Raw genomic sequence first — 144,179 nt, forward strand, 5'->3', positions numbered from 1 at the left:
AGACGACAAACAAAGAAGATAACCGCGCTCACTGCTGCAACATTGGCAGCTTTGCCTCTCCACCCTTCCTAAAATATATAGCCAGCAAAAAATGGAATGTGAATAATAAGTATTTCTGCAGCCAAGTTAAGTTGTCATTTCTTTCGCCTCCTACAGCGATTAAATGAGTCTTATTTCATAAGAGCCGTGTAGTGCAGTATGATCTAATTATCAAAGTTTATGGGTGTTAGATTTGGGGGTTTCTAGTTGGCAGAGGTATGTACATTTGACCAAATAGGGACCCTTGCGTCTAGTCACGGTAAGGGGCTACACTCCTAAAATATCCCCTGCTTAACCCCTTGGTAGCTTGGCACGAGCAGGCAGGCTTATCTCAGAGGCAGTGTGTTAAGCATTTGTGAACGCATACAGTAATACAGTGACAACACTACAGATGGACTACACACAGGTTGTATTATAAAAAAGTCTTTTTATATAGACTTAACACAAGACCAATGACAAAAATCCACAATACTGTACTCAAAAATAGACTTTGAAATGGTAGGAAATAGCTCAGTTCTCTTAGGATTGTAAATGCAACACTTTACTCTCAAAGTACCTTGCATGTAATGCAAAGCAAACAAAAGGGTTGCAGGGAAGGTGATGCGTCAGTTCCTTACACGCAAGAATGGTGATGGGTTGGTTCCTTGCTTCGGGGGAGGTAATGTGTCGATTCTTTACTGCAGCACAGGAGAGTTGATGCATCGGTTCCTTACCGGAGAGGAGGTGATGCATCAGTTCTTCACCGCGTGGGGAGGTGATGCGTCGGTTTATTACTGCGCACCGGATGCGATGCGACGATCCGGTGCAATACGACAAGACGGCGTCTTTGTTACGGTGCGACAACGTTGATGTGATGCGTACACGCCCGACTCGATGATCTTTTGAGCCACTACAGGCCCTGCGACACGCTTCTACAGTTATGCAACAGCGACCTCTGTAGTGGCGGCACGCTTCTCCAGTGATGCAATGCACTTCGGTGATGCGATGGTGACAGCGGCAGCAACGGCACGCTTCCTTGGCGATGCGACAGCAACTGCTGCGGCGGCGACACGCTTCTCATTGTTGAGTCATGCTTCCAGCTCCTAGCGACACGCAGTCTCTCAGAAGGCCCAGCACAACAGCATGCACTTCAATTCCCAGCAAGGGAATTCAAGGGGGAGCTGGTTGGTGGAGTCTTGTATCCCTGAGACTTCTGGCAGGAGGTAAGCTCAAGTTTGGAGATTCTTCTGCAAGTTGATGAAAAGCACACTCAGTCCTCTTCTACTTTCTTTAGCAATGAAGTGACCACTGCAGGCCAATCCCAAACAAACAGAACAGGGGTAGTCTCCTCCTTCAGCTTCCATGTTCTTCTCCTCAGCAAAGGTTTGTCTTGATACCCAGAAGTGATCTAAAGTTCTGGGGTCTGGGTCCCCCCTTTTATACACCAACATTCTTAGTCTCGGAAAGCAGAGAGTGTCTATACCTAGTACAATATAAACACATAAAGGGGTGGGGAGAAAGAAGCCCAACTAAAGATGAAGAAAAAGGCTATGAAAAATCTTCAACTTTTGAAAAATTGCCCTCACTCACATGCAAATGTAAGTGACATGCTTCATCATTGGGCCTGCTTACAATACGCGCCTGCGTAGCCACGCAGGGGGTGGAGCATAGGGAGGGGGTACACAGAACACAAAAAGAAAACAAGGACGAACATAAACGTGACTAACAGTGATCACAACAATAAGTGTTACCCTTAAAGACTGGGTGAGTGATAGACAAGAAGTGTAGGTAGGTAGTGCTCGTTAAAACTGGCTCGTGGATGCCTGCTAACCCTTTATTCATAGGTTCCACGGTCAGGATCAAAAAATTGTGAAGGATGAAAAGTGTTTAGGCAGGAGGTCAAGATCCTAAAACACTACTCCTTAGACTGCGTTGGTCAACATGTTTCGACCGTATTAGGGTGCCCTCTTATAAATGGGTCACGTTGGTCTTCCTCAGGACAGTCTATCTGCCCCAGTCATTAGTTACCTCTTACCTCAATTTGGCAAATTAGAGGAAACCCACGTGGAGGGAACTTCCACCCACATGGAATATCATTACTATAAAGCAAAAGAAAAGATGCATTTAAAAGCCATTCAAACAATATAGTGGGATGTCGTAAATTGTAAAAGGTATCCCACAACATGTATTCATATACATCGATGGTTCTAAAACCCGTGGCTACCATTTGTACCCAAAGGCGAACTTCGTGTTTCAGGGGCATTACCCGAAGTTGGCTATTTTGTGTATCAATGAACCCCAATCAGCATTTGGCTGCTTATGTTAAAAATAAGACACGTGTCACAAAGATACATATAAATGTGTATAAAAATATGAGGAGATATGCTAACACATCCCACATAGTCGTTCTACAACCGTTCACGCATACCACATCACTATGTACATATCACCCCCACCCAGTCCTGATAATGTACGAAAGGCTTACCGAGTCTATTATCTTATAAGGCTCATACTGGCGTCGGGCAGGGGGAGTCCCAAAGAACACAACCTGTGTTCAAAGAAAAACATACTCAATATGAAAGTAGTTTCTTGTTCCCCAGTAGTGGTGCACCAATTCTCTGAGAACTGCCCCCGTCATAAGTTGTTCATTAAGGGGACATACAAATTTCATAAGTGCCATTTAGTCATTCACTAAGCCTCCGTTGGAAAACAGCCCCGTCAATACAAAGTATATATACACCACGCAAGAACGTCTAACCAAATGAAAGCTCCATCCGGAGCCCAAAAGACCCCCCTCCTCTCTCTGTCCTCTTACTGTACCTAGTACAAGCCCGTTCTGTGCTGTCTTGGAGCACTTTGTTTACAGGACTCCTACTTTCCTTTGACAGTGTGGGCTAGGGTCATCAGACGCACCACAGGAGGTGGAGCCAGCATTGTGGAAGGCAGGCACAGCCCTATTCAGGCCCAGATGCTACTCCTCCCTCCACTCCTCATGCAGATAGGTCTATTCAGCCTTGTGCTGACTCACCCTGTCTCCTGGAGCCCCCCAGTCCCTGTCACTCAGAAAACCAGACATGAAATACACAAACTAGCAGAGGCAAGCTTGGAAACTTAGGCAAGAAAATACCTACTTTCTAAAAGTGGTATTTTCAAACACAGAATGGTAAAACCAACTTCACTAAAAGACTAATAACACAGTTAATATACCAGCTATTAATATAGCAATACCCACAGCCTATAATTTTATTCAACTTAATAGAAAGAAAAAAACGGGAGGGGGTATAAGCATTGCTTTTAAAAAAGGACCGTATTAGGGTGCCCTCAATGGACATCGACTGTAAATAACGACACAATGGAACTAGGTGTTTTCAGAGTACAAGTGTCTCCAACAGTCTCTTGGGATGGAGCCCTGTTATACCGGCCTCCAGGCCCTAAATCCAAATTCATTTTCACCTCGGCTATGACAGAACTCATTGCAATGCAGGCTATAACCTCCAAGAACTTCATACTTCTGGGGGATTTTAATTTTCATGGCGAAATCGAAGACAACCCAGAAGTGAAGGCGCTCCTTTCAAACTTGAGCGACATGGGACTTACCCAGAAGGTGCTAGGTCCCACACATTCTGCAGGCCACACCTTAGATCTCATATTTACGAATCTACAACATCTGGAAGTACAGCAACCGCTGCCGCTCATTTGGTAAGACCAGTATCTGGTCCAATTCTCTCACCAATTTCAAGTAGGACCAAACAATAAGGTTAATCCCCTATACCAACGAGGAAAATATAAAAGACCTTGGCACAAGCTGACGATGGATAGCTTTGCCAAACCCTTCATTGACCAATCCATAAAAATGGAACAGATGGACCAAGACCTTTCAGCCATGCTAGAGAGTTTTAATCTAGCCCTAAGAAAAACTTTGGACAAAGTGATCCCACAAAAAAAGGCGTCTTTGTCACCAAGGGGACCTTTAGCCCCATGGTACTCAGACAAGCGTAAGGTCTCTAAAAACAACATGCAGAGCACTAGAGAGTAAGTGGAGGAAGGGAAAACTATTAGGAGACAGGACAACTTACAAAGCCGCTCTAGTTCACTGTCATCAGAAATAAAAAAGGCCTGATGCTCCTATATCCAATATCAAATAGAAAAGTCAAAAAACTCAACCAAAGCTCTATTTAATATTGTCAGAGACTTCTCCTCACCTCCAGTATGTAAACAATCACCAGCAGAGTCACAGAACTTATGTGATTCCTTAGCATATTTTTTCATGAAAAAATTGAAAAATTTTACTCAAATTTTTCGGACCAGGACACCAACAAGATCCAAGCAAATGAAAAGTCGGATAATTTCCCTACACCTAACAGAGCTTCACTCAACCACTTTAATCACATTTCACTTGCGGAGACAACGAAACAGCTAGCAGCAGCTAAATCAGGCTCTCGGCAGGACATATGCCCACCTAGCACAATGGCTCTCGTGTCCTCTGTATGTGCTCCTGTTATCCAACGAATTTTCAATGCATCTATTGAAACAGGCCTCATTCCTAGGGCCTGGAAAGAGGCTTCTGTGCGGCCTATTTTGAAGAAACCTACCGCAGACCCACTGGAGCTAAGTAATTACCGACCGATATCCCTGCTCCCTTTACTGGGGAAATTGCTGGAATCGAATATAAACATCCAGATCAGTCAATATCCGGAAGCAAATGGTCTGCTGGACCCTTCCCAGTCGGGCTTCCAGCCAGGGTTCAGTACAGAAACTGCAACACTGGCGGTTACCGACTCGCTAAGACGCACCCTCGATGCCGGCGGCTCTGCAGTCCTAATCCTCTTAGGTCTCTCTGCGGCCTTTGATACGATATCCCATCAAAGGCGGGCGGAGAGACTAGGCGAGTGTGGCATCGGAGGCACCGCCCTACAGTGGCTGAAAGATTTCCTAAGGGACAGATGGCAAACCACTATGTTAGGACCATTTGTCTCAAAAAGGAAGGACAAGGGGGTGCCACAGGATCGTGTCTTAGCCCCACCTTATTTAATATTTATTTATATCCCTTGGCAAAACTCATCCAATCCTTCGGCTTTGAGATTATCTCCTATGCCGATGATATGCAGCTACTGTTTCCAATTGGTAACAACATCCTGAATGAGAAACAACGCTTCATGGACAGTATGCTGGCAATCGCAAATTGGATGAGGGAGCAGTGCCTAAAGTTAAACCCGGGAAAAACAGAGTTAATGCTCCTAGGGAAATCCGCACATCCCCGGACTGCTGATTGGTGGCCCCCCAAATTGGGTGACGCCCCAAAACCTTCCACCTCCGTAAAAAGCTTAGGAATCCAATTGGATGCCAAGCTTGATATGAAGGATAACATAAAGAACATCACAACCTCGTGCTATTACAATCTACGTCTACTATGTAGAATCATCCCCTACCTACCACTGGAACATCAGAGAACTGTAGTGCAGGCAATGATAGGAAGTAGGCTGGATTATGGCAATGCCCTACTGGCAGAGGTTGGAACCACGGCCCTATCCAAACTACAAGTAATACAGAACACGGCCGCCAGAATGGTCTTGGACTGTCCTCCGGGACTCCATCTCACCCGCTTCTAAAACAGCTACACTGGTTGCCAATTCAAAAGCGCTCTGTGTTTAAGATCTGCTGTTTGTCCTTCAAAGCTCTTAGAGGCGAGGGTCCAGTTTACCTCAGAAATAAGCTCTTTAAGCATTCGAGTGAAGGTAATCTGAGATCCAATTCCCTAGCCCTTTTGAACATTCCCCGGATTCGACTCACCCACACAGGCGGCAGAGCGTTCTCGTTTGTAGCACCGAAATATTGGAATTTGCTTCCTTTAATGCTGCGGGAATACACAAATTACTTATCCTTCAGGAAACAACTAAAAACCTGGTTGTTCTGATTCTCCTCTCCCCGCCTTTTCCCTTTGTCGGCTTACCCTTTCAGGTAAAGCGCTGAGATGCCCCTGGGTGATTCATGCGCGATACAAGAACCACTAACATAACATAACATAACATGAATTGTATCATTCTGAGTTCAGGCATACTAAATTTGTTTTTCTACCATGTTCCCTGGGTCAGATATGATTAGAAGGTGCTATAATCAAACTGACCATTCTAGCCTATGGGGACAGGTAGCCTTGCAATAGTGAAAATTGAAAATGGCTGTAATTCACTATCAGGATATTGTACCACACAACATATTTAGCATCTAGGGGAAGCTTGACTATGTGCTTTTACTAATCATAATCTGCTTGCACTAAAATGGCTGCTGCTACGCGGGATTTCTTACTGCGCATGCGTCTGTCACACTCATGTGACATGACATACTATCTGCTCTGGTGGGAAACTTTTGCTTCCTCGCACTAGTACTAAGATGGCTGCTCCATGTCATAAAGTGTAAGGAGCTTGCATCGCTGCTTTTGCTAAGTTGTTCGTTCTGCTTAACCTCTAATGCAATAGTTAAAATCAAATAATGGGAATAGAGTTGAGAGAAATGGTATACAGTGCATTCATTTATTTCTGTGTTCTAAAGCTGTTTCTCTTCTATTCTTGCGTGTAACACAATTTGGGCCTGGGATGTGCTGTGACTCCATTTTGAACCCACACTGCGCATGAGCTGAAGTCAACCGAGTCTACAAACCATGGCATTGAACTAGTGCCAACATCAGACTTGACTGTGAAAAACCTGGGAACGTGACCCTTCAACTCTGCAAGAGGAAGCTGGACTGTACAAAATAATATTACAATATTGATACATTCACTGCTGGGTGGAATAAATGTGCATGGGAAAATAAATTGATGGGAGGGAAAGTTAATATTAATATTCAAGAGAAAAGTTTCATTTGGTATTGTGTGATGACCTCTCCTCATCCTTTTGTCCAATCAAAATTGGGGATCCTTACACTTGCAACATTGGGGGGGTGGTACACTGCCTTGGAAAATAGTATAACTATAGTAGGCTTAGCTAGTTAATTTGTCCAACTTGTCCAAATAGCTGAGCTGTCACTGACCCAACGCACTCAATAGGTGATCGGGAGCAGAGGTACTGGCGGAGCCCTCTGTCAGAAGGTTCCATAACCCAATTGGAGTTTGGGAGCTGAAGTGCTGACGGAGCACTTTGTCGGGAGAGATCGATAACCCAATCTGAGTTCTGGCTGTTAGCTGCAGCGAGGGAGTAACGCAGGCGTTGCATTTTTAACTGCGGGTGCCGGTCTTAACCTTTGGTGGTCCTGTCCTGATCCAAATTGGCTTTACCTGTCCTGATTCTGATCTGCACCTGCTTGCCTTGCTGGCGCCTGCACTATTGGGGCTCTGTCTTTTACCCAGTCCGTGGCCAGGGTTGTTCTTCACACCATTCTAGGCAAATATTCTGTGTGGGTATGTCACTGTATCGTTTCCTTTTCTCTACCCTCCCTAATGTCAAATGCTTAAAGACTGCCTTATAAAATTTTGCATATTCACATTTTAATTGTTATTTTCCTAATTGAAAAGTATTTGATTTTTAATGTTTGGATTATGACATTTAAGAACTTCAATAAATAGAAGGTTCAAACTTTTCCCGAGACTGTGGTCATTTTATACAGGAAATGTTATGTGCTACCTTTTTTCTTGCTAACTCCCTTGATCCAATAGGTCTCTAGGTACTGGTGACAAGGAATTGGTAAGTCAATGGTATAGGACCAAATAGGTAAATTATATAACTTGGTAAAAGTGTGATGGTAACCTGTTCAAGGTAAATGTTTAATTGCTTATGGGCCCAGGTGTGTATGGTAAATGAGCAGGTTGACCATCGCACCCTATCACAGGTATCAATTAAACCTTTATTGTGCTGATAAATATATGGACAAGTGAAAATAAGGACTTAAATCATCTGATTCTCTCAGACTGCATTTCCCTGCAGCATGGCAATAGATTCCCCTGGCTACGTTATGGAAAGGAGTCTTATCATGCTCTAGGGAGGCCAGATATTTAATAATTTAAAAGACATATACCATAAATATTCTTCTGCTCATCGCGAAAATATTGAGATAAGAAAACCCTCAGTGAAGGCTTGTGCTATGTTAAAGTCCGTTCTAGGTATGGGACATTTTCTTTCCTCCCTTACTAGTGCTCACGATAGATTCTTAATCACTCATTTTAGATTTAATTATCTCCATTTTCTTTGAGCATTCCCTACAGGTTTTCTCCCGCCAAACCAAAGAGGACACTGTGGCTGTGATTCTCGGTCTCCACAGGACACGTTACACTTTGTATTGTGCAAATTCTTTTCTTTGCCAAGAAGGACATTTCTCTGTCCCCTTTTAAAGAGTTTGAAGTTCAGGCATGCCAGAGTGGCCCTTTCCAGCTGATGCCAAATGCTCTTACATTATGTGCAGTGCCAAGTTTTCTGCGGGCCGCTTACAGATCTAGACTTTCTAGACACGATTGAACTGTGTTCGGCCTGTGCCTATGTGGTACTTTTTAATTCTATAGTATGTACTGTTTATGAATTTGTGAGGTTTTTTGATTTACTCTTCACTTTTTTAAATCGGGATGTGCAATAGTTCTATTTATTATCTTAAATTATTATTATTTTTATTATTATTATTATTACATTTATGTGTCAGCGCAACAGCTACTCAAAAAGGGTTTCCCGGCGCCGTGACGGGTTTTTCCTTGTTTTTAATGTATGTTTGTATCTTTTATGGTTGCATTTGCTTCCGAATAAAGAAAGAATTAGTATTATTTTAATTGAGAGAGGACTGGAGGTACCACTGAAACCAAAAGTAAAATATGAGAGAGTAAAGTGATCAGTTCACCTGTGAAAACCCCAACTCCACCAGAGGTTTCGAAGCACATCCTTGCGGGCGTCTAACGAGGTAAGTAAAAATCTTAAAAGGCACACCCTATCCCCATTGGGAAGGCCAACAAAGAGGCCATGGAATTTACACACCCCTCCACAACCCTTTGTCCTTCCCTAGCCAAGCCTTTTTTAGTCCCATAAACCACTGTTTCCCATTTGCCCATACAATTTTGTTACTGGTGTCTATGGCCGAAAACCCAACTCCAAACCCATTTCCAGCACCTTTGGCCAGCGCCACAGTTGAGTTTTTTGTGTTGATGGTGTACAAGATGCCTTCATAATGAATCTTGGTCTTGGAGATCAGACTGATCTTGCTGCAAATGTAGGGCGTCCCCCTGCTCATGGGTGCTACCGGGTTGGGAACGCTCCCCCAGTCCAGATGGATGCGGATGGAAAAGAACCTCCCACTTAGAAGAGAGTATCACAGAGGAACCCCAGTTATGCCAACATAGCCGCCTTCATGCCCCTTTGAGTGAAATGGACGCTGGGTTGCAATTGGTTGTTCTTGCAAGATGGCAGAATCCACCATAAAACAACGTAGATGTTGGTCTGTGCATCAGTGGCTGCGCATTGGGCGGGCAGTGACTTGAGTGACTTCCACATTGCTTCCAGGCAAAATCTAAGTATTCTGCTGTAGGATTGAGCCTCTCCTCCATGCTATGCCCCACTTTCAATTGGTAATTCCTCGTTTTGCTAGAAATAACATGGCCGCCTTTGAGAATGGCCTGGCACAGTGACATTTTATTTATGATTCCATTAGGAGGAGCACACTGTTTTTACTACAAGTGCATCATTTACATAAACATGTTGAAATCAGCGGGGGCTTTAGAGATGTAGAAAAAAAATAATTTTATCTTCCAGGGCCACTTACTTTCACTTTAGTCTCGTAGGGCAACGAGGGCAGAAAGTGACGGGTGGGAGAGAGGCCGGGAAGAGAGTGGAGCTAATTGGGCAGGAAGTTAAAAAAAAAACACTGTTGGGGCTAAGCAGGCATCCTGCCTCACAGATGCCACCATGCGTGCAGCTGCTCACTCCCAGGGCAATACACCATGGGAGTGAACTTGTGATAAAAGGTGGGACATAAACCCACCATTAGCCAATTCCAGGCTCCAATTTCTACATAACACACACAAAAGCCAATCCAAAAGCGTGGGAAGAGTCAGACCCCAGAAGTACATACAACAGATTGGTGAAGCACAAGTGCTGTAAGCTCAACCTAACAAGGTGTTATTTCAGAGAAACAAAAAAAATCCCTACTTCTCAAGAAGTATTCCCCCTGGGTGTTAGTGACATGGTTGCCTTTTTTCTGACTGTAACCTGCATGGAGGTCCCAGTCAGGAAGAATAATAGCCAGAAAGTCCACTCTAAATCAGATAGATGCTCATATGCAGTGAACACACAGTGCCAGATGAACTGGTGGGTAAAGGTTTCTGATAGCAGACCCAGCTGAAGCTTAGGGGTCGGAAACCGGGCCACATTTATGGCATTTAGTTGTAGGACACCATGCTGCCTTGCCCTACACCAAAGTGAAAGGGCAGGAATTCACCATATTTAAGCAATACGATGCGTTCCTGACTTTTCTGTCTGCACTGGTGCCGTTTTGGCAGCCAGGAGTCAACGCAGACACTGTTGTATAGTTAACACTATACAGTAGAAACTGAGCATTTGTGGACAGCGTAAACATTGGCATGGTGCCAGACTGATTCTGAGCACCCCCTCAGGATATATTGCCCTATTGCTCAGCAAACTCACAGTGGCCGAAGAAGCACCACCAAACGTAAACAGGTAGCAAATGGTTCTGATCTCCACTGAATATGACAACCTTGATCTCTCATGAATCATGTAACAGATCTAGAACCCTTTTGCTCAGTCACTCATGCTCTCGTTCACTCTGAGAAATATATACAGAATACACTGAGGCATGTTTTCAATATTTTTTTTACCACAAGATTTTTGTATAAAATATATGTGCTGCAATGAGCAATAGACAGTAGCAAACAAAAGTTATTAGAAGTATCAGAACAGTGCACAGAATAAAAAGTTTCATCATTGTGCTGAAAAAATATATGCAAGCTTTTATAAATACAATATATAAGAATCTGCCATGCTCCTACTATGCATGTCCTAATATAAGCATCTAGGGTGTGTGTGTTGTGCCAAGAATCCTCGTAATGGATGATCCAACCCAATTAGCTGATGGGAAAGAACGTAGGAACTCTGTCTTGGTCACAAGCTGGACACCCCTCGTAGAGATATCAGCAGGCAGCTGGGGCAAAGCATCATCATATAGAGTCCTCGCAAATGAGAGAAAAGTGCTCCTCTGCCAACAGTAGGAAAATGATGTTTATGTATGATAAAAAGGCATCTTTGGGCCGTGATCTTGATCAGACTGCCATTGTTTGTGTGATATACATAGCTATGTTGTCATATGTACTAAAACTATAAGAACATTTGCACAACAGATGTATAAACCTAGGACATGGTGTCAAGGCAGCATTATTGTGTTCTTGTGAAGTTGATACTCTAAGCAAGTGTAGTTTCCAAGAAACTAATCTAGACTCTCAAGGATGCAAATGTGTGTCAGACGCCATCATGTAAAAGTAGAGGCAACTTTAGGAAAGACCAGTGTATATGTCAAATTGCAGTGTTTCATTCCAGGCCTAACTGGAACACATAACAGCACCCTGGCACTATGGTGCAAGGTGCCTCCATTGCAGGCAGGATTGTTTATGTGCAGGAAGGGGCACCTTCCAAAAAAAAACCAATCCTACAAAGTGTTTTCCTCTTTCTGCATCGCACATGGAAAGAGGGATAAATGAGGAGAAATGGACATATTTGTTCTTGTTACACCTCACCTGGGAAGGCGCATGGATTTGACACTTCCCCAGGTTTACATCACTTTGGAATTCTGGGGCAGCGTCACATTCCTTGGGTGTTGCGTGGGAAAACCCACCATAATGCCAATGGAGTGCAGAGTATGGCGATGCAGCAATTTGGAAAGGGGCGACCACTCGGTCCCCCCGAACGTATGGCGGAGTACCACGATCCCCCCGGGAAGCCATCTTGGGCGGGAAGCGAGTCTCGGCTGGTATGCCCGGAGCGGCGTAGCCGGGGCGCGCTTTTTCCCGCCCTAGAGTGGGCTGGCCTAGACACTGATGCGGCTGGCCACGCCCTTGGGGCAGGCGGGGGCGGGTTTACGCCCGCCCTGAAGACGGATAAAAGGAGACGCAAGACCAGAAGACATCCTCTTGTTCCTGTGCTCTGAAGCTGCACCTCCTCGCTGCACGTGAGCTCGAGACGGAACGAAGAGCCAATTTTGAGCGTTGTAATCGTTCTTGTTTGTTTTCCAGATACTCTGTTGGAGAATGCCGAAGAAGGCGGGAAAGCGCATGACTACTGACCAGATGCTGCGCGTTCTCATGAAGGAGATGACCGAGTTAAAGAGGCGAATGGATGAAAACGAGGAAGGGGGACCGAAACGTCCTTTGGCGGGAGCAGCCCCGGGAGGGAAAAACAAGAGGCCCAGGAGAGGAAGAGCTGGGGAAGACATCCCGGGTCCCAGTACCCCGCTAGAGGCACCCACCCCCGTGCCGGAGGAAGGGAATCCGATTCCCGTTGTGGTCACCCCCGTGTCCGGGGACGATATGCCGCCCGAGCTGGCAGCACAATTAGCAGCGTGGTTGGGTAAAGATAGTGAGGGCGCCACGGCTGTCGACGCGCAGGGGCTGATGAAGCAACTGCGTGAGTCACGGGAAGCAGCGAAGGGATCCACGCCGGCTGCGGCAGTAGAGAAGCCACAGGGGACAGGTTCAGTCGCAGAGACACCGTCCGGTTCAGGTAAGCGGCAATTGCCGATTGTGAGGGATGAGTCAGCACCTTCCCGTAGGGAAAGGGTGGGTCAGCATGTTCCTTTGGCTATTAAAGAGAAGATATGGGCGGGGGAATATGTCAACATCTTCTCGTTGCTTACTGATCACTATGAGATGGAGCATGTTAAGGGCCAGAAGGATCTCATGCATCCGAGTGTTTGGCGCGCAAAAATGGCCGCCTTTAAGGTAAATGAAAACATTGGCAATTGGGGCAAAGCGTGGGGGGTTTTTACATCGATCTTGGGGGAACGAAGGCCCGATCTGCTACACGAATTGCCGATTTATCAGTCACGAATCATGGGGTACTCGGTATCACATGAGGGTAATCATTGGTTCTGCTATGATAATTTGTTTAGAAAGGCTAAAGAACATGATAAAAACTTAACTTGGGATTGTTATGATTCTGTGTCATGGTCCAAAATGAAGGAGACTGGTATGTTAAATGTGCCATTAGTAGGGGGTAACGTTGGCGAATCCTCCCGCCAGTATGCGGGGACGCCCTTTCGATCGGGTGCGGGTACCGACAATCACTCGAGGCCTGCCGGTAGTACAGGAAAAAGGGGGGTTTGTTGGAACTTCAACAGGGGGAAATGTACTAGGCCCCAGGGATCGTGCAAATTTAGACACGAATGTAGTGGGTGTGGGCAATCATCCCATCCTGAGTCCAGGTGCAGAGCCAAAACGGGTGATGATGGGGGGAGGGGAGGCGCCAAACAGGTCTAACTTAGTCCGAGGAGCGCCTTTACCTACCCCGATTGATACCTTGGCAATGATTCCCTGGCTCAGTGAATACCCGGATCGTACTTCTGCTGGGGTGTTGCGGAGCGGGTTTTCCTATGGTTTCCGCATCCCAGTGGGGGACTTTCAAGGTGTAGAGAAATGTAAAAATCAGCTATCGGTCTTGCAGCATACGACCGTGGTACAGGATAAAATCCGGAAGGAGGTTACTCGAGGTCGAGTCGCCGGTCCGTTTAGTGTACCCCCGGTTCTTAACTTTGTTTGTTCCCCTTTAGGTGTGGTCCCAAAGAAGGACCCGGGTGAGTTTCGGCTGATACATAATTTATCAGCCCCACGTGGTCTTTCCGTGAACGAAGCGATAGACCCGGAAGTGTGTTCGGTGCGGTACGCATCCTTCGATGAGGCCGTAGCCATTTTGAATCGCCTGGGGCCCGGGGCGCTGATGGCAAAATCTGATATCGAGTCAGCGTTCCGGTTGCTCCCGGTACATCCAGCCGATCAGCGGCTCCTAGGTTTCATGTTTCAGGGTCATTATTACATGGATAGGTGTATGCCGATGGGGTGCTCTATATCTTGTGCCTATTTCGAAAAATTCAGTAGTTTTCTACAATGGGTCTTCACAAGGAAGACGGGTTTCCAACATGTGATGCATTACCTTGATGATTTTTTGTTCCTGGGGCCAGCTGGGGATCCGGAATGTGGGCAGGCTTTGGCTCAATTTTGTGTTTTAATGAATCAGTTTGGCGTGCCATTGGCACCAGGTAAGACTGTGGGGCCTTCTACTTGCCTCGAGTTTCTGGGGATCGAGTTAGACTCCGAAGAAGGTTGTTTTCGTTTACCAGCTGAAAAAGTGTCCAAGTTCAGGACATCCCTGCAAATGTGTATAAATGGATCTAAGGTCAAGCTGCATCAGTTACAGCAGCTAGTTGGCCAGTTGAATTTTGCCCTGAGGGTTATACCAATGGCCCGCCCCTTTTCTCGTTCGATTGCTCAAGCCATGGTCGGCCTGAAGGAGGGCCACCATCGCACAAGGCTCTCGGCTGAGGACCGCCAGGACATGCGCATTTGGTTGGCATTTCTGGCGGATTTCAATGGTCGAGTCGTCTGGAACAAACCAGCCGTGTCCTCTGAGGAGCTGGGGCTGTGGACGGATTCGGCAGGGAGCATAGGTTTTGGTGCCATCTTCGGCACAAGATGGTCTGCACAAAAGTGGCCGACATGGTGGCATGACAGTGGACTGACAAGTAACATTGCTTTCCTGGAACTTTTTCCCATTTTAGTGGCCCTGAGAACTTGGCCCGAAGGGTTCAAAGATCACTCTGTGGTATTCTGGTCTGACAATATGACCGTGGTCGAGTGTATCAATAGCCAGGCAGCACGATGCAAATGGATTTTGAGACTGCTCAAGGAAATTGTCTTATTGTGTATGCAATTGAATGTGTTATTCAAAGCAAGACATGTCCCAGGGGTAATGAACCAGGCAGCTGATGCACTGTCTCGTTTTCGTATGCAGGCTTTCTGGGGTTTTCTTCCCACAGCGGACCCGGAGCCGGCACCCTTTCCCGAAGCTCTCTGGTCTCTCGGTGCCCCGAACTTCGTAACCTCGTGGGAGAGAGTTTAGCACCCAGGACAAGGAAGGCATATGAAGGGGCGTTCCGATCCTATTTAGCCTTTTTGGGGACTGCTAGAGAGGAGCTTTGGGGCCAGGAGGAATGGGTAGTAAACTTTCTGATGTCTTTACATCTGGCAGGGAAATCGGTTGCCACGGCCCAGAGGCATCGGGCTGCCATTTACTTTGTCGCTAGGGCTCATGGGATCCAAGACCCGACAGCGTCTTTCGTTGTACAAAAAGCGCTAAGTGGGTGGCAACGCCTTGAGGGTCGCAGAGTAGATGAGAGGCGCCCGATAGGTTTGGATAGGTTGGCCCAGTTGTTATCCACACTCCCTGCTACATGTTCATCTCAGTTTGAGGCAGTGTTATTCCGAGCCGCTTTTACGCTGGCATTTCATGGGGCAATGCGGGTAAGCGAACTAGTGGCGAGGAACAAGCAGGATGTGACAGGAGGTTTGTGCCAAGAGCACGTTCAGATCAGAGGGGAGACAATGACTGTCTCATTTGTTAGGTCTAAGACCGATCAAAGTGGGATGGGTGACTGCATAATCATACGCAGGATTCCCGGGTCCTCCATGTGTCCGGTAAAGTGTTTAGAAGATTACCTAGCACGAAGGGTGGCATCATGGGGGGGGACCTTGTTGAGACACGCTGACGCCACCCCACTGACAAGGTTTCAGTTTCAGCGGGTGCTTGCGATGTCGATTGCCGCTGCGGGCTTGAACCCGGGCGAGTTTGGGACCCATTCCTTTCGGATAGGGGCTGCTACAGAAGCTACAGCCAGGGGTCTGAATGTGGAACAAGTTAAACGGGTGGGACGTTGGTCCTCCAATTGTTATAAAAGGTATGTGCGGTTGCACATGTTGTGAAGCCGTAACGATGTACTCACGCTTCTTGTTTTTGTTTGGTTTTTCAGTTACGCAAGCCTACGAGGCGGGGCGGACTATGCAGTCGACCCAACACCGGGCCAGCGGTCAGACATCACTGGCTGTGAAAAAGGAGGTGTGGGTCGTGGGCCACTCATACGTGAGGCGTGCCGTGGACGTATTCAAGGCAGGTGACATGATTCACGTAGCTGGGGAATACGGGTACAGGGTGTCCTTCTACGGAAGAGGCGGTCTCTGTATTGACCAGTTTCAATCATTTTTCGAGGGTTTGTTAGGGCGGACGAGGTCACCGCCGTCTGTAGTCATAGTACATCTTGGGGGCAATGATTTGGTCACCACTGGTAGACGACTTCTCCTTGAGGCGATGCTTTCCACCGTAAGTTGGTTAGCGAGGAGAGTTCCAGGGTGCACAATTGCGTGGTCACATATGATCCCACGAAAAGTGTGGCGGGGGGCTATTTCTGTTCCCACCTTGAATCATTCTGTTAGAAAACTTAATAACAAAGTGAGTAGGTTGTTCCGTTCTAAGACATTGCATTCTATTTCGCATGGGTGTATTACTGATGATAGTATGTATTTGGGGGATGGTGTGCATTTGTCTCAGGTGGGGAATGAGTTACTGATAGGAGACTTCCTAGCATGGCTAAAAACGTTATAACATGACCTTTAGGTAGGAGTTTTGTGGGGGGTCCGGATAGCCGGTCAACTATCCGGCCTGTGGCGGTAAGGTCATGATCGGTGAGCACTAATTGGAAGATCCCTATGAGTGGGCGTCACCCAACACGGATGGGAGCGCTCGGGGGAGGTGGCCATTGGCCCCTCAACGGGGAGGCGGTCCCTTCTAAGGATGGGTCGCCGAAAGAAAAGGAAAGGCGGTCAAGGCCCCTTCCTGGATAGGAGGGGTTACAGCCCCCTCCTGGGGAATTTCCCGGGGCCAGGACGTCTGCGACGGCAGATGTGGTAAGTTGTGTGGGGTTTGGGGGGGGGTCTACGCTACCTTCTAGATACCTCACACGAGTCCTCGGACGACCTTTAAGTGGCGTCGAGTTTTATTGGGGCCCCCGTCAAGTCAAGGGAAATTGGTAGTTGCACTTGAGGTACGCCTCTGTGCTGTCGCCCCTCACAAGTGGGGGGGGTATTTCTGGTTTAGGGATCTTGACACCGGTTACGACCTTGCCGTTGGCCCTTAAACGTTAGGATGTACAATTTCAAAATTTCAAGTAAATGTTTTGTAGGATGTTAGTTCGGCTAGGAGAACCTCTGTATTAGAGAATCTGTTAAGGTTAGCCAAACATCGCAATGTGGTAATGAAATTGTACATTAATATGAAACTGTTGATTTAATGTTTTAATTTTGTTTCATATTTTAATAAATACGGCCGGGAGGGTCACTCCCTCCCTCTTCCAAAGACTTCAGAACTGTTTCCGGTTTCCCTTCCTTTGGGGATTGTGTTGAGAGGGGGTGGCGGGTATCTCAGCCATATGGAAAGGGGCGACCACTCGGTCCCCCCGAACGTATGGCGGAGTACCACGATCCCCCCGGGAAGCCATCTTGGGCGGGAAGCGAGTCTCGGCTGGTATGCCCGGAGCGGCGTAGCCGGGGCGCGCTTTTTCCCGCCCTAGAGTGGGCTGGCCTAGACACTGACGCGGCTGGCCACGCCCTTGGGGCAGGCGGGGGCGGGTTTACGCCCGCCCTGAAGACGGATAAAAGGAGACGCAAGACCAGAAGACATCCTCTTGTTCCTGTGCTCTGAAGCTGCACCTCCTCGCTGCACGTGAGCTCGAGACGGAACGAAGAGCCAATTTTGACCCACCCACCAGCCCCTGAGGACAGCCAGTTGTTTTTGAATAAAAGTTGATGGATAACTCTAATTTCGTTTACAGGTTGTGGTATTACCGTGATGATTTTGAGTATGTAATAAAGAATGGTCTATTTGGGTTATGTTTCGTGAATAAAGAAATTCTGCTTTAGTGTTCATTGGTGAGCATGCTTTTAATACAGTCGTAGTAGCCAATGTCTTTGTAGTTTAGTGAGTTAGTTAGCATTGTCGTATTTATTTTGGTCGGGCGGTAAGGTCATGATCGGTGAGCACTAATTGGAAGATCCCTATGAGTGGGCGTCACCCAACACGGATGGGAGCGCTCGGGGGAGGTGGCCATTGGCCCCTCAACGGGGAGGCGGTCCCTTCTAAGGATGGGTCGCCGAAAGAAAAGGAAAGGCGGTCAAGGCCCCTTCCTGGATAGGAGGGGTTACAGCCCCCTCCTGGGGAATTTCCCGGGGCCAGGACGTCTGCGACGGCAGATGTGGTAAGTTGTGTGGGGTTTGGGGGGGGGTCTACGCTACCTTCTAGATACCTCACACGAGTCCTCGGACGACCTTTAAGTGGCGTCGAGTTTTATTGGGGCCCCCGTCAAGTCAAGGGAAATTGGTAGTTGCACTTGAGGTACGCCTCTGTGCTGTCGCCCCTCACAAGTGGGGGGGGGTATTTCTGGTTTAGGGATCTTGACACCGGTTACGACCTTGCCGTTGGCCCTTAAACGTTAGGATGTACAATTTCAAAATTTCAAGTAAATGTTTTGTAGGATGTTAGTTCGGCTAGGAGAACCTCTGTATTAGAGAATCTGTTAAGGTTAGCCAAACATCGCAATGTGGTAATGAAATTGTACATTAATATGAAACTGTTGATTTAATGTTTTAATTTTGTTTCATATTTTAATAAATACGGCCGGGAGGGTCACTCCCTCCCTCTTCCAAAGACTTCAGAACTGTTTCCGGTTTCCCTTCCTTTGGGGATTGTGTTGAGAGGGGGTGGCGGGTATCTCAGCCATATGATCTGTGTGGCCTTACTCAGCCCTGCATGCATTATGTTCCACTTTACATGGTGCAAACATGATGAAGGGCTCCCATGAATAAGCCTCTGAGTGTTCTCCCACCTTATAGTAAGGCAAGGGAGCCACAGGTTGTTGAGCTGGAGGCCCGCTGATTTATGGCGAATCTCCTACTCCGCCAAACCTTAACTAACACCCAGATCCTATCCTTGGCCATTTTTTAACTCAGGGATTAACAATGTGACCTGTGGTACCGTCCAAGATAATTACACTTCAATATCACTAATGCTGGTGTGAATCTGAACAGATGCTCTAGGTTTGCAAGCCCAAATCTCAGCATTCATTCACGGTTAATTAGTTGTGGGACAAACATCAACATGCAATAATGATTAGTGAGTAATGGGAGATCTAAGAATTCTGTTGTGAATAATGAGTGATGGAGCAGCCCTGACAATACATGAAGGATTCCTGAGTGATGGGACAAATCTGAACATGGAATGGTGATGATTCTTGGCAAACTGGGGGCATTCTTGACAGTGTTGCTCGCCTCTATTTTATGCTTGGACATGCATCATTGTAGTCCTTCTCGATTTACTGTGAGCATTCTTGGCACTTGGGTGCCCTGTTCTGCTATAATTATTGAATTAACATAATATTGGTAATTTGTAGTATTTTTATAACAGGCTGCTGTGAGAGGCTATCCATGTACTCACTGAAGCATCCTTCAATCGATAGTCACCACTTTCATCCTCCATGCATCCATGCAGTCACGTCTTCGAGAATTCATCCATGAATTCATTCATGCACTCACTCACCAGGCTCTGTTAGATACTCATCCATCCATACACTGACACATTCTTACACTCCCCACTCATCCATTCATCCAACCATGCTGCCATGCACAGAGACTCTGAATCAAGACCATGATTTTCTTTTCACGTTAACAATGAGAGTTTAATCACAAAAGCCACGTTAATGAAGAAAGTAAAAAATGTAGGTCCGTGGGGAAAAATAGAAATCCTACATTGTCTAAGCAGCTGCGCAGTCAGAAAGAAGCAAAAGTGTTACAGAAAAGAAGCAAAGAAGAATAATCGTCATTCAAAACGATAGTATTGGAACTGGATGTCGATGACAACAAAATAAACCTTTATCAGCATTATAAGGCTTTCCATCCCACTGAAAGGGAAATATAATATGAATTGCGAAAAAAACAGCGACAGAATACTCTTGTTATCACGGTACTTATTTAATAACGTAATTTCGTTGACCAAGAAAACTAGAGAATTGCATTCTTGACATGAGGGCAGAAATAAATCACACTCTTGAGTTAAACTCTGAGACCAACTTGTTTAACTGTCGTCGTCTGCTCCGAATCTGTGATGGCTGAATATACTCAGAGATGAAGGTATCTCCTACAGTTGTCACCGGTTTATTGTTGCACAAGTCAGAAGAACAGCATTCAATGAAGATGCCAGCAATCTTTTTCCTTTTGGCTTCGTATTGATACACTTTACACATTTTCATCGTTGTGCAGCCTTTGGTATAGTCTGCAAAAAACAACAACCTAATTAGCGCTTTCATTTGCTTTTACAAGAAAAGGACATGAATTAAGAATGTAATATGGTATTTCCTTCTCTTCTCCTTCCTCCTCCCATTGTGCCCATTCTCCAGAGCTGCTCACACTTCCTACAGCTGTTTTCTCTTTCTGTCTCTGGAATTGGGATTTACCCATAAATACCCCGGCTTTTCCCCTCACACCCTGTTCTTTCGTGGTGCTCGTGAAGGGGCGACTCTAGGCTCATGGTGGCCCTGTGCATGGAGCATAGGTAGGGGGCCCCGGAAGAGGGGGTCCGGGCGGCGCGGGGCGTGGAGGCCAGTGAAGAGGGGGGGTCAGGGTGTTTGGAAGTTGAACAGACCCGGAGGCCGCCAAATCCCTGCAAGGGGCCACCAAGCCAATATCTATCTATCCTCAGAAGATTATTATATTAAGAATATATATTGGCGTGGTGGCCTCTGGGGTTTGGTGGCTCTGTGCAGGTGCACAGCTTGTACATGCCTAAGGCTGCCCCTGGCTCGTGTCACTTCCTGAGGGCTGTAGGGCTTTCCAGGGGGCACTAAGGCCCCTCTATCCACGACATTGTTTAGTGGTAAGAACCTTCTATTTTACATTGGTAAACTTTGCTCCTGCGTTTGTTAAGGGCTGGTTTAAATCTCCCCCGCGGAGGCAGTGCCCCGGCTGGTTGTTCAAGTGTCCTCTTCCCCCCTGTTGTGGCTGTGAGGGGATGATGGGCTGCAAGCTGCATCCTTACTTGTGTCTCATACTGTCTTTGATCCTGTGGGAGCTGAGCGGCTTCAGTGAGCACTGGGTGGTGTCATGATGTTTAAGGGTCCACTTAGTAGAACCTACTTCTCGGCACAGTGAGCTGAGGGGTGGTTTCTAAATATCTCGTCACTATGGCTGCTGCAGCTTCCTTTCTACTCTGTTAGAGTTCTGTTATGCTCCTCTTAACAGGAAAAAAAGAAAAGAAGAAAGGAAGGAGGGGGAAATTCAAATATGCTTTATTTGGGTTACATTCGCAACCATAAAAGTACATCATAAAATCTGCAGCTAAAAAGTTAGAGAAAGAATCACATTATGAACAATTTAGCAGCTACATTGCAAGAGCAGGGGTGATATATGGCGGAAAAAAATGGCAGTGGATGAAAAAATAAAAAGAGCTAAACAGGATTGGCTTCAGGTAATCTACAAGCTCAAGTTCTAAGGTGACATCATATTACATCAATAAAGTCATGTCTTTCAACCGTTACAATACACAAAATATACCATACAAAAGTGGCATCATAGCAGCTAAAGGGGTTACCTTTGGCTTTGAGTGCTGGATGGAATATACACCCCAGAGTAAACCCTCCCCCGGGGGAACGTACAGAGGCTTATAGAGTCTCCCTTTTCAAAGAAACCTTAGGTGTCTGGATGTTTGCTTGTTTTTTAATTTTGATCAGGCACTAGGTGGGCTTTTCAGTTAAGAACCCAGGTGGGTATTTAAGTGGACCATCCCACCGGTGCCAGCTTGCGGCTATAAAGGGGAAGCATATCAAGAAGTCACACTGCTCTCCTCCTTTCACTGAGAGATACCTACATTGAGGCAAGAACTGGGAACAGGGCTCTAGGTTTTCCTCTGTTTATGATAAGGATCTGCAGAAGACTGTGAGGTGCCAGTTTGAGACACATACTCGCCACTGTAGGAAGAATTCATTGCCTCAGGTTTCTCCTGTCCTCAGGCAGATCCTGCTTCTATCTCTGTCCTCCTGTTCCTCATGGGCTTCTTCAGACTATGATGAAGAGGTAGCAGGTTTTCTGCATGATCTTTCTGCTCCTAGACAGAACTATATTTTGATAGAGAAGCTGAATTCAATAGCCTCCTACCTCTCTCACATTTTTCAGCTGCCTGTGGAGCAGGATGGTGCAGAGACAGAATATTGAGTCATGAAAATCGTGTTGCACAAATATCGAGTCATAAATATTGTGGGTCATAAATATCGACAGCAAGAATATCGTGGTCAAGAATATCGAATTAAGGTAAGTAATATCGACTTTTAAAATATCAAAGTGTTTAATATCGTTTGCAAAAATATAGTTGTTAAAAATATTGTTTTTATTAATGTTATGTTTTTATATTTATTTTATATTGTATTTGATGTATTTTTTGTATACACATTGTTTGCATTTTTAATAAATATTTTAAATGTTTAGTAGTTATTTTTATTTAATTTTTTTATTTAGCACTTTTTGTTCCGTAGCAGGTTGTGGGTTCATAGGGGAATAGGGTGGAAAGTAATCTAACTAATTAAATCTATTGAGTAATATTCCTGTATTAATATTTGTTTAATTGAGATGTTATAGTGTTAAATGTGTAATCAAAATTATTATTTACTAATTAATAATTTGTTGTTAATTAATTTAAATTAATTAATTGGTAAATTATTATGGAAATTGTGTAATTAATTTTAGGTGTGTGTTGTGGTGTTTATAGGTGTAAAGGGTGGGAAGTAATTTATTTTTAAATGATAAATGAATAATTGGTTGTTCATTAATTTGAATGAATGAATTGGTGATTAATTATTGTAATGGTGTAATTAATTTTAGGTGTGTGTTCTGGTGTTTATAGGTTTAAAGGGTGGCAAGTTATTTATTTTTAATTTATGAATTATTAATTGGTTGTTGATTAACTGTAATGAATTAATTGGTTATTAATTTTGGTAATGTTTTAAGAAATCCTAGGTGTGTGTTGTGGTGTTTACAGGTGTAAAGGGTAGGAAGTAATTAATTTCTAATTTATGAATTAATAATTGGTTGTTAATTATTTTTAGTTATTAAATGGCAATTATTTTTGGTAATTGTGTAATTAATTTTAGGTGTGTGTTGTGTTTTTGATAGGTGTGAATAAGTAATTTATTTGTATCTAATTAATTAATCATTGATTGTGAATTGATTTTAATTAATTAATTTGTAATTATTATGATAATTGTGTAATTAATTTTAGGTGTAAAGGGTGGGAAGTAATTTGTGTTTAATTAATTAGTATATAGTTGTTAATTAATGTTAGTTATTTGATATTTATTTTGGGTAACTCTTTATTCATGTGTGTTTTTTTGTTGTATATGCCTTAGAGTGCACTTGAAAACTATGGTATATAGGAAGCACTACATGTATGGCCAAGAAACGCATTTTGGAGCACAGTCGTGCTATAACTAATTATAATCACACTTTTTAGGGAAAAACATTTCTCTAGTGTCAGGGATCTCAGTTATATTGCGACAGAGAGAGTCCAAGCTGATCATTGACTTCCAAACCAAAACACCAGGAGGTCTGAATCAGGAAGAGGAACTGTTCGTACATCTTAAAGAATAACTGTATTTATTAGAACTACTGCTGCCATGTTTTATCTCATTTTCTGTAATCCATGAACTGTTTTGTGCCCAAGATGCTAGAAATGTTTTCAAATAGTTATGATACTATTGGTTCTAGTAGGGTCAGTTGATCCTGTGTTTTAATTCTTGTTTTTTCTTCTTCCTTTCATTTTACAGGATGAAAGAAAGGGGCACGAGTCACCAGCACTCACCTTACACAGGATTCCTACTGTTTTCCTCTTCTTCTTTTTCAAGAGCACTGCGACAGAAATTTAAGACATCATGGCTAGCTAGAATGTGACCTTGGTAACATCTTATGCACCAGACTTATTATCATGTCCGTTTTTATGTTGAATGAGGACACGTGTGACCACTTGGTAGCACTTTGAAGTTATTCTTGTAAACCCTCCCATGTTGGTTTGACCCCTTTTTTCTTTACAATGCACAGTGAATAGTTTAGAGGCACTTGCGAATACCGGGGTCTGTCAGTGTGACTATTGTTTGGGTACAGGCGTGTGTGACCACTTGGTAGCATTTTGCAGTCTCTCCTGTACACCACATGTTCTTTAACATTGCACGGAGAGTAAGGTGGGGCATTTGCCTACACCAGGGAAACTGTTTCGAGATACCTGTTTCGTAGTCTGTGTAGGTGTTTCCCTCGTATAAGAGATCACCTACCAGATTATGGCATGTTATTGACTGGCGAGCTGTGCAATGTCAATACAACTTTATTGTCAATTGTGGGTGCCGCGGCTTACGCATTTTGTGTGAGCATCTCGAGACTGGTGTTAGAATAGATCGCACATGCCATTCAGGCAGTACTGTAAGCTCTATCGGTTACTGAATTAGGCTCAGTTGGGTCAATTTGCATTTTACTTATGTACTGACACCTTAGTAACATACTATAAACATTTTCATGTGAAATTTGTTGTGACCGATATTCTGCATTTGTGTATTTTTAATACATTTTTTAAAATGACAAGTATATGCCAGTAAGGCAGGTACTTTTTTGTTCCTTATGTTCACAACATTGCAATGTGTTTTATTTACGGAGACAGAGCTACTATACATTGCTTTTGTGCCTGTTCAACATGTCCGCTGCATATTCAGTGGAAGTCCTATTTTGATGTTTACCTTGTATTCACTATTTATGTTCTGCCGTGATTGTTGCCCTATTCACGTGCTCAAGCCTTGAAAGAGGTGAAACGCGCTGTGAATAAACAACGGACACCCTGACAACTTCGAGTTTGCCTTTTCTAGGAGCATGCAATATGAAAGATTGTTTCTGAGAGAAAGTGACAGCCGGTTACTCCGCCGGCGTGCACGTCCACTTTCCATGGGTCCTCTGGAGTCCAGTAGGAGTCTTTGCTTATAGATATATATATATATATATAGCAAGCAAGGTAAGATTACGGCAATTTTAATTCCAGTTGAAAACAGCAACGAAATGGATGCAAATTCAAGCAGCAGCATCACAGTCCAGCCTGACGCGTTTCGTGACCGTACTTCATCAGAGGCTTGGGCTAGTACTCGAAGGCAAGCATTTTTTCAGGCAGCATTAATATCCCCGCCTCAGTGGGCGTTGCCAAACAGATGGCCTCTTGGTTTTTGTAGTCGCCTTCTTACTTCAGTGAGTAGCTCGCCTCCAAGCACCTGGATAAAATGTCAATGAAACCACAGTGGGGTGTGCCGTTTTGCATTATTTTATTTTATTTTATGTAGTTTATAGAGCGAGCAGCTACCCCCGAAGGGGTGTCCCGGCGCTAAAATCCTGAGTCACCACGGGAAAGGGGGAGTAAAGCAGAAGGAGCAGTGGAGTGACTAAAGTCCGGAGAAGAGCCAGGTTTTAAGTTTGGCTCGGAAGATGGATTCAGAGGGACAGAATCTCAGCTCAATTGGAAGGGAGTTCCACAATTTGGCAGCAATGACGCTGAACCCTCTGCCACCAGTTCTAGATAATCTAAAACGGGGCGAGATCAGGAGGCGGAGGTCATTAGATCGCAAGGATCTGGTGGAGCGGGATATCGAAACCCGTTTTTTCAGATAAGTAGATCCGCAGTCGTTGACGGCTCGATAGGTGAGGGTGAGGACCTTGAACTGAATGCGGCTAGCCACTGGAAGCCAGTGGAGTTCCCTCCGATAAGCAGAAACAGATTGACGGTACGGGATATTACCGATCAGTCTGGCTGCAGCATTCTGGACAATCTGCAGCCGGCCTATCAGGTACTGGGGGGCACCAGCATAGAGGCTATTGGCATAGTCCAAGTGGGACGTGATGAGGGCTTGGGTGACTGTGCGGCGGGAATCCAGGGGGAGATAGGGAAGGATTTTTCTGATCATGCGTAGTTTCATGAAGCAGGCGGAGGTGACTTTATTGACCTGGGTTTTGCATGACAGGGAGTCGTCAAATTGGAAACCTAGATTCCGAGCCGAGTGAACGGGGGACGGGGCGGGATCAAGCGCCGTGGGCCACCACCAAGAGGAGGGGATGGAGGTTCTCTGATTAAAAAACAGAACCTCCGTTTTGTCTGCATTCAATCTGAGGTGATTCGCGGTCATCCAGACACTGATGTTGTTAAGGCATTGGCGAAAGTTGACGAATGCGGAGTCCGAGTGGTCCCTGAAGGAGAACACCAACTGTGTGTCGTCAGCGTAAGAGACCACCCTGACTCCGTAGGACTCCACAACATCGGCCAAGGGGGCAAGATAGACGTTGAAGAACAGGGGGCTGAGGGCGGAGCCTCGGGCACCCCACATGACAGAGGTTTTTTCTCTGATTTGAAGGGACGCAACAGTACCCTTTGACTTCTAGATGAGAGGAAGGACTCGATCCAGCTGAAGGCAGTGCCACCAATGCCTATCTGCTTAAGTCGGTCAAGGAGGATGGGGTGAGAGACCGTATCGAAAGCTGCGGACAAGTCGAGGAGAACCAGCATGGCCTCCTCGCCCCTGTCCACGCATTCTCGAATTGTTTCGGATACTTCCAGCAGGGCCGTCTCAGTGCTGAATCCGGCTCTGAATCCGGATTGTGATCCATGCAGCAGAGAATGGTTTTCAAGGTATTCCGTGAGTTGCAGCTGCACGGCTTTTTCCAGGACCTTGGCGGGTTTAGGGAGAAGGGAAATGGGACGATAATTAGCAAAAACAGTGGGATCAGCGTCTGCTTTTTTTAGAATAGGGATCACCAAGGCCTCCTTCCAGGTGGTAGGGAAGAAGCCATGGTGAAGGGAAGCATTCCAGATGGAGAGGAAGGGGCAGGCGAGTGAAGGCGCCAGTTCTCCCATGATTTTTGCGGGGACAGGATCAGAGGGGGCACCGGATTTGCAGTGACTAAGTAGTCTGATAGCCTCGTCCTGGTTAAGTTTGTTAAATGAAAGAAAGGACGGTGATTCTGGGGGACTAGTGGGAGAAGGCAAGGTAACAGGCCCTGTGGGGAAGGAGACACAGAGTTTGTTAATCTTTTCGAGAAAGTAGTCTGAGAGTCCCTCACAGAGAGCCTGACTCGCGGTGTTCTGAGGAGCCCTGGCCGGAGGGTTAATAAAATCTTTAACAATGCTAAAGAGCGTTTTAGATGAGTTTTTAGCTTTATTAATTTGAGAGGCAAAGTGGTCTTTCATTGCGCTTTTTTTCTGTTTAAGGAATTTTTTTAGAGCAGTTCTATATAGAAGTTTGGCTTCGAGGTCGTAGTTTAATCTCCACTTGCGTTCGAGAGCCTTGCATCTGCTTTTCTCCTCCCGGAGGGAGGTGGAAAACCAGGGAGCAGAGGGTCGCGACCTAGTGGAGGTGATGATTTTCTGGGGGGCGATGGAATCAATCGCATCAACGAGGGTAATATTCAGCCTAGAAACGTTTTCATCAATGTCCGAGGAGAGGTACTCCGACTGAAAATGGAATATCGGGTCCAAGGTGGCACATGTAACCTTGTGCCACTTTCTTCCCAACTCCTTCCTTGGGGCCATAGGGGCAGATTTTCGTCCCAGGGTAAGAGAGAAGGGAATGAGGTAATGATCAGTCCAAGTGAGAGGGAGGGATGGGAGGACAGTGATAAGTGGGAAATTGGCGAATATGAGGTCCAGAGTGTGGCCAGCCACATGAGTGGGACCTACAACTAATTGTTTGAGATTGAGGCTATTCATAGTTTCCAACAGGTTGGTTGCCTTCACACAGAGCGGATTGTCTATGTGGAGGTTAAAATCGCCCAGGACAATGAAGTATTGGTGTTTAAGAGATAAGTCAGCCAGTTGGTGGACGAGGGCAGTGAGGGAGGGGGAGGTGGCGGGGGGGGATTATAGACTAATGTGCCAGCCAGAATAACTGCCGCAGAGTCGGAAATGGAGAAGTACATGGCTTCAATTGTACCAATGTTAGTGAGTTTGGTAAAAGTCAGCTGGAAAAGGGATTTAAAAATGACGGCTAGACCGCCTCCAGACTTACCACCAGCCCGGTTCAAGCATTTTATGTCATATCCTGGGGGAATAGCCAGATAGATATCCGGAGAGGAGGAGTCTGTGATCCAAGACTCGGTGAGAAAGAGAATATCCCATTCATCAGAAGAGATGGACATCCAGATGTCATTGGCATGCCGGGGAAGAGAACGGCATCTCAGGTCGTGGCTGTCCTTGTTCTCCCAACAGGTGCCCCTTGCTTCCATATCGGTGGCGTTATCAGCGTCTCCGTGGTGGGCTGCACGAGCCCCAGGGCTCACTTCAGCGGCTCAGGCACGCCGCTAAAATACCACACACAAGTTTGCCTGGAAACAGAAGGAGCCCACAAGCAAGGTAAGATTACGGCAATTTTAATTCCAGTTGAAAGTAGCAACGAAATGGATGCAAATTCAAGCAGCAGCATCACAGTCCAGCCTGACGCGCTTCGTGACCTTACTTCATCAGAGGCTTGGGCTAGTACTCAAAGGCAAGCATTTTTTCAGGCAGCATTAATATCCCCGCGTCAGTGATGTCATCAGTGATGTCACTGACCATGTCATGAATGATGTAATATGTGACATGATCAGCAGTGGATTGCGGGTGCGCGATATATAGTTAGTGCAAATAACTATATATGCGAATTTCAATGGTTTTGTGTGAGTAAAATAAGGTTTTGTAAATGCTAATTCCTAACTATATATGGTCTATAACCTATGGTTTTTTCAGTGAATTTTCAAGGTTTTGTAAATGCTAATTCCTAACTATATATGGTCTATAACCTATGGGTTTTTCAGTGAATTTCAATGGTTTTTTAATAGCAAATATCAAAAGCTGTAAAATGTATTCTTCTTTTAAAGGAAAAATATATTTTATATGTATTTAATATAATTTTTTTATGTATATAAATTTTTTGAGGGAACGAATTTATCAACTATCATGCTGAAGAAGAGTGTGGGGAAAAAAAACAAAGAGGAGGACTAAGAGGAAAGAACAATCAGTTCAAAAATACAATTGCTTTAAAGCATGAAGTGCTTTTCCACACATTTACATTTAAATAACCCATATTAGAACATACAAAATATCTACAGAGGAGACGGTGTACATTGAATTTTAGACTCTTCATTGGTACCTACATGTTGGTACTTACATCACCCACACAACACAACAACTCTATTCAGAGCTACCCTACCTCAAAGCACTCAAAAATATTCTTTTACTATTTCCCTTGGTTTTCCCCTTGTTACGCTTTCCGGAACGCTACCGGGTGCGCGGACCGGGCGCTAACCGTGCAAAAATTTGAAAAAAAAAGTTTTTTGTTTTTTTACATATATGGGCCTCCTCAGCCACCCTCAGAAAACCTAGGGGGTCAGGATATGTCTCCCGTGCCCATTCCCAACATTGTTTATCCTCCATCTTGTGACTAAATTCGTCCGAAACACAAGATGGCGGACTCTCGTTACGCTACCGGCGAGCTACCCGGTTCGCGTACCGGGTAGCGCTTCCATCGCGAAAAATCGAAAAAAAATGTATTTTATTTTTTTGCCCGCGGGGCCCTTTAATAGCCCCCACATCAATCCTAGGGGGTCAGGAGGGGTCTACCTTGCCCCTTTCATTCATTTCCCCCTTCGTTTATTTCCACCTCTTGTCTCTCGATCCTACCGAGAGACAAGATGGCGGCCGCTCCGGACTGTTTAGAATGTTGAGAGTCACCGAAGAGCCAATCCGCTTCTACTCGCGAAGTTCTGTTACGGGTCTGGTACGCGAACCGGGGTGCTAACCGGGACGCTGTCACAGATATATATATTTTTTTGAAAGGTAATTTCTCAAAATCCACTGGAGCACATATCTTGAGACCTAGCAAAGGCACATCGGGCTACCAGTCCCTACAATTTTGCCAAGTTTTGTGGAAATCCATTCAGCCGTTCGAGCTAAAACTGAGTCCAACCTCCCTATGGAAAACTCAATGTTCAAAACACGTTTTGGGACCCCCCTTTTTTCTCTGCCCCCGCTTGACGAAACCCCCCCACCAAACTTTCCGGGGACGCTCAGAAACAAAATGTGCCATTTTCCTGAAAATTTCAGCCAATTCCATCCATCAACGCCAAAGTTATTCAACATAGAATTTTCAGAAATCCCTATTCAAAAAAATCCTAACTATATCTACCTACTGGCGACCGCCAGTAGGTAATATATATATATATATATATATATATATATATATATATATATATATATATATATATATATATATATATATATATATATATATATATATTACCTACTGGCGGTCGCCAGTAGGTAGTTATAGTTAGGATTTTTTTCAATGCAAAATCTCAAAATTCTATTGTGAATAACTTTGGCACCGGTTGACGAATCTCCCTGAAAATGTCCTCAAATTTGCCTTGCAGAGCTCTGGTCCTTCCTTGTAAGTTTCGTCAAGCGGGGGCCGAGATTAAAGGGGGGTCCCAAAACGTGTTTTCCCCATGTTAATTTCCATAGGGCGGTCAACTTCACTTTTAGCCCGAACGGCTGAATGGATTTCCACCAAACTTGGCAAAATTCTAGGGGCTAGTAGCCCGATGTGCATTTGATATGTCTCAAGATATGTGCTCCAGTGGTTTTTGAGTAATTTAGGTTCCAAAAAATATATATATCTATGGCAGCGCCCCGGTACGTGCACGGAAAGCTGATTGGCTCTCGGGTGTCTGTAAACATTCGAAACAGTCCGGAGCGGCCGCCATCTTGTGTCTCGGTAGGATCGAGACACAAGAGGTGGGAAAAACAAAGGGGGAAATGACCATAATGGGGCAGAGTAGACCCCCCTTAACCCCCTAGGTTTGATGTGGGGGCTATAAAAGGGCCCCGCGGGTGGAAAACATTTTTTTTTTATTTGCGCGGGGGAGCGCCCGGTACGCTCACCAGGGAGCGGACCGGGGAGCGTGCCATGGGGAAAAATGAATGATAGAGTTTAAAAAAAATTTAGCCTTTTTTTAGAAATTGGAGGTAGTTCTAAAAAGAACAGTTTTTTTCTTCTTTTTGTTGTTTTATATTTTTTTTAATTTTTTTTTAACATTTTGTACTTTTTTTGGCTTTTATGAACTATTTTGTATTTCTTTCGGTTATTTTTATGGGGAGAAACAAAAAACAGGGAATTGAAAATGGCTCAACAGGAGCAAAAAAAATCAGGAAAAATTAGGGTTTTTTGGGGCAATTGTGGTTGTCACCAGCAAGGAGGATGAGCTTTAGGCTCTGCTCACCATAGGAGATGGTCTTACCACAAAAAATACAGGTGACCCTAAATTCTCCAAATCGTGGTTGAATGCAAGGGATTGTCTCCCTTGTCTCTGGTCCCGATAGAGTGGGTTGTTTTTGTTTGGAGGTGCTGGGTATAGATTGGGGAGGGTTGCTGGCCAGTTCTCTCATCTCTGCGGCAGCATAGTTGTTAGGATGCTTGCGCTGCATGTGCCTTATCATGGTATTGTTCCCAAATGAATATTTTTTATTTGGGTTACCCCTTGAGAGTTCCATGTCACAGATAAGGCAAGTCACCTTTGCCGCATTCACTTTCTTTTTTCCCTCAGGGATGGAAAAAAACTCCCATACAATGTATGGTTTGGGTTGGTATGGGGTATTGTGTACTTCCAGCCACCTCCTCCTCGTCCCCTCCTCCTCTTCCTGTTCCTCCTCTTCTTCTTGACCACCAATGTGATGTTGTGGTGGTCCTCTTGGTGGTGGTGGTGCAGATGCTCCAGCTGATGCTGCTACTGTAGCCATTTCAAAGTACAAAATATACCTAAAAGATTTCAAAACAGGTCTTCCTCAGTCAAAGGACAAAGTCAGAATAAGGAAAAAAGATGGGGTCTTTCATCATTTGGAAAAAAAAATGTCCTGAACCAATGAGCAGTGTTATTTTCAGGTCACAAGACTAGGGATTTCATCATTATGAAACCAAAACTGTTCTGCACCAATTAAAAGTGTTATTTTCAGGTCACATGACCCGACGCACTTATGCGACGCGCCCCCGGGCGCGCCCCGGGTCGCGCCGCGTAAGCGTGTCGGATGTTTACGTTGCGTGATCGTATTCGCTCAAGTGCTTCCGGGTGCGCTTACGCTGTGCGTATCACGTGGACGTGGCTACGCGATACGTCACGATGATGTTTTCGTTCGCGGCAATAGCGCTAACGTGATGCTCTCCGGAGCGTGCCCTGGGGCGCTTCAAAAGACTACGCTTTCCGGGGCGCTCACCGGGGCGCACCCCGGGAGCGCTCCAGGGCAAAAAACCCCCCCCAAAAAATATATATATACATTAAAAAAATTGTATTAAATACAAATATAATATAGGATTCATTCATTTTCAAAAATATTACATTTCATAGCTATAGACATTTGCTATTAACAAAATTTTGAAATTTACTGAAGAAAACATAGGTTTGGGGCCTTATATATAGTTAGGAATTAGCATTTAAAAAAACTATGAAATTCACTGAAAAACCATAGGTTTCACACCAGTTATAGTTAGGAATTAGCATTTAAAAAACCTATTGAATTCACTGAAAAAAACATAGGTTTCACACTAGTTATAGTTAGCTGGAAATGTTACTGACATAAAACCATTGAAATTCCCATGTTATAATTAGTTGGACTCACTATAACTTGCGCGCCTGCAATGCACTGCTGATGACGTCACATATTACATCACTCATGACATGGTCAGTAACATCACTCATGACATCACTGATGACACCATCCAGTGTATGCATGTCTTTCTGAAATATCAAGATGTTTTATATATGTATTTGTAAAGGTCGATGGACGAATAAATGTTTAAATAAGTGTGTAAATGGATGTTTATTTTTAATAAAATATTGATTGGTTAACTGGCTTATAAAGTGTATCTTAGTGAATACATATATTAGCGAGTAATTTTTAAATATTTTAAATATATGTATCAGTGTTTCACTTTGTGTATAAGTGGCTGCATGGGTTGGTGACTGACTCACTGTTTATATGTGTTTTTAAGACAGCGTATGTGCAGGACTGTATGGGTGGATGAGTGTGAATATGTGTGTGTTAGTGAGTGAATGCCTGCCTCACTAGTGTCTTTATGAGTAACGACATATGTTTTAATCTAGTATATGTGAGTATTGATGTATATAAGTGTGTATATGTGAGAGTGAGAGATTGTAAGAGTTCCTGTTTAAATAAGTATGTGTTTCTATAAGTGATTGTTTAAGAGAGTAAGTATGTGTAAGTTTCCTTAGAAATAATGTACTAGTGTGTGTATACTTGTCTATGCAAATAAATGGATATTCAATAGTTTATTTGCATGTGTGAGTATGTGTGTGAGTAACTTTTGGATGACTGTCGGTGTGTAACAGGATGTATATGTGTATCACTACATATGATGAGTGAGTATATGTTTGAGTGACTATATAGAACTGTTGCTGAATGAGAGGATGTGTATATAGATGGTGGAATTACTGAATTGGTTGTTGTAACTGGTATGGGTATCTCAATTTTTTTGAAAATGTTAGTTTCTATTTTTGAATATGAGTTTCAAGGGTTACATTACACTGAAAGGAGGTCTGTCAGTCTGTCACAAGGATGGTGTCATCAGTGATGTCATGAGTGATGTCACTGACCATGTCATGAGTGATGTAATATGTGACGTCATCAGCAGTGCATTGCAGGCGCGCAAGTTATAGTGAGTCCAACTAACTATAACGTGGGAATTTCAATGGTTTTATGTCAGTAAAATTTCCAGCTAACTATAACTGGTGTGAAACCTATGGTTTTTTTTAGTGAATTTAATAGGTTTTTTAAATGCTAATTCCTAACTATAACTGGTGTGAAACCTCCGTTTTTTTCAGTGAATTTCATAGGTTTTTTAAATGCTAATTCCTAACTATAACTGGTGTGAAACCTATGGTTTTTTAAGTGAATTTCATTGGTTTTTTAAATGCTAATTCCTAACTATATATAGGGTCTCCAACCTATGTTTTTTTCAGTGAATTTCAAAGGTTTTTTAATAGCCAATGTCTATAGCTATGAAATGTAATATTTTTTATAATGAATCCTATATTGTATATTTATGTAATACTATTTTTTTATGTATATTTTTTATGTTTTTTTTTTTTTTGACAGCGCACCGGTAAGCGCAGTCTTGCGGCGCGCCCCGGGGCGCATACCGGTGAGCGTTAGCGCTATTGCCACGAACAAAAACATCATCGTGATGTATCGCGTAGCCGCGTCCGCGTGATACGCACGGCGTAAGCGCACCCGGAAGCACTCGAGCACATACGATCGCGCTACGTAACCATCCGACGCGCTTACGCGACGCGCCCCTGGGCGTGTAGCGTAAGTGCGTCGTGTCATGTGACCTAAAAATAACACTTTTTATTGGTTCAGGACAGTTTTGGTTTCCAAATGATGAAAGCCCTGGTCATGTGACCTGAAAATAAGACTTTTCATTGGTTCAGGACAGTGTTTTTTTTCCTAATGATGAAAGCCCCCACCTTTTTTCCTCATTCTCACTTTGTACTTTGAGTGAAGAAGACCCGTTGAAAGACCTCTCTGTACCTTTTTGGACTGAAAAATGGCTTCAGTAGCAGCAGCAGCAGGAGCATCTCTGCCACCACCACCACCACCACCATCATTAAGAGGACCACCACAACACCACAGTGGTGGAGATGAAGAAGAGGAAGAGGAGGAGGAGGAGGAGGAGAGGAGGAGTATCCTGCCAGAAGATAATACCCCATATATTCCAAAGCAGCACATTATCTGGGAGTTTTTTTCTATCCCAAAGTACCAAAAAAAAAGTACATGCGCCAAGGGTTACTTGCCTAATCTGTGGCACTGAACTTTCGAGGGGGAAACCTAACAAAAAATACTCTTTTGGCAATAACACCATGATTCGCCACATGCAACGCCGGCACCCTAACAACTATGCTGCGGCAGAGGTGAGAGAACTGGACAGAAACCCTCCCCAATCTTCACCCAGCACCTCCAAAAGTAAGCAACCCACTCCATCGGGTCCAGAGACAAGGGAGATGGTCCCAAACATACAACCCCAGTTTGGGCAATACAAAATCAGTTGTATATTTTGTGGTAAAACAATTACCTATGGTGAGCAAAGCATAAAGCTCATCAACCACAATTCCCCCAAAAAACCTTAATTTTTTCCAGATTTTTTTGCTCCAGTTGAGCCGTTTACAATTCCCTTGTTTTTGTTTCTCCCCATAAAAAGAACAAAAAAAATATAAAATTGTTCATAAAAGCCCAAAAAAGTACAAAATGTTCAAAAAAACAATACAAAAAATATAAAACAACAAAAAGAAGAAAAAAAACAGTTCTTTTTAGAACTACCTCCAATTTATAAAAAAAAGCAACCTTTTTTTAAACCTCTGTCATTCTTTTTTCCCTATGGGACGCTCCCCGGTATGCTCCCTGGTGCGCGTACTGGGCGCTCCCCCCACGCAAATCGAAAAAAAAAACCAACACATTTTTGGCCCTCGGGGCCCTTTTATGGCCCCCACATCAAACCTAGGGGGTCAGGGGGGTCTACTCTGCCCCCTTTTGCTCATTTCCCTATTTGTTTTTGCCACCTCTTGTGTCTCGATCCTACCAAGACACAAGATGGCGGCCACTCCGGACTGTTTGGAATATTGACAGACACCCGAGAGCCAATCAGCTTTCCGCGCATGAACCCGTGTAGCGCACTGGTACGCGCCCCGGTGCGCGTACCGAGGCGCGCTTATAGATATATATATTTTTCTGAACCTAAATTACACAAAATCCACTGGAGCACATATCTTGAGACATAGCAAAGGCACATCGGGCTACCAGTCCCTACAATCTTGCCAAGTTTGGTGGAAATCCATTCAGCCGTTCGGGCTAAAAGTGAGTTCGACCGCCCTATGGAAATTAACATGGGGAAAACATGTTTTGGGACCCCCCTTTTATCTCGGCCCCCGCTCAACGAATCCCCCCGAAACTTTTAGGGAAGGAGCAGTACCCCGCGAGGCACATTTGAGGAAATTTTCAGGCAGATTCCTCAACCGGCGCCAACGTTATTCCCAATAGAATGTTGTGAATTCCCTATACAAAATAATCCTAACTATAACTACCTACTGGTAGATATATATATGTATATGCCAGGAACTTCGTCTATTCTCCATGAAGCTGGAAATAAAGAACGAACCGGACCCAATTAGGTGAATTTGCTTAATTTTTTATTTTCAGTGCATCCTCTCGTCCGCCATGACGCGTTTCGGGCCCTCAAGCCCTTGATCACATGACATGGTTATTTTCACCTCGTGACTTTAAAGTGCAAACAGGGGTCATCTGACCCGGGGCATATAGACATAAACAACATACTTCCGCCTTTTCCACATTTTTACAATCGTCACCAGTATACTCAGCATCATTGCTTTAAAAAATATATACAGTACGTCATGTTTACACTTCCAACCTCCTTAATGCATCTACCCAGAGTAAATAAATATTGTGCAAATTTCGCAATAAATAAATAGATAAATATACATGTATATAAATGTACAAATATTAAATAACATCTGCTACAATACAATTTTATATATATACAGCCTTATCAAAAAATGAAAAATGTTAGTATCATAAAATTCATTGTTTTAATTTGATAAAAAGGTCTGTGCAAATTCGGCTATTTGATGTGCAAAAAATACGCCATAAATATTACTTTCTACTGGGTTCGACGTGCAATCGATGGGGGAGGATTAGTCATATAAAAGCCCCAGTGGGCTCAACTGAATTGTGGATAACTGCATCTATACTGCCCATAAATCATGTCACACCCTGTGCACCTGTACATTTATAAGAAAATGTGTGGTTACCCATAGTGAAAATATAAATAAAATTAAAGTGATTTCAAGACAGCAACTTTCAGTTTGATTTAAATGATGTTATGCACCATTTTTTCTCACAACTAGTTCTTTTTGGACTAATTGGTACACCCATGTACATATGCCTTCTTTCTATTATCATCTACAGGCATGCGTACAGGTCCTCAGTCGCATTAAGGCCATTTGGGGTCTTGGTATCGAGCTCCAGAATATATCTGGTCTCGAGTAATCTTGTATCCTGGCCCGAATTTCAATTTTCTCACAAGGAATGCGGCACACAAAGTTCTGGGTTTTTCACGAGGGTTTATTACTCCAGCTCAGACCAACGCGTTTCAGCCTGGGAACAGGCTTTGTTCACGGTAAGTGAGCAGTCAACTATGTTTACTATTTATCCCACCCGGCTATTAACCCTTTCGATGATCATGACGAGCTCAGCTCGTCATGATGCACAGTTGAGCTGTGCTGATGACGAGCTGAGCTCGTCATGAATGAAGCAAAATGGCAATTTTCAGCACAGGAGGGGGAAAACGCCTAGCAGCCAAGGTGTTAAGGTGCATGGTGGGACTAGTGGTTCAATTATAAAACAAATGAATTCACATGATTCTGACATACAGCGTTTAAAGCACATAATTATTGACATTAAGTACTGTTACGGTGCATTCGTATTAAACGTTCAACTTGTGATAATCACTATATGGGTGCATGATTCTTATCTGCCCCACATAGGCACTGATGAATTCTGTTGTGGTATAGTACCTTAATTCAACATCATTCCTGTGTGTGTTTACATTCATTGGTGTAGTACCCAATTAAAGCAATTCAATGTATTTACATTTAACCTTAGCAGTTCATATAACAGCTCTCTGTTGTCATTCCAGATGTACATAAAGTTCTTCGTCAAAGTTCATCCCTCTGGGCATTTTGGTTTTGAGTCTGATTATAAACTTTGATTCAATCTGTCGCAGTTTGCGCTTTCTATTGCCCCCACGTTCGTCCACATCAATCATATGTATCCCATAATAGGACATAGCTCTCCAGTCACTTTTTTGACAGGTTGCCATGTGTTTTGCAGTGGCGTATGAAATGTCTTTGTTTTAAACGGCTCTAATGTGCTCTAAAATGCGTTTTTACAGACTATGTATTTAGATCCACATTTACATTGTACGACGCATACTACATGTGTGGAAGAACAGTTTATTTTTTCAGAGATCAGGATGCTTTCGTGAGCAGCTTGTGTGCTTCACCAATTATTCTAAAATCACACCACAGTGGGCTGGGGTCGAACAGGCTCAAACATCTGCAACCCATGCTTTACTGCTTTCATGTGCTGCTCCTGCCCTTGAACTGCAGCCATCGTTTGGCACCTGCTCAAATCCGCTGGTGTGGCAGGGCCTCCTACGCGGCTTGGAGGGGCCACTATTATTACATCATAGAGTTGTCCCAAAGTAGGAGGCCACACAGCAGGAGGTAAGTGTTGAGGCATTTATTGATGAAAGCAACAGCTTACAGTGGCGAGGTGAAGTCCCTCCTGTCGGGATTGAAAGCAGCGCAAGAACACGCAAGCGCCGCTAACCTGACTCCGATGGCCAGCAGAGACGATAGACGATAGTCCTCCCAGCTCCGTACAGCACAAAACCCAACAATGGAATTATACCCACTATTCGAGTATGTACAGAAAGGGGCCGGGAGGTGGTTTGGCAGCGGGGGATCTGGTACTTCTGGTATCGTCTGGTCGATATACCCACGAGGTTACCGGTACTGGGACACTGCAGACACTGCAGACGGAGAAGAGGACAAAGAGCATGAAATTAGTACCACCACCCGTTACTGTCTGAACTCTTGTCCACCCCTTGATTCTAAACTCACCAATTTCTCAATCCCATGTATCCGAAAATGAATCCATAAATACACTCTGCACGTTTGTGGAGATGTTGCCAGAAGTACAGAGAAGTTAGCTTCACTTCTCGAGCTAAACACACAACAGTTGCCTAGGGTAGATATATGAGGGCTAATTGTACTCGGCGTTAAATGACACGTTTCGAGAACCACAATACTCCTTGTGGAAAGTTTAGCCCAAATTACAGTTAGTGTCAGAAAACTCTGACAGTGAAAATATCAATAACCAAAATGACAAAATTGTAGGAGGCGAGCCCGCACTCCTCAGGTATACTTGCGAGGCAAAATACGGCTTGTAACAATGATTCCACTGGAATTCTGACCACGCTGGCTCTTTGTTGGCGCACACTGCGAACTGCAATCTGACCACGCTGGCTCTTCGTCGGCGCTGGTTGCACAAACGATATCTGACCACGCTGGCTCTTCCTCGGCGTCGTTGCTTATCAGAAAACTGACCACGCAGGCTTTTCTTCGGCGTAGACAAGGTAATACAACTCAGAGAGAACAAACCAACTGCTAACGAGAGAACACGGAACAAGATTGACAAGCCCCGTTATGTTCCGGAGGTGGAGTTTAAATAAGGTCCTCCCATTGACTCAACCCCCAGCGCCGGAAGGCCTTCTGGGACTTGTAGTATTTCCGTAAGGGGCATTCAGTACGGAATCTTTTGCATATAGCTGTGTCGACAGTGGCGATTGCTACAGAACCCCCTCTCGAGGACCGCCGTCCCGGCGGTCGTCCAGGCTTACCGGGATACTGCTCATGAAATCGTTCAACCAAATCGGGACAATGTAGATGGTCCACAGGCTCCCAGGTCCTGTCCTCGGGGCCAAATCCTTTCCAATCGACCAGGTACTGAATCCTGCCACGTACCATGCGAGAGTCCAGGATGGACAGTACCTCATATTTCTCATGTCCTTCGACTTCCATAGGACGCGGACGTTCAGGCAACCTCACGCTCGGAAGACAAGGACGTAGGAGCGACACATGAAACACAGGATGAATCGTCCACGACACTGGCAACGAGAGTTTTATGGCTACAGCATTTATCACTTCACAAACACCATAGGGACCTACATATTTAGGCTTCAATTTCGTAAGACCCTTCAGATGCAGGTTGCGCGTCGAAAGCCAGACTTCGTCCCCAACCTTATACTCAGGTTCTGGGGAACGCCTTTTATCAGCAAAAAACTTCTGGGCTGCTTGGGCTTTTTCCAGATTGTTCCGAGCCTCGATCAGAATTGCCCGAAGATGAGCATGGTGTTCATGGATGGCAGGAACCAGGGATTCCGCCGGCCATTCAAATGGAAGCATGTTCGGGTGGAATCCGTAAAGGCAAAAGAACGGAGAACTTCCCAGGGTGGAATGTACAGCGTTATTGTAGGCGAATTCCGCTAACCACAAAAGGATGGTCCAATCAGAAGTGTTTTGCAACGTAAAACATCGTAGGTATTGTTCAAGAGTCTGATTCAGACGTTCCGTTTTACCATCTGTTTGAGGATGATAGCTGGACGAGAGACGAGCATCTATCTGCAGGATGGTACATAGGGCCTTCCAAAAACGAGAGGTGAATTGTGTTCCCCGATCCGTTATTAACACACTCGGCAATCCGTGTGGTCGCACTATGTGTTGCAGGAAGACTCTAGCTAAGTCACTGGAGGAAGGCAGACCAGGTAAAGAGATAAAATGTCCCATTTTTGTGAGATGGTCGACTACCACCAGAACGACTGTCTGTTTCTCACAAGGGGGCATCTCCACAATAAAATCCATAGACAAGGTATGCCATGGTTTGGGAGGAATCGGTAACGGCTGCAACAGTCCTGACTGGCTTTTCCCTTGGCACAGATCGCACAGTTTTTTACATACTCCTTTGAATCAGGTCGGACACCAGGCCACCAAAATGATCGTTCCACATTAGCGGTGGTCTTGTGAATGCCCATGTGTCCCCCTAAAGCAGAATCGTGTGCCCATTCTAAAACCTTGCGCTGTAACACGGTTCGGGGAATATATAAAGCATGGTAATGATATGCTAACTGATCTTTCTCGCATGGGTTAGCAGGCTCTTCTTACACCCATGATGCTATGTCCAGGTCAGTTAGGGCGACTCGAACGTCTTCTAGAAAATCTTCGGAGGTGATTAAGGCAATAGTCAGTTCTGATTGTTCGATCCCCATAAGAATGGAAGGGGGTTCAGTGGGAACTACTGCTTCTTCGTCTTCCAGCCTGGAGAGCGCATCCGCTTTTCCGTTACGGGTCCCGGGTCTATACTTGATCACAAAGTCAAGGTCTGAGAAGAAGAGGTCCACCTCAATTGACGAGGAGTCAAAGCCTTTGCTGTTTTCAAAAACAACAGATTACGATGATCTGTGATGATTTCTACGGTATGTAATGCCCCTAGGAGGTAGTGTCTCCATTCTTCGCATGCTCTCTTGATGGCTAGGAGCTCTTTGTCAGTGATGGTATAATTGACTTCACACGGTGTGAGCTTCTTAGAGTAATCAGCCACGGGGTGAAGCTGACCTGTAGTAGGGTGACGTTGGGACAGAACACCACCGAGGGCATACTGTCATGCGTCAGTTTCCAGCACAAATGGCATCTTAGGGTCTGGATGTCGAAGAATGGGTGCTTGGGTAAACTTCTCTTTAAGAAGTTGGAATGAGTTCTCAGCTTCCTCTCCCCATTTGAAAGGGACATTTTTCCTCAAAAGGGCAGTGATAGGCTGTATGACCTTAGAAAAATCCTGAATGAATCGTCGATAGTAGTTGGCAAAGCCAAGAAAGCTCTGCACTGACTTGACGTTTCGTGGCGTTTTCCAAGTTAGGATGTCATTGACCTTACTCATTTCCATTCGAAACCCCTGAACATCGATCACGTATCCCAAAAAGGCAACTTGTTGAACATGAAAAAGGCATTTCTCCAACTTGTCATACAGCGAGTTTTGTTGTAGCCGTTCCAACACAGTTCTTACATGTGTGATGTGGTCTAACAGAGATGCAGAATATATCAAAATATCGTCAATGTAAACCACACAAAATGACTCCAAACACCCCCTTAACACCTCGTCCATAAAGAACTGGAAGGCGGTTGGGGTGTTGCAGAGGCCAAAAGGCATCACCCGGTATTCATAGAGGCCAAACTTAGTTCTAAACGCAGTCTTCCACTCATCCCCCTTCTTCACGCGTACAAGATGGTAAGCCCTGCAGAGATCAAGTTTGGTGAAATAGCGAGCTCTCTTCAACTGATCCATCAAAACAGAAATTAGGGGCAGAGGGTAACGGTTCTTGATTGTTACTCTGTTTATGGCTCGATAGTCTATATAAGGTCGCAACTCATCGCAGTCCTTCTTGGGTATAAAGAACATGGGTGAAGAAGCAGGAGAGGTGGAGTGTCTTATAAACCCAGACGCCAGATTGTCCTCTATATAGGCCTTTAGATATAGTGTCTCCTTTTCCGTCAGGGCATACACCCTGCTGCAAGGGATATCCGCACCCGGAATGAGGTCTATCCGGCAATCGTAGGTGCGATGAGGAGGCAATTGGGTGGCCTTTTGTTTGTCAAACAAGGCGTGAAATTCACGGTACTCATTTGGTAATACTGTTGCACAGCAAAAGGAATCAACTGAACATGCACCAGCTAAATAAGTAGCAGGTGATGGATTAGGTGGGACGTCATGGTTTATCTCGTCCCGACAATGTTCTTTACAATACTCAGAAGTCATACTGACTGTCCGAGATGACCAGCTTACCTTAGGGTCATGCATCGTGAGCCAGGGCATACCCAGAATGAGACGGAAGTGTGGGGCATCTATGAGGTCGAATTGGATGTACTCACAATGATCCTCTCCAAATCTCATTAATAAAGCAAGTGTATGGTATGTTACAGGGCCTGATGAAAGTACAGTACCATCCACTGCCTTAACGGTCTCAGGCGTACGTTTCTTTTCACAGGGGATACCCATGCGGAAGGCATAGTCTTGGTCAATATAGTTCCCTGTAGCCCCCGAGTCCAACAAGGCATCGACTCTTAAAGAGTCCTGATTAGCTACCCATAGAGAAACACTCACGTTCATATGGGCGACTGCAGGGTGAAGGGTATTTGCCACATAAGGGGAGACCATGTTAGGTGGTCGTCTCAAATCAGAGGTCTCAATCTGATCCGAGACCTTCAGTTTTCCGATGGCTCACTTGATGTAAGAGCGGCCTGTACTTGGGGAAGGGGATTCCTCCCAGGAACGTAGTTCTTGGCTCTACATTCATTGATGAAATGCCCACCTTTGCCACAATATAGGCAAAGTTTGAGTCTCCGTCGCCTGTCCCTTTCTTCCCTGGTGAGAGGACCACGGATTCCCCCGATTTGCATGGGTTCCGGTCCTTCTGGTGTCTTTGTTTTTTCCTCACCCCCCTTTAACCATGGGGTATGAGTATCTATTGTCTCCCCTGTTTCTATCCCCTTTTCGTTCCAGCAACCGGTGATCCAGTTGGACGGTCAGATCTATTAATTCCTCACAAGTAGAAGGCAATTGCACCACCTGTGCTAATACGTCCTTCAATTCTCCCCGTAGGCCTTGATAGAACAAAGAAATCCGCTTCTGAGCCGGCCAGTCCGTTTCTACGATAAGGCGGTTAAATGTGGTTATATATGACAACAGATCCTGGGATCCTTGTCTTAAGGTCATCAATTCGCGATCTAGGGACAACATATGGGACTTCCTGTCAAATAATTTACGTAGTTCCAGGCAGAATTCGGAGAAATCATGCAAAACAGGGTCATTCCTTTCCAGTAAGGGGATGGTCCAACTGGACGCATTCCCTCCCATGTAGGACATCATGAAGGCTGTTTTGGAAGCCTCATCCTGAAAAACCATAGGCTTACACAGGAAATGAAGACGACATTGATTCAAGAATGTCTCAAATTTTCGAGGGTCTCCATAAAACCTTTCGGGCGGAGCTAAAGGTATTCCATGGTTTTGGATTATATGGACCGTGGGATTGATTTCGGTAGAAGTGGAAGAGGCTGCAAACGAACCCCCTGTTTGGAAGGAAGAAGGCGGGGGCAAGGTAGCCGGCCTAATCAACGGTTTCACAACCTGCACCTTATGAGCAAGATCGGACATCTCTTTACGTAGGTCGGAGACCTCTTTGTATAAAGCCTGGTTCTCTGCACAAGAGGATTGGACTTCTTGTTGTAGTTCTGTAAAGCTCTCTAACAAGGAAGTGAGAATGGTATTTGTATCCATCGTCTAGGCTGGGCTGTATTCTTGGGCTTTTCAATCTGTCGGGATTGAAAGCAGCGCAAGAACACGCAAGCGCCACTAACCTGACTGCGATGGCCAGAAGAGACGATAGACGATAGTCCTCCCAACTCCGTACAGCACAAAACCCAACAATGGAATTATACCCACTATTCGAGTATGTACAGAAAGGGGCCGGGAGGTGGTTTGGCAGCGGGGGATCTGGTACTTCTGGTATCGTCTGGTCGATATACCCACGAGGTTACCGGTACTGGGACACTGCAGACACTGCAGACGGAGGAGAGGACAAAGAGCATGAAATTAGTACCACCACCCGTTACTGTCTGAACTCTTGTCCACCCCTTGATTCTAAACTCACCAATTTCTCAATCCCATGTATCCGAAAATGAATCCATAAATACACTCTGCACGTTTGTGGAGATGTTGCCAGAAGTACGGAGAAGTTAGCTTCACTTCTCGACATAAACACACAACAGTTGCCTAGGGTAGATATATGAGGGCTAATTGTACTCGGCGTTAAATGACACGTTTCGAGAACCACAATACTCCTTGTGGAAAGTTTAGCCCAAATTACAGTTAGTGTCAGAAAACTCTGACAGTGAGAATTGTAACCCCACGGTACATAAACTATAATGGAAGATGCTCTTGCACAGAACTAAACAAATATCAATAACCAAAATGACAAAATTGTAGGAGACGAGCCCGCACTCTTCAGGTATACTTGTGAGGCAAAATACGGCTTGTAACAATGATTCCACTGGAATTCTGACCACGCTGGCTCTTCGTCGGCGCACACTACGAACTGCAATCTGACCACGCTGGCTCTTCGTCGGCGCTGGTTGCACAAACGATATCTGACCACGCTGGCTCTTCGTCGGCGTCGTTGCTTATCAGAAAACTGACCACGCAGGCTTTTCTTCGGCGTAGACAAGGTAATACAACTCAGAGAGAACAAACCAACTGCTAACGAGAGAATACGGAACAAGATTGACAAGCCCCGTTATGTTCTGGAGGTAGAGTTTAACACCTTGGCTGCTAGGTGTTTTCCCCCCCTGTTCTGGAAATTGCTCTTAGTATGTATTCATGACGAGCTCAGCTCGTCATCAGCACAGCTCAACTGTGCATCATGACGAGCTGAGCTCGTCATCAGCATCGAAAGGGTTAAATAAGGTCCTCCCATTGACTTAACCCCCAGCGCCGGAAGGTCTTCTGGGACTTGTAGTATTTCCGTAAGGGGCATTCAGTACGGAATCTTTTGCATTTAGCTGTGTCGACGGTGGCGATTGCTACACCTCCCTTCAATCTTCCTGACGCATTTCGTGCTACTTCAAGCACTTTATCATGGGAAAGTTCAGCATACTAGAAGCTTCAGCTCTCCGCACCTTTTCAAGTGACGCTCTCCTCAGTTGGCTGGGGCTGAACATTCGCGCAGCCTGCTGGTCAATGTAGTGCCGGGCAAATAGAACTCCTGTGAGCAGCTTGTGTGCTTCACCAATTATTCTAAAATCACACCACAGTGGCTGGGGTCGAACGGGCTCAAACATCTGAAACCCGTGCTTTACTGCTTTCATGTGCCGCTCCTGCCCTTGAACTGCAGGCGACGTTTGGCACCTGCTCAAGTCCGCTGGCGTGGCTGGGCCTCCCACGCAGCTTGGACGGGCCGCTATTATTACATCGTAGAGTTATCCCAAAGTAGGAGGCAACACAGCTGGAGGTAAGTGTTGAGGCATTTATTGATGAAAGCAACAGCTTACAGTGGCGAGGCGAAGACACTCCCATCAATCTTCCCGACGCGTTTCGTGCTACTTCAAGCACATCATCATGGGAAAGTTCAGCATACTAGAAGCTTCAGCTCTCGGCAACTTTTCAAGTGACGCTCTCCTCAGTTGGCTGGGGCTGAACATTCGCGCAGCCTGCTGGTCAATGTAGTGCCGGGCAAATAGAACTCCCGTGAGCAGCTTGTGTGCTTCACCAATTATTTTAAAATCACACCACAGTGGGCTGGGGTCAAACAGGCTCAAACAACTGCAACCCGTGCTTTACTGCTTTCCTGTGCCACTCCTGCCCTTGAACTGAAGGCGGCGTTTGGCACCTACTCAAATCCGCTGGAGTGGCTGGTCCTCCTACGCGGCTTGGACGGGCCTCTATTATTACATTGTAGAGTTGTCCCAAAGTAGGAGGCCACACAGCAGGAGGTAAGTGTTGAGGCATTTATTGATGAAAGCAACAGCTTACAGTGGCGAGGCGAAGACACTTTCATCAATCTTCCCGACGCGTTTCGTGCTACTTCAAGCACTTCATCATGAGAAAGTTCAGCATACTAGAAGCTTCAGCTCTCGGCACCTTTTCAAGTGACGCTCTCCTCAGTTGGCTGGGGCTGAACATTCGCGCAGCCAGCTGGTCAATGTAGTGCCGGGCAAATAGAACTCCTGTGAGCAGCTCGTGTGCTTCACCATTTATTCTAAAATCACACCACAGTGGGCTCGGGTCGAACAGGCTCAAACATCTGCAACCCGTGCGTTACTGCTTTCATGTGCCGCTCCTGCCCTTGAACTGCAGGCATCGTTTGGCACCTGCTCAAATCCGCTGGCGTGGCAGGGGCTCCTACGTGGCTTGGACGGGCCGCTATTATTACATCGTAGAGTTGTGCCAAAGTAGGAGGCCAAACAGCAGGAGGTAAGTGTTGAGGCATTTATTGATGAAAGCAACGGCTTACAGCGGCGAGGCGAAGACCCTCCCTTCTATCTTCCCGACGCGTTTTGTGCTACTTCAAGCACTTCATCATGGGAAAGTTCAGCATACTAGAAGCTTCAGCTCTCTGCACCTTTTCAAGTGACGCTCTCCTCAGTGGGCGGGCGTGTCCAAGCCGCGCAGGAGGCACTGCCATGCCAGCGGATTTGAGCAGGTGCCAAATGACGCCCGCAGATCAAAGGCATGAGCGCACATGAAAGCAGTAAAGCATGGGTTGCAGATGTTTGAGCCTGTTCGACCCCAGCCCACTCTGGTGTGATTTTAGAATTTTGCAGCATCTCCGTGCAGTCGTGAATCATGACTTAGCCTACCCCGTGGCATGACATTTTAATTCAACACATGACAGGGATCTGTCGTGTTTGAGTTACTACGTTAGAGATGCGGTGCCTTTGCAAAGACGGGGTGGTGACAGGGACAAAATGTTGGGAAAGTTGGAAACCCAATATATTATCGCGTTAGACAGTATGGGCTTAATGCAACTGAGGATCTTCACAACTTTCTGTAAATACCATTTTCCTTTTGTTCACTTGTAGCCCACCATTGTTGTTTTTTCATTTATAAGTCCTGGTTTTATCTCATTGGTAAGTTTAAGTCAAATCGGAACTAACCACAATTAACCCATCAAGCAAATAGACATAGGCACATATAAAGTGTGTATTATGAATTCAACACACCTGATTAGGTATTATATGTGTCAATGCAATTGTATCTCTCTTCTTGTAAATTTTGTACATAGGTTGTAAAATATCTATCTTCATATCAGCATTCCATCGTTATTTTTTTCATTTTGTTTTTTTTCCCACATTTTTTTCTCTCACTTATTATTAAGCACATGTATAAAAATAGCACATATATTTTGCATTCTTTAAGTATATATAGTGTAAATAAGTCTCAATATTTATGATGTATATAAATTCAAGTACTTTGAATTTTTTATAAATATTTAGGAAATGAGCTTGAGGGTAGAGTTCCACTACACTTATATTAAATGTCACATGATTGCTTTGATTTTAGGCGAAATTAATTTTCATTAATCTGATTGCTATTCAAAATCGACCAGTACTGGTTAATTTATATACCGAATGGAATATGCATTTATGCAGTAAGGATACAGCAGCAGGCACTTTATTAGCCTTCGGGCGTTTTTTCATTCATGCAGTTATGATAAATGGTTGAGAATACCAATGAGATATGTGCAATAATTTTAAATGGAAATAATTTTTAATGCAACATTTTATGCATTGTAAAATTATAAGACTGATTGAAACTTTTAAAACAGAATCAACTTGTTTCATAATTTGTATTGAATTGAGGCAAAATGTACATTTTAACTGAATACAAATGTCCAATACAGTCTGTTTTTTACTCCATTATGTCATTTGCACCTTTTCTATGCCTACTTTTTAAAATAATCATGTGATGCACGTTAGGAGGTGTGGCCCATAGGAGGGGTCAGGGAAATCAAGTATTTAAAAATAACAGGCTGACCCATATATCGGTGTGTGATCAAGAGTACGAGCTACTTGTAACGCGTCGCCGAAAGGTTATCAATAAAAGCAACATCTGGCCTGAAGCCATGGGGTCTGTTTCCTTCTTTCGCCACGCCGCTGGTGTGGAGGTTTGGGGATTTTCATTGATATATATGTACATATATATATATATATATATATATATATATATATATATATATATATATATATATATATATATATATTACCTACTGGAGGTCGCCAGTAGTTAGTTATAGTTAGGACCTAGTTTCCATAGGAAATTCACAACATTCTATTTGGAATAACTTTGGCGCCAGTGATTCATCAAGCGGGAGCCAAGAAAAAAGGGGGGGGCCCAAAACGTGTTTTCCCCATGCACTTTTCATAGGGACCTTTAGCCAGGGCTACAGCCCGAACAGCTGAACGGAATTACACGAAATTTGGCAGAGAGGTAGAGTTCTGTTCGCAGATTGTGCTTTTTTGTTCCACAGCTTCACTTGGGCTGTTCTTCTACATGTTGAAGCGGACAGCAGTGTCTATAAGTTTAAGAGAGAAAGAGAAATTACGTCACAGAGTGTGAGAGAGAGAAAGAGAGAGAAAAGAATATTAAAACTGTGTTGCAGAGTCTGGTGTTGAGATTTTTTCTTGAAAAGTCAGACGTAGATTTACAAGCTTCTTGCGTTACTTTACCCATGTTAAAAGTGAATGAAAAATGGTGTAATAAGGTTGTTGATCTGTTTGTCAGACTGTTAGATGTCCTTCACATCTAACACAAGCTTCGATTGGAATTCCATAGAGCATATTATCAAACCCATTATGGCCACTTTAGCAGCACTTTCCTGCTGATAAAGTGGCGATAATTTTGTCGCCCAGGCATGATAATATGGCCCTCTCTCCTTTCACAAATAAAGGTAACACAATCAATCAATCAATCAATCATGGCATTTGTATAGTGCGCTACTCACCCGGAGGGTCTCAAGGCGCTGGGGGGGGATACGTTACTGCACGAACAGCCAGGTCTTGAGTTGCTTCCTGAAGAAAAGATGGTCCTGGGTCAGTCGAAGGTGGATGGGGAGGGAGTTTCAGGTCTTGGCTGCCAGGTAGGAGAAGGATCTTCCTCCGGCGGTGGCTCTGCGAATGCGTGGTACGGCGGCAAGAGCGAGGTTGGTTGATCGTAGCTGGCGGGTGGGTGTGTAGAAGGTCAGGCGGTCGTTGAGGTACTTCGGGCCCAGGTCGTGGAGAGCCTTGTGTGCGTGGGTGAGGAGCCTGAACGTGATTCTCTTGCTGACGGGGAGCCAGTGCAGGTCTCTCAGGTGGCCAGAGATGTGGCTGTGTCGGGGGATGCCCAGGATGAGTCGTGCGGAGACGTTCTGGATGCGTTGGAATCTTTTCTGTAGTTTGGCCGTGGTTCCGGCGTAGAGGGTGTTCCCGTAGTCCAGTCAGCTGGTGACGAGTGCCTGGGTGACCGTCTTCCTGGTCTCAGTGGGGATCCAGCGGAAGATCTTACGGAGTATGTGCAGGGTGCTGAAGCACGACGAGGAGACGGCGTTGACTTGTCTGGTCATCGAGAGGGAGGAGTCCAGGATGAAGCCCAGGTTGCGTGCGTGGTCCGTTGGCTTGGGGGTGGTGCCCAGGGCAGGGGGCCACCAGGAATCGTCCCAGGAAGAGGGCGATGGTCCCAGGATGAGCACTTCTGTCTTGTCTGAGTTCAGTTTCAGGCAGCTGTTCTTCATTCATTCGGCGACGTCTTTCATCCCTTCGTGTTGGCTGGTTCTGGCGGTGGCGGGGTCGTTGGTGAGGGAGAGGATCAGCTGCGTGTCGTCGGTGTAGTAGATGATGTTGAGGTTGTGTTGGCGTGCGATGGCTGCAAGAGGGCTCATGTAGACGTTGAAGAGGGTTGGGCTGAGTGATGATTCTTGTGGTATGCCGCAGACGACTTTGGTGGCCTTGGATCTGAACGGGGGGAGGCGGACTCTCTGGGTTCTTCCGGCGAGGAGCGAGATAATCCACTCCAGTGCATTCTCTTGGATTCCGATGTTGCTGAGGCGCTGTACTAGGGTGTGGTGGCAGACAGTATCGAACGCTGCGGAGAGGTCCAGGAGGATGAGGGCTGCTGTTTCCTTGTTGTCGAGCAGGGATCTGATGTCATCGGTGGCTGCAATCAGGGCGGTCTCGGTGCAGTGGTTGGCTCAGAAGCCGGACTGCGAGGGATCGAGGGATCCATTCGTTTTGAGGAAGGCAGCGAGCTGTCTGTTGACGGTCTTCTCAATGCCTTTGGCAGGAAAAGGGAGGAGCGAGATGGGGCGGAGGTTCTTGAGGTTGGTGGGGTCCGCTGTTGGTTTCTTCAGGAGGGCGCTGAGTTCGGCGTGCTTCCAGCTCTCTGGGAAGGTGGCAGTGTGGAAGGAGGTTGTGATGATCTCCCGTAGATGGGGTGCGATGATGGAGCTGGCCTTGTTGAAGATGTGGTGGGGGCAAGGGTCGGTAGGTGATCCAGAGTGGATGGTGTTCATCGTGCGGGTGGTGTCTTCGGTGCTGACCGGGGTCCAGTTGCAGAGGGTGGTGGTGGGGGGAGTTTGTTTGATGGTTGGCTGCGTGGTTGGTGCGCCGAAGCTGTTGTGTATGTCGGCGATCTTGCGGTGGAAGAACGAGGCGAGTGAGTCGCAGAGGTCTTGCGAAGGAGTGATATCGTTGTTTCCGGCGCTGGGGTTGGAGAGCTCTTTGACGATGCTGAAGAGTTCCTTGCTGTCCTGGGCATTGTTGTCCAGTAGTTCTTTGAATGCTGTCTTCTCGGTGGTGCGGATCAGCTGGTGGTGCTTGCAGGCGGCGTGCTTGAGGGTGGTCATGTTGTCTGTGGTCTGGTCGTGGCACCAGGCTTTCTCGAGGGTGGGCAAATCTTCTTGGAGTCCTTGAGTTCGTCGGTGAACCAGGGGTTTTTCTTGCTGCTGGGTCTGTTGGGAGGGTTCTTTAGTGGTGCGAGGTCATCGGCGCAGGCGGTCAGCCACTGTGTGAGGTTGCTAGCTTCTTCGTTGGGGTCCGTTGGGCCGGAGATGGGTTCTGGCAGAGGAAGGTGGTGAGCTGCTCGGCGGTGATCTTGCTCCAGCTCTGGCGAGGCACCTGTTGTGGGTGGTGGAGGGTCATGTTTCTCCTGAAGCTGAAGTGGACGCAGCTGTGATCGGTCCAGTGAAGTCCAGTGGAGTGGCTGAAGGAGATGTGATTGCTGCCGGAGAAGATGGGGTCAAGTGTGTGGCCGGCGTAGTGGGTGGGGGAGTTCACTAGTTGCTTGAGTCTGAGGTTGGCGAGGTTGTCCAGCAGGGCGGCGGTGTTCCTGTCGTTGTTGTTCTCCAGGTGGAAGTTGAGGTCCCCTAGGAGGATGTAGTCCGTGGAGGAGAGGGTGTGCGGGCTGACTACAGTTTTACGAGTGCAGTGTACCTGGTACATTTCACTTGTTATAGTGCTGCGTTCAAGTGGTGTCTATATGGAAGTGTCTACTGCATTACTGACTACCCTTATGCCAACATGGTCAAGACTGATTTGCATTTGACTGGGTCCATACTGGGGTGGCGTAGTAAACAAAAGAACAATGGACTTAACCAAGATCTTTTGACTGGGGGAGAATGTTTGCATTGTCAGCATTCCGTCCATCATTTGTTTGCTGTAACACTTTTCGCCCTAAGTGGGATGGGTATGCCCATACGTGGGTCCATTGCTTACTGTGCCACTGGATTCAAGCTAGCCTGGCTGAAGAAGGGTAACATACCCTGAAACCAGTCCTAGGATGCTTGTTTATGGTCCAGGGAAGACCTGGCCTGGCAGTTCGGTCTGGACTGTTCCCATGGGGCACATGGTCAAGACTGATTTGCATATGGCTTGGTCCAACTGCGGTGGCATAGTGGGCAAAGAAAGGATGGATTTAACCCAGATCTTTTCCCTGGTGGAGAATGTTTGCATTGTCAGCATTCCGTCCACCATTTGCTTGCTTAAACACTTTTTGTCCTAAGTGGGATGGATATGCCCGAACATGGGTCCCTTGCTCACTGTGCCACTGGATTCAAGCTAGACTGGCTGAAGAAGGGTGACATACCCTGAAGCCGGTCCTAGGATGCTTGTTTCCGTTCCAGGGAGGACCTAGCATGGCAGTTCGGTCTGGACTGTTCCCATGGGGCACATGGTCAAGACTGATTTGCATATAGCTGGGTCCAAACTGGGGTGGCTTAGTGGGCAAAAAAACTATGGATTTAACCCAGATGCTTTGACTGGGTGAGAATGTTTGCATTGTCAGCATTCCGTCCATCATTTGTTTGCTGTAACAATTTTCGCCCTAAGTGGGATGGGAATGCCCAGACGTGGGTCCATTGCTCAGTGTGCCACTGGATTCAAGCTAGCCTGGCTGAAGAAGGGTGACATACCCTTTATACAGTCCCAGGATGCTTATTTCCAGTCCAGGGAGGACCTGCTCTGGCAGTTCAGTCTGGAATGATCCCATGAGGCACATGGTCAAGACTGATTTCCATATGGCTGGGTCCAAACTGTGTTGGCGTAGTGGGCAAAAGAACAATGGATTTAACCGAGGTCTTTTGAGTGGGGGAGAATGTTTGCCTTGTCAGCATTCTGTCCATCAGTTGTTTGCTGTAATACTATTTGCCCTAAATGGGATGGGTATGCCCAAGACTTTGGGTCCCTTGCTCACTGTGCCAATGGATTCAAGCTAGTCTGGCTGAAGAAGGGTGACATACCCTGAAACCGATGCCAGGATGCTTGTTTCCGGTCCAGAGAGGATATTGCCTGGCAGTTCGTTCTGGACTGTTCCCATGGGGCATATGGTCATGACTGATTTGCACATGGCTGGGTCCAAACTGGGGTGGCGTAGTGGGCAAACAAATAATGGATTAAACCCAGATCTTTTGCATGGCGGAGAATGTTTGCATTGTCAGCATTCCATCCCTCATTTGTTTGCTGTAACACTTTTTACCCTAATTGGGATGGGTATGACCAGACAGGGGTCCCTAGCTCACTGTGCCACTGGATTCAAGCTAGCCTGGCTTAAGAAGGTTGACATACCCTGAAACCGGTCCCAGTCTTTTGACTGGGGGAGAATGTTTGCATTGTCAGCATTCCGTCCATCATTTGTGTGCTATAACACTTTCCGCCTTAAGTGGGATGGGTATGCCCAGACGTGAGTCCATTGCTCACTGTGCCACTGGATTTAAGCTAGCCTGGCTAAAGAAGGGTGACAAACCCTGAAACCTTATGGGCTCGAAATTGGAACCACGTGAATGTGTCATCCCTATCGTCTACCCTTTTGGCCTCCCCACCCAACTTGCAGGATCTCCCTTCCTCTCTCCAAGCAGAGACTATTAATGCCTGGCTTGCGAGTGGCTGCGACCCGGTGGCCCCACTTCGACGGATCACGATCAGAAGACTCAAGGAGGCCAATTGTTGGTTTACTGAGGAGCAAAAATCACTCAAGCTGGGGGTTCGCCAGACGGAGCGTTCGTGGAGAAGGGACTACTGCCCCAAGCTGAAACTTCAATTCCTATCTCGCCTAGGGGAATACAAAAGAGCCATTCTCTCCACTAAAACGTCCTACTTTTCACATAAAATATTGACCGCAGAGAACCAGCCTAAGGAAATGTTTTCCATTGTCTACGATCTGGCGTTCTCTGATAGAACCTCTTTAAAACCTACCCCGACCCAACACTTGTGCGACTCCTTGAACAACTATTTTTTGGAGAAAATTGAGACCATCAAAACCAATATCCCCCTCCCGTCCCAGTCCTATGTAGACCCCTGTACCCCCCTCCTGAGGCCCACCTGTCTTCTATTCCGCCCCTTACTGAAGATTATTTTCTTGCCATCATCCCCAAAGTTAAGTCAGGCTCCCCTGTTGACATCTGCCCTGCCCGCATTCTTCGTCAAATCTACTCTGCATGCACCCTGCCCCCTCTCTCCTTCCTGAACTGCTCCCTTGCGCAGGGAGTTGTCCTCCCTCTTTTGAAAGCAGCTACCATTGTTCTCATCTTGAAGAAGCCAGGGGGTTACCCCTCCTCCCTAACTAATTATCGCCCCATTTCTTTGCTACCTTTTCTGGGCAAGGTGCTGGAACGCCACGTCACCGCAGTTTTCAGCACATTTGTGGAGGAGAATGGGGGGCTAGCCCCCTGCCAAGCCGGCTTTCGGGCTAGACACTCCACTGAGGCTGTTGTGGTGTCGGTCTTGGATAATCTGAGAGAGGGCCTAGACTCTGACCAACCACAGGCGCTGATCCTCCTGGACCTATCCGCCGCCTTTGACACAGTGGATCATTCCATTCTTCTTTCCCGTGTCAGGGCGGCGGGTATCGGGGGGACAGCCCTTGTCTGGCTCTCCTCTTTTTTGAGAGACCGCACCCAGGCGGTCCAGTTGGGAGATTTTTCCTCTACTCCTCTTCCGATCTCATGTGGGGTTCCCCAGGGTTCTTCTCTTTTCCCTCTTCTGTTTAATTTATATATCGCCCCTTTGATTTTTGCTCTCCAGAAGCTGGAGGTCACCGTCTATAATTATGCCGACGACCTCCAGCTCATCTTTAATCTTTCTTCTTCTTCTCACTCTGTCTCCAACTTTCACTCGGTTATGTCTTTCATCAGGGACTGGATGAATCACAATCATCTTAAACTGAACCCGGACAAGACCGAGCTAGTCTTGACGGGGGGTTCATCCAGCCCCTGGAATTCTTTGTTTTGGCCTCCTTCTTTAGGTTCCCCTCCCTCTCCTTCTTCCTCTGTTAAAACTCTGGGCATTAAACTCAATGACCATCTCACTCTCCATTCTCAGATCGGGTCTGTTGTTTCCGCTTGTTTCCTAACTCTTCGCACTATCCGCACTGTTTCCCGTTTCTTTTCCTTTTCTGCACGTAAACTTATCTTGTCTGCTCTGGTCATCTCCCGTTTAGACTACGGGAATGCCCTCTATAACGGCATCCCGGCCTATAGTCTACGGAGATTGCAATTGGTACAAAACCAGGCGGCCCGTCTAGTTTACTCTCTCCCTAGATCTCACCGTGTCACTCCTCTGCTAAAGGAACTCCATTGGCTCCCGGTTCGTGAGCGAGCATTATTCAAACTGGGATGCATGACTTTCATGGCCCGTTTGGGTCTCGCTCCCGCCTTCATCTCCTCGGCGGTACAGCCATACGTGCCCTGCAGAGAATTGCGCTCATCTTCCCTTTGCTTACTTACGGTACCAAGTTTCAAGCGCAAGAAATGGGGTGGAGCTAAATTCTCTTCCTTGGCCCCGGTGTTTTGGAACTCCCTTCGCATTCACCTTAGATCCTCCACCCAGTATCTTCCTTTTCGTAAGCTACTTAAAACCTTCCATTTTTCTCAAGCCTTTCATTTGTAACTCCTCTCCCATTTCAGCTTAGCGGTCCTTTTTATATGTTCCATCTATGCCTGTACTTATAAGCGCCAAGAAACCGCATGGTGTACGCCGCGCTATATAAATACTTTAAATTCAAATTCAAATTCAAATTCTGAAACCGCTCCCAGGATGCTTGTTTCCGGTCCAGGTAGGACCTGGCCTGGCAGTTCTATCTGGACTGTTCCCATGGGGCACATGGTCAACACTGATTAGCATATGGCTGGGTCCAAACTGCAGTGGTGTAATGGGCAAAAAAACAGTATATTTAACCCATATCTTTTGACTGGGGGAGAATGTTTGCATTGTCAGCATTCCGTCCATCATTTGTTTGCTGTAACACTTTTCGTCCCAAGTGGGATGAGTATGCCCAGATGTGGGTCCCTTGCTCACTGGATTCAAGCTAGCCTGGCTGAAGAAGGGTGACATATCCTGAAACCGGTCCCAGATGCTTGTTTCCGGTCCAGGGAGGATCTGGCCTTCCAGTTCCGTCTGGACTGTTCCCATGGGGCACATGGTCATGACTGATTTGCATATGGCTGTTTCCAAACTGCGGTGGCATATTGGGTAAAAGAACAATTTATTTAACCCAGATCTTTTGACTTGGGGGAGAATGTTTGCATTGTCAGCATTCAGTTATTAATTTGTTTGCTGTAACACCTTTCTCCCTAAGTGGAAGGGATTTGCCCAGGCGTGGGTTCCTTGCTCACTGTGCCACTGGATTCCTTTCGTTAACGGTTAACCACTGACTGGTGGTGGACTTCCTTTTAGCGCATATAGTGGGTAAACCATCTCTTCGTACTGAGAATTTTGTCCTTTCAAGCCCTGAAGATAAGAACGTTGAGGACACAGTGAAGAGTCTTTATACAGGTCTTCGTCTTGCTATCGCTGTGGGGATCTGTTGAATATATGGCTCTCAATCTATAGTCAAGGATTTTCAATTCCTCTCTCCCCTGCTGCATTCAGACTGGTAAGGATTTCTCACAGCTATTGGGAAAAATTGAGAACTTTTGTTGTCGTATTTAATGTTTGCCCAACTTAAGAGTCCCAGCCATGCCTTTAGCAAGCTCAGTTGCTGCCAGCCAGCATTTGCACCTTAGGACCTGGAAGCAGCCCCAAATAACTGTCTGTTGAGAATGGCCTTCTTGGGGACCAAACTCTCTGATGGTAATTGCATGGAAGCTCTGCATAAATGGTTTAGGAGTCAGGAGCAGAGGAGCAGAAATCTTGTAAAAGAGGCGGGAAGAAGTGTGAGCATTACCAGAGGAAGAAGACTGACTTTTACCAGAATAAGAGTTGTTTCCCGCCTAAGGAAAATCAATCTGGTCTTCTTCTCGTCAGGCAGCTGGGAGAGGCAATATTACACTGGGGTTATGACTATGCCAGAACCTCTATGGGGCCTGTAGGAGATCGTCTGCAGTCTTGTCATCAAACATAATGAGATTTAATATCACACATGTATTCAGCAGCTTGTTTCTTAGTGCTAATTCATAGAATTACTTCTAGATTTAAAAGACACACAATTTGTGCAGACCTTTTTGCCCAGGGACAAAATAAAGATGGAAGCCCTCTGGGACAGTATATCCCTTCTACAGATCGAGAAAGCTAGTCACCCTGTCTCTTTAGCAGAGAAGGATCTGGGATGTTTCTCAAGGGGTTTCCTTATTCAGAAAGCTTCAGGAGACCTCAGAATGATTATAGATTTGCCATTGCTGAACCAGTATATATTCACTATGATTTTCAAGATTAACAGATGTTCTATAAAAATTGACTTACAAGATGCCTACTTGCACGTCCCCTTAGCTCTACCCCAAATAGGGTTCCTCAGGTTTGCTGTTGGGAGCTGTCAGTGGCAGTTTTAAGTGTTACTTTTTGGGCTGAAGACCTACACCAGAATTGGGGCCAACGTTTTCGATCCTGTCTTCTGTCTTCCCCATGTACAGGGGTGGTAGCCCACACATAGATAGATGACCTTCTAATCTGATCTCCCACTCAGAGCCAGTCAATAAAGGACACAGAGTTAAAAGTCCAGACTTTGGAGAACTTTGGGTTCCTAGTGAAAGGGAAGAAGATGTTCCTCAAGCCATCTCGGAAGTTGGAGAGTAAAGGGATCTTACTCGACATAATCCAGGGAATGGTATGTCTTCAGAGGTTCTGGAAGCTCAAACTTAGGAGCCTGATGTTGTTGAAGAGACAAAAAGCTGTAGTGAGAGAGCGGCTTCAATTCCAAGGAAATATAGTAAACTATTATTATTTCTCAAATGTCTTAAATTTCAGTGATTTTCAGGAACTGAGAGATATGTATTTCTTTCTTTTCTTTCTTCCACAGGCAGCAGCTCTAAGTGTTGTTCCATAAGCACAACTCCTCTTGGGTCAGTGGTGCTTTACATTCCCAATCACAGGTTGACTCTCCTGGGAAATTACAAGTACCTTATTTCAGTAACTCTCGTTATTCGGGTAGAGCATTGCATGGTGGATAATGTCCACAGCTTTGAGCAAGGGATCTCTCTTTGCATAGTTCAATCCAGTTATTTTTTAACAAAGTGTAAGAAAACAAGCTTTTTGCAGGTCCCTTGGTTTTTCAAATTTGAGACTACACTGATGCTAAACAGACCTCAGTGCCAGTATTCTAACCCTATACCAAAGTTATGCTAAATTGGCTACACCCAATTAGCAATCACTGACTTACTTATAAGTCACTAGTATTTGGCCATTTCGTATCTGTCATTACACTTTATGTAAAAGCCACCACTGCCATTATGAATATATGTCAATAAATGGAAATGACCGCTGCACTCCAATGTAGTTGTGGTATTCTATATAGTAGAACCGAAAGTACAAGTCTTATAGGTGCACCTGGTATTCACCTCCTGGATCCTGATATAGGTGCCCCTGGTATTCACCTCCTGGATCCTGAGGTGCTATCAACAAAATGTCTCAAGAATCTTACAACGAGTAAGAATAACCCGGGGCACTCTTGGGCACAACCAGTGCTGTATGTGAGTAAACACAAGTAGTCCGAAGTAGAGTTAATTTTTTTACTCAAATAGATTCTGTAAGTTTTTCAATAATTATCCAATATTCCATCATATTAACTTCATATGGTGAAATCATGAAGACATATCCATCATAAATTATCCATAGTAGGTATATGAATCAACATCCACAATGTGATTAAATCCCCGATGCATTTCGCGCTGGAAAGCGCTTCTTCAGGGGGTCTGAAAGTTAAACATGAAGTATATGTAACAATACTGATACTCAGGAGCGAGAAAATGCAAAGGATGTTTGTGGTAACAGTGAAAAACATGCGTAGGTAAAGGCGTGACTAACCCAAAAGTGCATATCCAGGACAAAAATCAAGAGTAAAATTGGCCTTCAAAGAACGACTATGAAAGCAGAGTCTAAGTTTACTAGTGCTGGGTTAAAAAGTGAGCGAACGTGTGAGGGTTGATACAGGTGCAAAGGTAATGGGGTTTACATAAATAAGAGGGTGAAATCAGGAATAGTAATGAAGGTGGTAATAGCATATAACATCCCAATTAGTGAACACTGGAAAAAACGGAAGCCGTAGTGGAGGCGATGGTAACATGCAAATTAGCCAAATTTGTAACCCGAAGTACAAATGACATAAACATGCAGATTGTGAACGAACTGAAATGGTCCTCACCCGATAAGTGTTGAAGAAGTATACACCGGTAATATGGTGGTGCGGAGAAAGCCAGGTCCCGGCTAACCGCGAACCCGGAAGACGCCGCGCATGCGCTGTGCATAGGTATATTTCGGAATCATACTAGACATGGAAGAAAGACCCTCCGTGTGTAAACAACCTCGTACTTCGTGAAAGAAAACAGAATATTGTAAGCCCGAGGGCTAGTGTCTAGTGACGTAATTAGTTAAGAAAGATATAACGTGAAGATAAATAAAAGGAGAAAGTGAGTGAAAGACAAGGTAGAGTGTAATGTGAAGGGAATAAAATCTAAGTATGTCTGAGTGAATAAAAGGAATACAAGAGGGGTAAATGGGATAAACGATACATACAAAAGTAAAAATAGGGGCAGCAGTGTCAAAATATACGGTATAAAAGCAGCATGAACAAGGTATATGATGATCAGAGAGAAAGGCAAAATGAATAGTCAAAAACATGTTAGTCACAGCTTATAGAGAGATCAAAAAACATGGACTGGATATAAGTTCAAATGTCAATGGTTCATAAGTGACAACTAAATTCTAGTCTTTCATTTAATCCTTTTGGCTGTGAAGCCTGCAAACAATATATCCAGTATAGTTCACGTTGTAGGAGGTGTTTGTTATTATCTTTGTGAGGCTTTTTTTCTACTGTTTCCAAGATCAAGAACCGAATTTGACGGGGATTGTGTGACTGTTGTATGAAATGTACAGCAATGTTTGACTTTAAATTCTTTGTGTGGATATTGCTCCGGTGCTCATTCAACCTTACTTTAATTTTTCGCTCTGTTTTTCCAACATATGGAAGGCCGCATGGGCATTTGATCATGTACACAACATTACTTGTGTCGCAAGCAAAATTCACTTGAAGATTAATTGGATTCCCTTGGGTTGGATGGGCCACTGAGGGTCCAAGTATTATGCTACGGTATTGTTCCCTTAAAAGTGGTATTGATTTCGGTTGTTGGTTGTTTGATTAAGGCTTGTATGGTCTTGGTGCGTTGATACGCAAAAATAGGAGGCCTCTCAAAGATGTGATTGAAATCCATTTCTGATTGCAGTAGTGTCCAGTGTTTGCAAATCACCTCTTTGATTTGACGTGAGTGGGTAGAGTATTTAGATACAAAGACTGGTCGAGTGTCTTGATGTTGAACTTTACATGCGGGTTTTAGTAATTCTTCACGATTTTTGAGTTTTGCTCTATCTTCCGCAATAAGTGTGATTTTTTTAGGATAACCACGCTGGTGGAATTTGTTGATAATTTTGGAGCTGTTTTCTTTGTACAGATGCTCTGTGGATGCTATGCGTTTAGCTCTGAGTAACTGAGAATAAGGTAGGTGGCGCTTGAGACTGGGTTGATGGAAGCTTTTATGGTGCAGGTAGTTGTTACGGTCTGTTGCTTTGGTGTAGATAGAGGTTATGAATTGGTTGTCACATATTTTGATGAGTACATCCTAGAAGGAGATTTCAGTCTTACTTAATGTGTGAGTGAATTGAATCCGTTCATTCAATGTGTTTAGTTCATTGATTGCAGACAAAAGTTGAATCTCGTTGCCCTGCCAAACGAGGAAAATGTCATCAATGTACCGGAAATATGCATTCAGATAAGGTTGCCATTGGGAGTTTTGAAGAATGTGAGAATGTGTTGTTGTTCAAATGCATACATGAAAAGGTTAGCATATGCTGAAGCAGCACAGTTTCCCATGGCTACTCCAGACAGTTGGAGGTAGTATTGGTTATCAGTGGTTTTGAAGTAACTGTGGTGTAGAATGAATTGCATCAACTCCATTATAAAAACCTGAAGCTCCAAGGGTTTATTTGTTTGCACTAGGGCAGTTTCCAATGCTTCTAACCCCAAGTTGTGGGGAATCGAGGTGTACAACGCATTGACGTCGATAGTACACAAGACGATGGATTGTTCAGTGGGAATCACAATGTTTTGTAGTTTCTTTAAAAAGTCTGTAGTATCTTGGATATACGTGGTCATACCCTTGACACTTGCTTGTAAGTGTTTGTCAATATACGCTCCAGTAGGTGCATGTATGGAATTGGTATTACTGACAATGGGTCTGAATGGCGGTTGTCTCAAGTTTTTGTGGATTTTAGGTACTAGATAAATATACGGTACCTGCGGATAGTCTTTGATTAGGAATCTTTTGTCTCTGTCAGTGATGGTGTTGGAGGACACTGCTGTGTTTACAATCTTGGTAAGTGTCTCTTCGAAAGTGGTAGTGGGATCCGAGTTCATCAACATGTATAAGTCGGATGCATTTCGCGCTGGAAAACGCTTCTTCAGGGGGTCTGTTCACCATTGGGATGTCATATGCTATGTCATATGCTATTACCACCTTCATTACTATTCCTGATTTCACCCTCTTATTTATGTAAACCCCATTACCTTTGCACCTGTATCAACCCTCACACGTTCGCTCACTTTTTAACCCGGCACTAGTAAACTTAGACTCTGCTTTCATAGTCGTTCTTTGAAGGCCAATTTTACTCTTGATTTTTGTCCTGGATATGCACTTTTGGGTTAGTCACGCCTTTACCTACGCATGTTTTTCACTGTTACCACAAACATCCTTTGCATTTTCTCGCTCCTGGGTATCAGTATCGTTACATATACTTCATGTTTAACTTTCAGACCCCCTGAAGAAGCGCTTTCCAGCGCGAAATGCATCGGGGATTTAATCACATTGTGGATGTTGATTCATATACCTACTATGGATAATTTATGATGGATATGTCTTCATGATTTCACCATATGAAGTTAATATGATGGAATATTGGATAATTATTGAAAAACGTACAGAATCTATTTGAGTAAAAAAATTAACTCTACTTCGGACTACTTGTGTTTACTCACATACAGCACTGGTTGTGCCCAAGAGTGCCCCGGGTTATTATTACTCGTTGTAAGATTCTTGAGACATTATGAATATATGCACATCACCCCTAAGGAAGGCCTGTGAAGCCCTATGGCAGGGAGCCATATATTCTTAAGTAAGACATATGATTTCTAATATTTCTTGGAAACACTTCGCTATTATCCTTTTGCTGTGGAAAGGTTAGGAGCCCGATTGGCTAAAATAGGGTTAAACGGTCGCCACCCCAACCCATCAAATTCCTGAATAGGAGTACCTAACAGGTTCAAGTAAGATATCACATTAATTGTGGCTTTAAGTATGACCTGATTCCCTAAACAGAATTAAAGTCATTCGAAAATTAAGTAACTTTTGTAATGTACTCCAGCTAGTCTAGTGGCCTTGCAAATGCCCTGACACTGGGAAGATGTGTGAACGACTCCCAGGCCTGGAACAAAGGCAGTTGCTGTAGAGCAAGGTGTTACCTCTTCTCCCAGTGTGGCCACTCAGGATGTTAGCCCACAAAGCAAGCTTCAAAGGTGAAGCTGCCTTTGAATGGCACCTGGCAACAACATCCTTGCAGAATACCTTTTGATCCTGCAGACAATTAGGACCTTTGGCTTATAGCCTTCTGGTAGCCACATCCTTAGGATGGTCTAACCTGCTCCTCATGCCCAAGCAACCATTATGATATTTTGAAAGGGGCAAATATTGGGCACTCTGGGATTTTCAGGTGCCACACATCACAGGTACTTGGTTGCTAGATAGGAGGGCACCCAATAGCCCATTGACTAGTGACTGCATAGTCCCCTAGGGGTGCTGTTCTGGGATAAATATGGAACCTTGGCACCCTAGCTCTCAGTTTACATTGGAGAAAAAGAGAGGAGCAGGGAAGTACTGCCCTGCTGCCCTTGAACTGCTCAAAGAAAGGCTGCACCATCAAGAAGACTGCACCTGCTGCACTTCTGGGCTAGTGAGATTGGAATTGTGCCTGCTGCGCCTGACACTGGGAAAAGTAGATTGTCCAACTTCCCCAACTCCAGTGACTCCAAGGACCAGTCGGCTGATCCCATGAAATCAGCTCCAGGGACACAAGAGCTGACTGTAAGTACCCAAAAGGACAAAGTGGTACCCACCCGGTTGCTGTGCCGCTACCAGTCACTAGGTATGAAAGAGGACAAATCCAAAATAGCTAAAACATACACCTGACATACACCTGAGTCTGCCGGACCTGGGAGCGTTATTTTTGACTGGATTCATCACACCAAAGGGACACCAGAACCCACAAAGGATATTTACCATGACTGCTGTGCCACAATAACGAGTGCCCAGTCGTAGTTGGACTTTGAGTGTCACAAAGAGGACTTTGTGGAACTCCGAGTGCCATGATCAAAGCCACATTAACCCACCCGTGGACCGAGGATTAAACCATACTTCACCCCCATCAACCGCACAGCATCAGGAGCATCCTCTGATCATCTTTTGCCTGCATCCCTCAGCATCTGGACCACTCCATTGACGTCTATGAAAGGTGTCCTGTAAAGTTTGTAACTTGCTGCAAAAATGTTCTGGTGGCGACGAAACTGTCCAAAGTGACCCCTCTGCCCCCTAGATCTTTTCCCTGCTGGATTTGGTCACCCAAGCCAGGCCGAAATGCGTGCACTAACTCTTTCAAACTTTTCAAATGCTTTTAAACTTTCTGTTTGCCAAATCTGGAAACCTACAGTGGAATTTGGTGATCAAGGTCTCTAACAATTCAGTAAACTACGCTTTCTTTTTATAAATTGTTGTCATGTTTCTTTATTGGTGCGTGGTTTTTTTATTTCATTGTTTAGTGCTGTTAAATGCTTTACACTAAGATGCTTTCCCAAGCCTTAATGCTGCCACCCACAGCTACCCAGGTTTGAGGCTAGAGTTAAGTAAACAATACTGACTGGACACACGATGGTGTCTGCGAGGGTATTCCATGATAAAGCCCCACAGCCATATCATATAATACACCAAGATCCTCACACAAGAGATGCCTGCAGCAAGGGTTGAGGGACATTGATACACACTGGAAAACCCAGGGTTTCTGGCAGGGCTCAGAACTGGAAAGGTGCTGCAACTGGAGGGAGTTAACAGCTGTCTGGAGTGCAGTTCAGTACATTGCACATCTGTTGGAGAATGTATGACATTACAATGCAAACATTTACAACTCATGCCTTTACAACACAGTGTTTACATCACAACATCCATTACAATGCATTATTTTACATTGCATGCCATCACAACGCATTTTTAGAAACTACATTTACAATGCATTGCATTACAGTGCATACCATTACAACGCATACCATTACAATGCATATTACTTTTAGGGCAACAGGGGGGTAAGTGTTGGATAGTGTAGGGTTAAAAATTACTATTCCTACTCCAATGAGTGCAACATTAGGGTAAGTGTTGGATAGTGTAGGTGTAACAATTACTGTTCCCTCTCCAGTGAGTGCAACAGTAGGATAACTGTTGGATAGTGTAGGGGTAAACATTACTATTCCCTCTCAAGTGAGTGCAACAGTAGGGTAAGTGTTGGATAGTGTAGGGGTAAAAATTACTATTCCCCATTACTTACCTTATATTGCGTTGTAATGGCATGCGTTGTAGTGACATGCGTTGTAATGACATGCGTTGAGTGACACGCGATGTAATAGCTGCGTTGTAATGGCATGTGATGTAAAGGATGTTGCGTTGTAATGACTGCGTTGTAAAGATGCAATTTAATGACTGCGTAGTCTTCAATAAAGTCATTCAGATGCCCTTGGAATGAGTTATTAGCACCTGAAACTTTAGTATCTAGGCTCTTTAAAGACTTTAATCTCTTAAAACAAGAATTTGTAATCCATTATCATCTGGGGATCTTTCTTTGGTCCTTTTTTTCTTCATAGGACAACATTTCAAACATCAGGAGTCCTCATCTAAAAGGTTTCTCATTCTTAGGACCTTCTGCCTTGTCTCTAGTACATCAGGTAGGCAATACATTGAATTGAATTCTCAAGTCTGACGACATCCTTTCCTTAGGATTTATGAGGATTAAAGTAGTTCCATTCCTTTCCTAAAAAATAATTTTGCCAATGATAAGTCCGGTGGAGCATGATTGTGAGTTTAGTGATTAACAGGGCCAGGGCAGCTGTTTTTCAGTTGCTTCTTGTGTTTGAATATGCCTAGAAAGCATGCTACCCATGTGTATATGTCTGGGAGCTCTGTGACTTCATGCAGTGTAGAGCGGATTGTGTGCCAATAGCGAGGGCTGGCCTGGACCAGAGCATGTGTATAAGTATTGCGTCCGGGGTCCCGCATCGGGGATATTCAAACTGCGTCTCAGGGAAGTGACAATGCAACTCAGTAGGGAGTAGGTGGGCCCTGTTTAGGGTGTAGAACTGTATGTTCTTTAACACTGAGTTATAGGAGATCTTTTTTGGGAACTCAAGCTTCCATTCCCATTCCTTATCATGCAACACCCTCCCAAACTCATCCTCTAAATTTTGATGAAGCGTAAGGGGATGTGCAAATGTTAGTTTGTGCATGGCCTTATACAACCAGGTGATGAGGTGGCAGCCATCCCCTATAGACAATATGGCTTGAAGCACTGAATGGGCTCTCTCCAAACGTTCCCAGAGGACTTGGCCGGTGTTGCTGAGCAGATTGTAAAAGAGGAACTGTTCCAGTGGAAGACTACACTCCTTGGTCTGCTGATCAAAGGGAAGGAGATGTCCCTCCGCGAAGAGATCGCCTACCTCAAGAAACGAGTAATCTGTCCATATCCTCAGCTCCCCAGAAATGTACTAAGCTTTGCCATGGGGAGTGCAACCCGAGGCACATTTGGGGCATTGAGTGGAGTTTTATTAGAGAGGCAATGTATCCTAGCCATGCAAGTCTTCATTACCACCACCTGTGCGGCCAGGAAGTATGTCTTCAAAGGACAGGGCCCTCAAGCTTCCTCAGTCCACTGGCAGCTGCAATTTGGTTAGGGCAACACGCCAATGCCTGTATATATATATGAGTACACAGATGAGAGAGTCCAGTTCCTGGAGGAAGGAACAAGGGGGTTGTGATGGTATGATTTATATAATTAATGCTCTTCTGTCTCTAATGGAATGTAGAATGTACGTCCATGTTGATTCTTGTATGACATACTCACTGAGAGAATGTTGATTAAAGATTCTGGTCAGTTGACCAGTAGCAGTTCGTGGCTGAGGATTAATAAACCCACTTGCGTGAATCATCTAAAGAAAGTTTCTTCAATTTATTTGTGGTAAACACCACATTTATTGGCGACGAGTGGAGAAAGAATTACCTCAACACAGGCGTGTTTCACTTATCACTCCTCCAGCGGCAGATAAAATCAAAGTGAAGCGTTCTCTTCCCAGCGGCTGAACGAAAAATGGTTTAAGAGTCGAAAAAACGATGATGAGGAGAATGGTGGGAGGCTTATGAGTAACATTACGGAAATTAGGGAAGAAAACATCCGAATCGAACTTCGTTAACCGCTGTGCGTGTCAGTGACGTCACTATACGTCAGGTCTGCGTTCCAGCTAGATTGCCGTGCATCTGAATTCTGAAGATACTCGCGCACAGTTTGCATGCGTTTCAATAACGTAGGACGCTCTGAACGTATGCGGCATTCTTATTACAATGAAAGGAGCATTTCTAACCTTTCAAGGAATGCAAAGGCATGCGTAGTGACTTCCTGGAACACTTCTTTCTGATTTCTTGGAACACTCATAAGGTCATCGTCTTTGTGACAAAATCAAATGAGCATTCTTAGCTTTGAAAGCTATCCTATGTGAAGCATTGTAATTGCCTGGCAAAGAACTCACAGGCAATTAAAGATACAAAGTCTTCTTCTTGGTTATTTGTCGACTAGATAATATATACATTTAAAAAAAGAGTTATAATTTTATTTTAACAGGAGGGTGAATTGACAAGTGAAATAAGCATTCATATTGAAACTGTTACTTTAAAAAAGGTATAAGTTATATGTATAGGGAAAGGTATTTAATTGTAATACTTATCAAAATTAAATTTAGTTTTTCTAGGTAATATATACATTAAAAAAAATGCAAAATGTGACTCAACCTGCATTTTTTCTAACGAGTCCAGGTGAGCCTAATATAAAGTGGCAGAAATGGAAGAACATTTTTGCAAACTATGCAAGGGTGTGTGGCACAAACTTAAGTGCCGAGAGGAAGCATTCTTTGTTGCTGCATTGTCTGGGAGGAGAAGGACAGGATGTTTTAGAACACTTACCGAAACTAAGTGTGTCAGAACAAAGAAACCTAAATGAGTATGAAATAGCAATAGAACAATTAAATCGACATTATCTACCCAGATTAAGCACAATAAAGGAAAGATATCATTTTGGATTGCAAAGTCAAAAGAAAGATGAATCAGTAGAAGAGTATGTCTCGGCTTTAAGAAAGTTAGCCTCTTCATGCAATTTTGGTCAAACATTGGAAGAAAGGATTAGAGATCAGTTTGTTTTAAAATGCGCACATGACAACATAAGAAAATAACTTTGGCTAAAAGATGAGCTTCCATTAGAGGAAGTATTAGTTATTGCAAAAGAAGTAGAACACATAAAAAAATGTGTAGATGAACAGAAAGGAGAAAAAAGAAGACCACGGACACAGAAACAAAGAGTGTATCTAAAGTTGAGGAGGTTATACGTCAAATAAAAAAGAAGACAAAGTTACAGTAGATAAAATTGATACTATGTTCAATAGCTCAAGTACAAACGTTACTAATTTAAACAATAAGGTTTCTTGTTTTAGATTTGGGAATTTTGGTCATTTGGCCAATTCTCCTAACTGCCCTGCATTAAAATCTACGCGCAATACTTGTGGAAGAAGAGAGCATTTCTCGAAATGTTGTAGAACAAAAACGAACAAAAGGGAGGGTTCTGGTAGAAGATGGTCACAACCCCAGGTTAAAACAGTGACTTTTCAAGTAAATGGAAATTTTTTGGAACATCCTTCACATTTAGTAAGAGTTGAAAATGCATTAATTGATTTCAAATTTGATTCTTGCTCACAAATTACTATGATTGATGAAAAATTGTATCTTCAAAATTTTCATAACAAAGTTAATCTTTTCCTTTCTCCTTTGGGTTATGGGAGAAAACCTAGCAATATCTTGGGATACTTTGCGGCAACCAATGAGTTGGGAAGTTGTATTATTCCGGGTAAAGTTTATGTGGCAAAACAGGGTGATGCATTACTAGGCTGGCAACATCAGCGTGATCTAGGAGTTAATCTTAATCCTAATGATTCACCTCAAGTACAGATACAGGAAGTGGAGGATATGTCTACCTTGCTTGCAAATAGGTTTCCTTTGTTTTTTAAAGAAAGTTTGGGATGTTTACAAGGTTACAAACAAAGTATTAAATTAAAAAAAGATGCAGTTCCAGTTGTAGCAAAGGTAAGAAGAATTCCTTTGGGTGAACAAGAAAATGTACAGAAGGAAATTGATAAGCTTATTGATAATCAAATTATTGAGCCTGTAGAAGCCACAGAATGGTTAGCACATGTAGTTATCGCAAAGAAACCTTCTGGTGAAATTCGTTTATGCATAGATTTATGTGCATTGAATAAGGAGGTTGTTGTGGACAGGTTTTCCTTACCAAACATCGATGAAATTGCGGGAACATTGGATTGTGCGAAGTATTTTACCACCCTAGATTTTGCTTCGGCTTACCATCAAGTAGAATTAGACGTAGCTTCACAGAAGTTAACAGCATTCATTACACCAATGGGGACATTTAAATTCAAAAGGATGCCTTTTGGGCTTAATTCGGCAGCTTCGGTGTTCCAAAGCATCATGTCTAGAATTTTGAAAGGTCTGCTGGGTGTTAAATACTATCAGGATGATTTGTTGATTTATGGTAGTGATATTTTGGAACACAATGGACGTGTGTGTGCTGTGTTAGAACGGTTGAGTAAAGCAGGATTGTCACTCAAGAAAGAAAAGTGTAAAATCGGTATGGAAGAAGTGAATTATCTTGGGCATTGCATTAAGAGTGAATTAGTTGATTCCATCGACAAAATGGTAGAGCCAGTTAATAAGGAGGAACTTCTTTCATTCCTTGGCATAGTTGAATTTTATGGAACATTTATAATGCAGTTTGGTGACAAGACTAAAAATTTGAGGAGACTTACTGCTAAGTGAGTGGTTTTTGATTGGTCGAGTGACTGTAATAGAGTGTTTGTAGATATAAAGGAGGAGTTGGAGAAAGCTCTGTGTCTTCATGCATTTGTTCCTGGTTTGCCTACGTAAATTTTTACTGATGCAAGTGACAAAGGCCTTGGAACTGTTTTAGTTCAATGCAAACATGGTAAAGAATCTCTAATTGCTTGTGAATCAAGATGTCTTAGAGGCCCTGAGTTAAATTACTCTGAAATAGAGAAAGAATCTTTGGTTATTTTTTGGGTACTTAGGAAGTTTAAAAATTTGATTTGGGGAACTAAGGTTTCTGTCATGTCTGATCACAAACCATTAAAGGAGGTTTTTTTGAAGAAAGGTTTAGATGAAATATCATCTAGGATTGGGAGATGGATTATTTCTTTACAGGAATTTGACTTTGATGTACAATACATTCCTGGAGTAACTAATAAATCCGCTGATTGCTTGTCTGGATTGGTGAATAGGGAAAGTGTAAGTGATGAGGATTTGTTGGAGGTTGAGGATGTTATCAACATGTGTGAAGTCACAAAAGGTGCTGTTGAGGAGAAGTAATGGAAAATATAACTAGAAAAAGATGAGGAATTAATCAAGGTTATGAGGTTGTTGAGAGAAAATAAACACTTGGAAAAACCATGGTCTCTTGTTTGTGAGGAACTATCAATTACTGATGGTATGTTAACACGTGGTATGAAACTTGTGCCTCCTGCAGGGATTAGGAAATAATTGTTGACGAATGCACACTGTAGACACTTAGGAATTGTTAAAACTAAAGAGATGATGCAGATACAATTCTGGTGGCCAGGGATGGATTTGGAGACAGAAAGGTTAGTTAGAGAGAGTGTTGAATGTTGTGCCAGCGACAAAATTCTTAAGACAAAACAAATACTCATGATTTGTAGGATTTTACCCAATCATCCTTGGGATGAGATTGCCATTGATATCTTAGGTCCACTTAGTGGTGTGTCTGATACTCCTTATTTAATAGTTGTCATTGATTTATACTCCAGAGGGATTGAGGTGTGTGCAGTCAGGGATATTACTTCGACTCTGTGATCAAGTTCTTGAATGAGGTGTTCAAGAGAGAAAGTTTTCCCAATAGTATCTTATCTGACAATGGACCACAATTTTGTTTTAGTGTGTTTGAACGTTTCTTAAATAAATGCGGGGTGATTCATAAAAGATCTTCTTTGTATCATCCTGAAACTAATGGAGCTGTGGAAAGAGCTAATAAGACACTAAAAGAATGCATTCAGCTGGCCAGGGCAAATGTTTTGGATTGGAAGGTGGCTCTTAAGGAGAGGAATATTGCTTATCGTTTTTCTCCTCATTCCACTACTAGGAGATCTCCATTTGAGTTGTTTAAAGGCAGAACTCCCAATACCATGTGGTGTCCTGGGTGGATGAAATTAAATAAAGGGCTTGTAGATAACGGTATAGGTGAATGGAGAAAAAAGATAGGTATTTTGATGACAGAAAATGTGTTACATTTCAAGATGTCAAGATAGTGACTTAGTTAAAATAAAAGCACCTGTTGGGCGCAAATCTTGGTCTAAGTATACTGATGTTAGACCTATAGTAAACGTTTTTAAAAATGCTGTTAAAACACAAGATGGGAGAATTTGGAATAAGAGCCGAGTAGTAATTGTGAAATCTAAAATGTGTAGACAAAATGATTTTGAGGTTGATAACAAATTGTTTAATTCAGTCAATGTTTCTGCAGATTGTTCGATGCCATCTCTTGATCTTCGTGGAAGGAGTCAAAGGATAAGTAGGGCTCCTGCTTACATGAAGGATTATGTATGATTTATTAACATTCATTTCAAAGTCTTTTTGTTCACTTACCTGTAGGAGTTATTGTTTATTTTTTTCTTGTTGTCATTTTTATCATTCCATCTTTTTGTTTTTTTGTTAAGAAGGGAGATATGTGATGGTATGATTTATATAATTAATGCTCTTCTGTCTCTAATGGAATGTAGAATGTACGTCCATGTTGATTCTAGTATGACATACTCACTGAGAGAATGTTGATTAAAGATTCTGGTCAGTTGAACAGTAGCAGTTTGTGGCTGAGGATTAATAAACCCACTTGGGTGTATCATCTAAAGAAAGTTGCTTCAATTTATTTGTGGTAAACACCACAGGGGTATAACCGGGAGAGTAGTACAAAAGACGGGGCAGGATAACTATCTTCACCATGGTGATTTTACTGATAGGTGCCAAAGGAGAGGACCTCCAGAAGTGCACTTAGTACAGGAAACCCATCAAGGCCCTGCAGAAGAACTGCTCATAAAGGTCCAGGGGAGGCTCCATTGTCAATGCAAGTAGCAGGGAGGAGAGCAGACATCACTGCCTTGTCCCTCTACCCATAGGGAAGGACGGCAAGACAAGATGGTGTCAGCGGATCTGGGATGTTAAGTTGGAGTACTACAGTTTTGTGTAGGCTAACAGTTGGGGTATGATTCCCATATGATTGAGAACTGCAATAAGGTAATGCCAGGGTATGAATGAATCAAGAATGAAGCAAGCTCCCGTGGGAAATTCTCCCTCACCTGGTCCTGCACGTGGAAGAGGTGGCAGATATTCTGGGAAGTGCTATAGTCCAAAACAACACCATTTTGAACATGGTGCATGCATCTGGGAGAATCTGAGCATATTGTTTAGCTCAAATCTTGCCTAGTAATTTATAATCCACCGAGAATGGCAATGGGTCTGGAAGAAGCTAATTGCATGGGGTCAATCTATCAATCAATCAATAAATCAGTACATTTGTAAAGCGCACTACTCACCCGTGAGAGTCTCAAGGTGCTGGGGGGAGGGTGCTGCTACTGTTCGAATAACCAGGTCTTGAGAAGCCGCCTGAAGGTCAGTAGGTCCTGGGTCTGCTGTAGGAGGATGGGGAGGGTGTTCCTGGTCTTGGCGGCGAGGTGGGAGAACAATCTTCCGCGGGTGGTCATTCCTCGGATGCAGGGGATGGTGGCGAGGTCAGCGGAGCGGAGCTGTCAGTTTGGGGTGTAGAAGGTGAGTCATCTGTTGCGGTATACCGGTCCGGTGTTGAGGAGTGCCTTTTATGCGTGGGTGAGGAGCTTGAAGTTGATCCTCTTATTGTCGGGAAGCCAGTGCAGGTCTCTCAGGTGTGGTGTGATGAGGCTGGGGTGCGGGCTGTCGAGGATCAGGTGAGCAGAGGCATTCTATATGCGTTTTAGTTGTTTCAGTAGTTTGGCGAGGCTCCAGCACAGAGGGTGTTTCCGTAGTCCAGCCTGCTGCTGAGTAGGGCCTGGGTGACCGTTCTTCTTGTTTCAATGGGGATCCACCTGGAGATCTTGCGGAACATGTGGAGGGTGTTGAAGCAGGAGGACGAGACTTGCTTGGTCATGGAGAGTGTTGAGTCGAGGATAAACCCCAGGTTGCATGCGTGGTCGGTGGGTGTCGGTGCAAACGGCCACCAGGAGTCGTCCCAGGCTGAGGGGTTGGAGCAGAGAATGAGGACCTCTGTCTTGTCTGAGTTCAGTTTCAGAAGGCTGTTCTTCATCCACTTGGCGACGGCTTTCATTCCTTCCTGGGAGTTGGTTTTGGCGTTGAGGGGGTCCTTGGTGAGGGAGAGGATCAGCTGGGTATCATCGGCGTACAAGATGATGTTGAGGTTGTGCAATCGAGTGACCTGGGCGAGCGGTGCCATGTAGATGTTGAACAGTGTCGGGCTGGGGGATGATCCTTGGGGTATGCCGCAGATGATCTTAGAGTCTTTGGAACAGAAAGGGGGGAGGCGGATGCTGTGGGTTCAGCCAGAGAAGAAGGAGGTGGTCTATTCCAGGGCCTTGTCTTGGATCCCCACGTGTGGAGGCGTGTTCGTAGGGTGCTGGGGCAGACAGTGTCGAAGGCGGATGAGAGGTCCAGGAGGATGAGGCCCGCATTTTCTTGAGACCCAAGGCCTCCCTTGAGGCCTTGGGTTTCTTCAGTAAGGCGTGCTTCCAGCTCTTCGGGAAGGTCGCGGTCTCGAAGGAGATGTTGATGGACTTGCGGATATGGGTTGCAATGGTGGCACTAGCTTTGTTGAAGATGTGGTGTGGGCATGGGTCTGACGGAGAGCCGGAGTGGATGGTGTTCATGAATTTGATGGTGTCTTTGTCGTTTATGTTGGTCCAGGAGAGTAGGGGATCGATGTGGGTGGTGGCCGCGGGATCTGAGGTATTGGTAGTTGTTGGGATGGTCAGGTTGTGTGCTGTTGTGGATGTTGATCTTGCGATCTTGCGATGGAAGAAGGTGGCGAGGGAGTCGCACAGATCTTGCGATGGTGGAATGTTGTTGGTGTTGGAGCTGGGGTTGGAGAGTTTCTTCACTATGTTGAAAGCTCTTAGCTGTTGTGTGCGTTGTTGTTGAGTCGGTCCTTGAAGGAGGCCCTTTTGGTGGATCTGATGAGGTGATGGTGTTTGAGGATGGCGTTCTTGTGTGGCTGCATGGCTGTCTGGTGTCTGTTCGTGGTGCCATTTCTTCTCTAGTGTACTGCAGGTTTGTTTGGATGCCTGGAGGTCGGCGGTGAACCAGCTGGCTTTCTTGTTGATGTGTCTGTTGGAGGGTTTCTTGATCGGGCAGTTGTCAATCCAACGTCTGAGGTTGCGGGCGGCGGTGTCGGCGTTAATGGGGTTGGTGGTTTGGCTTCGGGCAAGGGTGGTGTTTAGCTGGTCTTCGGTGATTTTGCTCCAGCTGCGGCGGGGATCTGTTGAGTGTGGTGGTGCGTGGAGGGTTTCCGGAAGGTGAAGTGGATGCAGCGGTGGTCGGTCCAGTAGAGTTCGATGGTGTGGCTGAAGGTGACATGGGGTCCCTGTGGGTGATCTTGTAGCTGTCCGGGATGGCTATGGTGATGTTGGGTGCCATGGAGGTGTTCATCCAGGTCTCTGTCAGGAAGGCGACGCCTGGGGAGGATGTGTCGAGCAGGTCCCAGAGTTCAACGGCGTGTTTGCATGTAGAGCGGGTGTTCAGTAGTATGCATTTGAGGTGGTTGCATCTTGTTACGGTGGGCAGTTTGGCAGTTCCAAGGCTAATGAAGCTGCAGCTCCGTCAGGAGAAGGGTCCTTAGGTGTGCTTCGGGGCGGCCAGGAAGCACGTGTGTGGTTGTCCGGTGTTAAGTGAGTAGAGGGTGTTGGCATCGTAGCGGCATTGGGTATTGTGGCGTTTGCTAGGGCCAGGGGGTCTGGCGTTGGGTGCGGTACAGGCGTGGACGGGCGTAGACGGGCTTGCCTTAGGCACGCCAGCATCACGCCAGCGTCACACCCACAGCGCATGCCAGCTGCGTGTGCCAGCTGCACGGCTGCCATATAAGGAGAGGTGGGAGGGAGGAGCAGCGGGGAGCCGGGAGTGGAATGACGAATGGCCGTGCAGGGGGGCGCGGCCGCAGGGGATGCAGCGGCAGGCAAACGGGCAAAAATAGGCAAGGTTTCCAGGGGGCACAGAAGTCAAACAAGGGGGGCACAAAATAGCAAAGAAGTAAAGTCGAAGTTAGGTGGGAGACAAGGTTACAATGGAGGCAGCAAAACAGGGAAAACAGAAGGCATAATTCAATAACAGTAGTACCGGACTCCCGAGCTACCGAGGCAGACGGCCTCGAACCTGCGGCGGTGTCAAGCAGCAGTGCACACAGACATGCTGGTGGAGCTGTGCGGCGTAGGGGAGCGACCTGCCTGAAGACAGGGTCAAGGGTCTGGCTTGGAGAAGTTGACCAGGATGGACTCATGAAGTGACAAGGGGAGCTTCCCACCACCCACTTCTGCTCCATACATCTCTGCCAGCCGGGGTTCCTAGAGAGATAACAAAGTGTGGTTATACTCAAGGGGCATGCCGTCTAAGCCTGGTGCGTGGTTCAGGGAGAGGCCACAAATTGCCCGTTTTATGTCTGTTGGTCTGGTGACCGTATCCAAAGAGAGTCTTGATGGGGGTCTAGATTTAAGGAAGAATAATGTCAGCCAGGAACATTTCCACATGTCAGCCAGGAACATTTCCACATGTTCTGCCGAAGGGTCTGGAGTTCCCGATAAATGGATGATTAGTACTCATAGAATGCTTGCAGTATACCATCCTCGTTGTGAACTGTAATGCCTACAAGATCGACCACTTCAGTTATGGGATGAGTCGCTGACTCCTGTCGGACTAGCCAAGCTAGGAGTCTGTCTGGTTTGCCACCTTCATGATAGACTTTTTGCTGCATGTGTTGTATAGTTATAGCATCAAAAGGTTTTAAGGAGGGCAGTGGATGCAGTTTTTGCATCTACTAGCTGTGGGGAAAGCATGGGATCAACGTCTATTGCTTTGCCTAGGCCAGCAAGGGCCCACATAGCTGCCCATGTGTCCCTCTCTAAGGTCCTGTAGACACCTTCTATCTGCTGGATACAGGCTCTCCTCTCGACCACCTTCAAGGCGTTCCTTTCCAGCATCCTAGTGGATGCTGTATTTTAGTTTTTCAGAAATAATTACCAGATGCATACACTCTGCTTTTCCTGGAACACCGGGTCCTCAAAACAGTCTTGTGGCAGTTTAGAAGTGGGTGTGGGAGGCATAGGGCGCCAGTTGAGGTCCATGACATGTGCATCATGATCATCGACTATTCATCCCAGATAGTCCGTATACTGAATGAGGGGTACCAGCCTGGGAGAGGAGAGTAAGTAGTCGAGCTGCAGTGCTGGCTACGCAGAATGGAATAGAAGGAGTAAAGCCAGGATGTACGGTGTCAGGAACGCAATGCATCTGTATGCACCCAGTGGTGTATCCAGGTTAAAAAAATATCCGCCTGTGAGTGTAGAGGGGAGCGTGTCAGTGGAGAAAGGGATCTATCCAGGGCTAGGTCAAGCACGCAGTTATGATCTTTGCCTAACACCCATGGCGAAGCAGTGCTATGGGCGAGTGCCGCTGAAAGGATATCCCAGAACCTCCCCTGCGCAGTGTTTGGTGCATATACGCTCCCAATTCAAACTGGCCAGCCATCTAGGTGGCCCTCGAGCAGGACATAATGGCCATACCTGTCTATTGTCCTACCGGTTTCCTGAAATGGGATCCCTGGATGAAACCACACAAGGGCACTAGGTGCATAAGCCAAGCAGGTCAGGTGCAAAAAATTCCCCCCCCCAGTACTTGTGCAAATGGTCCATCTCCCTGGCCAGGACATGCGTCTCTTGTAGTAAAATAACCTGTGCCTGCTGGCATTTGATGTAGGAGCAGACAGCAAACCGATTTCTAGTGGTGTGCATACAGCAAATGTTTAGAGTGAGTGCAGGGTTCCGATGGTCCACTCCTGAATCGCCGGATCTGAGCTCTGGGAACCATGAAACTTCTGCCAGCCAAAATGTTGTGGTTGTGAAAGAGGAGACAGTTAATTGGGTACTGTGTCTACTTCAGAAGGAAAAAATTGCAATGCTGAGAACTTACCACAACAGGTGGTACACACAAACCGAGCATATCCTATCAGTTATGGATGACCTAAAGGGAAAGGCTGATGAAGACAGCACTCAAGCCTTGATTATCCTGGACCTGTCTGCGGTGTTCGATCCCGTCAACCAGGGCTCATCCTTATCCCCGCACCTCTGTAATGTATATATCCACTCCCTCATTGTAATTCTCCATCAGATGGGAGTCCAGATTTACAACTATGCTGACGATATGCAGATTGTTTTCTCCATCAATGAATCTACAGGCTCCACGGAGTTGATCAAGAACTCCATGGTGTTCATTAGGAATTGAATGAACAAAAAGCAATTAAAACTAAACTCCGAAAAAAACTAAAATCATCATCCCTAACTAAAAATTCCAGCAATGGATACCTGCCCATTGGCCTGTTGAGATAGGTCCTCCCCCTTCCCCAAAGAATTTGATAAAAAAAAACCTAGGCATACTTGGATCTCAACATGAGCACGCAGATTGGGGCGGTTTGGGCGTGGTTTCGGCTCGAGGCGGAATGGCTGCCTCTTGAGGGAGCTACGCAAGCCAGAAACACTATCCAATCAATACCACCCTTCTTAGATGCCTGTGCGGTCTAAGGAACATATGGGACGGTGATTACACACTTCGGAAAAAGAAGACGGGAAGTTTGCATCCCTGGAGCTGCTGCGGAATTGCCTGCATAGATGTACTCGCGCAATAAACAGACCACGCAGTTATAGGCGTAAAAGGCCATTTATTAGACCAGAACTGCGCATAACAATAGAACAGTAAACAATAACAGAAACATCCCACTCATACATCCCCCCCAATCGTTTTCAATCATTCCTGTCAGTACTGAGCCCTAGCGGCTCCAAACACCCTCCACTTGCCGTCAATCACCCTTCCAGCCCCCAGCCATTGCCAACTTCAAACCCAGTTCGATCCGTCCTGCCAAGTCTCCCCCCCCAAGGGATGGGTATGCCCGCTCTTGACCCCCTATCCCTTCGGAACCTGCCTACCGCAGCTCTGGCCTAAACTGGCAACGCAACAAAGCCAACCCACAAGCCACCTCTAACTGCCGGGTGGGTGGGTGGTCTTTTCGAGCTCCCTCCCGATGGTGCCAGGCGCGGAAAAGAGGAAGATCCCTTCCTCCCCCGCGCTTAAGTACCCACCCCCTAACTCCTCCCCTTCCCCTGCCTGGACTATCCCCTGCGCGAAAGACCCCGGGGAAAGACTAGTCTGCGACTCTGCTTTCCCCGGGGCCCGGCATCGCGCAATAAACAGACCACGCAGTTATAGGCGTAAAAGGCCATTTATTAGACCAGAACTGCGCATAACAATAGAACAGTAAACAATAACAGAAACATCCCACTCATACATCCCCCCCAATCGTTTTCAATCATTCCTGTCAGTACTGAGCCCTAGCGGCTCCAAACACCCTCCACTTGCCGTCAATCACCCTTCCAGCCCCCAGCCATTGCCAACTTCAAACCCAGTTCGATCCGTCCTGCCAAGTCTCCCCCCCCCAAGGGATGGGTATGCCCGCTCTTGACCCCCTATCCCTTCGGAACCTGCCACCCAGTGGACCCCCTGTAGGGCGGTACACTGCCCCACCCGCCCCGGGGCTGTCCGTCTGTCAGGGCCAAGTCACTCCCTCCGACACCAGATCGATTCATTCCACAGCTTGCTCACCACATCCCTCAGCTCCATCATATACCAAGCATTCCCCAGCTGAGACAGATGCACACCGTCCTCCCTAAAGGCTAAAGGCTCCTCCAGGCGAATTCCAGGATGTGCGATGACTTTCACCCCCCTGTCAACACAGTAAAGTCTCATTGCCCGATTCAACTTTCTCCGGGCCTTCTCAATGGCCCCATGTTTCATGGCCCCTCTCCAAACCTTTCGGGGGACCAGCTCCGTCCAGGCAATGCAGGCCCCCGACATCCTGGACTTAAGCACATCCAAGTCCCTTTGCATCAATTGCAACAGAGCCAGTCCGGACAATTGCACCAGGTCGTTCTCTCCCAGATGGATGATCAACAAATCCGGGCAGCCCCTCTGGGGCACCATCTTCGCGAGCCAGGGCAGTAGTGCCCCCCATCGCATTCCACTCTTTCCCCACCACTTCACCTCGTGCAATTGTCCTCTCAGTCCCAGGTTACGTCCGTAAACCTGTTGGTCGGCGTACTTGGATGCCCAGTGCACAAAGGAGTGCCCGACGATCCACGTCACTGTCTTACCACCCGGGCCACCCACGCAACCTACGAAGAAAAAAGAAGTTAGAAACGGGCAAAACAGCAATCACAAACCAACAACCTGCCTGGGACCCCCTCTACTTCCTCACATACCGCTCGCAACAGCGAGACTTCCAACGACCAATGCTCCGAATCCGGTCCCAGGACCAACCCAGACGGGCCGCCGCAGTGGCAGCACCAATACGGAAGGAATGAGTACCAAACCCCGCCCCATTCATCCCCAATCGACCCAAAGCCTTCCTCAACACCGCCAACAGCTGGCCCGCCGTCAACCTCGCACCTGAAGCATGCTGGAAAATCTCGCCCCCCCGCGGGCCCCCCGCCCCGCAGAAGGAGCGCCATTCTCGCACCGGGCAAACCGCCCCACCAGCCTCGTTCAACCACACCCACGTACCCCGGCCCAACTGATCAGTCTTCGAGCGGCCCAGCCAGATCCCCAAACGACCCGCATCCACTCGCACATCCTCGCACAAACGCCCAGGCCCCCGCCTCGTGCCCAGCAACTCAGACACCCGGAAGGCCCCAAAAAACATCCACACCATGCACAAACGGAACAAGCCCACCTCAGTGCCGTCATAGCAACACTCCGGCAACACCCCCACCAGACGCACCAACAGGTCAAACGTTACCGCCTCCCGCGGGCGCCCCCTTACAACACTCCTCTCTCGGCCCCACCCCCGCAACATGCGAGCCAGTACCACATCCTTGGTGGGGTCGAAACCCAGAAACAAAACACAGTAGAAGGAAACGCCAGCCAACTTTCCAGAAATCGTCGCCGCCGTCAGGCCCCTGTCCATGCAAGAGAGCACATAGCCCCGCACACCCCCCCGTACCTCCGACTCACCACTCACCACACCGTCCACCGTCCAACCCATAAAAGAACTAAATTCAGACCATGCCAAACGATATGTCCTCCTTGTGGACGGAGCCAGCGAACCCTCCACCAGACCAATCATCCTCACTCCCCCAAGGCCCAGATGCCGGCCGGCAGCTCGGTCTTGCAGGCGTCCGCTCCCGGCGCCAGATGTCGGAACCGCTGCCACTGCGAACGAGACAAAGCATCCGCAATGTCATTATTCGCCCCAGGGACATGCTTGGCTCGAAACACCACATTCAATTGCAGACACGCCAGCATGAACCTACGCAACAGCCTCAACACTCGCAGGTCCCTCGCCCTCTGGTTATTCACAAGGTCCACAACCGTCATGTTGTCTACATGGAAAAGCACTGACCTGTCCCGAAAGTCAACCCCCCACACCACCAGCGCCACCAACAAAGGGAAGAACTCGAGAAAAGCAATACTCCTGCCCTGCTTCAACCAGGAGGCCGGCCAGCTCTCCGCGCACCACCGCCCATCCCAAAACACACCAAACCCCGCCGACCCGGCCGCGTCGGAAAAAATTTGGCATTGCCACACCACCCTCTCCTCATCAAACTCCAAAGGCACTCCATGGAAATCCCGCAGAAAGGTCATCCAAGTCCTGAGATCCGACCGCACCCCCAACGTGATTCTCACCCGGTGATGCGGAAGCACTGCCCCCGACATGGCCATGCCGAGCCGCCGACAGAACGTGCGCCCCGCCCGGACAACCCTGCACGCAAAGTTAAGGAAACCCAGCAGCCTCTGAACCGCCCGCAACGGGATCCTCCTCTCCCCCACTGCCCACTCCAGACACTCCAAAATCTCCCGCACCTTAGCCGCAGGCAGACGAGCCAACCATGCGACAGAGTCCAATTCAATCCCCAGAAAAGTGAGGCAACAGCTGGGACCAGCCGTCTTCTCAGGCGCCAGAGGCACCCCAAAATGCACCGCCAAAGACTGGAAACGCGACAGGGCCCTGCCACAATCCCCCGACCCCGCCCTTCCCAGGAAGAGGAAATCGTCCAGGTAGTGAGTGACCTCTCGACACCCGCTCACCCTCACCATGACCCACTGCAAAAAGGAGCTGAACAATTCGAACAGGGCACAGGAGATAGCACAACCCATGGGGAGGACCTTGTCGACATAGATGGCACCCTCGAACTGCATGCCCAAGAGCCCGAAATCCGCCGGGTGAATCGGCAAGAGCCGGAAAGCCGACTTGATGTCGCACTTCGCCAGCTCCGCCCCGGGGCCACAGGAACGCACCAACCGGACCGCATCGTCCACCGACGCATACAGCACCCTCGAGTCTTCCTCGGCGATGAAGTCATTCACCGACCTACCCTCCGGCCAAGACAAGTGATGAATCATCCTGAACTCCCCCACCTCCTTCTTCGGCACAACCCCCAGTGGCGAGACAATCAGGTCAGGCAGCGGCCAGTCTAGGAAAGGACCCGCAACTCTCCCCTCCGACACCTCCTTCCGCAGTTTCGCAGCCACCACCTCCGGCAGTTCCCGCGCCGACTTCAAATTCTCGGCCCACCGCCGCTCCCTGGGGCCCTGATAACCCACCCGAAAGCCTTCGGTGAATCCCCAAAAGAGCCGCGTCGCGGCCTCGCGGTCAGGGTAGCACGCGAGCCACGGGGCCATCGCCTCCACACTAACCGGAGTAGGCGCCCTTCGGGCCAGGCTGGCCTCGTCCCCTGCCATTCCGCCACTGCTCCGAGGGAGTAGCGAGGGAGAGGCACTGAGTGATGGGGTGCTTCCCACCGCACTTGGAACACTCATGTTTGAACTTGCACGGGTACCTGGAGCAGAAACCCCGACTGTAGCTCCAACACACTCCCGTTGTGGCCCCCCCTCCCCCCGGCTTTGGCGACTGTCCGGACACAATGGTGCTGGGCACAGTTCCGCCCCCCGCCCCGCCCTGGGCGGGACGCGTCGGAAAAGACCGATACAACACCGGGAGACCGCTGGCCGTATGAGTAGAGGCCGACGAGTGCGACGACGCCATCCACTGCATCCACAGTTCCTGATCCACCTCCCCCCAACACTTCTCCGGATCGGCGCTTACTCGGGCCCGGAACTCCTCATCATAGCTCAACCAAGCGAAACCCCCAAATTGCATCTGCGCCTTGCGCACAATGTCCATGTATTTGAACAAGGCAATCGCCCGGTCAAGGTACTTCACACAATACACACTCGCATAGATCAAGAAAGCCGATGTCCAATTCTCCATCGTGATAGGCACTCTAGGCCGCCTCGTCAACTCCCACTCCTCCTCCTTGGAACCCTCCTTGGCCTGCACCTCCCTGTGCAACAACTTAAAAACGTCCACAAACTCATGTTTCCAGATTTTTTCCCTCATCTTCTCAGACAAATGAGACCCCAATGGCATTGCCAGCCCCATGTACGGCATCTTTTTCGGGACCTTCACCCCTTTCTCCTCCTTCCCGTCACCCTTGTCAGTCTGCACCCCCAAAGTTACCGACTTACCATCCACCTTCTTACCATCCTCAGGTGGACCGCCCGAAGGCGCCCCCCCCTCCCGCACAGACCCGTCACCCACTCCCACCGAGCGGCAGGGCCGTTTCCTCCCCTCCCCCCCCCGGGGCGCGTCATCCCAAGCCGCCCACCAGGCACTCTCACCTGTAGGTGCCTCCGTCCTTTCCCGGGGCCGTTCTCTGGACTCCTTCCCACGTGCCTTCACCGGTCCAGTCCTCCTCCGAGATCCGGGGTCGACCTGCAAGACACCAAGGTCGTCACCCCCCGATGTGCGGCCTACGCCTTCCAGGTCATCCCGCACCTCCCCCTCTTCCAACTCCTCGCTCTCAGCACCGTAGTCCAGTTCAAGCACCGGTTCCTGATCCACACCTTCAGACGAGACACACTTCACTGCACGCTTCACACCCTTGGCTCCACACTCGCGGCCACGCTGAACGGTGGCGCCACCAGAAACCGTTGCCCGATCCCGCGGGGGAGGGACAGCCGCCGCGGACTGCCCTGCTGCTTCCGGCCTGCGTCTCGGAGCCGTATTGCGCCCCGCTAGGCCCCCCTTGGCTCTGCCGACACCTGCCGACTTGGATCCCCTCCCGCCCCCCAGGTCGCTCGAACCTGGCAGGGCCCCGGCACCATCGGGCCTCAAAGCCGTGCTGGCCGTCCCTACCCCGGCCGCGCCCCCAGGAGGGTGGGCGGCCAGGCCTGACCTCTGCAACCTCGCCCGCCGAATCTCCTCTTCCTGCCTCTCAGCCTCCCGCTCCTCCTCCGAGGTGGGGGTGGGGGGTCCCTCAATGTCGGGGCCCCACACAGAACCAACCCGGGCCCTGGTCTCCTCAGCCCACCTGACCTCCTGAATCTGCTCCAAGATGCGTTCTCCCCTAGCCCTCTCCTCCCAGGAGACGGAACCCCAGATAGGGGGTTGGAGCGGCTGGCCATGGCCATAAAAATCGCACCCCCGGGGGAAAAAACCCACCTGGTGAAAACCCTGGACCCAACCCGGGCCGCCAATGGGGACCAGCGAAGGAGAAGCACCCCTACCCATCGAAAACCCAGGCAACAACGGCCGGACCACGGCCGGGGAGCCCGCCCTCGAGCCCCGGGACAAGTCAATAGGGCCGCCCCCAGACACCCGCAGGTCCAACCCAGGCCCATCCCCGCCAAAAGAAGTCCCCTCCGAACGGCCCAAGGCCCCGGGGGCCCCGCCGTCACCCTCCGACCCGACCAGGCCCTGCGCGGGCCCGGCCCGGGCGTCACCTAGCTCCACCCCCTGCTCAGCACCGTCCGGCGCCATCAGAGGACTCTGGAGCGGAAGTCCCTCGGGCACGGCCCGCACGGCCTCCCCCGAGGCCCCAGGCACAAAATCTAATTGGGGAAAGGGGCGAGTGGAAGTCGACCGACGCTCTCCGCCCCGCGCAGTATCCCTAGGGGCACCCCCCCCTCTCCCGGCCCCTGAGCCACCCTCCTGAACCTGATCGTCCTCCAGGCAGGCAAAAACCGCCGCCTGCACCCCCGCCGAGGCAGCCCTCGTGCCCCTGGTGGCCCCCACCCAGGCCTGATCCATGACCCCGGGCCTAATCAAGTCATCGCGGCCGGCCCTAGCGAGCAGCAACAAGGCCTCACGGACCTGTTCCGCCGGCACCCCAGACATCCCAGCCAAACTAGAAAAGCAACAAGGGAAAGAAACACAAAAACCCAGCTGTCGAACGAGCAGCTCCGAGAACAACACCCAGAAGTAGCACTAGGCCTCAACTACGCACTAACTACAACTCTTTTCGAGCTCCCTCCCGATGGTGCCAGGCGCGGAAAAGAGGAAGATCCCTTCCTCCCCCGCGCTTAAGTACCCACCCCCTAACTCCTCCCCTTCCCCTGCCTGGACTATCCCCTGCGCGAAAGACCCCGGGGAAAGACTAGTCTGCGACTCTGCTTTCCCCGGGGCCCGGCACTGCGCTGCCCTGATCAGAAAGAAAATGGCGCCTGTCCGTATCTTGGCTGCCGAGGAGCGCGTCTGTGAGGAGGGGAGGGCTGTGTGCAAGTCCTTATAGACCTGCCCACACGAAATGGAAAGAGAGTTGTGGACGGTGGACGCTGGATACACTTTGGCCGCACCCAGCGCGGCAGACACGGGGGCCGGACCAGCGGGAGCCTTGTGAGCCTGAGGCTGCTGCTGTGCGGCATGAAGCATCAGACGGAGAGTGGCGGTCAGACCCTTCCTGCGCGGAGCCTGGTGTTACCGGTGATTGAAGGAGGGACAGTGAGTTGGGTTTGAGTCGTAGGCTGGGCCTGGAGTTGGTCAGGCGGTGCGGCCCCATTTGGATGCCCCGGTATTGTTACACAGCGGTGTCTGGCGGGGTCGGGCTGTCTGTCTCTTCAGGGCGCAGGGGTGCGGCGCTCCCACGGTTGAGATCGGGTGTCTACCCAGGCCTGATGCTCTGTGGCATGGGAGGTCTGATCGGGGCGTCCCGGTGCAGAAGCTGGCCTTGTACTTACAGGCTGGCGGGCACGCGATGCTGCAGCGGGCTCCTGAGCTGTTGGGGGGAAGGCTGCGGTGACGCCTTAGGTGTGCGAATAGATCTTGGTGTGCCCTGTAAGCCTTTTGGGGGGTTGAATGCTCGTCGGTTCTGGGCACATTGTATGGTGAAGGTGCGCATAACAACATATGGCAGAAGTGATGCCTCACAGCAGGGAATACCAGACTACTACAAGAAGTATTTGGTTATGACTGGGTGTCAGTTATAGACTCTCCAGAGTGGAGGTGCTACTTGGGACTTGTCTGGGCCTGAATAGTGCGGTGGGGACTGCAGCATACATTCATATGCGCCTCTGACCACGCTGACTCCTCTGGATTGCTGTGGAAAATCCCGGGAAATCTCCAAAGTTCTCTGATTGCCTGGGGGTGCTGTGTGATTACTGAGTAGGTGTGGAGCTAGCCCGCTTCACGATGAAAGGAATCACTGGGGCTGTGCATGATCAGAGTGATGAGGCTGGATATCTCACAGTACCTTGCTTATATCGCCACCACTACGGGAAAGTCTGACCCCATACAGTCCAAGCTGCAATTCAAGAATACACGCAACACACGTGCAAGCAAAGTCATGGGTGATCAGGCAGGGTCACAGGGTGCCTCGGGTATGGTGGAGGACACGGAGGATGACACCAGAATTATGAGCTGGCATGAAGTCAATTGATAGTAAAATAAATGTGCTGGCTACTGGGCCGGATGTTGTTAGGAAGAAGGTGGATAAACATGAGCACAGACTAGACGTCTTGGAGAATAGGTTACCAGACACGCAGGACTCGCAGGCGGAATCTCAGACTCAGATTCTACAAATGGAGAAGGTACTGGAGATTATAAGAGCAAAGAATGAGGATTTGGAAGTGGCTCCAGGCACAACAACCTTCACATTATTGGCCTGCCTGAATCCACCACCATTTTCAAGATGGAGACGTTCATCGACGGGCTGTTGCGTGAACTGTTTGGTGCGGTGCTGTCCACAGTAAAGGTTGTTTGAGAGGGTGCACCGCTCCTTGGGCCCCAGACCTCAGCCGGGCGATCCACCTTGCCCGATAATTGCGTGCCTCCTGAACTATGCTGTTAGGAACGCTGTCCTGAGAGAGGCTAGGGCCAGGGCCCCTGTTACCTACAAGGGGGGCACTTTATCCTTTTTCCTCTATTACACTCCAGTGGTGCAGGCAGCAAGAAGGGAGTTTGTGACAGCGAACAAATTACTGCAGTCCGCCTTGGTGCATTACACTATGTTGTACCCGGCCAAATTGAAAATAATGCACGATGCACAGGCGCACTTCTTCACAGACTCAAAGTCGGCCCGAAAATTCTCAAAACACATTTGTATATACAAGTCTAGTCAGGGTGGAATGGAGAGCTCAGTAAAGTCATCCAAATTGGAGGAAACGGACTGATCTTGGTGATAGTGTATACAATGGGCGGGTTTATTGATAAGAGTCACGAACAAATGCTGATTTGATCTCATATGTTGTACCTGTGGTGGACAGGAGATGTTTCCCTAAATATGTGTTATGCGATCTCATGAGGTTTTTTAAATTGTACCTGGTCAGCGTTGCGGATGCTGGGCACATTCACTGTTTAATGCGCACAGGTGTGCTACATGGTTATAATCTGGCAATCACACCTCGGTGTGCTTATTCAATGCCGATCCTCTAGAGGGTGTTCCCCAATTGTTGAGTTGTATGGAAAATGGGTTTGATGTGCGGGCGGGGGTAGGTTTTGGTCTCAACCTAATTGGGAGGCTGGAGTGGGTGGGGAGTGGGAAGAGTGGAGTATGTGTTGTAGTTTCTTTTCATGATTGTTGCACTAAAGTTGATTGGAATGAGAGCTGGAAAACATGTTGAGATATTTAGATGTGGCATTAGTGATGCCCTTCCGCAGCCACTCGAGTCAATGATGAGGTGGATAGGTGTCAATTGGGACAGCTATGGGTGGGAGATTTCGACTGATGACCTGGAATGTGAGGGGCCTCAACTCACCCAAAAAAGTGAGACAGGTATTAGCCTTTTTGAATCGGCATTCCGTATATATATCCTTGCTGCAGGAAACACATTTGACTAAAAATACCCAACGTCTCATTGCAGGGAGATGGGCGGGTTTCAGGCTGGCGGCTTCGTATTCATCATATGCCAGAGGTGTGTTAAAATTGGTTAAACAGGGAGTAGCATTTAAGCCCGCTCGTACGTATGTTGATGAGGAGGGGAGATGTGCAATGGTGCAAGGGAAATTGGGTGGTTCGTTGGTGACTATAATTAATATGTATGGACCAATTACGGATGACCCAGTGTGTGTTATGCGGATGTATGCTGCATTGAGAGATTGGCCAGAGGCTGCTGTGTTGTGGGGGGGGGGGGGGAGACTTGAACACCTATTTAAATCCTGATCTGGATAAGTCTAATCCATTGTCCGATTGCACTCCCAAAGTAGCCAGATGTGTTGCCGGTGCCATGGAGGAATTTGGGTTGAGCGATATGTGGAGAGTGAGAAACCCCCTGGCGAAAGAATGGGCAGATGAGATACCTTCGCACAACAGTTGGTCACAACTGGATAACTGGCTGTTGGCAGGGGAGGCCATAGACTGGGTGAGGGAGGTGGCGAACTTACAGCGCACACTGTCAAATCACAATCCTGTGCAGTTAGATTTAGTGATCATGGCGGCTTTGAATCGTCCTTTCACGTGGTGGCTACGCTCAGAGGCACTGCTTGACCTGGTGTATGAGAACACAGTGAGGGAGGCTATTGAACAATATTTTGCAATTAATTAGGGCACGGTAGAAGAGGCCTCAATGATATGGGAAGCTTTTAATGTCACAATCAGGGGTGTGTGCATCGGTACCACAGCAGGTATTTTGAAGGATATCAGAACGCAGCTTACCAGCACCGAGAATGCACTTTGTGAATTGGAGCGTAGTTTTGCAGTGACCCCGGCGGCTGACACCATGGCTTGTATACATGAGTTCCTTAAAGAGTATGACGCATTGGCTGAGACTGAAATCAAATATTTATCATGCAGGCACACAGCGCAACGTTATGGAGAGGGAGGGAGGCCGGGGCGCACATTGGGGAAAAAGATTAAAGATTGCATGGAGCAACCACATATAGACATGATCACGGACTCACATGAGAAGGAACATTATCACCCACTTGCCATTACAGAACAATTCAGAGAATTTTAGGCTGATTTGTACACATCCAAGGGGGGTGCAACGGTTGCTGAGTTAGAGGAAAACCTAGAGAAAGGGGTGTGTGTCTGGTTATCAGATGCACATAGGGAGTTTCTATGTCTGCCTATAGATGAACAAGATATTAAGGCAGCTATATCAGCGCTTCCTAATGGAAAGGCAGTCGGGCCTGAGGGCCTTACTGTGGAATTCTATAAGATGTATGCAGACCTGATTGCTCCATATTTATTGGAGGTATATGCTGAGGCACAAAAGTCCGGAAAGTTACCGCCGTCATTAAGATAGGCATTGATAATAACTCGAAAAAGATAATCCCCCGGACAGATGTGACTCTTACTGCCCTCTGTCACTGATTAATAAAGATGCTAAAATACTGGCAAATATTTTGGCAATTAAGTTGCAACCCCTGATGTCATGTCTGGTGTTACCTGATCAGTCAGGCTTCATACCCGATAGAGCAACATCTCATAACCTTAGGACTATATTTTCAATGCTCCATATACTAGAACCGAGTATGTCAGCTGCGGTTGTACTACTGGACGCAGCAAAAGCGTTTGATTCGGTTGAATGGAATTACATGCTTTTTGTGTTGCGGCGTATGGGATTCCCTTCCTTTTTTATACAGTGGATAGCGGTGCTTTATGCGGAACCTTCAGCCAGGCTGCACAGTGAAGGGCTGACTTCTGAACCATTTAATATAGATAGGGGCACATGCTGGGGATGCCCGCTATCCCCACTGCTATTTGCACTTTCACTGGAACCACTGGCGTGTGTCATTAGGCAGAGGCATAGAGAAACAGCACTAAGGAGCATATTATCAAGTACCAGCCTTAAAATTATCGCTGTTTTAGTGGCAGGAAACTGCCGTTAAAATGGCGAGTTGGAATGGAATTGAGTGGGTGTGACATGAGGCCAATCCTGCAAAGGTAGCAGCAGAAAGTCACTTCCAACATTGTTTTTGAACTGACGCCCATAATTTGATACTAAGGAAGTCTATGTCAAGGTGCACGTAATATGTTTATTTATTGAGCAAGAGTGTGTTGAGGAACACCTTCTGATCACATGTCTAAAGTCTGGAACTAACACCATCTGCTAGTTAGGTCTCAAAGTAACCATATTAAATTTAGGACACCTAAAAATGGGGTTATTGAAACATAATCCTTGCATTTGAGTGTTTCCAGAATTGTAATCTTTGCAGCATTTTTAGCTGCCTTAGCTTGTCCCGATCAGCACCAGGAGGCCCTTCGGTAGCTTTATAAACTTTTCAAATACCAAAAAAAACATTTATACTCACAAGGACCATCACGGAGGTGTAGGCAAGCATCCTCATCAGGTTTACAATACGCAAACTCAGCAATTTTCCTGCTGAGATGGTGACATCTGAGGGCTCCACCTACGGGGTGATGAGGGAGGAGAAGAGAATAATTAGGGGCGGCGAGGAGAGGGGAAGAGAGGAGAGGAGAGGAGAGAAGAGGAGAGAAGAGGAGAGGAGATCAGAGCAAAGTTCAGTAACAAAGAACCTAAAATTGGTACACTAGTCATCTGACTGTGCTTACAAATCTACTGATTGCACGTATACATCTAGTGTCATAGAGGGCACCACCCTTGTGTACAACCATAAGTATACTATAGGCAGTCAGTAATAATGCATCGAGCTGCACTCAGCACAAATAAAATACAATAAGGGACATCAGAAAGTGCATTCATAGTATAAACTAATATGTACATGACAACAAATAATACATATAAATACAATAAAACATCAATCCAGTGACCCCAGCCTCTGCTACAAAGGTATAAAACTCGTTAACTTTCATCTTTCTAATCAAACAAATAATGTGCAAAAATCTAGTAGTCTCATCCCTTCGCTGGCACACACGTAGTTGTCATTCCTTGAATCAAGAAAACGACTTTCATTCAATGTTCATTATTGTTCGGTTTTTTTATTTCATAGTTAGGTGCTTGTATTTTAGGAAATCAGTTCAAATTTCTTCCAAATCATTATCAACAATATGAAAATCAGGCACTGTCTTTTCAACGTGTCCAATGCATTTCGGGCATTGATGGCATGCCCTTCGTCAGGGAATTGACACTAGGAACAATGATATAGGCAAACATTAATATAAGCGGTAAGTATGTGCATAAGAGAAAACAATACGTTTTGCTGTAAAGTGACATATAAATGGTTTTGCAAAATCATACACTGGTTACTAAAAACAAATGTAAAAGGGCAAAGACATGAACATTTGTCCAAAATGTGAGAGGAATAATTCAGTGTGTTTACATTCAGGGGTAAAAGGGTCGGTATATCGCTTACATGCCTGTCGTGGAAGAGTGATGTGAAATCTAAAAAAAGGTAGATAGACAAAAGGTACCGTCAGCGCCTGTTGGCAAAAGTGCTCCGTAGCGCACTCCGAGTTTAGATTAGAGGGGTAATGAAAACTAACCTGAAGGTTGTGAACAAGGTAAATCGGTCCGGTAATCGTCTCCGAATAACGCCGGTGGAAGCGATGGCTTCCCGCGTTTGTTTAGTTCAAAAATGGGGTGTCACGTGATCAATCACGTGTAATGGATATAGTGAACAGACTATGGATATCATCAACGAGATCCAAATTGCGGGGTAAAAAATGTGCTCTATGCATAAAAATACGGGCTATGTCTCCAAGTGGTGAAGGGTATGCACTAAGACTTGGCAGAGATGGGCTGACGTGTTTATAAATGTAAGAAAAAAGGAAGGAAAAAATGAAAAAAAATAACTGTTGGTTCGAACTCAGGTTTTGGAAGGTGGAAATACACAGTGGGCTAATCATGTAGCTACTGAAGAGTGTGACAATAACGTGCTGTAAATTAGGGTATATGGTGTCAATGGTGATGGAAACATACACAGTTACAACAAGATCAGTGTACAGAGCAATTAATTCACAGGTAACAAGAGAATTCCATTCTTTCATTTAAACCCATCGGTTTCTGGGTTGATAATTTGTGAATCCAGTAGTTCTCTCTTCTTAGGAGGAATTTGTTGTTATCTCTCCCTTCTTGTTTCAATACAGTCTCAAGGATGATAAACTTAATTTGAGAGACATTGTGTTGTTTTTCAACAAAGTGTGCGGATAATGCTGACTTCAAGTTTTTAAGTCGGATGTTAGACTTGTGTTCCGTAAGGCGCACCTTGATTCGTCGCTCGGTTTTACCGACATATATCTTCCCACAAGGACACTTTATGCCATATATCAAATTGCTGGTGTCGCAGTCAATTAATGAACGTTCAATCTAGAAAAAAACACGGCTGTGCATCTTTCTGATTACAGTTTCGAAAATCTAGTAGGCCAAACACATTATAAAGTGAAGTATTGGTAAAAAATAATCTAAGCGCTGCTATTAAAGTGTGGAAGTCCAAGGTAAAAAACAGAGCATAATTAGTGCACAGTTCACATAAGGCCCCATTATCGGAGCCAGTTCTCCATTCGGCTGTATGCATATGGAAATTAAGCACTCCAAAACAAAAATTCATAAACAGAGACCTAGCCAACGTTTAACGGGAATATCCATGAATAAGGGAATTAAATATATTCTCTGAGGAAGATTACTTAAAGATTTTATGAGAATATTTTCCTGAATAGCTAGATGGATTACAGATGAGTACCACCAGCTTTCAGTCCCACAAAGTGCTGCTGTTTGGCCTTTGGCCCTGTAGAGCTCAATGGCCGGTGAAATGGCCCTAGATGTGGCTGCCTTAAAAAATTTAAAATAGTAGCTGACATGTGTGAGTGTGACCTTGCTCCTTTCTAGGTGTGGTCACCAAGAAAGTCTGTCATCAAACTTTATTCACAGATACTCAGAACTAGCAGCTCTGTCTAGCTTCTTCTCTCCCACTCTCATTTTCCCTTTCTAGCTCATTTGTGAATTGAAGATAATTATCTTTGACTTAGAGATGATTATTTCCAAAACCTTAACTATACAATGGTATTAAAAAGAGGCAAATAAACCTTTCATTTTACTAGGGGGTCTGGAGATCAGGATAGTATCTCCAGACTGTTAGCCCATTTAACTTAGGTGAATCATTGAAACAGCATTAAGATGGGCAATGACTTCATTTCTATTTAATGAAAAAAGTGTAGGGGTCTGAAAACACCCTTTAAGTTAGGTAAGTGGACATGTGTGGAACAATCGGTTGGAGATGGCAGTCCAAATACTTTCCTACAGGTTCATGTATTGAATTACGTGTGGAAACATTAAACCAAAATCGCGGTTTGTGTAAATTTACCTTTTGGATTTGGGTTCATTTTCATGTATATCGTGGTATCCTGAACGTGGTTGTTGACATTTTCCAAATAAAAATCGGTTCAGAATATGTCAACTTAGCTTAACACCATCGCTGCTAGAGATATTTTTCTCCCGTGCTGAGGACCACTATAAATGAGTGTGGTCATGACGAGCTCAGCTCCTCTTAAGCACACGAGCACTGTGCTTCATGACTAACCTGAGCTCGTCATGAGCACCGAAGGGATTAAGGATGCGACTGACCTCTTAAAAAAAATGAGAGGTATTGAATTTGAGGACAACATAACTTCCATTTTATGTACAATCGATGCAAGAGCCTTATAGACTTCCACCCCTCATGACCTGGGACTTCAGGTTGTTGAATTTTTACTGGAACTTAGGCACTTCACTTTGACCACAGCTACTTTGAGTTGAACAATGAATTCTACATTCAATTGTATAGAACTTCTGTGGGGACCTCCGCTGCCCCTTGTTACGTCAATCTTTTCATGCATCGCTTTGAGCTTGATAATATATTTTCAACACATAATTGGCTTGAAAATCTAATTATATTTATGAGATTTAAGGATGACATATTCCTTATATGGAAGGGAGACCAATCAGAGCTTGAATTTTCCATTATAGTTAGGAACACAGTAAATGAAATAATTGATTTCACCTAGAGCACCAGCACTGAAAAAATCACGTTTCTGGATGTTGAGATATCTGTAGAGAATTAATGACTGGCCACTAATGTTTTCGTAAAACCATCAGGTAGGAATAACCTATTATACTACAATAGGTTTCATCAAATGGCTCTCAAAAAGCATTTACCTTACTCTCAACTATTAAGGGTTAAACATATTTCTTCAAACATAGCCACTACAAAAGTAGTTAAGGAATAATTGTCACTCGCTTTAGAAAAAGAGGTTCCCCAAATAAAGTTATATAAACAGCCATTGATAGGGTTGAATCTAAAGACAGAATACAACTTCTTGAAGCAGCAAAATTCAAAGACAAGAGTAATAGAACAGTGTTGTTATCCAAAAACTCCACCAGGAGTCATAGAGTAAAACACATCATCTCAAAATGTTGACGATGTTACAAACAGAAGCGGATTTTAAGGGCAAATTTATTCACAAACCTCTTTTTGCTTATCAAAGATCAAAAAATCTAAATGAGTTATCATCCAAACTGGATGATAACAGTGGTCAAACACACAAAGGAACGTTACCCTGTCTCAATTGTGCTAGTTGTAATAACTTTATAAAATGTACCACCATCCTGCACCTAGCCCAAGGAACACCTATACATTTGGAAACTTCATTTTCTTGTGATTCTAAGAATGTAATTAATTTACTAAAGGGCCCTTGTGGATTAGTATATGTGGGTAAGATTGAACAAAAATCAAAGTGCCATTGACTGTACACAAAAACAATATTTGTACTAAAATCCCAAATCAACCATTGCTGTACATTTCAACACTCATAAACATAATATAAGTGAGCACAGGTTTCTGTTATTGGAAACAGTACCCATCAAGAAGGGATAATCACAAACACCTTTTGCAAAGAAAGACTTATTGGATAAAAAGACTTGACTCTGTTAGCCCGAAGGGCCTTAATGAACGCATTGACCTTAGCTGTTACTTATAGGTTCATAATGAATCTACACTTCGCTGGATTCCCTTATATGAATTTATGTATTATAGCATTTAGTAACCCCATTGATTTTTTTTTGTTTAACTTTCACTTCTGTGATTTGTTAAATTTACCAGGATGTTTTGTATGTTATTGCACTTTTCGTTTAATTCTGTTGCTTTTTAGATATTGATTGCGCTTAGTATAGTGTTGCAATACTTTTTACATTGGTCCAATATAGCGCTTCTGTAACCTTCACCATTAAGGCTTTTGGATTTGCATCTTAATATTTCACTTTCCACTACTCTGGATTCTTTGGGTATTTCAAACTCTACCGCGATGAACTGAGCGTTTCACTCTGCATTCACTTTCCTGAGAAGCACATGTGATGTTACATTTCATTAAGGAGACCTTTGTTTGAATTTGTATCATTTTATTGCATGTTTTAATTTGATAGACATGGGGAGTAATACGGAGACCGGTAATAATGGGCTTTTTGACTATGTTTCTCATTTGTTTACTTATACTCTTGGACTACCACAGTGCACAATTTTATTTTACTTGTTCGTTGACCAGCTAAGCTAACATTGTGATGTTACCTTTGAATTGTCATGTCAGCTTCCGCATGTTATTTTTGAGGCGCCTTTTTGGTTTAGTCCACTTTGGGAGATTCCATGAACATCAGTCACGTTATTCATCTGTCGGGGTGTACCACACACTGGTATTAGTTATGCTCATGCACTCTATCAACACTTTCACATTCTTTGACAGGGTTTGTTTCTGCATGTGGCCACTGTTTATTCTACTACAAATTTTCCAACTTGTACTCACCTTTTTAGTCAACATCACCTCCTTCTTTACTTTTACTCCTGTTTCTGCTTGTTAGGTAGGTTTCAGCTAATTGGATTAATTGTAAGTTTATCACATTTTAGGAGTGACCCCTGATGAAGGGCTTTTCCCGAAATGCATTGGGTCATATGAACATGGATATTCATTGGACAAATGTTCTGATAGTGTGAACGTTCAACTCTACAAAGATTGATGACATTCATATCAATAAAATAAAGATTTAATCAATTTTGGATTCAATTTTGACTAAATATCTTCTGTACAATATTAAGAGACCTACATACACAATCCTTCTTTTGCAGTGCGATTTGGGGACATTTCCCTCAATTGGGAAATCACAATTTTACTTAAAAGCACTACTCAACCAGCTTCTAGTTCCAGTACATTGTACCCTGGACCTTATACCTTTTATCCTTGGACCTTGCGTCTTGCAACTGAGGAAGGAGATGCCTCTTACTCTCCCCCTGGCTTATACTAGTAATTGCAGTTGCCGGCGGCTCTTAGATGGGCACCCATTACACACCTCTACAGCCCCAGAGAAGAGCTAACAGCCCCACAGAGTCAGTGCAAACACTGATCATTCAATGTGCGAATGTGTGATTCTCTGCACTGCTGATCGCCACAGTCTCAGTAGAGGATTCATTAGAAATGGTTTCTGTTGGAACCATTTGTTGGAACATGGAATATAGGCCTGGTAAAATGTAAATTACTCAGTTGAAATTTGCAAAATTTGCAGACATTCTCAAATTCCTTAAAGTTTTGTATTATGTAATTTCAAAACATTTTCTCACACAGATGAGTGATAGTTGCAGAAAAGGTCTGCCTAAGAGACCATTCTACTACCATTATCTCGCAAGACTTTTTAAAGCAGGTTTTAATAATGCATGAAAAAGGTAAAGAGAATTTTAAATTGGAATTTTGCAAAACAATATGCAAATTTTCACACAACTATAAGCCTACTCATATCGTCAGAGGAATGCTTCAGATTCTTAATATTGCATTTGCAATGACAATGACATCAGAGAAGTATTTCATATGCTGTACAAAAGTGAGCAAGCTGCAATAGGTATCTCACCTATTAACTGGACTCTGGCTAAGTATCTTCTAAGAAATCTGAGTCACCATATGACCACTTGGAGCAAGAGTCCTGCCATGTCTGTACAGTCTGGGTGCTAATGTAACAACTGCACTATTGTTATTAAAAATTTGACTGTATCCAGCTAATTGACTGATTACCTCAAAGAGCACAAGTAGGGGTAGATTTTCAAACATTTTGAGCTGGGTTAGTGTCACAAAAGTGACCCTAACCCGCACAAAATATTTTTTTTCTGATTCCTTTTCCAGTGCAAACCACAACGGCTCCCAGCACGATCAGCCCAATATGGAGGACAAGCAGCAGGGTTTAGGGAAGTGTACAGAAGAAACAAACTTTTGCGTGAGTGCTGCCACACATCCCGAAAGGCACAGCAGGTGAAGTCAAACAAGGGGAACGCTAGGTGTGGTAAGTCTGGTGGCTTAGAATAGCAATGAAGGCAGTCAAGGGAGAATCAAAGAAAAGTGCAGGAAACTGATTTACAGGATACAGCAGAAGATTGTGCACACTAGTGCAAAAGTGGTCATGGAGTTCCAAGGACATTCAGAGACCTGAAGGTGATGGTATGATACATAGCACAAAAGAGCATGTAGCAGTGTTATGACCCCAAGAGAACCCCCGAGATGTGGGCACTGGAGCCAAAGCACGTAGGCAACAGGAACAGCCAGAAAGTGATTTAGCAGACTACTAAATTTGACCCTACACCAAAAATGCATCCAGCCCACAGTGCAAGGGTCCCAACATGAAAGTCACAGTGGCACACATCCCCAATGAGAGTGCCAGAGTCAGCAACTAGAAGTAGGTAACTGAGGTAAGAAGGGGAGCCAGAAAGGTCAGTCCAGGGGAGTTGTCTGGTCTTCTCCGTGCTGCACCAACTTGCAGTAGTGGAAGCGCGCTGTGTGGTGCCATGTCCCACAGGGCTCAGCAATGCATATAGACAGATCGAATGGTTCCACCAGTATGTTGCCCAGCAAGTTCCAGCAGTCTCATATTGGCATACCTGCCCCGCTCTGCAACAATACTAGAGTCGCCTATGGGCCCCGGAGAGTCAGTGTCCTGTAGTGTAGCAGCCAAAGCGGGTCACTAATGGTAGGCATTCCACAGGGGCCCAGCAAAGTACTGAGGACCAGTGGATGGCCCTACAAGCTAACTGCCTCTTGTCAGGGTTGATTGCGATGGGACCCTATGACTCCATGCCGACACAGGTGAAAGTTCTGTAGCGTAGGGGGAAAAGCAAACAAATACTAACAGGTATCTCCCGGCGCTGAGTGGTGAATGAATGTCAGTTGAGCGATGTCACAGTTTCCTGACCGATGGTCAAACGCAGGCACATTGGGGTCCAAAGACGCCGCTCAGTGGTAGCGGCAGGCGTAACGCGAGCACTGCGTGGCACAGCACAAGGTGCTGTCGAAAGTATGGCCCTTGGAGCTCAGCAGCTCCCAAAAATAGCTGAGACAGCACCCTGGCAGTGCCCGCAGTAACAGTAGGAAGTTGGAGGTCCAGATAGCTGCCTTCATATGTGTATTGGTCAGGAGGAAAGAAATGTAGAGAGCTCATACAGCTCTCATCTGCCATCTTGGCCTCCTCAGCCATGCCCACGTGCACTCTAATCTAATTTTCCAGTATTCCAAGACAAGATAAACTATCCTGCATTCTGAGATAAAAACATCCAAGAAAATTGATCATAATCATAAATGTCACAATGCAATACAAACATTTGAAAGAATCTTAGGGAATTTCAAAGTTTCAGGGACTCATACTATAAAAATGTGGATGATAATTTAGGAATGACATTTAAACTTGGAAGATATTACATAAGGTATGTCAAATCAAGTGGCACAGAAGAAGTGCAAGACTCAACATACTTTGACTGTGAGAAACCTAGGCTTTGAAATTACTGGGTAATACATTTTTAACACTAAGACAGGTTCCTGACTCCTGAGTCTAATGCTCAATTCTTATGGTATTGACAAGCATTTAAAGCTAGGAGGATAGCTGAATTATTTTTTTGAAGTTATTTCAATATTAATAGTATAAAGAAATATTGAAAAGTGACTAAATCGCATCTAAATCAATTTGCTTGATTTGAGAAATTCACTTCAAAAAGTTTAAAAGGGAGGCCAAGTAATCGTTTACTTTTTTGTTAAGTACTAAATTGAGGTTTAACAGGGAAATAATTATTGATGAATTCCAAATATTTGCTTATTGTTTTACTTCTGTTTTACTAGGCAAATTGCGTTTCACAAGTGTTACTTATAATAATTGGGCCTATTCACAAAGGCAGTTTAACACCTGAGTAAATCTTCATGTGTAAATTTACTCTGAAACTTCATAGTAACTTTACAACTTTTGGCTATTCACCATTTCTGACTCTAAAGACACCAGAACAGTGGTTCTTAACCTGTTGACCTCTATCAATCCACACTGCATTATCATTGGAATCCAGGGACCCCTGCCTAAGCATTTTTGATGATTTGACCCATAGACAATACAAAAACAATACAGAAACAAGCCTTTCTCAAACAAACATACATATTATGAAATATTTTATTAATTTCACAGACAAACATATAAAAATACAATCTAGTTTTATAAGAAAGGTTTCTAAATGTAATTAACAATACTCATTGTCCATGCTATATTCTGTTTGATGCACATGTACAGCTCCTACACATCAATTTAAGGATACTAATCTAATTTTTAGTTTCCAATTTCAAACTCCTTCATATTTACAGCATGGTTTAAAATGTCTAATTGTATATTATGCTTCTTTATTTATATACAATTTTAAGCAGTCACAGACAACTGGGCAGACTTTACGGACCCCATGGTGACCCCGGACAACACGTTAAGAATCACTGCACTAGAAAGTATAGATTTACATGTTTTCACCCCTGCATTGAGGAGAGTTGAGCTTTATTTCCGAGTGCAAAGCTACTATTGGTAAATCCTAACATGCAGGTCAAGGTCTGGGCCACCAGGGGAGAGATCCTCCTATGGTAAAGAACAGGGAAATTAAAAAAAAGTTTACTAGACCTAAAAAAAAATAAAAACATTTATGTTGCATATTAATGAACTCAATTGTCAGATTTTAATTTAATGATCACAAACCCAATTTATATATAAAAAAGGAGCTACATTTACCAAAAGCCCTCTTACTTTGATGTTAGTGACAAACAGGTGGAATCTCATATTAATAATCTGGTGAGTCACAATGAACCCATATAGCTGGTTCGGAAAGCTTGTATCCATTAAAGATTACAGTAATCTAAACAAATGTTGCAGGATACCTCACTGTTAGAGTATCAATCTAATTTGAAAGTGAATTCAGCATCACGCTACACTTAAAAATGAATGGTCATTAATATATTTTGGGATCTATTCACAAACTGTATTTGTAGTATGTTTAGTATCACTACATGTACTACTCGTACTACAAACTGGCGTTCCCTAGCCTATGTGCAGCGGTCTCATCCTTTTTTGTGCATGCACTTACGTTTTAGAAGAAAATGTGTGAAGGACAAAGGGAGTAGCTGGAAAATGCTGAATGCTTACTACTAAATACGAAGACCTAGGAAAGGAGTAGGTATGGGTTTACAGACATGTAAAGTAAGTTTTAGGGAAGGACATGCCATTCTATCAAAATTAGAAAATTTGAATGCTTGTGGAGACATGATATTTTTTGTTTTTCCGTCTTGTGCATAGACGAATTAATCAGAAGGTTTTCCGAACCGTGAGCTGGCCACATACAGTTGTCCATGTGAGAAGCAGGGATTCTCCAAATCTAGTCCACACACTTCCAGCGAATGTCATTGTGCTTTGTTGATGGTCATTGCAAAAGCGAGTCGCACCGGAAACTGTAAACATTCAGTATTTGAAAGATTATGATGGCCCTGGGGTGCCGGGGGCCGATATATAACACATTTTTCTGTTTTTTTGGGGGGGGGGGGGGTTTGCCAGAAACCTTCGCGGCAGTGTACTCCACAACTTTTAACACATTTGTTTTCTAGCCAGAAACCTTTGCGGGAGTGTACTCAACAACTTCCCAAAGTTTCATGCCGATCGGATGAATGGTGTAGTAATGCATAAAGGACAAACGGACATACTTTGGTTTTAATATATATAGATATCTTAAAAGGGGGCTCTTATAAGTTCCCATTGCTGAATTACTGTGTTAATTCGCTTTTGTGTGGAACATTTTGTTATTGCTTATCTCTAGTGACTGAAGCCTTTACTATACATCCACTAACGCTGTTTGCACTCTATAAATCCCATTCACTGTCAAGATAAGATCCCTTCCCAAGGAAATCTGACAGCTTCTAACAGTATGCTGGAATGTTTGTTTTTTATTACTTAGTTGTGTAAAGCAGATGCTTTAGCCTTAGAACAATTGTGGCATTCCCTATTCATGCCTCAATACCCTTCTTTGCACTTTGCATTATGGGATTGAGTTTTTCAGCTTAATCTATTTGGTCATTATGATCAAATTCTACATGTTGTAATAAACATTGCACATTAAAAATAAAGTTAATATACAAGAGCTTTGCTATGTTTCATTACTAAAAAAGCAGCCACATGTGCAGTTACCTTACAGACAACAGGGTCATGATTTCAATGGTGCAGCAGTTGCAGTTGAACTGGGCCCAAAAGTTGTCAGAACATCACTAAACACATAATATCGCTATATTTGATTACTAAACAGGCAATCACATTTGCAGTTAACTCGCAGTAAAAGGGACTTGATTTGAAAGGTGCAGCAGTGGCACCGGGGCAAAAAACTCCAGAAACCACACTAAACCCAGAATATTGCAAACATTTAAAACTAAACAGGCAGTCACAAGTGCAGTTACCTTGCAGATAACAGGGTCATGATTTCAATGGTGCAGCAGGTGCAGTGACACCAGCTCCAGGCACCCCACAAAATGCCTAAGATTGCCATATTTTACTACTAAACATGGAGGGCCCGATTCACACAACTAACGTAAGACAAAATCCCAAACTTACTACCATTTTCATATTCACAGAAGGCACTTACTCATTTTGGTATTCACAGAAGACACTTACTCATTTCGGTATTCACAGAAGTTTGGAGTCCTAACTTTAGTACTCCTAAATGCCTTCTGTGAATAATGAAAGTCTTAATGTTAGGATTTTTCTCAGTTTAGGAGTAGTAAAGTTAGGACTCCTAACTTTAGGACTCCTAAATGCCTTCTGTGAATACCGAAAGTCTTAAAATTAGGATTTTTCTCAGTTTAGGAGTCCTAAAGTTAGGACTCCTAACTTTACTACTTCTAAACTGAGAAACATCCTAATTTTAAGACTTTCGATATTCACAGAAGGCATTTAGGAGTCCTAAAGTTAGGAGTCCTAACTTCAGTGAATACTGAAATGAGTAAGTGCCTTCTGTGAATACCAAAATGAGTAAGTGCCTTCTGTGAATACCAAAATGGTAGTAAGTTTAGGATTTTGTCTTAAGTTAGTTCTGTGAATCGGGTCTGGAGTTAATATTGCTGTTACCTGCAGGCAACAGGGTCATGATTTGAATGTTGCAGTGGACCCTAAAGTTGCCCGAACTCTTCCAAACACCTAATATTGCTATATTTTACTACTATATAAGCAGTCATAATTGCAGTTACCTTTCAGTTAAATGGTGCAGCAGGAGAAGTGACACCGGGACCAAAAGCTCCAGGCACCCCACTAAACACCGATTATTGCTTTATTTGACACTAAACAGTCAGTGACAAGTGCAGTTATCCTTCAGGCACTGGGGTCATGATTTGAATGGTGCAGCAGGAGCAGTAGCACTGGGCCAAAAAGTTGTCATAAATCCACTAAACATAAAATATTGCTATATTCTAATACTAAACAGGCAGTCACAAGTGCAGTTATTTTGCAGGCAACAGGGCTATTGTTTGAATGGTGCAGCAGGTGCAGTGGCGCCAGGCCCACAAATTGTTAGAACTCATCTAAATCCCAAATATCTAAATTTTACAACTAAACAGGCATTCATAGGTTCAGTTATCTAGCAAACGCTAGGGTCATGCATTTAATAGTGAAGCAGGTACAGTGGCTCCGGGACCAAAAGCTCTAGGTACACCACTTAACACCCAATATTGCTATATTTTATTCCTAATCAAGCATCCACAAGTGCAGTTACGCTCCATCGCGCTTGGCCTGAACATTTGGCTTGGACCTGGACTAGTGTGCCCAGATAACCGTGATTAGCACTTTTTACTTTTTGTTGCTATTTTTTACTTAAAAATGCAAAATTCACAAATCTGGTTCCAAGTATTGAATTATTGTCATTTTGGTGTCATTTTATTTATTAAAGGCAGTGGTCCCGTGCTCGCTGTCCCACTGGATTCAAACCGCCTGACTGATGAGGGGTGATACCCTGAAACCAGTTCCAGAATGCTTGTTTTTTGGTCAAGGGAGGACCTGGCCTGGCAGTTTGGGCTGAACTGGACTGTTCCCATGGTGAGCAGGGTCAAGAATGATTTGCATATGGCTGAGTGCAAACTGAGGTGGTGTGACGATCAAAAGAACAATGGATTAAACCCAGATCTGTGAATAGGGGTGAATACTTGACAATGTTCAGCATTCCGTCCATCATCTTTTTGTGTGGGTACATAGGTGATGTAACCATCTGTATATTCACCACAAATTGGAGATACGGTTGGGCACATGTCCTCCACATTAAATGGGTTAAAAGATTAATGATGCCCTTGTATTTAAATGCCATTAAGAATGTCCCTGGAGGAATGGAGAGTAGTTTCCATTTGATTCTTTGACAGATTCCTTTGTGGACATTAATAGCATACTCTATATCTGCCAGAAAACCCCCTGCACACTGTTTTCTTAAATGTGTTTAAAAAGTCATGCACTAATTGCAGAGACAGTGTTTCAAGTTTCTAATGCTGTAATGGACCCTGGGTATGTACAGCTCTAGTGATAGTGGCACTGTGCATTGATGAGCTATAATTAATATCAGCAATCCCCATTGCCACTCAAACAGGATTATGGAGCGACTCACTCCCACACCTTCTTCACCCCTATCCTTTGACCTCCTTGTGTACATATGTTTGTGCAATGACCCCTAAGCAGAAAAAGGGAAAACAACACTCAAAACATTCCAAGTAGGTCATGAATTAATCTTTGTTTAGACTTTTGAAATTCTAATGACTGGCCAAGTCTTTTCAAATGCAATACAACGAACCAGTACAAGTTCCAAAGGACCCATTGAATTTTCAGAGTTGGAATTACCCAAACCCTATCAAAAACACACATTTTATTTTGCATCAAACTCACATGAGCACACATAGACTCCAAGGAACAGAAGAAGAATGGCAGGCTTCATTGCTGTGTTGTGAGTCGTTATTCAGGTTCTTCCAACTGAAACCCTGAAAACAGAGTAAAAAACATTTTGATGCTCTATGTGAGTACTTCTTTGCAACACCTGATAGTAAGAAAGCTAGCAGAGCTAGGTTCATCAGAATTGACCAGTATTCAAGACCATTAAGGCTTAAGTCTACTGTGTATTCTTTCTGACTCTGTTATCTGTGTTTCTCAGTTTTAACCTCTTGCCGCAAAGGGAAGACCCAGTCATTCACCTCCTCTACGACAGCATGATCATGCTTATTGTTGTACTTTTGAATAGAGCATTCCATGTTGATGTAGTACAATCATGTTTGAGGTCTCCCAGTGCTAGCGTACCTGATCTCACATCAGAAAATGTCAGTCCCTTTTTCTTATGCTTGTAAAGTTGAGGAACATAGTTGAAATTAGGGATTTACCAGAATGGGGTAAATGATGCTTTGAAAGGCCTCCCATGTGATGATCACATGCTCAAGCATGCTACAGTCTTCCATTTTTTTAGGATCTTAGAACAAGAATATACACAATTCCAAGTCCCCATTTTGAGCATACATTCAAAAAGAGAAAGGGCTGTAATCAAAATAAACTCTGCTACTGGTGAGATTGTGTTGTACAGGATGGATCTAATATGCCAGTCCATTGAGAGTGCATTCACTGTACTTGGCACTAGGAGTAGCATGTTCTTCTTTCTTTCAAAAGTAGCCATGCTCTTCCCCACATTGCCGCACAGCAAGTCACATACACATTGATAGCTCATGGGTTTAACACGCCTAAATCCAATCTAGCAAACTGAGGGATACATGCTCTACTCTCAGAAAGACAGCTCAAACGGTTACACCAGGCATCTGACTGATTCTGCTCCAGCCATACCGACATGTGAGCCATCTGCCTGTATCTAAATGTCCAGTTTTCCAGATTTGTATAGTGCCCAACACAGCTCTTGTATGAGTGTTACGAAATTTCAATGTTGTAAGCTCAGAGGCCCGAGGCACATGAGGGACACAGCTTGCTCAGGATCACTCCTTTGAAAGGGATGTGGAATAAAAGACACAGCGGACACCACGGAAGAGCAGTGTTTTGCTATGCTTCCAGCAGCGGCTGCCTCCAGTGCTTGGAGCTGATTCACTGCTGGGATCTGCAGTGCTGACTCTAGAGGCGCCCTGGGATCAACCTTATTTACAGTGACATCTCCATTTTTATGGGCAGGCTTACATGGGAGGCACCACTAGATATGTCTGCATTTCTTACAATGGAGGCACTGCTGGGATCTCTCTGCAGTGCCTAGAGTGGAGGCACTGCTAGGGTCTCTCTGCAGTGCCTAGAGTGGAGGCCCTGCTGGGATCTCTCTACAGTGTCTAGAGTGGAGGCACTGCTGGGGCCTTCAATGCTTACAGTAGAGGCACGCTGTTCTGATCACCATTGGTTACAGTGGAGCAGTGGTTAATTTGTCGAAATATAAGTGCCAGGGCTCTTGCCAGGAGGCCACTGCAGCTTGCACCACCCATCGCCCCTCATAGCGATACCAATGACAGTACCACCACCAACACAACTACTGAACTTCTCACAACTGCAAGTGTGTCTTCAGACTATTCCAGGCCCCCCAAGTTAAACCACAGGATCAAAATAAGCACTGCAGTGGTGGCAGTGCCAGGATCAGCACCAGGACTTTGCCCTGAGGCACAGCAAAGCACCACCTGGATTTGTGAATGAATTGGAAAGTCAGGAGTGGATGCCCAGGAGGTATGAGCCACACAGTAAATTCTTATGTTGGACACCAGCCTCTGCCTGGCACACACCGGATGCTCGATGCAGGTGAGACTGATGAATATGGGAACCCCTCTCCCATAAATAGCACTCCTGGGTGACACCGTGGGTAGGCGGGACTCTCCCCGCCACGGCTGTGCCCTGCTTTGGTGCCAACAGTGCTTACATGGAGAAATTCTATTAACTGCAGCTCCCACTGCAGCCCTCTACCCTGAGCAGGCCAGCTCTCAAGAGCTGCTAGTTTTAATACTGCGGGCCGGCGAAGCTGCTGTTGCCGCCTTCCTGTTCTGGACAAATTACTTTCCATCGAGAAACCTCAAAAGAGATCAGTGGCGAGAGATGTGTGAGTGACACCAAGACAATGGAAAAGAAGGAGAGTAGGAGAGGCCAGCACCATGAACAGGAAGGGAAGGGGGTTGAAGAGGCCAACACCACAGACAATGGAAGAGAAGGAGGGTGGGAGAGGCCAACACCACAGACAAAGGAAGACAAGGAGGGTGGGAGAGGCCAACACCAAAGACAATGGAAGAGAAGGAAAGTGGGAGAGGCAAATACCTCAGGCAATGGAAGACAAGGAGGGTGGGAGAGGCAAACACCACAGACAATGGAAGACAAGGAGGGTGGGAGAGGCAAACACCTCAGACAATGGAAGACAAGGAGGTTGGGAGAGGCAAACACCACAGACAATGGAAGACAAGGAGGGTGGGAGAGGCAAACACCTCAAACAATGGAAGACAAGGAGGGTGGGAGAGGCCAACACCACAGACATTGGAAGACAAGGAGGGTGGGAGAGGCAAACACCTCAGACAATGGAAGACAAGGGGGGTGGGAGAGGCAAACACCTCAGACAATGGAAGACAAGGAGGGTGGGAGAGGCCAACACCACAGACATTGGAAGAGAAGGAAAGTGGGAGAGGCCAACACCACAGACATTAGAAGAGAAGGAGGGTGGGAGAGGCCAACACCACAGACATTGGAAGAGAAGGAAAGTGGGAGAGGCCAACACCACAGACATTGGAAGAGAAGGAGGGTGGGAGAGGCCAACACCACAGACATTGGAAGAGAAGGAGGGTGGGAGAGGCCAACACCACTGACATTGGAAGAGAAGAAGGGTGGGAGAGGCAAACACCACAGACATTGGAAGCGAAGGAGGGTGGGAGAGGCCAACACCACAGACATTGGAAGAGAAGGAGGGTGGGAGAGGCCAACACCACAGACATTGGAAGAGAAGGAGTGTGGGAGAGGCCAACACCACAGACATTGGAAGAGAAGGAGGGTGGGAGAGGCCAACACCACAGACCTTGGAAGCGAAGGAGGGTGGGAGAGGCCAACACCACAGACATTGGAAGCGAAGGAGGGTGGGAGAGGCCAACACCACAGACAGGGCACCAGAGAGGGTAGCTAAATTAAACGCATGTGATAGTGGAGTTAAAGCATTGGGGCAAGAATTAAAATGTATCAGCAGCACTTGTACGCCTCCTGAGTGTCACATTTGTGTTGCTCTGGGGGTGCTGTGTGCCGGCCCATATTTACAAGGCCACGCACAGCCCCCCTGCGAGGCTTTTCATGGCCTTGTAAATATGGAGTAAGGCAAAGCCTTGCGTTGCATGGACGGGGCGTTCCATGGATGCTGCTGTGAGCGTCCCCACACAACACCCGTGGCTTTTGAAACTACCCCAGATTTACAACATAGCGTAAATCTGGGGCAGCGCCAACACTAATGTTTTCCCAAAGCAGGCGCAACTAGGAGAAATGTTTACATTTATCCTCATATTTTTTAGCTCTTTCCACATGCTCTGCGTTCTGCGGCAGACAAAGAACTAGGAAAAAACCTCCTTTGATTGTTTTTGTGCAGGAAGGAGTCCCTTACGGCTCAAAAATAATCATGCCAACAACACATGCCTGCATTAGCGCTCAGCTGCAGTTTGGGCCCGGCAGAAAGGACAGGATGTGGTGTATCTTGTAGATACGGTGCATTCCTGCCTTTTCATTTGCCGTGTAGTGGTGCGACTAGAAGACTTGCAGTTCTGCCCAGCGCCAACATATTGTAAACATGCCCTTCATCTGTATCCACATCTACCAACCCTGGGTTGGAAAAAAGGAGGAATGGACGCAAAATGTCCTTCTAAAAATGAATTCCTTATTCCAGGCATTGAGGGACACAAGGAATGATAAATTCCTATGCAGCCTTTCACTGGCAGGTGCCGGCCATTATAACTGCTTTAATGGTAATTACATTATGGTAATTACAGTGGGTGCCCCTGACAGTGCTCTTCAAAGGAACTATCACAGCAGGGCAGCTCTTGTGTGACAGTTGCTTTGATATGACGTTGACTGTTTGGAGTCCGGGCAAAGTATGTACCTACGTGCAGTTAGTGTTAAGTTCGATACATGGCCAGGCCTGTCACAGTACTTCAAAAGACACCTGTACTTTTTGTTTTTTTTCCTGCCCATGGAGCAGCGGATCAGCCATAATTCTACTCGTGGGAAAAATCGGCTGAATGACTGCGGTCTGCTTACCTCAAGGGAATTTCACCCACCTGTAGTGAGCTGTTTACTGATGAATCCCTTTGCCTGCTTCTCAGTTTGCTAGCACCGAGACACCATTGGTAATCATCCGCTGTATTAATTTATAACATAACATAACATCTAGTCACACTGTCTTGCTGCCAAAGCCCCCCAATTAGCGCTTACCTGTGGGTGTCTTGTGGTTGTCGTCTACTGTTCTGGGCTCTCCTTGATGCAGTCACTGTGCCAGGGGCCCTGGCTTATATAAGACTGTAACTGATGATGAAGGCCAATGACAAATAAACAAGACACACATTTTCAATAACACACACGCTGGCATCTCAGACTACCTTGCTGATCAGGTGGGGACACTAGAAAGACTCTTGAATGCATCATCATTCCTCTTCTATTTGTGCATCCCTATCATGTGTTTAAAGTTGTTTTCTTCCATCGCTTCAGTGATTAGCATATCTGGCTCAGTGAAATGGGCATGTGTCCTAGCATTAATAAACACCATAGATCATTCCGGTGTGTCTTCTGGAAAGTAGAAAAAAACATCCAGACTCGTTTTTCTTCCAGTGCTCATCATAGTAAAGATTCTACAGTTATTGTCTAAATTAAATACTCACAAAGTAAACAATTTGTCAAGTTTTTCCAGCTAAATTACAAATTATAACCCAACAACCTAAACCAAAACCTATACTTTACTATACACCTAAACTGAAACCCTACACCTATGCTTACCCTCATAATTGTACATGCTTTGCATTTTTTCTACTTTGTTATATGTAAGTTTTGTTTGAATACACTATCTATGCTTTTTATTGGGTTTTTTGAAATATACCCCATAGAAAATACTTTACAAAATAGTTTAATCCTACCTTGCAGGCTTGAAGTGTGTCAGAACTGGAGGTGACACATAGAGCTCTGACAAAACACTTCAGTGTGATCCTGGGGTGCCCTCCACATTCCAGCGCTGCTATGACTATGGTATTGCAAACTTGTCCAATAAAGTATGCTATAGCAACCAGGCAGTCCCTTTGGTGCTCACTCCCTAATGTACTGGCACATTCTGTCCTTAATTAATTAACTTACTCATTAACTCACCCACTCCCTCCCTCACCTACTTTCTCATTCCCATACTCATGCCCAAGCTCACTCGCTGATTTACTACATACATACTCCATAGTATACTGAACTGCAACCCTTGTATTGGACAACATATCTGACCCCTTACATCCGGTTGTATGACAAAGCCCTGCATGCCTTTACAACCCAGTCACTACCACATCTGCAACATTACCACAAGTTACTTTACCAAGCATGTCCTTAAAACTATTTGCTTTAGGGGGCGCTGGACTTTGGAATAGTAGATATTACTATTCCAACTCCACTCTACGTAACAGTAGGGAAGGTGTTGGGGTTAAAAATCCAAAACCAGTCCACCAAGGTGCCACCTAAAGCAAGTCGTTGCAACAACTTGCATGGTAAAGTAGCGCATGGTAAGATCACAGTCGGGGTACTGACTGCGTTGTAAAGGCATGTTGTTGTTGTGACTGTGAGGTAAAGGATATTTCCTATACCTATAACAAGAAAAAAGAAAAAGCAGAACATGAGTAACATTAAATGATGTTTTCCCAAGGTCCATATCCTCTCCATTATGAAGACAGATACATTTTTCTAAGTCTTCTGTAGACTCAAAAGACAAAGACGTCTCCTTGTAAGCAACCCTCAATAGGCAAGGATGCACCAGGCCATATCTAGCATTCATGGAACGTAGAGCAGGAAGTAGTAAAAGAAATTCCTTCCATCGAGTAGCTGTTCCCTGGAAACATCCTGTGAAAAAAAGACCTTCTGACCAGACCACAGCATTTGCTTTCTTTGTTTAGCCATCGAGAGGACACTCATCAGATCAGAGTACTTTAAAAAGAAGGAACGAGAATGTCTCTTTGTCGTCCGATGAAGATGATGTTAAAGAACACAATGTGCTCTTTGGAGATTGAGATTGGCTGTATCTTTCTGGCCAACTATTTTTGAAATATGAACCATTAGAATGGAAATCATATCAGAACCCTCTGCTTCCTCAGAAATTCTGTAGATGTGTAGATTGTTGTGTCTATTACGGTTTTCCAAGTCTTCAGTAAATGTTCCTGGACATCATCTCAACCTCATCAGTCTTATCTTGGATGTCACTAATTTGTTGTTCTACCTCAGACAACTTAGAATCCAGGCTTGATCATTTCTCCTCAATCCATTGAAGTGTAGAGTTAGTTCCATCAACAACAACTTTAAATGCTTTATTTGCTTCATTACATTTTCTACTGTTAGAGGTGAGAGTGTCTTCATCGAAGAGGTAGCATCCTTTTTTGCCTCTGATCATATTACTGTTAGAGTCTTTGCAGTGAAGTTGCATGATCATAAGTAATGACACAGTTTTTTATGTAAGAGGAAGAAGCATAGTCCAGACTCAAAGACATGAGGAGAGAGTGATTATGGCCTAAAGGAATTTTACAGCCTCTAGTATGATGCCCAAACAAGTAAGGGGACTCTTAACGAGCCAATAACCAATACTATAAATATGTGATAAGGAAAACTAAATAGCAGTCAGTTTTTGATGAAAATCAACAATGTTATAACTACCTGTCGGTACCTCTCAGTCAGTATATCATATGGAAGAGGAGTACCTTATTTTGCCTGAGCAGGGACTCAAAACACTTCTCCATCTCCGAATGTATTGTGCAGTAGCCAGAAAAAAATCCCTTAATACAATTCTAATGTGAGGTCAAGCAAACGTGAACTTCAAAGAGCTACCGCAGGCCAGGAAAGATCAAAATTGGCAGCTGTGGCAGCCCGACATGTGAGAGCGGGAGGGGAGTGAAAACACTATGCAAAAACGCAGTGAAACAGCCTGTAAAAGAACCTCCTCACTCCCTGCATGCTCCACTGCCGCCATGGCATGCCTCAGGTAAAAATGAGGGGCACCCTCTGGTGAGGCTCTAACAGATGTCTCAGGCTCCTATGTTATAAATGCTCATTGCAGGTGGGTCAACTCCAGGGCTGTGAGTTCTCGCTGGGTGGCAGTGCTGAAAATAAAAAGAGTAAGGGTGGGATGAGGGAGTGGGAGTGGAGGTGGGTGGGGATGACAGGCAGCATTTGCACTGGGGCAGGGCGGGGCCCGAGGGCACAAAAGGAAGATAACTCACCAGCAGTAGTTGAGAAGGTTCGTGCGAGAGCCGAGTTGCCAGCAGTTTGATCTGTGGCAGAAGGAGAGATCTTGTCTAAAGCTACGTGTGCCGGGCTGGTGAATCTGAGCCAACAAAAGGTGATGCACTCAGAAGTGGTATGTCGAGTTAAGGCAGCCGGGGCCAGTATGGTGAGTCCAAGTTGGAGAGATGTGGTGCAGCTTGAAGAAGGGGGTGGGGCTAACAGTGATGCAGGCTTGCCTCTCAATTTTTTCAGCATTAAAGGGAATGAGGCCTACGAGCACTGGAGTGGGGTGTTCCTTCATGTTGTTTGGAAGCAGCCAGTGATTTTCATCTTGGGTTTAGGCAAGGGATGGCAAGACATTGGGATTAGTCAGAGTTTGGCCAGTTCGGCCAGGTGTGGGCATTCAACTAGGGAGAAGGCAGTTCAATGGGTCCTGGGAAAGTCCATGGTGGTTCTTGGGCGGCAGGGGCCTCAGCGCACGCTCGGCACCTGTGTCTGGAATCAAAGGTAATTTCCTGGGGATTGCAAGACATTGCAGACAGTGGATGTGGGTTGCAGAGGATGAGGTATGGGGCAAGGGAGGGTATGGAGGTAGTGAGGACAGCTGACCAGAAGAGACAGTCAGGGGAATTTGTCAGGGATGGTGGGTTACTGTATTTCCATCAGGGAGAGTTTGGAACAACTAAGAAACCTGCTCCAAAGACAGAACTCATGCTAGTGCAGCCAGTTCTGGGGTGGTGAAGTACCCTAACAGACATGACAGAGGAAGTACATGGCTTCTCTGCAGAATCTGGATTTCTATGAATGGCTTTATGAAGAGTGGTTTGGCCAAGGAGGTGTCAAGTACAAGTGCATATGGGCGAGGCAATTTAAACTTTTGATTGGAACAGCCTGTGTTGGATTACGATGATGAGGACCAGGAAGAGGGCGAATTATGGGACTCAGAAAGTAAGGAGACGGAGTGGTGCAAGGTGCCTAGTCATTTGCGTCATGAGTGCATGGTAGCGAATGTTAGAGGAGGAGTTGGTATTTTGCAGGTGATGCGAAAGTCTGAAGAGAAAAATGAGATGTCTCTGCAGACAGGTAGAGGACTGGTGTTGGAATGGCAGGCTTCAGAATGGGCAATGACCTTGAAGCAAAGTAAAGAAGGTGTGCTTAGACATAAAAAGGTTTGCCTGTCACTGGGATTAAGGAAAACCAAAGGCGATGATGGACAGAGTGTTGAACATTGCAAGCACTCACCCCCCCAGTCAACTCATCTGGGTTTAATCCATCTTCATTATTTAGCTCACTCCGCCACCCCAGTTCCAACATGTCCATATGCAAATCAGTCTGACCCTGTGCCTCATGGGAACAGTCCAGCCCGAACTGCCAAGCCATGTCTTCCCTGGACCGGTAACATGCATCCTGGGACCGGTTTCTGGCTAATCAGCCGTCATCAGCCAGGCTAGCTTAAATCCAGTGGCAAAGTGAGCAAGGGACCCACGCCTGGGCATACCCTGCCAACTTAGGGCTAACAAAGCAAAACCAAAGGGGATGATGGACGGAGTGTTGAACATTTCAAGCACTCACACTCTGTCAACTGATCTGGGTTTAATCCATCTTGATTCTTTAGCTCACTCCGCCACCCCAGTTCACACATGGCCATATGCAAATCAGTCTGACCCTGTACCCCATGGGAACAGTCCAGCACGAACTTCCAAGCCATGTCTTCCCTGGACCAGAAAAAAGCATCCTGGGACCGTTTTCTGGCTAATCAGCCACCATCAGCCAGGCTAGCTTGAATCCAGTGGCAAAGTGAGCAAGGGACCCACGTCTGGGCATACCCTGCCAACTTAGGGTGAACAAAGCAAAACCAAAAGGGATGATGGACAGAGTGTTGAACATTGCAAGAACTCAACCCCAGTCAACTGATCTGGGTTTAATCCATCTTCATTCTTTAGCTCACTCCGCCACCCCAGTTCAGACATGGCCATATGCAAATCAGTCTGACCCTGTGCCTCATGGGAACAGTCCAGCCCGAACTGCCAAGCTGTGTCTTCCCTGGACCAGAAACAAGCATCCTGGGACCAGTTATTGGCTAATCAGCCATCATCAGCCAGGCTAGCTTAAATCCAGTGGCAAAGTGAGCAAAGGACCCACGTCTGGGCATACCCTGCCAACTTAGGGCGAACAAAGCAAAACCAAAGGGGATGATGGACGGAGTGTTGAACATTGCAAGCACTTACCCCCAGTCAATTGATCTGGGTTTAATCCATCTTCATTCTTTAGCTCACTCCGCCACCCCAGTTCAGACATGACCATATGCAAATCAGTCTGACCCTGTGCCTCATGGGAACTGTCCAGCCCGATCACTGGGATTAGGCACCGGCTAGGCACGGATGGCATGGAGGTGCACCTAGTGAAGGGTAAGTATGTGCAGGACCAGGAGACAGGTGCAGAAACTAGGGACAAACGGGGAGAATTCAGGGAAAGCAGCGAGATCTAGCATATGGGTGCGACTAGTGAAGGGTTATTACATTCAGGATCATGGTATAGGTTCAGAGGCTAGTGGCAACCAGGGGGAGAAAGCAGGGGAAACAGCAGGATTGGGATTGGGCCATCCCTGAGGATCTAGTGAAGGATGAAGAAGGAGACACAACTACCCAGGAGGTCAGACAAAGATTTGCACATCATCGCTCTAGAATAAAGAATAAACTTATGAGTGCACCCTTGATAAGCCAGTCCTCATTGTCATCAAGCAAAACTCTAGAGGTGGCGATCCTGAAATCTCATTAACCAGGAGAGAAGCGTTTTTAATAATGAAACTCAATACGGCGGCTTGTGGCCTGAATGAAATGACAGAGATAACAGACTGTGACATTCATCCATAACTGTTACAAGAAGAGTCCAAACAACTGAGTACCCGATATGGATCAAACGCAAAACTTTGCAGTAGAAACTGACTACCGATCCCAAAATACAACAGAGCCGCCGCAATCCATGTTCCTTAGGCTGTATAATAGTAATGCCTGAATGATTTATATCATTCACATCTACTTCCGCATTCTACGAATGCCACTGGTTGACTGAAGAGGAGAAAAGAAATTGACATGATTCCTTCCGAAATGCAAGTAAAAACCAACTGCGATGAGAGTGCGTGCAGCCCGCCTTTGCAAGTTTCACGAACATGACTAGGATGCTTGTTTCCGGTCCAGTGAGGGCCTGGTTTGGCAGTTCGGGCTGGACTGTTCCCATGAGGCACAGGGTCAAGATTGATTTGCATATGGCCAGGTCTAAACTAGGGTGGCATGGTGAGCAAAAGAATGATGGATTTAACCCAGATATTTTGACTGAAGGTGAATGTTTTGATTTGTTCTGCATTTTGTCCATCAATTGTGTGTATTTGCTTTCTCGCCCTATGTGGAAAAAAATGGCACACTTACCTGAAAGCAGCAATGGAGCAACCAGCAGTGAGCACAGCCGAGGACAACAACCCCAGCAACCCCAGTACCAGCAATTATGACTACCTTCCTGAACATAAACAATCATCCCTGCAGGGCACCATGGTGTAAGTGTGCTGCATTGGTGCACAGCAAAAAGCAGTGGGTGTTGCAAGGGAACACCTACAGCAGCACACATTGCCCGTCCCTTTTACCCAGAAAACAGAGTCAAAGGGTACAATATTTATAAGGTGGCACCACCGTGTAAACATGGAGCAGTGCATTGTGTGAACGGAGCCTCATAAGAAGTGATGCTCTGGTGGCGCAATGCCCTTGTAAATATGCCCCCATGCGTGTCAAAACAAATTATTGTGTGTGGCCCTGCTGGGATCCTGCTAGTGCAGTGCATAGTAAGTGCTTGCTGTGCATGTTGAGCGGCCACTCTGTCTGAATGGGGAGACATTGCATTGCAAGGAGGTGGGTAGGGACATGTGTTCTGCAAGGTAGCTTCACAAATACACATGCATTGCTGTGTCTGACTTGTGTAGCAGCCGGTTAGGGATGACAGCCCATTGTGGTACTACATTCTATATGTCTTGTGGACCTGGGTGAGGATGTAGTATGTGCCAGGAGAGATTTTGGTCCAAACCTGTCTCACTGTGCCAGATGCATAAGTTGGAGGATGTCATTCAGGAAACTGGCAAGGGATAGGGAGATCTTAGCCACCGCAAAGTAAATGAGTCCGGGAAGGTCAGAAGCTGAGGAGGATGGGCCCTGTTGTCTTAGAAAACTGGGTAGGTGCATGTAACCATTCCCAGGACTACTACCATGTGGGGTGCTGACTGACCAATATCACTGTATAACAGCCTTCCATGTCAGTCCATTGGATATGGCCATGCATAGTGTAGGTGCAGTAGGCACATGAGCGTTAATGTATGATCCGGGTCCCATCATTGTGCGACAGTAAGTCGGCTGCCAGGACCAAACTAGGTACAGCCAGATGAGGCCTGCACACGTAAAGTGCAAGGGCGTGAATTAAACTATGTGTGACACCCTGCAGATGACAAACTGTGTTTGTGACGAATTGGGTTGAAAAAAAGTGATTGTAATTTGACTAGCGTGCCAGGGCCCGCCCACTCAGAGTAGGTACACAGTGTTAGTGAGAACAATGCTGAGATCCAGTCATCTGTAAGGAAAATGCAGTGCAAAATGCAATGCATACCCTTGCACAACAGGTGTACTATGTTTATACCTTGATTGTCAACTGGATTACTCATGTCAACATCTAAGCGAGATCAGCAATGGCATTTCTTCATCTTATTGCAGAGGATAAACCCTCACCTCGTTGTCAGCATGCTGTTCTGGACTTCAATGATGATGGGGATTGAAAACCTGCAAACAATTGACCAGGACACCCTCCAAGAATTCCTGAACTCCATCAGGACACCATCTGAGGACACGAGGAGGGTCACCCAATCAACAGGCACCACCTGGCAACCATTTCAGAGCCCTAAACTCTGAGGACTCACAGATTGCTTTCCAATGTACTGCAATAGGAGTAAAGCGGGAGATGGTAGAGTAGGTGTGGGCAGGGATGGAGCCTGTGGCGGCCACCCTAGAGGGAGTCCATGGGTGCCTCAGATCCCACAGAGATAACACTGCTGCCATATGAGGCACTTGTCCGGAGTTTATTTAGGTCATGTTTCAGAGACCTCAATGCAGGGTTATTGGTTTTCCTTCCGAGGATGGGCTCAATCCATTATTTGTGGCTTGCTTGCCAGCTTCTCCAAAATTTCGGACAGTATTTTTTGCCAAGGGACATCCTTCTGTTGTCTTGAAGGTCCACAGGGTCCAGCACAGAGCCTCTATGGATCACAGACAGTGGCGAGACTGGGGACGGCAAGGGAAGATGAAGTCGAGCCCCAGAGAGGTCCAGTGAAGTCCAGCGTGTCCAGACGGTCGAAGTGTAGTGGTATCTTCTTGCAGAATCTTGTCCACATGAAATCTAATGTCCTGTAGCCAGGTAACCAATTGTATACCCACAAAAAAGGATTGGACAGATTCTAGGGACCCTCCTAGGGGAGGGACAGGACAGAGGGTGGCTACACCCATGTCCTAGTCAAGTTTCGTGCCAGAGTAGGAGCAAATGGGTCCCAGAAATGGTTTGAGCTGGACTATGCATGGACTATGGACTATGCTGGACTATGCATAGGGACACCAAATGTGTCCCTTGTGCAGAATTTCTGGCACAGAGACAGTGCACCCACCCAGCTCCAATACATGAAATCCTGTCTGGGAGGTGGTCATACCTCCCTGTGACAGAATACCTATTGTCCAACAGTCCCATGCTTAAGCTTGGCTCAGCAGCAGACTCATGTCTGTGGCTGCCAGCATCCATTTTGTGCTGTACGGCTTGAGAAAGTTGGTATTGGTACACTTAGTACCTCGGTTCTGAGGGGAATAATCATACATCCCACACCAGTTACTGGTGTGGTGGTATGATTCCAAGGTGTTTGACACCAAACACGACATTCTTTTTTGCAGTTGTTTTCGAGATAGCATTTACAGCGAGGTTATAATTCACCTCTTCCTAATACAGCCCGGGAGAATGGTCTCCGAAGACTGCAGAGGGGCCCTTCCCATGCAGGAGCACCCTCTCACATAAAACCTAGCACCCTGCCTTCAGGATTGTTAAGGCCTACTATTGGGGTGACATAAAGTTTTATGTGGTTTGATATATATAGATATAGTGAACCTATTTATCTCGTAACTGGTGCAAGCTTCCAAGCCTGCAGTAGCAGACCTGAGGTTCCATTTTGCATGGCCTCTCATGGATGGCATAATGCATGCTTTGGGCCATGGGAGACCACTGGGGTACCTATGCCCTGGGTACATGTGTAACATATACTAGGGATTGATAAGTGTACCCCAGTGGTACATTTAACCGCACAGAAATATTGTGTATTATACAGGAAACAAGAGTTATTTTGTTCACTGTTGGTGGCGCATAGAGCAATCAGCCCCCAGACATATCTAGACACCTGAAGTAGGATTTTAATATGCTGAATGTCAGCTCTACTATGGACGAGGTCAGCTTAGAGCATGGTTGTACCTGTGTTGTGGCTGCCTCTGGGAAGTTTTAAGAGAAGTCATCACCCACGGCTGCAGAGTATATCATATCCTTGGTCATATGCAAAAACTGGAGGGGTACAATTAGTTAAGAGTCATGTCAAGGGATGGCCCCACATTTGTGTACATGCTGGTATATGTCCTGAATGACTCATACACTTTCCCTACTGCAAGAGACAGATACATGCTATGACATTGTGAGGCATAGACACAGGTAGGAATTGGAAATGACTGACACTGTACTATACATACAGGTGTGCTGTTCTCTGTGATTCACTTACTATTTGTCATACTTGGGAGTGCCAATGCCATGAAGGTGATGATTTTTCACCAGTAAAAAGAGTCACTTAACTATTGAGTAGACACATTTCTGAAACTCATCTATTTTGTCTGTTATTGACTATTATTGCCATTTCTGAACTGATACATGTCTGATTTTACAACCTTTACCCAGAGCGGGTGATGTTGCGTACTTCATTCACACATATTTGGCAGTGAGCGTTGGAGTCAATGCTGTTAAATGTGCACTGGCATAAGGAGTGTAGCAAGTTGATATCAAGGTATGACATGATAGGTTACATGTGTCAGTGCACTGTGTCCACTATGTTGACAGCAAACAAGGGGGTTGAGTTATGTAGAAGCCTTGCCCTGTTCAATGCAACTGGTATAGCAACCACACTACAGTGCCACACGGATTGGGGATAGTGTATGACATGTTTTCCACATGATTCAGTGTCCAGGGTTTGGTGCCTGCTCAGGCAGGAAGTGCACAGCATTGCTCCAAGGCAGGTACATTATTCCCAAGGTTATCTGGCTGTCATGGAAGGTGTAGTTTGTGCATGAGACTTTACCTTGCTGCACAATCTGGAACATTGAAAGTCTGTTAGAGTGGTTTGTGACACAAACCGATGCGCAATGAGGATGGGATGTGTATATATGATGAGTGATATAATGTAGCATGGTAGACATGATCTTGCAAGGTTAAAATATGACTACATAGCAGGATTAGGGTAGAGAAGTTTGAGACCGATTGTTCTGGTAGTTGGCTGACTGCATCCCTAGTGGTGGACAGCTCACGCATGGCATGCGCAGTCTACTATGGGCCCAATTTGGATTCCCCAGGGGCTCTGTTGAGCCTAAAAACCAGCCTCCTGGACCTGGAAATTCCTAATGTCATGGGAGGAGATTTCAACCTTATCTTTGATGCATCTTTGGATCGCACTTCTAGGGCCAGGTTTACCCCTCTACGTAAGTCACAAATCGAGCTCAAACACATCATGAGAGACTTCAATCTGTTGGATATCTGGAGGGTTAAAAATGGCAATAGAAGAGATTATTCTGTCTATAGCTGTAGATATAGGCACCACTCGAGAATTGATTTTTTTCTCCTAGACCAAGCTTTACTGCCTGCTGTTGACACCATATCATATATTCCAGCCCTGTTGTCGGATCATTCTATGGTTGAATTAACGATCAAGCTTAAGCAGGGAGATTAGCAAAGAAGATGGACTCTCAAAGGATCAATATTCTTGAAAGAGGAGGTGAAAGCTGATCTAGAGATACAGATAGCTGAGTACTTTAGGATAAATTGCGGTACCACATCTGATCAAATGATATGGGATGCATTTAAGGCCTGTATGAGAAGATTTCTAACTACTATCATGATCAGGAGAAATAGATCCTGGAAAAAAGTGGAGGAAGACTTTCTCCTTAAAATAAAACAAAAAGAACAGCAGCTACAGAGGGCCTCGTTAGACCAACAGATTAATCTATCTGTTATACAGAGTGAGTTAGATGCCTTGCGGGCAGAGTATCAGGCCAACATCGATAAAGTAATTAAAGATAGGTGGGATGCAAGTAAATTGCAAAATTTCTCCTATGGGGAAAAATGTGGTCGATTTCTTGCCTGGAAGGCCAGGTCTGACAGGGTCAGGAACCAGATCAAGGGTCTGACTGTACGTAGCACTGGGGCCATCTCTCGTGACAATGCTGTGATCTCTGAGGAGGCTAAATTGTTTATGCAAAATCTTTATACAGAAGAGAATAACTCTCCAGCTCAAAGAGCAGTAGATTGGCTTAATCAGCTGGAACTACCTCAGCTAACAGAAGCAGATAGAGCATTTCTGAGCTCAAGCATCAAAGAGGGGGAAGTCCATAATCAGATAAAAAAAAATGGCAAAGGGGGGCGTGGCTAGCAGCCGATGATGGCGGCAGCAACCTAGAGAGGCTCCCGTAGCGAGGCGGCTTCCCGCATCAATCTGCATGCCTATCCGCTCACCGCTCAGTCCGAAGAGGGTGTCCTGGGTGCGGTGACCAAACGGCGCCGGCACGGAAAATTTGGGAGCGCTTGGACCCCGGTATCGGGGAGAAACTTCATCTACGTCCCTCGTGGAAGACAGGCCTGGTGACACGAGGCGAGCATCGGTGTCGAGTGAATCCTGAGGCCGGGCGGAAGTTCATCCTCCCCGGCGCAGCCATCCGGAAGTAGCCGACAACGCCATCGCCCGACATTCTTGGCTCGCGATCCTCCCCGCCGCACGCTCCATCCTTCACGCTGTGTACCCGGTGACGCTAGGCAGCTGTGCCCCTTGGCTGCGCTCGGCACAAGCCGGAGGACCTGTGCAGCACCAGTCGCCATTTTGCTGGACCTAGCCGAGGCCGCCACAGCTCCGCGGCAATCGGCGGCACTCTAACAGCGCCAGCGACCTCTGGCCCGCACTCATTCTGGGCCCCCCTGCATACCCTCCCCCCCGCGGAAAGCTACGGACCTTCGGCCCGCTCCATTATAAACCTTGTCTCACTGGACAGAAATGGCGGGGAAGGGACAGTGGCAGACCGCTGCTCAGGCGAAGCTAGGGAAATATGCCTACGACAACCAGTCATCCACCCAGCCTGAGCAGCGCAAATCACTGGGGAAGGGCGCTGACAACGACGGTGCTAAAAAAGCCACGCTGGACGATGTACTACGAGCGCTGGAGCAGGTACAGGCCATGGTGGGCTCGACCGCGGCGGAGGTTACCCTTATCAGAGCTGACCTCCAGAAAATGAGCGAAAGAGTGAAGCAGGTGGAGGTGGTGACTAAATCTTTAATAGAAGACGTCTCTGACCTACAAGTGGCAATGGAGAGGCTGCAGGCAGACAATAAACTTCTGAAAAGTAAGCTGGATGACCAGGAGGGGCGTTCCAGACGCAACAACGTCCGTATCTTGGGGGTTCCGGAGTCTGAAACAAAGGGGGCCATGGACCTATACGTTGAAGACCTTATAAAGTCTAAACTGGCCCCGAAGGGTCTATCCAACTTCTTTACAGTGGAGCGGGCCCACCGGGTCCCGGGAGGGACACCTACCCCGGGGGCCGCCCCGCGCCCCATCCTGGCGAGACTCTTCAACTTCAGAGACCGCGATGCGGTCCTCCAAGCAGCCAGGGTGGCACCACCCATCCAAATCCAGAATTCGCGGATTTCGTTCTTTCCTGACTACACGGCGGAAGTCACCCGTAAGAGGAGAACATTCCTCGAAGTTAAGAAGTCACTTCGCGACCAAGACCTGCCGTACTCCATGTTGTTTCCGGCCCGGCTGAGAGTGGTGGCGGACAAGAAGGTCTGGTTTTTCGACTCAGCGGAGACTGCCAGGGAATGGCTGGATGGCTGGCGCACTGTGGACCGCACCTCCAACCGTCGACGCAACAGGTCGGGAGGGGAGAGTCGGCGGGGCTCACGTTCTCCAGCCAGGAATAGCGAGAATGGATCACCGTCACAGGACCACTTGGGAGCTGCTAGAGGCGAATGATATGACCACGGGGGACTAACGAGTTACGTCTGAACTTTACTCCCATTCTGATTCTTCACCGAGTCGTTCATGGACGCTGGCCCAGACGACCCGAGGACTGCAAAGGGACCGCCTGCTTTGGGGGACACTCTCCCCTGACGCGCGAGTACTCTGTTTCTGACATGGGATAAGCGCTCTGCTAAGTTGGGGTGGCGGGCAGTTTTGAGTCCGTTTGGCAGGGAGGCAGGGTGGGGGGATTTGGGGGGGGGAATTGTTTGGTTTTCGGGAGATTCATGATATCGATCACAAAACGTAGAATGTACTGTGCTGTTCACTGGAACAATGCTGGGGGGGTGGGGCCTGTACTGATGGTTTCTTTCTCTAAGTTTCGATGGTGGTGGATGCACAGCCTAACGTGATGCAGGCGGGAGAGACGCGACTGGGCGGCTCCTCCCTCAGGCTTCTGGCATGGAATGTGCGCGGTCTGGGTGATAGAGTGAAGCGCGGCCTTGTTCTGTCAGAGGTTAAGCGTCATAAACCTGACCTCATACTCCTTCAAGAGACCCATCTAATGGGTAATGCCACTAAGGCCCTGGACTGACGAGGGTATACAATGTTGACCCACTCAGAATTCTCTACTGGGTCCCGGGGCACGGGTATCCTGCTCAGAAAATCCTCCACTTTTATCACCCTTAGCACGAAAACTGATACGCAGGGCTGTTTTGCGGCAGTGATTGGTCAATGGGAAGGGCGCCCCCTGACTATAGTATCGGTATACATCCCGCCGTCATTGCACTCGGTGATGCTGCCTGCCCTGGGCGAATTCTTGCTATCCCTCCCTGAGGGAGACACCCTGCTAGGCGGGGACTTTAATGCCCCTGCTGACCCAGAACTCGACAGGTTCCCAGCGACCACCCTCCCCAGGGGTCCCTCCAGATTTCAGCGCTTCCTTGAGGCACTGGGGCTGATAGACATATGGCGACACGTCCACCCAACATTGCGACAATACACCTTCCACTCCACCGTCCATAATAGTCTGTCCCGCATTGACCACTTCCTGGCGTTGGGGGATGGGTTACAGCGCGTCGAAGAGGTGCTCATACACCCTAGGGGCATCTCAGATCACTCCCCACTAACTCTCACCATTACTTCACAAACACGCACACGCCACCGCGTCTTTCCGATGCACGCCTCTTATCTTAAGGTCCCTAAGGTCAGGAAGGCACTACAGACTGCCACGACACATTACTTCATGGAGAATGAGCCTACCGCAGCCTCGGCTGAGGTGCTATGGGAGGCCTATAAGACCGTCCTGAGGGGGCAAGCCATAAGCTCCATAACATCACATAGACGAGAACAGGCGGCTGAACACTCGGCGCTCGAGCTCCGACTGCGCGAAGCAACTGCTGTCCACGAAGCAGACCCCACTGATGACACATTGCATGCGCTCATGCTGGCCCAGCGCCTCTATACAGACCACGCTCGGCACATTACACAAGGTCACATCACTGACACACAAAACCGAATATATGATATGGGGGACAAGGCAGGGAAAATGTTGGCTTGGCTCGACAAGAGAGGGGGTAGCGTCAAGGGGATCCAACAGGTTAAGGACGAAAAGGGAAATATCCAAACTGACCCAGCTCGGATAGTGGAGGCATTGGCTGCCCACTTTGAGAAAGTCTACACCCCGGAACGGGACGTCACTGCGATTGCGGCCCAAAGCGCACTGTATGATTTGACCATCCCGGCACTATTGCCGGAGGCGGCAGCTGAGCTTGAGACGCCCTTTACTGCTGACGAACTGCGGATCGCCATTGGGGCCCTCCATACGGGCAAAGCGCTTGGACCGAACGGCATCCCAATTGAATGGTTTCAAGACCGCACTGCTGTTCTTAGCCCATACTTGCTCCGAATGTACGAGGAATGTCGTGCTACGGGGGTGCTCCCGCTGGACCAACGAACGGCCACGATCGTGGCTATTCCTAAGCATGGTAAGCCCCCAGAGGAATGCTCCTCATACCGCCCTATATCCCTACTTAACGCGGAAAGCCAAATACTAGCGAAACTTCTGGCAAATCGTCTCACGCCCCACCTATCTGACCTTATTCACCCGGACCAATCGGGGTTCATGCCCCACAGGAACACCTCACTCAATCTACGACGGGTGCATGGGGTGTTGGCTAAAGCGGATGAAATCGGCGAACCCGCGGCCATCTTGGCCCTTGATGCTAAGATGGCCTTTGACATGGTGGAGTGGGCGTATCTCTTTGAGGTTCTCCAATACATGGGTTTTGGTCCTGTCTTCATCTCATGGATCAAACTGCTATACACCATGCCGGTAGCACATGTGGTGGCGAATGGCCACATTTCACACTCCTTTCCGCTCAGGCGCGGCACCCGACAAGGTTGCCCTCTTTCCCCCCTTCTATTTGCTCTGTCGCTAGAGCCCTTGGCGATCAGCATTAGGACCACCCACTTGCTTCAAGGGATTCAATGGAAGGAGGGCTGGGAGGACCGCATATCGCTCTATGCGGATGATATGCTGGTCTACCTGACGGATCCTGACCACGGCATTCCAGCTCTCTTGCGCATTTGCAATGCCCACGGAGAGGTGTCTGGCTACACCATCAATTGGAGTAAATCCGAATTGTATGCCCTGACGGGCAGCCAACCAACGGTTGGTTCCAACTGCCCTCTGCGACTGGCCGGTTCATCATTTAAATATCTCGGTATTCACGTCACGGGTGACCCGGCGGAATACGAAAGACTGAACCTAGCGCCACCACTGGACCGCCTCAGGCGAGATGCGAGCTTCTGGGCAGGGTTACCGCTGACGATGCTGGGGAAGGCAGCCCTCTTCAAGAATCCCTGCCCCGCTTTCTATATATTCTGGACAATACCCCTTTTGCTGTGCCCCCTAGGTACTTCAAGAGGGTGGCGGCGGTGGTCTCTGGTCTGCTATGGAGTAACCGCCCGGCGCGGATTGCTCACGCCAAGCTTTGTAAGGGCTGGTACGAGGGTGGCATCGCACTTCCTAACCTCCACCTTTACTATTGGGCGGCCCAGCTTAGGCCGATCAATCAATGGTTGCACGCATCGCAATCAGACCCAGCATTCCAGGCGGATCGGGCCCAGCTGGGGGCTGGTTACCTGCTGGCCCCGCTTTACAATAAACGAAAACTCAGGTCGCTGAAGGGGCCCACTAAGATCACGGTGGCCACCTGGCATGCAGCCACCGCTGCGCTGGGATGGAAAGATACTATCACCAAGCTCACCCCACTCTGGGACTCACGTGCTCTGGGCAACCTTCGGACCAGCAAGGGGTTCTCCCGCTGGGACGACATTGGCATTTCAACGGTGGGGGACATGTGGGACCGTGGGGCTGTCATTACGTTTGACCGCCTGAAGGAACTCTACGACATGGGGCCACATGAAACCTACCGATATGTCCAAGTTCGTCATGCTCTGCTGGCGGTTATTCCGGTAGGGTCAACTCTCCCCGAGTCGTCCCCGCTAGAGGATCGCCTCTTGACCGACTACATGGTGGAAAAGGCCACCTCCCTCATCTACCGGAAACTCCTTAATAATTCCCCAGACCCGCTAGTGCCTCTTAAGGGAAAATGGGAGCAAGACGTGGGGGAGTTGGATGAACATGAATGGAATGAGGCACTGGCATCCCCTAAGGAAGCGGGCATATCGTCTAGAATGAGACTCATCCAACTCAAAATTCTGCACAGAACATATTACACCAGGACATTACTTCACCACATACAGCGAGCCCCTGACCCCTTCTGCTTGCGGGGCTGCGGGGAGGAGGGCACACTCTTCCACGCACTCTGGGACTGCTCCCCTATACAAACCTATTGGCGTCAGGTCATGCGCACTATATCACAGGTGCTGGAGGTCTCAGTGCTCCCAGAACCTCGTCGCTGCCTTCTTAATGTGTGGGAGCCAACTGACTTGTCCCGGCATGGCCGCCTCTGGGTAACGCTAGGAATGATGATGGCCAAGAGGGATATCGCGCAGCGCTGGGGGGTGGCGGATCTACCGAAGGCCTCACAATGGTGTGTTAATATGGACAGGGCCATGGTCACAGAACGGGCAGTGTATTTGAACAGGGGGTGCCCGGCCAAGTGGAACAAAGTTTGGTCCCCATGGAACATTTACCGAGGTGAGATTTGCGAGCCACTTCCTGAAGGTGACACACTAGAGTCAGACGAAGAAGAATGAATGTGCGGGAAGGGCTTAGTGATGGGGGGGGGCAACACCGGGAGGGGGCGGGATATCGGATGGGAAGGCTCACACTGTACCTAACAAGACGTGCAAAGTGCTGCTGGCCCGGACTCAGAAGTACGCTTCCACCTAACTGGCATTAAGTTTCCTGTATCGATGGCACTGTGATTTCCCGAAGTTTTGAATGTTCTTTTTTAGGTATAAAACAGAAAACGAAAACCTCTTAATTCAGCATGGACCATTCGCAATTTTTTCTTCACAATTTCTTTCTGGATCATTACCTTCACGTCCTCACGACCGCAGGTGCAATTGTATTGTAATAATGAATATTTAATTTACTTAACGCCTCCATAGCGGCCGGCCCGGTTGGGTTGTAGGCGACAAGCTGTGTAATAAATGTGAAGGCTCAATAAAGGTTTTCAAAAAAAAAAAAAATGGCAAAGGGGAAGGCAGCTGGCCCTGATCGGCTCCCAGTAGAGTTCTATAAAATTGGCTCAGATAAAGTCGGACCAATTCTCACGACCTTGTTTAATAAGATACATATGACAGGTGCGACCATTACACAAGCCTGGTCTGAAGCCACAGTCACTTTGATCTTAAAACCCAACAAGGACCCTCAAAATGTTGAGTCCTATAGGCCAATCTCATTGTTAAACACCGACTATAAGATCTTTGCAGGGATTTTAGCAATGAGATTGTCTAAAGGTATTAAATCTATAGTTCATAAAGATCAGAGAGGCTTTATCCCGGACAGACAGCTGAATGAACTAACATACAAAGCTATTGCTGCCATAGATTTTGCTACTGATAAAAAGCTCCCCTTGACTATCGTAGCTATAGATGCCGCTAAGGGTTTTGATCAAGTAAACTTGGTATACCTGTGGTCAGCAGTATCGGGGTTGGGAATTCCAGAGAATTTTATAACATCAGTTAGATCATGATATTCCAGCCCCAGGGCAAAAATTCTCATAAATGGACTTCTTACCGACTGCGTTCGTATTTCACGTGGAACGAGGCAGGGGTGCCCCCTCGCCCCGCTTTTGTTCAATTTGTACATTGAACCCCTTGTCTGTCAGCTAAGATCAGACGCTCAAATTAAATCTTTTAATATTGCGGAGCTGGCACTAAAATTTGCCTTGTATGCAGACGATCTTTTAATGTTTACCTCGAACCCGGAAGTGGCCATCCCCAGGTTATTCCATCAGGTGGAGCTTTTTGGGGAAATCTCGGGCTATGAAATAAATAGAGAGAAAACCGAGATCATGCAATGGAACCAGGAGGTGGTGGCCCAGGGTGTAAAGTCGAGTATGAGGTATCTTGAAATATATATGGCTCAGAATATCTCAAATATAGCGAAAATAAACCTAAATAGAGTATATAAAGATGTCTGCGGCCTTTTGCAACTTTGGTCGGGTCTCCCGTTGAACATCTTTGAAGAGTAAATCTAATTAAAATAAATATTTTACCCAAAATCACCTTTATTTTTAATTCAATCCCTCTAATGTTCAGTCCCTCTGATATAGCCAAATTCCAGGGAAAAATATTTTTTTTTATCTGGAACACGAAGACACCAAGAATTTCTAGAAAAAAACTGAGGAGAAATCTTAGAGCAGGAAGGTTAGCTTTGCCAGACCTACTCATCTATTGCCACTCGTTTAATTTTAAGAACTTTAGTTTTAGGAACTTCTTTGATGAACTTTAGTGTATTATTTGTTCCCATATATATTGTCTGTTTTTCCCTTGATTTATATACTTTTTTTTTTTCAGAACAAAATTTTGATAGTACTGATATTACACAGAGCATAAGGACATCGTCCCGCATCACAACACGGGACCAATGAGCATAGGCATTTAGAATAAAGGGTATGCATTCAGTACAAGCATTATTGCATTAAACACCCAACCCCCCAACTCCCAAATCCCTAACTCCCCTGACCCAACCCCGCCCCCCACCCAGTGTCTGCTAATCTCAAGGCATAGAGTATAATAAGAGCCAGTGTGTGTACTCCTATTTATATACTTTTTAATCTGTTTTTTAATTCAATTTTTATAAAAATAAACTGTGCATATTGAATTTATTTGTCGTTTCAGAATTTGGCTAATTATTGTATTGCTCTGAACATATTTGAAGTCTTGTTGTATGTTATGTCATTTTGTCCTTGTTAATGTGCCCAAAGGGAATCTCTCTTTTTTGACAAAGTCGATAGTTGGTACCCCATCCCTTTGGTAGAGGGTCCCTCCCTCTTTCATTAGAGGATGAGAATGCCCCCACCTTTCTAGAGTGCCTGAAAAACATCACATACACAAGTGAGTCCGTCATGGCCTGTGATAATACAAGCCGCAATAAGATCTGGGCGGCCCTTGCGGGATGGCAGAACAGATGAGGGTATTCCTATGATTTCACCTGGGCACTGTTGGTTCTTGCCTCCAAACTACTTCATGGTCATCCAGATCGAGGAGAATGGAGGGGATTAAGAAAACAGTAGCTACTGGAGGGGCTCTTCCTTTCTTTCTCTCCTCGGGCCGTAAACAACGGAGGTGGAACATCCCGAGAAAGAGGAGAGAAGTTGGGATTCTCTACCCAGAATGCCCATATTGGTATATGAGGAATACAAAAAAAAGAAAAAAAATGACTACATTTCTGAGTTTCACAAGTCTGGGATACTTCACATGTCTCATTACAATGGAATTTAACAGTGAACACACACATTAAAGGAAGGGAATCCCTTACTTCAACACGGTGTTTGGACTCAACGTTTCTCATAGTGTAGCATTTGTGAGGCTCTTTCAAACAATTAAATGCACACAAGGGGACTCATGTAGCAGTTGTTGCCACAGGACAGCACTGGATGTCATCTGGCTGTTATGACCTGCATCTAAATTGAATGGTTGTAATGTGCCATATTTCTAGCATACAGCGCTTCCATGGCTCGCCCGCAAACACACCATCACACATTAGTGACTAGTGCCAACACCCCCGCTTGCACCATGGTGCACTTGTGTCTGCTCTGGGTCCTCAAATGATGTAATAGTTTAAGGGACACATTACTGCACCAAAAGCAAACAATCTATGCAATTTCCTCGTTGTATGTGTTGTGGGGAATGCAGGACATATGGTAATTGGAAATGACAAACAGACATGTGACTATGTATCCTCATTCCCCTCCCCTTGGAAGGCACACCATTAGCAAACAGTCCCAGGGTCCCTGATCCTTTGTTATGTGGATATGAGTGAGATCTTCATTGGTTTTGCAAGGCCCATGGATCACATCCTTAACGTAGGGTGCATCAGTGTTGCACTTTGCTCTGGCTTGCCTTACTGCATATCATGATAGGGCACACAGACCGACTTTGTATTGTCTCATTGAGTTGGAGACCTGCTCCACCAGAGCAACATGACCAGTGATGCTCCAGCAGCTCAGTTCACGTGTACATGTGATCCACAATGGCGTAGGTGGTCTCAACATGTGTGACTTGTAAGATTGTGTTGATTTAGTATTTTTTATTTATTTATGGGTTTTATATAGCACCTGAATCACCCCCGGAGGGGTATCTGTGCATTGCGGTGTTTCTGGACCACCTGCAATCTACTGTGGGATGACTCATTCGCAGAGAAAAAGAGAGCATTACAACAGTCGAGGCGGCTCATGACCATGGTCTTTATGAGAGTTTTGCAGGTATGATCTGGCAAGAAGGGGAAGATACACCTAAGCAAGCCCAACACATAAAAGCAGGTGCTAGCTGTGCGGGCAGCATGCTCCTTTAATGTTAAGGCACGATCACGGCGAATGCCCAAGTTTTTAAGTAGGGCTTTAGGGCCAGGAGGGGTGCCAAGGGCTGCAGGCTACCAGTCTGGGGACCACAGGAGCAGAGCGTCCCCAAAGAGCATAATTTCCATTTTACCTGAATTAATTTGGAGGAAATTGCTTTTCATTCAGAGGGCAATTGCAATCATTCCCTCTGAAAAGGTTGACTGAGCCGACGAGGAGGATTTGTTAAACTAGAGGGATGTTGGTGCACCGCTGCGATGTTGGCTGCAGCCTTGGTGCAATATGGTGCAGGAGGCGAACAATGAACTGGCTTGCAATGGCCAATGATGTCCTCCTCCCTGAGACCAATGAGTGAACGCCTATTGCGATATGTCCCCTCTCTTCTCCTGCACTGCTCTGTGGTGATGCAGGAGATGGTGGAGGTGGCAGTGGTGACGGTGGTGGTGGTGGTGATGGTGGTGGTGGTCTTCTTGGTGCTCCGAGCTGCAGTAGGGGTAGGTCTTTGGTGCTGTTGAGTTTGCCAGAGTGATTTGGGTATGTTTTGCTTTTTTACCAGTGGACATGCATAATTTTTATGCCTGGTTTTCTATAGCGGTAAAATTCTGCCGTTATTGGGACTCTGCATGTTTTTGGCAAAGTCTTGTCATTTTCCCAAATAGTTGTAAATACGGCTGCATCAGTTTTGCATGTTTTTTTAAGGGGCAAAGCCTACTTTGCATATCATTATCGCTAACTGCTGCAAATGGATCTCGCGCTGTGAAAAATCGGCACAGGATTTGAAAAAGTAACGCTAAAGGTCTCTAGCTTCAGTTTCTGAATATGGCGCCAAATAAATGATATTGTGGAGGTGCTAGCTCCTTGTAAATATGCCCCTCTGTCCGGAAAGTCTCCAAAAATGTATAACATGCAGTTCAGATTGATTTTAGTGGACTATCAATCAATAAAAATGTAGTTAATAGCTGAGCTGGCTAGCTATCGACAGAATGACTGTGTCAGTGTTGAGGGGCCTTAAAAGACTAAACAGTATAAAGCAAGGTCAGCAAAATGAGTGGTTGGTGGGAGAGTCGTCTTCTATAATTTAGTTCACCATCACCTATCGAATAGGTAGCCTGCTGCAAGCCCACACTGAGAGGTGTTGAAAGAACTGCATGTGGGTGTCCTAATGCTGTGACATCTGTGGTTAATGGCTACAGGAGTGACGTTCACTGGCAAAGTGTTTTTCCCCCTGCGATGTCAGCAGAGGAGGAAAATAGAATGTGGTATGGAGATCTTCATTGCATTATGTATAGTGAAGGATCCGTTTTCGGGAGGAACATGTTGGTGGAAGAAGCCTATAGAGTCCTAAACCCGCGCCACCTTACTACTCTTGGAAGGAATACACGTCGCAGGAGCGGTGGACCTCACCTTTGTGTATGCAACAGAGAATGAAGGTAATGACGAAGAGATATGAGAGACACTGTCTGTCCCCCCAGGTGACCAGAACACGGGGTTTGCAAATGGTTTATGGTCAGGAACAGACGCAGGTCCCTGGTTTACCCTGTCAACACAACACGTCATCTCACTAAAATGGCTGCTTCTTCAGCTGACTCAAATGACTGCGTCTTGTTTGCTTCTGATACCTGGGAACTAGATTTTGCCTGCAGGCCTCATTTATAGACGCGTCCTGACAGACTGTGACTGTGGGAACCCTTAGAGTGGAGACAGCATACTTGACGAAGCCACACACGAGTTCACTCAACAGAGCATCAGCAGCAAGATAGTGTGACAACCATTTCTAGTGATAGAGCATGAATCTTAAAACACATTTACACGATCAAGAAAAGGAAAACACAAATTTGGTGAACTTTAAGTTGCACACACTAGATAGAATTAATTTTTCATGAGACTAAGGGGCATATTCACAATAAGCTATCGCAGAATTAACAGCACTTTAAAAGAGCCAAAGTCGTGTTAAATTTACCTTCCAATTCACAAGCTGGTGTTAACAGCCCACAGCACCAGTTTACCCACGATAGCAGACTCAAAAAACATCGCCACAGAGGACCCCCGCAACTATCACTAATCAGATGCAGAATAGGCGTTCCCGTGCAAAAGGCAGCGACAACACCACACCTCAACATTCTGAACGACCAGCCAGATCGACAATAAGAACACAAAACATGCGATAAGGTGCGTAAGCTACAGGAAATTTACACCTGCTCTGACCTGGTGTAAAGTTGGACCACAGCCTGCACCACAAAAGGGAGCACAGCCCACAGCCACATCTGAAGACAAACAGATGCCATGGAGCAACTGAACATGCAGCACAGACACCCAAGAGGGCCACAACACCCACCGACACCACACTCAGGATCACCCCTCCCTGGCCCCCTCCGACCAAAGACATACCACATCAGCTACACCTAAACATGTACAAATTAATACGCCTGATGTCGCACAATCACAACTGGTGACATTTATGTGTCGTTACAGAAATGAGCATCATATTTTCACTTTTGAAGCAACCAATGAAACTTTATTGAAAAGAGCACACAGATGACATGGAGACACATGGTGGCTCCTGGCGACACAATACATAAGTCACAGCCTGCAAGACAAAAAACATGATGAGAAGGTATGTCCTGCGCACATCAAAGGACAGAGAGAGAGCGAAGGAGAAAGAGAGAAGAAGAGAGGTAGAGAGAGGAGAAGAGAGGGGGAGAGAGAGAGAGAGAGAGAAGAAGAGAGGAAGAGAGAGAGAGAAGAAGAGAGGGAGAGAGAGAGAGAGAAGAAGAAGAGAGGGAGAGAGAAGAAGAGAGGGAGAGATAGAGAAGAAGAGAGGGAGAGAGAGAGAGAAGAAGAGAGGGAGAGAGAGAAGAAGAGAGGGGGAGAGAAAGAGAGAAGAGGAGAGAGAGAGAGTGAGAGCGAGTGAGAGAAGAAGAGAGGGAGAGAGAGAGAAGAAGAGAGGGAGAGAGAAGAAGAGAGGGGGAGAGAGAGAGAGAGAGAAGAGGAGAGAGAGAGAGAGTGCAAGCGAGAGAAGAAGAGAGGGAGAGAGAGAGAAGAAGAGAGGGAGAGAGAAGAAGAGAGGGGGAGAGAGAGAGAGAGAAGAGGAGAGAGAAAGAGAGAGAGAAGAAGAGAGGAAGAGAGAGAGAGAAGAAGAAGAGAGGGAGAGAGAGAGAAGAAGAGAGGGAGAGAGATAGAAGAAGTGAGGTAGAGAGAGAGAAGAAGAGAGGGAGAGACAGAGAGAACAAGAGAGGGAGAGAGAGAGAGAGAAGAAGAGAGGGGGAGTGAGACAGAGAGTGCCGCCCATGCGCACCCAGGCCACACTGCTCACCTGCTGTCCCCTGCGTGTCTCCAACCACTTGCCGGTCTGTGTAGCAGTATACCAGGTCACACATCTGAGTCAGAGTCATCATCTGAAACAGGGTCCAGATACATGACTGGCACAGTACACACACTCGCACAAAACAATATTGCCTGCATGCCCATGCACACTGAGGAAGAGGCACCCCAGCCCCTCCTGCTGGTCATCGGAGAATGCCCGCACATGCACACCCAGGTCACACTGCTCACCTATCCCCACCGACAGCATGTCCCATCACTTGCCGCTGCAAGCCAAAAACCCGTGGGCCATGGACATGACACCTTCCACACCTTGCAGTGACACTGCGCAGGCCACCAGGTATCACGTCTGGTGCAGGGTCTTGGTTACTCCATGGCATAGGACATACCAGGGCATCCAGCACCATCGCAGGCTGCAAACCCGCTCAGCTCAATGTGTGCCACTAACTCTGTGATCCCAGAAGCGAGGCCACGTGGCAGATAGGCCTACACTGTGGTTCCAGCAGGGCACAAAAATCCTGAGCAGTCTGGACTGCCGGGATGGTACATCATCGCAGGCTGCACACCCACTCAGCAGCTTAAGGTGCTAATGACTCAGTGCACGCAAAGTCCCTGTCCAAGCCGGTGCCAGCTGCAATGCACCATGGGCCACAAACCCTGCTCAACTTCAGTCAGCGCCACCTGGTAGTAGGCCCTTGCCAGTCTAAAGACCTCCCGTCCTACTTCCAGTCTCCACGGCAGACGGGTATGTGATGTCATCAGCTCCATATATTTGCGGGGTCACATGGCCTGTGACGCCTTTGCCGGATGGGTGTGGTGTGCATGCAAACCAGCCCTTAGGGAGTTAGGATTTTGTCTTACGTTTGTCTTAAGTCTGTCTTAAGTTTATCTTAAGACAAACTTAAGACAAAATCCTAACTTCTGTGAATACCAAAAGTAGTAAGTTCATTCTGTGAATGCCAAAAGTAGTAAGTGCATTATTTGAATGCCAAAATAGTAGTAAGTTTAGGATTGAGTCTTAAGTTCATTCTGTGAATCGGGCCCACTGTCCCTACATTCATCCAAACATACATACGTGAATGATGTAAGACATGACACAGCAGTGCGTCACCGTATGTTTATTGCACATCCAGGGCAGTTGTGAAGCTGGAGTGGTACAGGGCAATGCTGAGAAAACTACACAATATGGGCCCGTGGAAGGTCAGCCAGAGTCCATCCGGGGATGACAAGTACTGCCGAAGAGGAAGGGTACATTCCGTTGGCTGGTCGCCGTGTCATTAGTCATCAAACAGGATGTGGCTGTCCATTAAGCATGGGCGAATTTTGCGAATCTGGCGTTCGCGAATTTTGCGAATTTGCGAACTCGCAATCCGCAAAATCCGCGAATTCTCACGAATTTGCGGATTTTTTTTTGTGTTTGCAAGGATTTCTGCCGGGTCGCAAGGATTTCTGACAGTTCGTGAGGGTTTTGTAACAGTTCGCAATTGCGAACTTACATGTCGGCTCGCAACCGTCACGATCATGTTGTTTCTACTTCTGGTTCATCATCACAGGTTCCCAGCACCCTCTGTTTCACCCCTACCACCCTCTGTTTCACCCATGCCACCCTCTGGTACATCAATGCCACCCTCTGGTTCATCATCACTGTAGATTATGGGTGTAAAAAGCAAGCACACCTGCCTGCTTCAACTGACATGAATTAATTTGGGGTTGATTTATTAATGTGTCACTGTTTAAAAATTCAAATCTGGCACCTGCTTCCTTATCTGTAATTTGCTTTCTGTTGCAGTGCAATTTTTTTTTCCAGGACCTTTGTGGCCTACTTGTAGCTATTCTATGAGCCTGCTGTGAGGGTCAGAGCAAGGTCATACAATTGTTGCAACTAGCAACTGAACTCTGGAGGGACCCTTGTCAGGATGCACTACAGGGAATGGTTACTAATGATGAGTTCGAACTTTTGAACCTGCTTTCACTTTTGCAAAACTCATTTTTCTGCAGAACAGCATTACAGCAACTGTAATGCCCCACCAAGCTTATACGAGAAAGTTGATTTCTAATCCAAAAGTTATCCAAAGAAAATCAAAAGGCCTCAAATCAAAAAAAGTGCAGGCAAATGTCAACCTGAGGAATTATTCTGATAAAAATCATCATTTTCAGAAGGTCTATGCTGCTTGCTAGTAGATATCTTGTGCAGGATTGCAATTTTTGTAATTTCGCGAGTGTGAGATTGTTGCTGCCCGCTGCACCTACATGTTCGCAATTGCGAACTTACACCGCAAAGAAAAAAAAATCCGCTGCGTGCGAATTTGCGGATTTTCGGTGAATTCGCGAGCGTTAGCGGATTGGGAAATTAACAAAAATCCGCAAAATCCGCGAGCGTAACGGATTTTCCGCCCATGCTTACTGTCCATGTCGTTGTCCAAGGTGAGTGCATTGGAGTGTATCGGGGGTCAGTGAAAGGTCATGAGGCCATGTGCGGGACTAAGCAGAAACAGGCCAGATGGCGGAAATTAATACAACTGAGTCCATCTGATCACTGGCACATCAACGTCATCCTCGGATGAGTGCTCTGCCCCACCGATGGGTGTTGCTGTACGAGCTGAGGCTCTGTGTGCCACTGACACATCAGGGGCCAGGGTGGACTGTCGGCCACACTGTGTGGCAGTGACACATCAGGTGCGGGAGGGGATAGGCCTGCCGCACTGGGAAGCACTCACACACCGGGGGGCGGAGATGTGGATGGTGTGGGGCCAGCAGCATTCATCATCGCCACGCCTTGTGGCAGCAACGCCATGATGAGGATCTGCAGGGCATGGTAGATCCCAGCTACATTTTGCTGATGTGCAGTGGTGGCTGCAATTCTTTCTGCCGCCATCTGCAGCCTGTCCTCCATGAGCCCCCGCTTGTGTGCCAGGTCTTGGCTGGTTTTGCTGGAGCCACTTTGAGCGGACAGGTGTTCTTCTCTCCACGTCATGACATCAGTAATGTCAGTCAGGGCTCCTTGGATACCTTGGAGTGGGGCTACACACCCAAGGAGGGCGTCAAGTTTGGTAGCAATGAGGTCGAACCCCACCCGGACCTGCTCAGTCGTCTTCCTCTGGCCCTATAGCACATGGCATTGGAAGGCCATGTGTTGTTCCTGGGGGTCTTGGGAGAGTGCCTGGGCTGTGGGTGCCTCCTACTGGGTGATTTGGGTAGTGAGTGGGGTCTCCTCGATGCAGCTGGGCTGCCCTGATCCAGGATGCGAGTGGCGGATGAGGTTATTGATGTCTTGGATGGTTTGGGTGCCGATGTAGTTGTCCTCCTCATCAAGAGTGGCTGGGACTGCTCTTCAGGAGGTGCTGACTGTGCCCCTACGATGTGAAGGGGAGATGGTATATTACATTGTGTTCACATGTATGTAGCCGCATGGTACATGTTGACATTCAGACAGCATGGCATTGTACAGTGTGTAGATCTGGGCAAGGACCCAGAGTCATTGTGGGTGTGCACTGTGCTCTGCTTGATTGTGCATGTGTGCCATTGCGTCAATCTCCACCTGTCCCCCCAGTACCTGGTGGCCACTCACCCTGTTGCAACTGTGTTGTGTCCTGTCGAACAATGTCCAATCCCCTGACTCTGGCCACATGTCCTCCATGTCATCCAGCACGAGCTGTGACCCTGGGCCCCCACCTCCAGTCTGCTTTGCTGATTTCTGGTTGGCGGAGAGTTTTTCCTTGGTCCGCCGCTTGATGTCATTCCATTGCCTCTTGACCTCGTCCATTGCCCTCCTGTGCTCTCCGATGGCATTCACCTTGTCCACGATGTCCCGCCATATTTCATTTTTGGTGCCCAATGACACGCTGGAGGTGATGAACAGTTGTTGATGGTGTTCCATCACCTCAGTGACTATGATTCTGTTCGCCTGCAGACTGAACTTTGTCTTCCTCTTCTTCCTGTCATTGCCCTTCCATGTCCCCGAGGTCCCATGCTGGTCGCCTTGGGTGCTTGTGGGGTTGCACTCATCCTCTGTGCGCGCACCGGCTGCCTCCATTGTGCTTGGGTGTGGTCATTTTGTATTTGGGTGTTTTTTATACTTTCATGGTGATTTTTACCGCGTGCCAGGTATGTGTTGCAGGCCTGTTGCTGCTTATCGCTGATTTACTCATCGCGCTTTGGCCCATTGCAGTTTTTTTCGCGTTGGGGTTTGTCTTTTTATCTCCTGCGAGGTGGCTGTATCTCGGGTTTGGCAAACTATCGCATACTACCGCCGTGTTGTGAATTCCACGTTGACACAGGGTTATTTTCCCGTGATAGGCTGCGATATTGAAAGTTGTGTTATGCTACTCTTGCGATAGTTATCACACGTTCATGTGAATATCCTCCTAAGAATTCAGAGCGGTAGAAGCACCATAAAATAGTGCTTTAAAACATAATAGATAAATATTCATGCAGATCTACCTATATACATTTAAAACATGAAACATGAAACATGAGAAACAAGGCCTGATATTGTGATAGAATGCTATGGGGACATAACGTGGGATAGAATAGTGGTGCTGTTAGTCCTAAAGAAAGAGATGAATGTTTGAAATTTTATGGAATTCCATTAGAAATTGTATAGATTATGAAAATGTTAAAACAAACTTTGTAGCATGAAAATAAAGAAATTGAAAAAGCTATTTTTATAAAATTCACAGAAATGCAACATACTTAGCATGATTCATGAAATACGTCAGAATATGAATATTAATGCTGATTATTAAAATTATGATGTTACGCATTAAAAGTAATGATTGCAAATACAAAAGGTGAAGTCAAGTAAAAGTCTTCGTGTTAAGAAATGTTTGAGGTCTAGCCTCGTGATACTTACTTGAACAATGGGTTTAGTTATGATGAAAAAAATCTTTTCATGCATTCTGTATTCACTGTCGAAATTATTTTCCCCTGGGTAAGCCCTGAACCATGCCTGTTGTTGCACAGTGTACTTGCAAATATGTTTCTTTTAGTTGCTGTGCACTTGTGAATCTTTCCATTCTCATGAAGTGCATGGGAAATTCTGGTAATGTTTTAAACATAAGGAATTGACTTAATATGCATCCTTAATGGACGATGGTCTTTCGATGGTGGTGTGACACCATCAGATTAAATTATTCGTAAATGGACTATAAAGGACATTACCCCGGAGGAGGGGTAATGCACTCAATTTGTTTTGCAAGACGTACTTGATCGATTTCTCTTTGCTTCGCACTCTATTTTTTTCCTTGAAGTGAGTAAAACACGTTTTGATTTGCCTTTGAGATGCTCTTGATCCTATCTTATTGCTTTGCTTACTGCAGTTTGATGATGACTTAACTTTTTTGGATTTATTGCAATTTAATACACCAATTCTTGTGTTGGGAGTATGTTCCCATGTACTGGGGGCTCCCTAGAAGACTCTTCTGTACTCCAGGTAGTAGCCTTTTAGGGTCTGCCAGCAAGCTAGTGCTGCTGCCGACAACAGACATGAGTCTGCCCTTCTGCTGCTGAGCTTGAGGAGCAGAAGGTAGAACAATATGTTTCCTGTCCCAGGGAGGTGTAACCACCATCTAGAGATGACTTAGTGTAATGCCCTCTTTGTGTACTCTAGTTTGTGCCTGTTCAGGAAACCTTGCTTCTCGCTCTGGTGTGAAACTGAACAGAGGACAGGGGAGTATCTGCCCCTATGTCAAGCCCCTCCTCTGGGAGTGACCCCCGATTCTTTACAACCCTTAAGGGTACTTAAGGGCTCTCCTATAGGTGAGTCCTTAGATTTGGAACAAGACTTACCTTTGAAACAAAGCCACTCTTCGACCATCTGGACACTTGGATTTCGTTGGACTGGAACCGAGACTACATCAAGGAAGACTCTTACTGCACCTGGTCTCACTATTCTTCAAGTGTTCTGCATCGTCTGTGTCTGTGCTTCATCCATGTTCTTTAACCTGTGGGTCCTCTCTAGGGTCTTCATTTGTTTAATTGTACTCCCCTGCTTGCTCGGGGCCTGCTGTGACTCTCCTGCACTTGGTGAGCCCATGGGTGCTTGCTGGTCCACACACTTGCATCTTTTCGCTTTCCTCATCATTTGTAGCTACCAATGCTTGTTGCTGCTCCCGCTGTACACCAACCACCTAGATTTTGACATCCAAGGTGGGACAGCTCAAGCATGGTTTTCATCATCATCGGCTGTTCCCCAAAGCTGCGGAGCCAAGTTCACTTCGGTTCTGAACCTCCCAACATCAGTGGGCAAGGAGCTTCTTTGCCTTCTGGTCACCTCCAAGTGGCATAGAATCGGTCCCTTCTCCTTGCAGGTTCTCCTCTTCAAGAATCCAGCCTTGGATTTCACTGGACTCCTTCACAGTCTTCTCCAGTGGCATTGTCGATTACGGCAGATTACGACGTCAATTTACCCCATTGCTCCCGGCATCCCTGATGCAGGTAACCAGGTTACTGAGGCATCCACAGGTAGGGTTTCTCTCCAATTTACTGTGTTCTAAAGTGTTTATTCGGTGTCCTCTGGGAATGGTCCTTCTTCTTAAAAACTACAACCTTGACTTCTCCACTGACTTAAATTGGGCAGACAGCTGTGTTTCCACTCTGCACACAGCCTCCTCAAGGTTCCTGGGTTCTTACCTTGGGTGGTTCCTTGTGTCCCCAACTCTTCTGAGTCTTATGGTCCAAGTCCGATTCTCCTTTGCAGTTCACATTCCACTTTCTTAGTACATGGTTTGGTCCCACCTGAAGACCAGAGTATAATTGTGCTACTTGTGAAAGTGAGTAGAACGCACCGCTTGCATGTAACAGCACCATTACCCCATAGCCGTCTTGGTAGTTGTAATTAAATTTTTTACACAAAGTACATAATATTCTACAGATAATGCCAAATTTCAAAATCTTATCTCTAGACACCTGTGTTACGGGATTCCTCCTTCATCAGTTTAGAATATTTATGGTTCGCCCTACTCTTTTTAACGTATATACCCGCACCCTCACAGAAGCAGTTCTTCCCTTCGGAGTCCACAAAATCACCTACGCGGATGACACACAGCTAGTGATCGGACTCAAAAAAAGGATAGTAATCTCCCAGGCATATACACTTGTCTTCAAGAGATAGCCTCCTGGATGAGGAACTCCTTTTTAAAACTAAATGGGGACAAGAGCAAGATCATTGTCTTGGGAAATCGCTCCCCACTTGACATGACTTGACATGAGAGAAATCTGGCCCACTGTCCTGGGCCCGGCCCCCACTCCTAAAACCCAGCTAAATAGTCTGGGCGTTTGGTTGGACCAGGCCCTGTCCTTCAAGTCTCAGGCACGGAAGACCGCCACAACATGCTACGGCCTTCTCCAAGTCTCTCGCAAAATCCTTTCCACCTTGCCGTTCGGGGCCAGAAAGATCATGGTACAGGCCTTAGTCCTATCCAGTTCGGACTACGCAAACGCGCTGTATTTGGGGGCCCCAATAGCCACTATCTCAAGGCTACAGACCGCCCAGAATCGGGCCGCACAATTGCTGCTCAACATTCCGAGAATGTAATATGCCAGACCAGCACTGAAATCCCTTCACTGGCTCCCCGTTTGGGAAAGAATCACATTTAAATCACTATGCATTGCCCATAGATCATTCCACAATCTAGGCCCCCCTATTCTTAACAACATCATTCAGCGGTATGAGCTCAACAGAGCCCTCCGATCCAAATCCCTAAACCTGGCATCCATCCCTAAAATAAAAAAAGCCAGAAGTGGAGGCCGTCCATTTTCCCTGCACACTGCCAAACTCTGGACCTTCGAGCTGAACCCAATCATCTCTCCGCAGATCGCTAAAGACATTGCTGTTCCCCTAACTCGCTCTGTTCACCTGCCTCTGTTTCTGTAAAGCGATGGGATGCCTCCGGGTAGCCATGTGCTACATAAATACCACTCAATTTTACTTTCAATTTCAATTTCGTTGGACTTGCTGCCAATTTTCTCAGGTGTAATACCACTCATAGCGTGCAGGCATTCCAAAGCTCAACAGTTTAGGTGCAGCTCACAAGAGCATTTTATGAGTAAAAGTGGATACAACGCACTGCTTGCATGTAACAGCTCCATTACCTCATAGCGTCTTGGTAGATCAAGTTACATTTTTCACATCAAGTTCATATTATTCGTCAGCTAATGCCATATTTCAAAATCGTTTCTCTAGACACATGTGTTTTGCAATTCCTCCCTCATCATTAGAGAATATTTATGGGTTGCTGTACAAGCGGCCAATTTTCTCAGGTATAATCCCACTCATAGCGTGCAGTCGATTGAAAGCTCGTCAGTTTAGGGGCTGCTCACAAGAGCCTTTTTCAGCTAAATTGATTATAACGAACTGCTTGCATTCTTGCAGCTCCATTACTCCATAGCTTCTTGGTAGTTGTAGTAACATTTTTCACACAAAGTTAATATTATTCTTCAGCTAATGTTGTCTTTCAAAATCGTATCTCTAGACGCCAGTGTTTCGAGATTCACCTTTCATCAGTAGAGAAAATTTAAGGGTTGCTGGACATGCTTCCAATTTTCTCAGGTATAATCCCACCCACTAAGTGGTAATAGCACTGTTACAGGCACCCAGTTTGTTCCTACCCACTTCCACTGACGGCATCCTAAGCTGCCCCTAAACTGGCAAGCTTTGGAATGCATGCGCGCTATGAATGAGATTATCTGCACTCCGACAGGTGGACATTGGCCCTGGATGTCGAGCAGACTGCAACCGATGGCAGGTTCTGTTGAAATGGCTGTATTTTGAATGGAGTGAAATGATCAAAGTCCACATGGTGAAAGTCTATGCATGATTGTGGCACTGTGGTGCAAAGAAATGTGGCACTTAGGTCCGTTGTCATCTTAAATCTTGAGATATTGTCTACGGGTTGTCCTTAGTGTAGAATACACAGAGTAAGTTGTCTGCTAAGTTGAGTGTAGCTCGTGAGACATCATCGACTACACTTGGTAAGGGTTTCTAGTATGCTAGTGGTAAAGGAAGGATGTAGTTTGTCTTCTAGTGCACAGAGATTAACAATATCAATTACGCGTGGAATCCCACAGATTAAGAATCTCATTGCAGCAAATGTGTGGTAAAGGTTAGATTACCTTATGAGAGCTAAAATCGTTTAGTGGAGCGGACAGTTTTATTTGTTACTTGCAATTGAATTGTCATTATTTTTGCTGAACATATTCATGCAAAGTCAGAATTTGTGAAGGCGGTTGAGCTGCAGCAAGGAGAGAGTTTGATATCACAGTGAGCCGTGCTGTGATTGATCAGTTGCGATAATTAATCACAGGCGAAGATGAGATTTTTGCTAAAACTAAAGTATAAACTCCACCTGAAGGTACACCTGTGTATATGTTGTAATGTCAAACCAAGGGTCCAATCCATATCTTGGCTAGAATATTGGCATATATGGACAGAAAAAGATGAGATTTTTCATTTTCCTAGTTATGGAACTTTTAATTTGGGAATTGTGGAAAATTTGAGACGCAGGATTAATGAAATGCAAGATCCAAGCAGACTTACAGTTTTCTAAGCTTTAAATACTTGGGAACATATTGCTCAACAGAAAGGTATGAAAAAGCATCAAAGGAGATACAGTAGAACAATAGATCATTATTTAAAAGCTAGATGGGATGTACAATAGAAACTATGGAGAGCAGATGTCATACACAGAATTGGAGTATCTATATCTAGTACTGGAAGCTAGCTATGAGGGGACAGGAAAAAGAAAGGTTGAAAAGAAACATTTAGAGACAGATAAAAAGGATCAAATGAAAGAAGATGAGGCGCATGACATAGACGATGATTTGTTAAATGAAATGCTACTGAATTGTCCACCTCCTTACAAAGAAGCTGAAGATAAGGATATAGCTAAAGATGTAGAACCAACAAGTACCCCCCATTTGACCAAATGCTCCAGCAATGCCCGCGATGCTGGTAGAGGAAATGAGTTTTGCTCTTGCAATTAGAAGAACTGAAGTACAAGGGGTAGTAAATTTAAATGCTTTGGCCTCACCAGCGGCTTTGTCTGTGCCTGTGACAATGGGTACTGTTGTTCCTATTTACAAAACTGGACAGGAGATGATTATATTCATTATTTGACTGTACCCTCTGGATTAAATACAGTACATGAAGACATGCCAAATTTAATGACAAATCCTTTTGTACATATGGTTCCAACGCAGAAAGATAATAGTGCGAATACCCGAGTTGCACAAAATTAGAATTCAACTGAGACAGTCCCGAGAAATATGTATACAATTTCTAATTGTTACTATGATCAAAATCCGATTGACATAGTTTACATGGGTGCCAATGATTCAACACTACACACCTGATTTCAAGTTACAGTTCCAAATGTTTCAAATATTCAGCCTGGAACAAATACAAATATTACGAATGAGTCTCAAAATAAGCGCAATTTAGGTGGGTTAATAGAGATAACTTCACAAGAATTTGAGCAGTGGCTCAGAGGTAATGTTATTACTAATAGTCAGAATTCTGTTTCATTCTTGACTACATTTCCTAGTCCAATGATTTCCTCAGAACTAGTTGCAGATACTAGTTTGTTTGTAAGAGCTATTCCTGAGAAAAAGGATTGCTTGGACATGAGCAGATTAAAGGTGGAATTAGAAGAACAAATTCAAGGAATGCTATTTCCCACTAAGATAGAAGCATACAAAGAAGAGGAACTACTGTTCCTATGTAAAGATATTATGAGAAGAGCAAACGTGGCACACTTGAAACTGACTGAATTGTAACAGAAATGCAATAAAGACATGCAAACTTTAAAACGTTTGCAGAGAACCTATAGAATAGATTTCACTGACAAAGACATTGAGAATATGAGAGCTCCAGGAAAGAAACAGCATATAAAAGAATTAATAGTGTTGATTCGGAAATGGGAAGATCTAGTAAGGGGGGAAGGTAGGTGGTAAATAGGAAGGAACCAAAGAAAGTACAGGAATAGCCATCTCCATTGGGGTGGAACGTTTGTCTAGGTGAGGTACATATGTTCCCTTTGAGAGAAGTGCCAGGAGGGTGCTATTTTCATGTGCTCTGCAATAGACAGTATGTTTTGTCGTTTACAAATGAGGAGACTCGGAGAGAATTCTGTGGAATGGTAATGAAGATTACAAAAGCTTTGTAGACTGATTTAAACTTGTTGTTACAGCAGACTTGTGGTAGAGTGTAGAATCACAGTACAATGGCCAGAGGGAGAACCTCCATGAGACCCTAGAACAGGAGCTCCATTACCAGAGGTAATGAAATAGTTTCAGCAAGTAATGACTTACTTATATACAAGAGTTTTTCCTAAAAAGATTGATGGGTTGCAGATTGACAGAATGACTCAGTAAGCAGAAGATTGGTTCAGATTTTCAAATAGTAAAGAGGTGCAGACAGACAATTGCAGAAATAGATGCAGGACAGTTTGTTTACAGTTTTTAAGGGATTAAGGCAAGAGATTTCTGAGAGATTTCAAAAGCAGATTCTCAGCTGGCAAACAAAATCTGTGGACAAAGTGTTGAAGCT

At 45.9% G+C, this 144,179-nt stretch overlaps 1 long non-coding RNA gene across 1 annotated transcript; it reads right to left on the reverse strand.

Annotated features, from left to right (window-relative positions):
• Positions 1-20,071: 20,071 nt before the first annotated feature.
• On the reverse strand, positions 20,072-108,112 carry LOC147741907 (uncharacterized). Its single transcript, XR_015299439.1, has 4 exons — positions 107,969-108,112; positions 103,445-103,536; positions 89,589-89,687; positions 20,072-20,355 (listed from the first exon to the last, which is right to left on the reverse strand). It is a non-coding gene; the product is annotated as an uncharacterized LOC147741907 (long non-coding RNA).
• Positions 108,113-144,179: the final 36,067 nt, after the last annotated feature.

This window comes from Lissotriton vulgaris, chromosome 1_1, assembly GCF_964263255.1.
Source record: "Lissotriton vulgaris chromosome 1_1, aLisVul1.2, whole genome shotgun sequence".
NCBI classification, from domain to species: Eukaryota; Metazoa; Chordata; class Amphibia; order Caudata; family Salamandridae; genus Lissotriton; species Lissotriton vulgaris.